Source organism: Semicossyphus pulcher, unplaced genomic scaffold (genome assembly GCF_022749685.1).
Source record: "Semicossyphus pulcher isolate SPU_LCO1_2020_fin unplaced genomic scaffold, fSemPul1.0.p SCAF_25, whole genome shotgun sequence".
In the NCBI taxonomy this organism is placed as follows: Eukaryota; Metazoa; Chordata; class Actinopteri; order Labriformes; family Labridae; genus Semicossyphus; species Semicossyphus pulcher.
In genome coordinates, this window is record NW_027211699.1 from 6,000,454 (window position 1) to 6,144,632 (window position 144,179).

General features: G+C 41.7%; 4 protein-coding genes across 7 annotated transcripts; 2 read left to right on the forward strand and 2 right to left on the reverse strand.

The window, feature by feature from the left end:
• Nucleotides 1-4,547: 4,547 nt before the first annotated feature.
• Nucleotides 4,548-22,734, forward strand: baiap2l2a (BAR/IMD domain containing adaptor protein 2 like 2a). The gene is made up of 14 exons (XM_069676304.1): nt 4,548-4,607; nt 4,972-5,047; nt 9,406-9,492; nt 11,342-11,403; nt 11,500-11,571; nt 12,041-12,121; nt 12,215-12,346; nt 13,657-13,755; nt 14,708-14,774; nt 16,192-16,408; nt 17,437-17,496; nt 18,584-18,767; nt 21,764-21,801; nt 22,105-22,734. The coding sequence occupies exons 1-14, from the start codon at nt 4,554-4,556 to the stop codon at nt 22,184-22,186; spliced, it is 1,311 nt and encodes a 436-aa protein (XP_069532405.1). The 5' UTR covers nt 4,548-4,553; the 3' UTR covers nt 22,187-22,734.
• A 2,189-nt stretch (nt 22,735-24,923) lies between these two features.
• On the reverse strand, nt 24,924-81,937 carry pvalb6 (parvalbumin 6). Of its 2 annotated transcripts, none has more exons than XM_069675999.1 (5): nt 81,695-81,937; nt 29,866-29,931; nt 27,803-27,935; nt 27,594-27,703; nt 24,924-25,650 (listed from the first exon to the last, which is right to left on the reverse strand). In XM_069675999.1, the coding sequence occupies exons 2-5, from the start codon at nt 29,924-29,926 to the stop codon at nt 25,625-25,627; spliced, it is 330 nt and encodes a 109-aa protein (XP_069532100.1). In that variant the 5' UTR covers nt 29,927-29,931; nt 81,695-81,937; the 3' UTR covers nt 24,924-25,624. The 2 variants fall into 2 exon arrangements, with proteins under 2 accessions (XP_069532100.1, XP_069532099.1); XM_069675998.1 differs by lacking the exon at nt 81,695-81,937 and adding an exon at nt 39,038-39,086.
• An 11,223-nt stretch (nt 81,938-93,160) lies between these two features.
• Nucleotides 93,161-105,947, forward strand: csf2rb (colony stimulating factor 2 receptor subunit beta). Of its 3 annotated transcripts, none has more exons than XM_069676152.1 (15): nt 93,161-93,236; nt 95,590-95,766; nt 97,266-97,386; nt 97,463-97,638; nt 97,746-97,900; nt 99,542-99,686; nt 99,936-100,068; nt 100,163-100,317; nt 102,282-102,415; nt 102,505-102,679; nt 102,763-102,859; nt 102,977-103,043; nt 103,149-103,228; nt 103,336-103,486; nt 105,023-105,947. In XM_069676152.1, the coding sequence occupies exons 2-15, from the start codon at nt 95,661-95,663 to the stop codon at nt 105,443-105,445; spliced, it is 2,118 nt and encodes a 705-aa protein (XP_069532253.1). In that variant the 5' UTR covers nt 93,161-93,236; nt 95,590-95,660; the 3' UTR covers nt 105,446-105,947. The 3 variants fall into 3 exon arrangements, with proteins under 3 accessions (XP_069532253.1, XP_069532255.1, XP_069532254.1); XM_069676154.1 differs by having other exon boundaries at nt 102,820-102,859; XM_069676153.1 differs by having other exon boundaries at nt 93,170-93,231.
• Nucleotides 105,948-112,955: 7,008 nt separating this feature from the next.
• Nucleotides 112,956-128,040, reverse strand: pdgfbb (platelet-derived growth factor beta polypeptide b). Its single transcript, XM_069675760.1, has 8 exons — nt 127,370-128,040; nt 121,958-122,054; nt 119,918-119,974; nt 117,856-118,049; nt 117,584-117,766; nt 115,895-116,729; nt 115,651-115,790; nt 112,956-114,450 (listed from the first exon to the last, which is right to left on the reverse strand). The coding sequence occupies exons 1-7, from the start codon at nt 127,433-127,435 to the stop codon at nt 115,654-115,656; spliced, it is 1,569 nt and encodes a 522-aa protein (XP_069531861.1). The 5' UTR covers nt 127,436-128,040; the 3' UTR covers nt 112,956-114,450; nt 115,651-115,653.
• Between the last annotated feature and the right edge of the window lie 16,139 nt (nt 128,041-144,179).

Sequence of the window (144,179 nt, forward strand, 5' to 3'; positions counted from 1 at the left end):
AAGGCCAACCCGTGCTCTGTGTAAATACTACAATCCATCTGCCTCTTGTATAAAACAACCTGATTCATAACAGTATTTATCTCTGCAGCTTTGCACTATTATCTCCTTACTACACGTGTTGAGCTCCATAGGCCTGAACATAGCGGCTCTAAGTGTTTGTGCTACCTTTGTCTAGCTTGTCCTTGTTTTAGGTGTCGTATATTTGTTTGTCTGTACATTGAGAGGAACGTAAAACCAGGGTTGAATTCCTTGTATGTGCCCACATTCTCACACTGCCAGCCATCACCAACGCAAACACACAAGATACTAAACACGTCTGCCGCAGGAAAACCAGAGTAGTGAAGTCAGTTTGTGAGCGTTCCTGTAAAGACGGTGACGAGAGCCAGGCAAAGGAAACCAATCAGACCTCATACACGACTGATGTCTTCATACATTAGTATTCAGTGTGCTGCTGTTTTAGCTGTAGAGAGCTCTGCAGCAGTGATGTAGGCTCTTATTGTTGTAATCTTCCTTATGCTTGTCGCTGTACACCTAATGTGGATTGTAGGATGCTTTTAGCTCTTGTGTTCACGTTTGAGGATAATGACGAGCTCGCATTTAGGGATAAAATCCTAAAGAAGATAATGAACACCACAGCTCCAGTCCTCTGAGACTAACAAAGAGGAACAAGTGCGTTAAAAAGTCCAGTCTGGACTCTGCAGCCCAGTTAATGATCGAAAATAAACTGCTGATGTTCGTCCATAAAAGTCTCTGCAGTCACCAAGTCTGAGCTCCATTTTTCACCTTTGACCTTTACCTTGCAGTGACTTTAGCGCTCTAAAGTTTTCCTTTGTAGTTTTCATCTCGTTAATGCCCTTTTTCCGGATTTTATCTATAATCTACACCGGGGATTTGGCCAGAGCCGCTAGATTCCTGGAAAGTCTGAACACATGCTTCTTCCACGAAAAAGTAGTCCCTGTCTGTGGGATGGAACTTGCAAGTCACTGTTTGTCTGTTGCACATTATGCACACTCTGAAATATCTGATGCTTGATCGCCATAATTCAACAAGTTTTTTAATAGCGTGCTGTTCATAATGTGTTTATAATCGCTTCTGCTGCAGGTGGAATGCAACTAAACACGTTTACTTTATTTCGATATCATCTCTAACTCGTGCTCCGTCTTGCTTCCACGACAATTTGGCGAGAAAAACTCAACTTTCTTTTCCTGTTTAACATTTATCCAATCATTCCAGCTTCTAATTACTTAACAGATTTAAGATTGCAGTAAAAACATGCGATAAGTTAATGAGACATGAGGGATTTTCACTGATGTAACTGTGTTACTCGCTCGAACATTAAAAGGCTTCCTCTATTATAATAACTTTATTCTTTCAGCACTTTACCTGAAACACTTAAAGACCCCCTCCAGTGAAAATCAAGTGTTTAACCTTGTAAACATCTCCATGTGGCGTTCTTCATGTGCTACAAGACATATCAGGGACAACATGAGCAGTCATCTCCATGGCTGGGCCTGTCTGCTTTTAACCTGCAGTGTACCAAGGACAGGCTGAACAACACGTTTTCAGATTGGCAGGTTTGAGACGTCACAAACCTAAGGAGCCAATTCCGTTAATGCACGCGGTGACACTATGCATATCATAACGTAGCTGTGGCAACCACTTCAGTGATGCTTTATACATACAGTTAAGTCCAACCAAGTAATCTGATTGGACAAGAGGCATTCAATGAGTGCTGACTTAGAGAGCAGCACTCTGACTTTTTACTTTGTGTATCACTCCGCTGTCTGCTTAATTACTGCACTCAGAGCTCCTGCAGCAAACGGTCTTTGTCTATATGAGCAAGCTGTTATCTCGGAAACAGAGAGGCCACCTGCTAGACTCTTATGTCACTGACGCATGTCGGAAACTTTATGTTGCTGCGGTAACATGTAGACACGCAAAGAAGCAAGTGTGCAGGAATGTTTACGTGTGACTTTAAACCATCTGGTTACAGTGATGAATGATTACATTAACAAATAATAACAGTCTTGTTGTTTCACTGCCCTTTGCTGCTTGTGAAACAGTTGTATAAAAGCAGTATCACGCTTAAGGTCGTGCTGTTGTATAGAATAATAGAACAGCTGTGATTACAGGGAAGAGAAGATGAGAGAGAAGGATGAGTGTGTGTGTGAGAAAGCTGTTTAACATTCCAGTCGTGTCTCTGGTTAGTTTATGGTGCCATCTAGTGTACAAGGCTCTCTCTCTCTCCCTCTCTCTCTGCCAGGGCCTGTTAAATATTAAACTTTAAGCTATAAAACCAGGAGCCAAAGGTTTCATACTTACTTCTTAACTTCCTGTCTGGATTCTCTCACATACCTGCTTTAAATAAAGTCAAATAAAACCTTTGAGTGTGACCACGCCGTCCTCCATGTCTTCACAAACGTAATACATCATCCTCCACGTGGCACCTGCGCCTCTCCTTGTTCCCTGACTTTTGAAATGTCAGAGGAAGAAAAGATTGACATTTTTTGCTGTATGTGTTTGAGCTTTTGGACATCAATGTTTTATTTTTTGCCTTTGTAGTTTTGTAGTGTAAGGATTAAAGGATATTTAGGCCATGTGACCTCTGAATTATGCAGTAAAAATGAGGCATATAAGTGATTTAATGTATTAAAGGATTGGGAATAAAGTGGGTCTCATATTCTAAAATATGCTGACATTACAGGCGCAGTTTTAACACATTTATATCCTGTCAAGGCAAATTTAGGCGTTACAGTCTGTATCGATACGACAGCCTGGATTCAGCTGAGACAGTCAGACTTTAAACAGAAGTAGTGTTTGCAGAATGGACCAACCTAGCAACCTGGTGAGTGGACTGACACACAAGAGACCAAACTCAAGGTCATATTTGATGTATTCCTCTAATGCAAAACAATGTGTTGCTGTACAGCTACTGTGGTAGTAGACTTAACCCTTCATCCTCATGTGCTTAGACGACACTTTTTCCAGTTTTATCGTCCTCACAATTTGTCTTCCAATGGACACCAAGTTCAGCAGAACAAACCAAACAATTCAGATTTATTTTTGACCAAAATATACAGTAGGTCTTACCCAGTGTCTGGCTTTTGTCTAGGTATTAGGTCAGTGTTATATAGTGCATATATTGAAAAATAATATATTCTATTTTTTCCCTGTGAGAAATCTTTTTATTTTTTTATTTAATGTTTTAATTTAAAAAAAATAATTTAAAATTATTGTACTTATTTTATTTAATTTTTTTTCATTATTATTTTGTATTTATTTATGTTTTAAAATTATAATCACTTTATTTTATTATTATTATTATGTTGTTTATAATTATTTAAGTAATTTTAATTATTTTAGTTTTTTAATTTTAAAATTTTAAAAATATTATTTCATTATTTAAAATTATTGTACTTATTTTATTATTTTATTTTTATTTTCATTATTATTTTGTATTTATTTATGTTTTACAATTCAAATTATTTTATTTTATTTTTTTATTATGTTTATAATTATTTAAGTAATTTTAATTATTTTATTTCTTTAATGATGGTTTTTTTTTTTCATCCTCTGATCATTTTTATTTGTATCAGCTCTAATGTTGTCTGTACCTCAGCACCATTGTAAATGAGGGTTCTCCCTCAATGTGTTTTCAGAGGATGTCAATAAATAAATGATGGTGGTGGTGATTAGATTGAAGCTAATAATTCTCAACTCAACTCAAACTTTATTTGTAGAGCACATTTTACAGATTAAAAGCAGTGACCCATACAATGCAGCAATTACAATAAATAAATTAAACAATACAATAAATAACATAAATACTTAAATACATTTGCCAGAGGTCCACTTAAACACGATTAAAAGCCAGGGAGAAGAGGTGTGTCTTAATAATGCAGATCCACTATTTAAGTATCGTCTGCGCATCCAAAGCCATATAGCTTATTTACCTGGGCCAAAGTCGAACAACTTTTTACAGCTAATGAGCGAGTCCCACGGCTGCACACGATGATCATTTCTTAAGAGAAGACAAATATTTATACGATGAACACGGGCATCGAACATACACCATCCTGCTGTTATAAAAATCACCAAACCTGTATCAGTCCACACCAGAAAATAGTCCCAAATAGATCCACTCTTTACCCCTGTGTGAGTTAAAAAAAAAAGAGCAGCACCTTTGCAGCCATGTTTAAAAAATGAAAGTGTCTACAACCTACTCATACATATATAAATTCACACATATATAAAGTGAAAGCTGATCTCTGTTTCAGCCTTAAATAAAACAGAGTGTACACACACATGCCCAGACAGTCAGGGTTTACAGCATATGTTGGTGTTTTATGGTTCAGCCATGATTAATTATTTACTCCGGTCTTTCTCAGGCCGCTGCGGTGTCGATTACAAACACTCTCCTCTCCTTAACTCCACGTCCAGCTCGACAGGATTCCCTCTCTCCTCTCACAGGCGCTTCGCTACATTTTTCTGGATGATTTAAGGCCTGCGGACAAACTCAAGGCTTCGTGAGTTACACTGATCTGGATATAAACATGTCGGAGATGAATAGTGGCGACCTGCACCGCCTCACCTTGGGGATTTACTCGGTAAGTAATGGACACTTTGTTGTCTAATTTGAGCCACGCAAACAAACGTACCTGTGAGGTAAGCAGGAAGGATAAACAATTGGAGAACTTGTAAGAGTTGTCTGTTGTGGTGTGAATCCACAAAACGCCTCTTACAAATTCAAAAGTATTACCTTTGTTATGAAACACCAGAGATTTGAAGCCTAGCCCGCCTGTGCTCTGTTATTGGGCGGCAGAATTTGTGCTCATAAATACAGATTGAGTTAAAGATGGATTTTATTGATCCCCCTTTAGGTTAATCTAAAAGTTTCTCTGACTTTCCAAAGCTCAGCATGAACTGTGTCGTGTGTGTGCGTCCTCGTGTGTGGGTGTGTTTCCCAAACAGAACTTGATGGACGACTTCAACCCGAGCCTGCAGAGACTGGTGTCGCTGGGAAACAGCTACGTGCAAGCTTTCCAGGGTAAGACCGCAAAGAAAGACACAAAAACATAAATCAGCTACACACTTGTGTTTGACATTCAAACAGCTACCTGTACAAGTTCTATACAGGAAACAAAGTGTGATGGCGGTACACTGAATATGGGAGCTGTTAAGCATCTATGGACTCCAAAGTCCACTTGCTTTGGGAATATCCTGGAGATTAGCCTCAGTTATGGGCCTGTAAATAAGGCCTGCAGATAGCGTGTGAGCAGTTTGTTTACAGAGGAACGAGGCCACACATCTATATTTCTTTCCATTTACAGAGGCTTTACAGTTTTTAATTTATTTCTATGCTCTGTACTGTGTGTTTACTTGAATTCCTGAAAAACAAGAGGTAATTTCCGAGCCAGGATGAAACTTTTAATTTGAATCTGAACGTCTGATACGTGTGCCTGCTTTTATGTCTTAACTACGCCTCATTATAATCACCTCTAATCCCCGTACAATGGGTTAAATGTGAGATGCCTATAAAATGCAAAAATGCAAATGAAGAAGCAGAGCACGCAGATGCTTTTACGCTCATATAGGTGTTTAATATATGCACAGAGGAACATCATCAACAGCTGATTCATGGTGGCACCACTGCAGCAAAAATCCTGCAAGACATAAAACACAGATGATGATGTCTCTGGCTGCCTCCTGCCCAGAGGCTATAAGCTCCCTCCTTGTGCTTGCAGTAGAGCCATAACGCCGTGACATGTTAATGAGCTCGGGCCGAGAACAACAGCTAACTTATAGTCTGTATGGATCATATGGAGGCGGCGTGGATGGAGTTCAAACTCCCTCAGTCTATTGTTATTAAAGCATTATCACGTAAGTGTTCATTATTGAAATCCATTTTGTCTCGCAGCCTCAGGGAGCGTGTGTCTGATTGGTTTGCCTTCTCTGGAGCCCCGTCTGTTTGAAAACAAGATAAGCTCCTCTCACCTGCTGAAAATCTAGCTTAAGCTCCCTCAGCTGAAAAACGCCCAAACACCTTTGCTCAGGGATCTAATTTTGTATGTGTTGGGGTTACTGATACAGATAACATAAAGCTAAAGGTCTAAACGGGGAGCCAAACAGCTAGCTACTAACCCTTCACAAGCAGGCAACAGTAGGTGAGATGGGGTGCGATTGTTATATCTCAAATCCAACAATGAGAAATGAGGTGGAAGCGTGAGATACCAACAAGCTAAAGGTCTAAACGGGGGCCTTATAGTGATTTGGCTCCATTTGATTTACAGGCTAGCTACTGCCCTTCAAAAGCAGACAACAGTAAGGTGGACTGGGGGGGGAATTGTAATGTCTCAGATTCAAACTGAGAGAAATTAGATGTAAGCCTGAGATTACACCAAGCTAACGGTCTGAACGGGGGCAAACAGAGATTTGACCCCATTGGACTTACAGGCTAGCTACTGCCCTTCAAAAGCAGACAACACTGGAGGAAACTGGGTGCAATTGTAATGTCTCAAATCCATCAATAATAAATTAGATGAAAGCATGACATAATAACAAGCTAAAGATCTAAATGGGAGCAAACAGCGATTTGACCCCATTTGTCTTACAGGCTAGCTACTGCCCTTCAAAAGCAGATGGCAGTAAGGTAGACTGGGGGAAGTTGTAATAAGGGGGGGTTGTAATGTCTCAAAATCAAACTAGAGATAGACTGATATGGTTTTTTCAGGGCCGATACCGATTATTAGTAGTCAAGGAGGCCGCTAACCGATATTTGGAGCCGATATTCATTTGCAGTAAAAGTGAAAATATTGGCGTCAAAATTTTGAATAATACAAACTCCAACACATAACTTTGTTTAAATGCCTTTAAGCATATGTTTATTAAACAAACAAACAAAAAGCGCAGGGAGTTCCCAGGGTCAGCAGCATCTCTTATAAAGTTAACTGAAAATGTAAATAAATAAATTAATAACTTCCTGAAGTTTTATTAAGTAAATTAAACAAAGTTAAATCAAATTTGCAAAGAAATGAACTTTTTCTCCTCTCCGCCGTGTGTGTGAGCACTCTGCATGCACAGCTACCTGTGCCATGGCTCTTCATGTAACCAATCATTGCTGTGGGTGGGACAATGCTGGAGACAGAGTAGTGACAGCAGACAGAGAGGCGCGGCTGCATCAGAGCCAAAATAACCCAGTTTTAAATTGATCTCTTATCGGCCGTCGGATTAAAAAAAAAGGCAGATGCCGATATGCGTCAAAATGCCGAATATCGGCGCCAATAATCGGCCCGGCCGATAATTGGTCTATCCCTAATTCAAACTAGATGTAAGCATGAGATAACACTAAGCTAAAGATCTAAACGGGGGCAAACAGCGATTTGACCCCATTTGTCTTACAGGTTAGCTACTGATCTTCAAAAGCAGACAACAGTAGGGTAGACTGGGGGAAGTTGTAATAAGGGGGGGTTGTAATGTTTAAAATGTAAACTAAGAGAAATTAGATGGAAGCACGAGATTACACCAAGCTAAAGGTCTTAACGGGTGCAAACAGCGATTTGACCCCATTTGTCTTCCAGGCTAGCTACTGCCCTTCAAAGGCTATAGACTGTAGTGGAGACTGGGCTTGATTGTTGCAGTTTGAGATATTACAATTGCCCCATGTTACAATGAGAAACAAGATGGAAGCATGAGATAACACCAAGGTAAAGATCAACAGTTATTTGGCTCTATTTGGCGTACAAGCTAGCCCTTAAAAGCAGACAAAAGTAGGTTAGGACAGTGGCGATTGTAAAAAAGGGGCGATGTAAAAGCTCTAATTGCAGCAATCAGAAACTAGATGGAAGCATGAGATAACACCAAGTTTATGATTTAAACTGGGGCCTAACTGCAATTTGACCCGTTTATGCTAGCTACTGCCCTACAAAGTAATTTTTGTCATCTCATACTCATTTTGATGACCATGCTGTTGTCTTAGATTTGACGTGTTTTTTAACACGTGTTTGCTCTGCTGTTTATAGCCAGCAGTGTAGCTTGTTTCATGTGGGTGAATTGTAATACTGTGTTCCAATTGATTCTGACACCTTAAAATTGGTGTCTGGCAAAGTAAAGTGCTTCAGAAATAATGAAATTCAGACTCAAAACTAATTTTGAACATTGGGCATTTGTAACATCTCAAATTCCACCTGTCAGAGAGGAGACAGAACCATGAACTCTGCATGACTCCGCAGTGATCCCGCTCTGCCTGCCAACTGACAAACTGTCAATGCTGGCCTTATACCAAGTGATTTTCCAAGCGATTGCTCTGTCAAAGACAATTTTCCAATGTCGAAATGAAATGTGACATGTTTTGCTGGAGTTGAGACGTGCTCCTGTCATCCTTATCGTTTGGTGCAAGGAGGTCTTAAAACTTAGTCAGAGCTGTTTTACATCTTTTTCTCGTCTTGTAGTTTCAGTAAAATTTAACTTGTTTAATATTGTAAGTTTTTAGTCTAATTAGTCTTTTAGGCTAATTTAAAAAGTAAAGGTCAGTACTGGAAACATGTCAACAACCGCACTCAAACAGGAAGAAGAAAAGAAGGGGCAGATAGTGAGCATGTAGGTGACAAGGAGGGGAACAAGCAACTGCACACACAAAGGCTGTTTGAATTAAACTGGAATTAATTGTTTAATTGATATTAAACTGTTTTAGTTGTGTAAATATTCTTGGTAGTTTATTGTGGTTTTGTGGTATTTATATCAAAACCAAACCGAGATTTCCAAAGGCAACAAAAGCTGGTGTGTTGGTTACTACTTCTCTGCTTAGCTAGGCTAGGCTAGTTAGCGTTCAGATGGACTGGGTAAGCTGTTTCCCCTCTTCTTTGCCTCTTCTAGTGCATGTGCGTATGATCAAAAACATACCAACAGTTTTGTTCATTAAATTTGTTTCAATTACAGAAAGCAGCTAAGTCAAAAGATAGCTAAGTAAATTTAGCTTGAGCTTAGGCTAACTGTGGCTATCTAACCATGTAGCTTTTAGCTAGCTCTACAGTTTGGTTTTGTTTTGCTGTTTTTAGTCAGATTCTGAGGGTTTTTACTTAATACTGAATCTTGTTTCTAAAGTTTGGCCTACTACTGTTGTAAAACTGTGCTGTACAGCAGCAGGCTATTAGCTTACCAAAAAGCACAGGTGGCATTAGGAGTACAAAAGACAAAGAAAATGTGACTCAAATTTAATTTACATATTTATAAATGATTGTGGGGGAGATATATTTGAACTATGAAATATTTTCCATATTTGAATTATATTTAATGACTCTGTTTGTCTGCTTTTGTAGTTCTTTCCCAGGAACATGTTGCTGTATCAAACAGAGAATAATACCAATTTCCCTTTCAAATGGACTCATCTTGTCTTCGTCTGTGTTTCAGTTCTCACTGTTAAAGGCGAGGCCTATTTCAGTGCACTTTCGAAGATTGGAGAGAAGGCTTTCCACAGCATGTCCTCACGCTCGCTAGGTACGTGTGAACACTTGTCCACACCTGGCTTGTGCAATCTCCTGATCACAGAGCGGAAACAAAAAGATTTTATTTCTGTGTTTACAATCCAGGATGTGAGGGCTTTGTCTTTGTTCTGTTTATGGCTGTTTCTTAACATAATTTAAACGATAGTCTTCATCATCACAAAGACCAAAGTTTACAGCCAGGCGGCACTTTACTACTCTTGTTACAGAACCAGTGCGTGTATGACGTGTTGACAGTTATTGAATGACTAAATTTTTCCGGTATTTGCAACAGTGTTTGTTTAAGTGTGTTTTATGTCACTGTAGTCCAGCTGATAGTCGCTGTAGATTGTGTTACAGATGCCAACAGGCAACATGAATAATAGACGGCGACAGACAGCGGGCCGTGCTCCTCTTAACCTCTCTGAAGGCGAGTCGTGTTCGGTTTAGCGGTTGGACTTGAACATTAGAGCTCTCTCACTGTACAGTTTGTTCAGTGAGGAAAAGAATCCCAGCAAAGACACTAAAGTCAGCCGAACTATGTCGTCATGTCATGATAAAAGCGGATTTTTAAACTGCCTTTGAAACTTTTATTAAGGTTTGTTCTGCCTCTGACGATAAGTGTACATAAACAATTACGCAAGGAGCGACACACACCTTCTATAGCATAAATAAAACAGTTGGACACGGTTATGTAAGTGTTAAAACACTATTTGGCAAATGATGGTGATTACTAATCAGAAACTGAGGTCAATATTGATCAAAGATATTGAAAAAATTAATTAGCATTGAAATCACAACACAGATCAATTATAGATTAGCTTTCAAATTGGCCCCAGTCAGGAGGAAATAAAGTATCAGCAGTTAAAGATTAACATGAGGTCCCTTTAGGGAGAAAAGCATACTAACTTCTGTACTCAGACACACATGTAGAGTCTAAAAGGGCGGAAGTAAACCTGGATATTTAGAGGCTAGTCTTCAGGTCATGGAAACACCTGGAAATTGATTAATATGATCAAATATCCCGGAAATATTCCATGTTGTCCTGGAACATTTTTAGTGTATTTTAGCCCCTCATTATGGGGTACTAGGGGTGCATGTAACAACCCATCACAATGCCACACATGACACACACCTTACAGTCTGTCCCAGTCTGAAGTTCCTATGAGGAGTATAAGCCAGTGTTTGGAGTGAGCACTCTCACTGCCACAAGTCATGTAAGAGTAACACAGAACATGTTGCTGTTTGTTTGTTGAGGAGAGCTTTGTAAGTATAAATAAAACAACTTACCAGTGCTGATCGCATCTAACAAAAACAGGGGGCCAGACGACCTTATGTACAGTTAGCTGTGGTGGGTGTAGCCGTCACCTGTAATAAACCGGAGACACTTCATCATGAACACTACCAGGCCTAGTGGTAAAATATATGACCGTTTGTGAGCAAATTCCTGGAAAATGATTTCTTAAAAAGAGTGGGAACCCTGATCTGATTTCGACTGCAAAAAAAGTTTTTATGGCGGGTTGGGGTGGAAAAGTGGGATGTCCTCTGAAACTTCCTTTACACTAAAGAGACCGTCAGATTGGTGTTAACTTTCCAACAAGAAATACAAATACAAAGTTACAGTATCTTTTTGGGTTCTCTTCTGTGATTTAATGTTGCAGGGCTAGAAAATGATCTCTACAAACCAACCAGTCGTATTTTTCTGTCCCAGTTTGGTTGAAATTTTGTATAAATTGGCGTCACTGTGCTAAGCGATGTGCTTAACATCTACTCAAATAAAGAATATGTTTAATTGTGTAATGTCATTTTGTTGTGGTAATATATGAATTGAATACAACGTGACATGTGATGCTTCTGTCTGTCAGGAGACGTCCTGATTCAGATCTCTGAGAACCAGAAGAGACTCACCGTGGAGCTGGAGGGAGTCGTACGTCACATTAACATTCAAATAATCCGTCCATCGCTCTTTTTAAGTATGATCCAAATCTTAATTTTATTATTAATTATTATTTTTCATTCTCAGTTCCGCTGGTTCAGTGTGGAGGTTCTTCAGCAGATGGACAATAACATCAGACTGGACAAAGATTACATAGCAGTGAGTGAATTCGTATATTTTTTTCATTCTTCTATTAAATTTTTTTTTTTTTTTTAGGGATGCACGATATTATCGGCACGTTATCGGTTTCGGCTGATATTGGCTTAAAAATGAACTATCAGCCAACACAAAAAAATATCAGTATCGGTAATCGGCTAAATGAGTTGTAAAATATCGGCATATCGGATATCGGTAAAAAATCCAATATCGTGCATCCCTAGTTTTTATATTTTTTCCTTGTCTAACTTTTTTATTGTTTTTTTTTTGGGTTCCCGTCGGTCTTGATAATTGCTATAGAAATAAACTTTATTATTATTATTCTATCATTTGTATCGCTCAGGTACCTCTGGTAGTAAGGAAATGATGAGACGGAAATAACGATCTGCAATTAGAATGAATCAAAGTATGTCATCTTGATTTTGCCTGCAATGATTTCACACACACGTGACGTGTATTTTGTGTCGTTCAGAGCAGCAGAAATCACTATGAGATGGAAGTGAACAAGCAGGCTTCATCGATGGACAGACAGATGAGAAGAGGAGCCAACCATGTGTGTGTCCCAGGAGCAAAATTCAGCAGCGTCGTACATGAATCCTTGTACTGTATGTGAAGATGTTTGTGTGTCTTTCGTGCGCATCCTCAGGATTATGGCGAGTACGTGCACTTCCTCAGAGAGAGCCACAGCGAGGCGATGAAGGAGGAGGAGAGACGGCACCGCTTCCTGGCTGAGAAACACTGCGGCCTGATACAATCCATCGCACGCCTCATGAATAAGGTATCAAACTTACCTCAAATAGCATTCGGAGTTCAATATTTCATGGTTTGTTTTGGCTTATTCACGACTGCAGCCAAATGGGTCAGGTTTGTCACACAGAGAGACAATAGCAGGAGGTAGTGAATGAGAATGTGAGGCTTCATAAACCCACACAGGGAAATTCACCTTTCTTATAATGAGGTTAAAACACAGAAGAAAAGCGCTGGAGGTTCAGTTTCCTCAGCAGGACTGCTGCTACGCTAACAGCTCGTCTGTCTGAACTCTGGACTCCCTGCTTGCTCTTTATCACACCTCTCTTCTGACCCCAATAACAACTTCATGTGTAACCTAGTTTTCACACGGAGGCTGTAACAAAGCCCTTTGCGTGTGTACCAGTGACACGTGTTTAACTGTCTGTACTCAGAAGCTGAATCCAGGCATATATATGATGTTTTGCCCCGACAGTAACTTTTTCCTTTTAATACGTAACACGATGTTTGATAAATCTGCAATTAAATAACATTTTGATTATAGCTTTATGTTATACCATGGGCTGTGTGAATACTTGATTCTGATTGGCTGCAGGGTGTCATTTAATTCCTGATAATGAACGCCTCCTAAGTAGTTTCAATGAAACTGGCTATTTCTAATTGAATGCGTACAATGCGTAAGTATTAGCCTGTACACAAAATGACTCACCTTTGCAAAAAAACAAAAACAAAGCCTAAGTTAAAATTTTGAGACAAGATTTCAAAAGATTTTATTTAAAAATTATTATTATTTTTTTAGATATATATATATAATTTTTTTTACTTTTTTTTCCCAAAATCAAAATTTTGACTTACAAGTATAAATCTAAATCTAAGTCAAGATCTTGAGAAAACAATCGGAAATTATTTATTATTTATTACTTTTTATTACTTTATTTATTATTTATAACTTTATTATAATCAAAGGAAAATGGAGTAAATGAAATGAATGGATTTATGTCCGCTCAGGGCTTCCGTATGAATCAACTTATGAGATAAAAAGTCTCAGCTTCACCGAGAAGAAGTTCTGTCATTGAAAACTAGAATATAAAATGTCTAAATTATTTTTCTTAGACTTTTATGGCAGCAATGATCTTCCATACATTCCTTTGGAAGTTTACATTCTGCAGCTTTAACCTGTTTGTACTGAACACATCTGTATTATTTCTTTCAAACAGGATGCTGTCACATATATACACTGCTGCTGTGTTGTTCCTTACTTATTGTTTTCTTATTATTTTGTCTATTTTATCTTATTGTTTTGTATAATTTACTCATTTGTGTTTGTGTGTGCTGCGGCAGATCGGAGGTTCTCTGCAGCGCACAGCTGACACCTGGTCAGACGAGGTGGACGCCACCAGAGAACCAGAAGCCAGACGACCAACGTCTGAGTACAACTCTGTGAGTGAAGCAGAAAGTGAATAGAAATCTTCTTCTATCATTCAAGCAGAGTCAGAGCTTTGAGAATATATTGCAGGTGTGAAATCCAATCCTGGTTTAGGATTAAGGTGTAAAATCTGTCTTGGGAAATGGAACAGAAATTGGCAGGTTAGTTGGTAGAATAAAAATCACTCTGAGGGACGGGACGATATTTGCTTCAAGAGATGTAAAATATCTAAAGACAGAAAGTGTCTTGAGGGAATTATTTCAATAATATTTCTGTTACGAGGGCGCCCTCTGCTGGTCGGAGCCTGATTTAATATGAAACAACCAGAATGCATCATAACTCATCAGTCATGTGGGATCATTTAGTAAAACCTGGTACTAAACTATAAGAAGACATTTCAAAGATTTTATCCAAGTCCAAACCTAAAAAATCATCAATATATTCATTAGTCTGCAGAAGACTGCATCACCACACAGTGGGATTAACACCATAGATAATTCACAGATTGAAACCACATGGTTCTTTGTATAAAGGCAGCAATTAGGACTCCAGTGCACGGCAAAGACGGCGCAGAGATAAACCCTGTCAGTCTCAGTCTGTTCCTCTGTGGATGGTGACACGAAGATGAACCCTGCAGATGATCCCACATGCTGCTGTAATAACAATCAGAGGATTAACACGGATTACGTGTTTGTTACAAGCAAGGATTAATCTCACATCAAACCAAAACAGAGTGATACTCATGAGACACTTTAGACATATTTCAGCTTTTACAGTCACACGTGATATACATTTGTCATTGTAACACATTACATGCAACACGTCCTACAAGAAGCTTCTCTTTTTAAATAATTTATACTTCATTCAGATAAGACTGCGGTACTCCTTGTATGTGTGTGTGTGTTAACAAGATGTATTAATTTGACCTGTGTATGTGATGATTTGTGTGTGTTCTTGTCTGAACAGGTGGGGATGAAGGAGGAGATCAGGAGGGGCAGAGAGGAGCAGAGCCTCGGCAGTATACCATCAAGGCGTGAGTGTTTCCTGTAACATTACAGCTCTGTATTTATTACGATCGAAGATATCAGATGAAATTGAAAATTTATTGGTGAACCTTTTAGCTAAAAAAACTTTAATTTTGTTTTCAGTGCCACATATTTTATGTTACAAGTGCCTTGTATAAGTATCCCCCTCCCCTCCCCGACATTTTAAATGTTACATTGTGGAATTCAACCCCACTGAGGGCCTGTGTCCACTAACAGCGTTTTTTTCAGTCCAGTGTCTTCAGCGTCCTCAGAGCAAAAACACCATCGGCATCATCTGTTTTCTGTAGGTCTCATTTGAAAATAGTTCAACTTTTAAAAAAAATTAAGAAGGGGCGGGACTTCTGCTATCAACTTTGTCAACAACAATGGGGGAGTATAAGCTAATCCTTTCGTTTTTTCGAGGGTACAATTGCCAGGTGTAGAGCTGCTGCTAATGCAGGACACGATTCCTTTACATTGTTCTTATGTTTTCCTTTGTAAAATTTGCTTGAATAAAAGCCTTCGTAACCTAACAACAGTAAGCGCCGATAAGAAGCGCTCTGAAAATGAGGTTGTGGGCGCTGCCAGCACAAAAAAATGCAGTTAGTGGACACAGGTCCTTATTTCTGCTTTTTTAACATCATGGAAACAAGAGCAGTCTAAAAGGACATCTGTTAAATATGTTCACCTGTGAGAGGTTTCACAGCAAATTAATCCCCTCCCCTCTCAACAAAATAATGGACTATTTTGTGCTTATCCAACAGTACAACTCCCCAAAATAATCTGTTTTAATATACAGTTGTAACCTGACAACATGTGGAGACGCTCAAGGGGTAAATAAATGTGCAAGGAGCCAATTTTAGATAAAACATCTCTGTAATATTAATTCTATAAATTATCATAATGCTGCTGTTTGTACATCAGAGCTCATTTCGCCATCCATCCTTTAAGCCTTTTATCTTTCCTCGTCATCCATCTTTCTCTCTCTTTCCATTATTTTGCACATTTTGCACCTTCATAACACTGCATTGTACTTTCCTCTGCAGAAATTCCATCTAATTATTAGGTTTTCTTATCTCCTGTAAGAGTAAATACCGTAACAGTGTATAAAACGCAGACGACACTAAACAGGAGTCCCAGTTTTGCACATTGTATGCAGGCTTTTGGTCTGCAGCACTGCAGCACCTCCTCTGACAAAATAAAGTTTCCCTCTTTGGTTAAATTCAATGAAAGGCCTCCCCAGCCTTCCAAGCAGAGTGAATATGCATGAATAAAGATATTTACACGCACACTAGGGCAATCATGAATAAAGAAGTAAATCCTAGTCTTTTATATTTCTTAATTAATCATTTCACCAGAGGTTCTTTCACCCATTTAAGACGGTTTATCAGCTAACTGTGCTTTAACAAACTGTTATCTCTGCAGCGCCGTCTCCCCAGGAAAGCCTTTATCGCTCCAAAGCAGAGTCCTTCGAAAGTGGTGGAGGTGGCGGTGGAGGCAGACCCATGAGGGCGTTGGTGGACCACCGGCCCGGTGCCTCCAACCCCACCCTGCTGCCCTTCAGCAAGGGAGAGATGATCTCCGTTCTGGTCCAAAAGTCCAGGAACGGCTGGCTGTACGGACGTACTGACAGCAGTTCACGGTGTGTGATGTTCCCTTGAGAGTGTGTGTGTCTGTGGTTGTGTGAAGGTGGATGCATCTGTCTGACTTACTTAACCATCTGCACCCTTTGTAAGTGTGTCTGCTGCTAAAGAAAAATACAGCTGATAGTAGCCTCCTTTTTCTCCTGCTGTACACTCTATTGCACACTGTCACATGCAGGTAAGGATATTAAGCTAGTTTAAGTTCAAAGTAATGACTTTTACATTTCAAGAAGAAACTATTTGTAAGGAATAAATAGAAATTAAAAAATAAAATAACATTAGGAAGGCTAAAAACACTAGCTGAAACATTATCTAAGAATTACGTAGTCATGTTAGCAACTATGCTAGGCGCTATAGTTGCAGCAGTGCTTTTAGCTTAATGCCTACATCAATGCTAACATGCTAAAATGTTAGTGTTTAGACTGTTAGCAAATAAATGGAAATAGAAATAGAGGATACATGCGTGAAATACTAACAACATTAGCGGAAACTAGAATAACAAGCCTGAGTCTTGCTAGCAGCTCTGCCACGCTGTAAAGACACACAAGTGCTTTGAGCAATGCTAACAATTGTGTAAACATGTTGTTAAAAGAAAAGAGAGTGTGAGTGAAAAAAAGAATAACATGTTAGAGGTTAAAAACATTATCACAATTTCCCAGTTTGGGATCAATAAAGTATATCTATCTATATATCAGCTGAAACAAGAATACCAGGAAGGCTAGTCATGCTAGCAGCTTTGCTAGGCCTTATGAACACACCAGTGCTTTGAGTTAAATGCTTTCATCAATGCTAACATGCTAAAATGAAGATTTTTACCATAAATGCTTTTTATGTTTACCATCCTAGCTTAGAATGTTAGCATGCTTAACTAGCATTAACTAATTAGCACTGAACACTGAGTAAAGCAGGGGCTGATAATGTCATTCATGTGTCTACCTGTTCGTTTTTTAATTAGGTGTACTTTCTTCATGACTTTAACATCTTACCGATGACATGTCATCTTACTTTCTTGCTCTTTTGTTTTGAGGCCCGGCTGGTTTCCTGCCACCTACGTGGAAGCAGTTGATGTTTTTCAGAGGAGCTCTGGGTAAATATAAAACAGTTAAAACAAGCAAAAGTTAAATAACTTTATTTTATGCTAAAATATTTTGTCCAATTTGGAATTAGGTCTAACATTGTTATGAAAGTACTGTCAACTGCCGGTTAGCTTAGCTTAGCTTAGCTTAGCCTAAAAAGAGCTAGCTTGTTTCTCTTTCAAAGTTACTAATTTCAATTACTAGCACGAGTATACCTCACTCTGTCCAAAAATACATCAAAGTATTGTTGTGTTGTGTTTTTTTAATGGCGGTTCTGTGCACAGACATGGTAAGTTTAGTAAACTTTAGTAAAGGACTAATGCCAATAGTTATATAATGCAATGTGAGACACCAATAATAGCATCAGTTGGACTTTTTAAAGAGGATTGTTTGAGTAATTCAGCGTATAAATGTTAAATCACTTGTTTCCCTGCTAAGCTAGCTGCCACAGCAAATCATGCTACTCGTGATTACATGACAAGCAGGTGGACAAAAGCTCATTTTAGACTTTATTTTGATTTATTATGAACAATGCTGCATGTTGGCTCAGTATTAAATATTTCCAACTTACATGAAGTAGGTCTGAAATTTGACTTTGGTCCCATCGTTTATGTGCGCTCTGCCTCATGTTTGTATGTCTCTCCTCCCACAGTCCAAAGAGCTGCAACTGTCGGAGCACATTGGGAAAATTATCAATATTTTATTTGCAGCCATTAAAAATGGATGGAGAGATTTTAAGCTGAAGAATAGACCTTTTGCATGATATTTGCCTTTCGTACTTGAGACAGAATAGCTGTCCCTTTTTTATTACGGGCCCAATATTTATAAAAGAGGGTCAGCAGGAAACTCAGGTCTGGAATTATAACATGAACTATTTATGAAATTTGGGTGACCCATCGCTTTAAGGAAAACCAGTAGGAGGTTCCAACTAAAACTTTGCTCCGTCACTGGGGGCACACGGCACACATGATTGCCTCAAATGAAGATTTAATGAACTAAACTTATATTTGATAAGAAATCTCATGTACTTTTTTTTGTTTATGAATCTAATATTCCTTAAACACACAACAAGAATTTAATTTTTCTGCATCTCTATAGGCCATCTCTCCGAAGCAGCAGCAGCATGAGCAACCTTCTCGACCAACCAGGAAGAAGCAGCCAAAGCGGAGCCCCGCCCCCTGCTCCTCCACCGCCACCATCTTTATCTTCACACAGACAGCCTGAGACACAACCGTTCACGCAGCCGGCTGACAGGAGGCCCAAGGCCCATTCAGAAAACAAGGTATGGCCGTCCGTCAGTGTGTCTGGTTTATCGATCAGCGTTGCTGACATCAGTCAAGTCTCTCTTCTCTGTCACAACATTATCAATCTTTCTGTTTTGAGGTAAACAAATGGACGCTGAAATATAGCTTGCTGGGAGATTATTGGATTTTTTTCTTTCTTAATAAGGCTCCTTTGTCAAACCTTTATAAATAACTCATAGCTTTATGAGCCATTATTAGAACAACTTTGGGTCACCAGGTTGTGGGAAATCCCAGTGATTGGTGTGATATAATACAATTTTAAATGTTGGTCATCCATTCATTAACACTGGTTTCAGACTGTCAGGAAACATAAATGTTAAAGATATTATCTTAAAGATCTCGTTCTCCTCTGGCGGCACCTATGGCGATAAACGGTAATTGCGGGAGCACCCTTCCCAGATATCCAGACAGTGCTGCATGTGTGACGTCCACAGTTGGCTCCGATTGTAACTCTTGATTTTCCTCTCTGACGGTCGCTTTCCTTTTCAGACAGTTTGCATTTATCTGAGCGTCGAGTTTGTTTCTTTTTCTTTGGATTTTCACTTCTTGTTGAAGTTGTATCTGTAGTCATCCATCTTTTCTTTGTTTGTTCAGCCATAGTAGATTACTGTTTACTCGCAACACTTGCAGAGACCGGAAAAGCAGCCGCCTAGCTCCGCCTACCCTCTCTGGCAGACCAACCACGCTCGGGTGAAAACGCGTCACTAACTGGGCGCCACTTGTGATTTTTTACGCGAAAGTCACCACAGACACCCAGTCTGTAATACTGCAAATGCAAAGGCTTTCATCAGTGGGCCGTAGGCTCAATCACCATTGTGTTGCCTCATTCGGAGATAGATAGTGACATTACAGACATTTATTTACATGAAAATCTCAAGATTATCACTTTAATTTTTAATACCAAAATAAAGGACTTTAATCCATAAAGTCAGCAAATGTAGCGCTATTAAGATGTTAGAAAGTGGAGAATCTTTTATCCTGAGAATCTGTTTCCCTTTCCTAAGTACATGTGGAAGGACAGTTTAAGTTTAAACAACCTGGCAGCCTTAATGTTGATTCTTCTTATTGCCGTTAAAGCCAATAATACAGCTCTTATTACCAACTTATTATCCCAGCATAAAAGGTGCTTCATGAAGTCAAGTATTGGATTTGCTTTTGGCTTTTTTCGTGCTGCTGATATAATACATTACAGGGGTCGACAATGAGCACAATTTTCCACTGGCACTCCGGGCTTTCCAAATTCACTGGACCTGAAATAATTTGTTATTTCGGTAAAATTCAGTTTCTCCTTATGTGAGGGTTCTGAATATGTGTTCAGTCAAATGTGGAAGTATTATAAACTCATAAAAATAGACCAAAATAATCATCTGGGTATAAAGAGGCTTCTTTTACCACTCTTGGTTCAACAACTCTGACACCCGCATGAATAAGTAGTAACAGCTGCAGTTGCGTTACTTATAAGCTGTACCAACCATTTCTGAGGCTTCTGAAGCCGCTCTGTGAACGGTCTGTTTATGTAGCCACAGCGCTAACGTGCACCGGGACGAGGTGCCGCTGATAACGGGAATACAAACACTTATTGCCACCTCATGTAACAGTCCATCTGCCTCGATCATCCCGCAGGCGCATCTGTGATGGCCGGAGCGTCGCGTGCATGTCTACGGTTCACAGGCAGGTGACTGACACACAGACTCTGCATGCACAGCGGTCAGTTTACTCTGTGCTCTCATTAAAAGCTGCACTATGTGATATCAGACGGACTTTTCCTGTTGTTCTATGTGTGGGAAACACTGCTATGGGTGTTACGTGAGCGTTAGGGGAAGTAAATCTCCCTCGCGGGTGTACAAAAACTAAAACGTGTGTGTTTATACAAGTCCGCGGTAGCTCGCTAACGTCATTTAGCATGACAGCTGCTATGTCGCGAGTGCAGCGAGTAGCGTGTAACATGTTGTTGATAGCAGTAGCCATTCTGTGTAGAAAGTAATTAGTCCCATCCATCGGGACTGTGAATCTCGGGAGGGCTACTATATTGTTTACATTGTGGGCTTGTGGATCTTACTGGCACACCGGGCCAGTTAAATGCTTAATCTACTGGCCCGGGGGTGAAAAACTTACTTTGCACTTATGTCGAGCCCTGCATTACCCTGATATGTCAATATCTGAATAGCTTTATTAGCTTTAATATTACAGCTCTGGTAATATCTGTTCATCTTTGATGGTATTTTCCCAGTCCATCCAGCAGGGGCACTGTGGCAGGGTGCTGTTCTCAATGGCCCCACATCCGTCTTTCTGGTGGATGCAGGGAGGAAGCTCCTGCTGCTAAAGGAGGTGGTTTGTATGTGTTTGGGTGTTTTTTATTTGGCATGCAGGCCGACCTCGCGCTAAAAGATTCATATCTGACATCTCCTGTTGAGATTATTTCCCCAAAAAACAACAACAAACAACAATGGGGCAGCTTTTGGCCGCAGCTACCCGTGTGTGTGTGTGTGCAGTGGTTTGCATTATTTGCAGTGTCTGAGGCCTAGCAATTTGCTGGGTTAGCATTACGAGCTAGCTGACAATACCTACCTGAACACCTGGGCTCAAACCACCATGCTGACACCGTGGACTTACACCAGTGTGACTATTTTATCACATCCAGTTTGGACACAGTGAAACAGCCCTTAAGTTTATGGTGCTGTCATAGCTCGTGTGCTAAAGTCAACAATGCAAATGAAAGCTGATTTATCATTCTGATGCATGGTCACTTTTATTGTTGCTCCATTTTAGCTTCTAAAATGTAGCAGTTTGTGTCACCTGGACGCCCTCTGAAGTGTGTGTGGGTTTGTCTGAGCAGCTTGTGGGCGGACCAACTGAAAGCAGAAGTGCGAGGGGTCAAGGGCTGCCGCCTGCTGAGCCTCCGTTACTGCATGTGTCATTTAGTAGCTCAGATCGGCCGTCACTCACTTTTACCTTTCTCATACTTTTTCAGCAGAGATCAAAACCACAGGGACCACCTGAACTCTTCCCCAGGTAAGATTTGTGGCTTTCAAATTACAGACTTGTTGCAAAATGTTGAAATGGAGGTCAGTGATATTTTTGAAGAGCATCTTGAACCCATTAAATCAGAGAACACAAGAGGAGGACAGAATTGCCTTCTTTCACCTGAGAGCGCAGCTTAGTACAGAAACCATTTCAGTAAGAGTCACTCAGGAACCATGGCTGTTTGAAATGCGATGCTCATTTCTTTTATTGCAACAATAACTGAGGCGAAGAATTTTACATTTTTATCTGTCTCTAACATTTATGTCCTTAACTGTGTCTTTTATTCTGAAGGGGCACCAACCCGTTTGCAACAGTAAAGCTGAAGCCCACAGCCACCGATGACCGATCGGCTCCGCGCTTATATCGACGATGACGTCTTATTCCTGAAACAAAGGCCGTCTTTGAAGTTTATTATGGACCTTGGAAAAAGCAGTTTATATGGTAGAGAGAAAATAACTGGACATTGAGTGGAAGTTGTTTTATCATCTAGTCAAAACAAATTACAAACAAAGAAATTACAAATACACATCTGTACTGTCAGTACTGTAGATCTATATTTTTAGATTCTGGTAAACCAACACCCAACATCTGTTAATATTGATATTAATATTGTTGACTTTTTTCCTAAATGTCTTTAATTTTGAGATTTTTTAAACAATAAATAATCACTGGGATATATATGTTTTACGTAAATCTGTAAAATTCTTGAATGTAAACATGTGACGTCTGTGTTGAACATAATGATTACTGTCTGTGACGTGTAAATAGTGTACAGGTAATTGATGCAACAAAAGTGCCTTTTTTTTTTACGATTTAACAGGGATGTTTGTAATTTAAGTAGCTGTCATAATAATGTTTTTAATTTATTGTTTTTATTTCCTTTTCACTATTTTTTCTCTCTACCTGGTCAATTAAATTAAGCCTATTAATACATGTTAATTGCACTTTAATTTACTCAGATAGATAATGTCTTTAAAAAAAAAAAGGATAAAATACCTGAAAATACCTGAAAAGAAATGTAATAAAAACATTAAATAATGTAACACCATATTAAAAGTATCACTTCATTGCTGGTGGAATAATAATGTTAATATTGATCACACAGCAGTAACTAATAATAAAACTGATGATTTCATTTTCAAAAAATATTGTTTTTACTGTCTTCAGATGTTTGTAAGTATTGTATTAGTATTTGTCTTTAACATTAAAGAAGGACTGCACACTTCAACACGTTTTTTGAGCTCTTTACTAAATGAAATAACAAAAAATCTGATGAAACATTAATGTTGGTGTTAGTGTTTCTAATTTCTACAAAGTCGACCTGAACCGTGCGAAGTAAACAATGAGTTGTCTAGTTCAGACATATCATGTCCAGTGTTGGGGTAACGCAGTACAAAGTAATCCGTCAGAGTACTTAGCTTACTTTTTTGTTGTAACAAGTAGCGTAATGCGTTACTTCTGCAATTTTAGTAATCAGTTATTTTAGTTACTTTTTCAGAAAAATTAATCTGATACTGGAGAGGAAATTGCCGTATTTCCCCGCAGCTCTGTTTCTGTTTCTCTCCTACTTCTTTGCAGGTAGCTGCACCGGTTGTGTTAGCGTGCATACGTAGCAAGCTAACTCAACTAGTGAGGTGGCAGAGAGGACAGCAGCGTTTACTTTACTACTAAATATTCCCATTATTTAGAATATTTGGCGAAAGGGACGAGAACAACATGACGGTGAAATGTAAGCTGTGTCTGGAGGATAAGTGCTTGTCAGCTGTGAGGAGCTCGACTTCAAATGTGCAGAAGCATCTGCAGCTAAACACAGCTCCGCTACACTGGTGGGGCCAAGAGCCTGTGTTGTATTGTTGTAATGGAAACAGCTGTGCCTAATACTGTATGCCTCTGCCCAGTTCACTGTCAGATTGTTAGCATGATAAAGATCTGTAAAGGTTATACTGCATCTGTCATTCCTGTTATTAGGCTGCAGATTATGGGCCGTAAACGAGGCTATGGTAGATGTACAGCAGGCTACACGTCGTCCTGACAATATAACTGACACCCGTAATGAGTCGCAAACAGGGTTTAATTTTTGGTAAAAGTAATCTAACATGTTGCTGATCATGATCACTGAAACAGACATGAATTTTTATTGGATGTTTAAAGTGTTCCTTAATTTTGATTGGTGCATGTAAGGTTTGTTTTTGTGTGACATCACCCTTTTCTAAAGTAGCCCCGCCTACTTTTAAGTAACGAGAAGAGCTCAGACCAAAAAAAAATACAGAAAACCTCTTGTGAAATCGATTTAATCCCATCAGTCTTCATAAGAAGCTTTTAAAACATTCCCTCACATCTTTCTTTAAATTAGCACTTAACACGTGCTGAAGAAGCTGGCTGTATTTCCTGTCATCTTTCTTATAAAAGCCTCTGTTGGGACCAGCAGTTAGGAACAGTCCTGCTCTTTTAAAGTGATAGCCTCTAAGCTTCAGAAGTGTGTTTATTTGCTCAGGCAGTAAAATGGCCTACTAAAGGAGATCAGGATTCCCGCGTCGCCTGTTTCGGGTCCTCCGCCGGGGATACTTAACCTAAATTGAACCTCAGTGTGAATCCAATTGCGCTAATGGCTCGACGGCATGGTTCTGTAAAACTAGCACGGCACTCTCTGAGCTGAGGCTCTTTGGCAGGTGGAATAATGCGGCCTGTGCGTCCTTTTCCCTCTCTCGCTGAAGTTACATTCATAATGCAGTGAGGACTGTGCTGCAGGAAGAGGCTCCGCTGCCATCTGTTAGGCATGTTTTGTTTTTATATGTATGTTTATATCTCCTGCCCCTCTTTAGATTTCACAGCCAATGCTAACAAATGCTAATAATTGACACTGGAGGATCATTTTGACCTTCTTAAAGAGGAAAGCTTTTTACAATAATACAATACTCCTTATACATTATTAGGTTGCTGTAAAGATACGCTTCACTCGCCCTGCATGATAAGAGTAAAAGTGACAGCGAATTAGAGGAAGAGGGGGGAAAGTAAAGCTGGATTGAGAGTGTAAAATCAGACAGAAGAATCACATCAAAGGAAAAACGGAAGGAATTAACACAAGAGTCTTAGTGAGTCACTTCTCTCAAGGCTTTGTTTTTTTCTTTCATTTTATTTGATTCTTTCACAGCTTGACCTCTTTCTTCTTTTGGTATGTTTTACAACAGCTCATTACCAGAGGAGAAAGGGATGATAGATAGATAGAGAGATGGATGGATGGTAGGGGTGGTGTGGGAGGGACAAAGGAGAGCGTATGCAGGAAGGGAACGGTGCCAGAGGTGAAACTGATGCAGAAAAAAAAGGAAAGGAAAGAGGGAAAGAGAGAGGAAGCGTCGGCTAAGAAAATCAAAGAGTGGAGACAGAAACACAGAAGGAAATGAGGGTCATTCTCTTATAATCTCTGTTTCTTAAAATATCTACTTTATGCTTTAAAATGTGAGTTTTATTCCTGCAGGCATGTTTTTTATCTATACATAAAAGGAAACAAGAACAGTTTGTATAAAAAGGAAAATAAATATGATGAATGTAGCTTTGAGGGGATTGAACACCGCAGCTTACGACCTATAGTGCAGCATCGCACTCAGTGGAAACAGCAGTGCAGGAGAAGGTGAGGAAGAAGAGTGTATGTGGCAGGTATCAGCGGCTGCCTGGTGGGCTGGGAGTCGGGGTTGGTGGTCTGGTGAGGTGTGGGTGCTGGGGGGGGGAGAGGGGAGGGGAGCCAGCAGGTGTCAGGATGTAGCGGTGGTTAGGAGGTGATCTTGGAGCGCTAGTCAGTCACACCAGGTGGCGTTTATTCTTTCACCAGGGTAGCAAACTCTGCAAGAAAGGAGAGGAAAAACACACCATTGTCAGGATGTTCTAATCTTAGCTACATACGTGCTATGAAGTCCACACCATGCAATAAATCAGTCTCAGTTGTTATGGCTTACTTTGGAAAATGCCCATGTCGTTAGGGACTGTGTGAAAATTATTGGTGGGCTCAGAAAAGTGTGAGTGCAGGGCAGGTTCTTTAGACCATGGCCTAGTTTTACATTTTTTTCCCTTTTTATGCAAGATTTATTATAAACAAAGGGCTGGAAAAGGCAAGAAAATATCAAATTGCATGCCTCTTATGCGCAACATTCACTATATTTATTAGCGGCCATTTTCATCTGACAGGACGTGTTATAGATTCAAACTGTGTTTCAGGCTGCAAGTTGTATTAACGTTGTAAATCTGACAAATGATTATCATTTCAACAGTTCAACTTAAATAACAATGGCTAGTAAAAACATGGAGGTTCAAGTTAAAACAACATATTTGATACCTCATTAGCCGCTATCAGACAACAGCTAACATTAGCCTTCAACCACTTCTTAGCTAACACTACAGTTAGATAGTGTTACGGGACACAAGAGGAGAGATCCTTGCTAATGGTACTGTTCGCTAGAACTGTATGATTTATGATTGATGTAACTGGTGTTGCTTTTTGTAATCTTAGGATTTATGAATTTCCTACTAGCTGTGTCCCAATCCAGGGGCTGCATCCTTCAGAGGACATATTTGAAGGCCGATTGCGTCACAGCGGCACATTGAAGGCTGTCCCATTCTGAAGGCTCCTTCAGATGCAGCCGACATCCGGGCCACGAAGGATCCATCAGGTGCATCCTTCGCGGCCCAGTGTATCCCGAGCTTCACTGGCCCCAATTCAAATGAGATGGCGGACTCTTAAACAGACAAGCAATACACTAAATGTAAATGTAAAAGTTTTTGGTTTCAAGTCAATCGAATAGCTAGCTAGGAAATCCTCCATAGACCAGGAATGTGTTAGGAATTTATGATTCTCCTACTACTTATTTTTGGAAGGCTAAATTGTTAGCATAGCCTACCTTGTTAGCAAGCTTACGCACTGACACTTCTGTTGATCATTGTAATTTTAGCTAAGATTTTATTTGTCTTGTGTAACGCTGTCAAACAGTCATGTTAGCTAGGGAGCGGTTGATGCTAACATTAGCTGAAGTCTAACTGTAGCTAATGAGTTAATAGATGTTGTTTAAACTTGAAATATGGTCACTTATCCCCTCACATTATCACCCTCATTAGTCTCTTCTGTTTCTGATCAATTTGGAGGCAGTGAAATGGAAAGGATTTATCAGGCGCTCTATAAACATGCTGCCACCTGAATATGGTGAATGCATCATTAATGCCATAAGTACCAAAAGTAACAATGTTGAAGCCCCTCAGCGGCTGCAGAGCGGCTGCCTGCCTGTAATTCAGTGAGAGTGGTAATAACAGTTCATTAAGAGCAGCTGCTGTAAACAGGATGCCCCAATTGTTGTTTACTTTTATTTTGGCAACTGCTAATTCCCCTCCTAATGTTGGAATCCTCCCAACCACAATACATTTGTACAGCCCCTTAATGGGCCAGATGTAAATTATGAAAACCAATATGCCTTTTAAAACATTGTGTTGCTTTAGAATCTGTGCAGCTACAAGTTGACATAGTACAAATTTTGATTGCTTGGGATTTTAAGAGCTTTGTGGTTTATTTAATTTGGACAATTTTGGTGAAACAAAGATGCAAAGAAAACCAGAAAGTGTTTGTTTTGCTTCTTGTGCTTCAGTTCAAAACATAATACAAACAACATCTTAATAAACGACCAATAGATAAATGTGTTGTACACCACACGCTGCTGTATGTGTGACCGACTTTCCTTCCACATTTGTGTTGCTTTGTGTCTGTTTGTGTAACACCCAAACTGATGTAATTTGATGTTTACCATCGACTCCAATCTTGCCATCTCCATCCTTGTCGGCTGCTTTTAAAAATGCTTTGGTTTCTTTGTCTGTCAGGTCCCGGCCATCTTTGGAGAAACCCTTCAGGACGAATCTACCCAGAGAGAGAAAAGCAAAACGGATCTGTGTCAGAGAACACTAAAGTTTAATGTGCAGGAAGATCTTTGTGTTTCTGCGTGTCTCTTTGTCTCACTTAAGTTCCTCCTCCTCTATGAAGCCGCTGTTGTCGGCGTCCAGCACCGTGAAGACCTTCTTCACATCATCAGAGGATTTAGCCCTCAGGCCGACCATCTCGAAAAACTTCTTATGGTCAAAGCTGTCAGGAGCTGCAAACACACACGTGAGTACTTTTCTAAGTGCTTGAAACAGAAGCAGTTAATAAGGTGATGAAACTGTTCCAGAAGTTACTTTAATCTGCTCGTCCCGTGTTAATCCGAGCGCTGAGGCCCAAAGGCAACAATCTATTTGTAATGAGACGGCTTTCTAACCGTGTGGCAGCTGAATATTGAGAACATGTGTTTGCCAGAGGCCCCATCAGTTCTGGGTCATGGAGCTCCTTCTATCTCCTCTGTCTATGCAGCACATGCAAATACATAAGGTCGAGGTGTGCACGTATGTGAAAGAATTTGTAAGAAGTATTAATATCAGTGGAGCCCATTCGTTTTCCCATTACACTGTTTTTTGACTTACAACTGTAGCAAACTTCTGCTTTGGCAGGTTATTGTATGAACAGCTGAAACCACCCTGAGTACAATACAGGAAATTACGAGGTAGAAACTTATTACAGCTTCAAAGGTGCGTTTTGGCAAGAAAATCCAATCAGAGCTTCTTGATTATGGAGTTGAGAAAACTTTAAACACCACCTTCATAATTTGTTTCTGGATTCTGGCTCATGTTTGGATGAATCCAGGGGACACTTTGGGTGTAATTCCCACCTGCAATTAAAAAGCATTGGGAATTGTTTCCCACTCCTGACGAGCTTCTCCTCAGTTGCAACAGCAGATGAGGCTCATGATTAGTGTCGTATAGTGACACCAAAATAATTGGCACAATCAATCGATCAAATTTAGTTGTGTAGCGCCAAATAATAAGCAAAGTTATCTTAAGACACTCTACAAAAAGAGCAGGTTATATTATTATTGAGAGAGAGAGCTAACATGAATCCACCACGAGCAGTGCTTAGCAAAATTTGGCAACAGTGGCAAGGTAAAACTTGAACCTCGAGCAGAACCAGGCTCATGTCGAACTGCCTCGACTGGATGGGCCGAAAAGTGGGTTAGAAGGAGATGCAGAATAGAGACAGGCAAACAGAGCAACATCAACATATGTTGCCGTGGAAAAATAGGATTCACTGGCAGAGTTTGAGAACAGGAGGCAACTTACAGGAGCCTTGAGTAGACTTGAAAGGAGGTTCTGGCAGGATCAGATGCGGTATGCCTTCTAACTGACCTTTGTTGGCCTCTGGGGCTGTGTGCCTGATCTCTCATTTGTAAATGTCTAATGCATAAAAAACCAAAATCCAATTCCTCCTGCAGGCCCGGAGCACCACCTGTAAGGAGGACTGCATATGCAGCGTTTTACTGTTCCATCCATCCATTCATTTTCTCCCTCTTATCCGGGGCCGGGTCGCGGTGGCAGCAAGCTAAGCAAGTTAGCCCAGACGTCCCTCTCCCTAGCAACATTTCCCAGCTCATCCTGGGGGATTACAAGGTGTGCCCAGGCCAGGTGGGATATATAATCCCTCCAGCGAGCTTGGGGTCTCCTCCCACTTGGACTTGCCTGGAAAAGCTCCAAAGGGAGGCAATCCTAATGAGATGCCCGAACTCCCTCAACTGGCTCCTTTCAATGCGAAGGAGTAGCTGCTCTACTCCGAGTTCCCTCTGGAAGTCCATGCTCCTTACCTTATCTCTAAGGCTGAGCCCAGCCGCCCTTTGAGAGGTGTTTTAGTGTTGCATTAGTTTTTGGGGTTTGTGTGTTTTGACTTTGCATCATTCATGTATCTTCAGCGCGTTTGCGTTCACGTTGTTGTATTTGTCTGGGAGTTTTTGGAATTTTCATTGTTCGCAGCACATTTCTAAGAATGAAAATCTCTCTGGGGCCTTGCAGCGTGTTCGCCCTAATCTGCCATCATCAAATATATCCCGTAGAAATAAATAAAAGTAGATGTTCCTGTCTTGCAAAGCTAGTCTTAAACCAGTCTAAAACCATCTGCCCACTTGGCTGTGAACCTGCTATGCTTCCTTTAAACCTTCTTACCTGAAAATGCACCCAGAGCTTTCTTGATGTCATCAGCGTTGAGGATGCTGCTCATTGCCATCTTGGCTGTTGGCGAAAAGAGATGAAAAAGAAGAGACACAGGGGAGAGGGAGACAAAGACGGGAGAGAAGGACAGAGAGGTTAAAAACAAGGTCGCTGGAGAGCAGAGGAAGAACATGGAGACATTCTCGTATTACACTGGTGACAGTCTGGAAATGGAGCAGGAAACCAGGACATGTGAGCAGGAGGTGATGAGTGACAGAATGTATTAGTGACAGTTGGGGAGGAGTGACAAAGTTAGAGTGTGGGAGAGGAGATGTGATGGAGAAAGATAAGGTAGCAGGAGGGGGTTGAGGGGAGGAGCGGAGGGAGGTTTAGTTGTGGTGTTTGACGCAGATTCATCAGAAATGGAAATGTTGGGACAAAGAAAAGCAGAGACAAACGTGGTGTCCGTATCACTGTTTTCCATTTTATCTGCGTGATATCCTTGAGCTGCAGATGAAAGAAGGCGCAGGGCTTTAACGGGCTATCTGAGTCTCAGCTGTGTCTGAAATACCACAGGAGAATTCAGTTTGTCAGCCCGGTCCAGATCAGAGCTCCGTCTTCGTCCTCTCACTGTGAAAGCCGAGCTCAGCACTTCACAGCGCTTTGGCTTTTTGTGTTACTAAACCTGATCGCTGCTTATGAAGTCGCCCTCCCCTGACTTTGACTGTTGCCCTTCTCTCCTCTGTTGGTTTTCCAAACATGTCAGTAACTCCAGGACTTCGTGGGCCTTGTTTTGGATTGGTACAACCTTAGATGCCTGACGTTGCAATGCAAGTTAAGATTTTTGAATTACAGAAATAGGTGCTTAGGAGAGTGTTTTTAATGACCTTACCAAAGACTACTCTGGATTACAAATGTTCTAACAACATATGCTTTATTTGTAGATACAGAAGTGCATTTAAGAGGAATACCTTTAAAGAATTCAACTATTTTTTAAGTTCCAAAATCAGACAAAAAATAAAAGTTTAAATTGCAGAAAACATTGACGCATCAACGCCGAAAAGGTGAACAACAAGAAAATGAGTTTGGTGACGTACAGGACGATGGGTGCAGGGAAACTGCGCAATGGGTGAAATGTGGAAAAGTTGCTGTGACTCATGCAGAATGAAAGGGGATTGGTTGCATAAGCGTAAATTATTGCGATTGGACATTGCGACTTCCTGGCGGGACTGTATACTTGAAGCTCTAAAAGAGAGACTGATGCAAAGAGAGTCTCCAGGTGAGTAGGCGAAAATCCTTAATGGAGATATGCTTGAGACACATTATTCCAAGAACATTGTACAACAGACGACTAACACTTTACTCGTCCGTTGGAACCTCAGCTGTACCAAACTGAGCGCACAAACAACTTGCTGAGCGCTCAGCGGTCTTTGCTTCCATATAACCCAGAGTGAAAGTTTTAGCACTGGTTTGTGCACTGGTTGGTAAGAGGGACAGCAGGTCAGATATAAACTCTGGAGCCAGGCTACGAAGGCCTTTGAAAATAATAAGTAAAATCAATCCTAAAAGAAATGAGCAGCCAGTGTGAGGCCAGTAAAAAAGGAGTAATTTGTTCTCTTTTGCTGGAGTCCTTTTGCTGCATTTTGCACAATTTGGAGTCTATTTATGATTTGTGATTTATACCTGTTTAAAGAACATGACAGTAGACCAACAGTGAGAAAATAAAAGCAGGAATTATAGCGTGAGGGTCATAAAAACACAGAATGGATTGTATCCGGCTTATATTCCTGAGGTGGTCGTAGCAGGACTGGATGACTTTGTGTGTGTCTCAAAATGGGGCTTAGGGTCTAGGGTTAAGGGTTTAGGGTTTTGGGTTTAGGGTTAAGGGTTAAGGGTTTAGGGTTTAGGGTCTAGGGTCTAGGGTTTAGGGGTTTAGGGTTAAGGGTTTGGATTTAGGGGTGTAGGGGTGTAGGGGTTTAGGGTTCAGAGTTTAGGGTTCAGGGTTAGGGTTTAGGGTTTGGGGTTTAGGGTTGAGGGTTGAGGGTTTGGATCTAGGGTCTAGGGGTTTAGGGTTTAGGGTTTGGATTAAGGGGTGTAGGGGTTTAGGGTTCAGGGTTTGGATCTAGGGGTATAGGGTTAAGGGTTTAGGGTTTGGGGGTGTAGGGGTTTAGGGTTTGGATCTAGGGGTGTAGGGTTAAGGGTTTGTATCTAGGGGTTTAGGGTTTGGGGGTTAAGGGTTTAGGGGTGTAGGGTTTTGGGTTTGGATCTAGGGGTGTAGGGGTTTAGGGTTTGGGGTTTGGATGTAGGGGTGTAGGGGTTTAGGGTTAAGGGTTTGGATTTAGGAGTGTAGGGGTTTAGGGTTGAGGGTTTGGATCTAGGGTCTAGGGGTTCAGGGTTTAGGGTTTAGAGTTTGGGGGTGTAGGGGTTTAGGGTTTGAATCTAGGAGTGTAGGGTTTAGGGTTTGGGGTTTAGGGTTAAGGGTTAAGGGTTAAGGGTTTGTATCTAGGGGTGTAGGGGTTAAGGGTTTGGATCTAGGGGTGTAGGGGTTTAGGGTTTGGATCTAGGGGTGTAGGGTTAAGGGTTTGTATCTAGGGGTGTAGGGGTGTAGGGTTTGGGGTTGAGGGTTTGGATCTGGGGTGTAGGGTTAAGGGTTTAGGGTTTGGATCTGGGGTGTAGGGTTAAGGGTTTAGGGTTTAGGGTTTAGTGTTAGTGTTTAGGGTTAGTCCTAACCCCCGTAAGGTAACAACCAGGTTCCTGACATTCCCTTTAAGAAGACAGTTGGAGTCCTGCAGTGGGCCCAACTACACACACATACTGTAGATACACACCTGTCTGTTTATGATAGCAGTTTCCTGTACTGTCGAAAGTACAAAGGTCACCCTAATGACACTGTGCTACTATCATCCTTGTGCCATCATCATTCTCTGTGTCTCATCTGTGCAGCACAGAATGCTGAGCTCGACAACATCACTGCTCTCTCCTCCTCAGTGGAAATACAGTCCGAGTGTCCTGTACACTCACACCTGCTACAAACCACACATACAACACCAGTTGGTTGTATTATGCCTCAAGCAGTCCAAACACTCCTATCTGTTTAATAGTCTGCCACAGTGTGGTTTTATTTGGCTGCATTAAAGAGTAATAACCTCACAACAGAAAACAGTCATTCATTTGGGTGAAATATTTACCACAGTGCAGGGAAATCATCACTTAATGACTTGAGAGAGTTCTGGTAATAAGAACTCAATTAAAATGAATGAAGACAAATCTCACAAGATGATAAATATGACCACAAATAGAAATTATTAAATTTCTCCCGGGCTAGATCTCAGGTTCATAGATTCTTACATGGGCGACACCGTGATGTATGAGCTTCTCTTCAGGTTTGGTGTTATCTACTTAGGTAACACACAAAGATCAATACTGAATAACGCTGAAGTTGTGTGGCCACACGGCTGATCTTTTATCATTATAAAAGCACGACCTCCCTCTCTGACCTTTACCACAAAGGGGTCCGTGGGGAAAGGAAACAATTCAGTGTGAAATGAGAAGGATGAGATTGATTCACTGAGATATCTCCGCCCGCGTGCCTCCTGTGGAAGTGTATAAAGTCTGCCGCATTGATTTATTTAAAGGCCCGTATAAAGACCAGGTGTGGTTGTGCTTATCTGCTGTCTCTGCAGGTTGTTGGTCTCAGTCGATTACCTGAGATGAAAGCTTTTGTCTTTGGGATAGTTAAACCGGCACCTTTTGGTTTTGTGGTTATTCAGGGACAGTAAGGACGACACAACAGTGACAAATTTAAGCTAGTCAGAGTTAGGGTTAGTTCACAGTGTCTCCACAACTTCATCAATAGCTTTTTCTTTCTCTTCATTCATTTTTAGGAAAAAGTCCTAAAACTATCATCGCCAATTTTTCCTGCCAGTCCTCCGCCATGTTTGTTTACTGTAAAGTCTCGTTTGACCACGAGAGATTTTGTGAGATTTCCAGTTTTGAGAGTCGGGTTGTTGGTGAATGAATCTGTGAGTGTGCGCTGGTTGGGTCATATCGTTGCTCTATCATTATTTGTCAGAGTGGAATCCTTCTTTTTATTTGCTGATCCGAAATACGATACGACCCGAACCAGGAGTGTGGTGATCTTTTGCACCCCTACGTTAGCAGAGAACCAATCTTGGATCCCATTGGCTATAGTCTGAGACGACATCGCCTCTGGGCCACCGGCGAACGTGCTGGGCGGTAAGCGATAAACGACTTCCCGTCAAGACTCCCTTTTCCGCATGTTGCATTGTTACAGAGAGAGAAAACGTTTACTTGTGATTTACTTGTTATTAACGGGTCTTACCTTTGACGACATTTTAACACCATGATGCAGATTTGTAAGAAGTAAAAATTCAAGTGTTGTCCGGTCTATCCTCAAGAGGAGAAGAAAACTTTTAAAATGGTCGTTTGTTGAACGGAGGTCGGATCGAGCTGATGCATTCAAGGAAATCTGAAGGCTTAACGGCTTTCGTGACATAGCGTCAAGAGAATTCATCTCAAGTTAAAGTTTAGATCTAAGGATGTTATTACGGTGGATTACGTTCCTCATTCTTTTGCTCTCCTCACGGACTGTTTTTCCTGCATACGCCGCAGCCTGCTGATACGCGAGTGGTCAATATTACTTGGACTACAAGCGTAGTTCAAACAGAACACTTCTCTTCCTGGAAATCCACGTCCATGCTGTACATAGAGATTAGTTGAGAACAAGTTAACACTTGACAAATAAATGCAATTCAAAGTTTCTCCAGGATTCTGACGGCATCTCGACCTATGAGTCCTTTGAAGTGGAGCAATAGAGCAGTTGAAACTTGGGTTTCCTTCGTGGGAAGTCCCCATCACCCTAATGTCTCCCCCTATGTGTGGGAAACCTAACCGTGCTGCAGGGCTGCCAGCTCCCCTGTCTGCTGTAACAGCTGCACGAACGTGTGAATACGTGTCCTTTTATATGAGTTGGAGAGGACGCCAAGCAGGACAGGGTGACAAGGTGGAAGGCTTAGAGAAGTATTTCAAGAAACACGAGCCTCACATGCTCTTCTGACTTACTGTATGTTTATGGTGGTGTCTGGAAAAAGTAGAGAAAATGTGTTCGACTTGGAGCAAATCACTGCTTAAAAGGAGAAAGGGAAACACACCGCAGGAGAATATTCCTCTTTGGTATCAGTAAAGGCAGTGTGTGAACTGGAGGTGAACTCTCGTCCTCTCCAGAGGGTGTTGTGTTTTCACTGTTTTCAGTGTACTCTTTTAACAATGAGCATTATTTGTGGATTTGATTGTTTATATGCGACTCTCACAGCCCTGGAGCATTTTGCTGTTTTAAGTTCACACTGAGGTCACTGTTGTTTGAATATATGTGCGCAAGCTCTAAAATGATTAACTTGAATGCAGCTGTAAGGGAAATGTTGAAGCAGTATGAGTGTAATCAAACCAGGACCCCAACAGTCTGATGTTACGCATTTATTTTTCTCAACTAGGTATATTCACATCTTTGTTCAGTTTCTGTAAAGACTGTATAAAAAGATGGACGACATGACAGCTCACTAAAAGTGAAGCTAAACCCTCTCTATCGCCCCCTTCTGGCTGGCCGCAGTATAGGTCATAAGCCCCGCCTCCTCCATGTTAACATATGGGACATGAGTCAAACTATAAAATCAAAATACACATCAAATACATTTTTCTCAAACATGGTTTCTGTCATTATAGTTAGTTCTTAACATGCTGATTTACGTCCAAGTGTTCATTTTTCATTTGATGCTGTAAAAACAGGGTGTGGCGTCATGATTGACAGCTCTGTTGACAAATACGGCTCCTGCAGTGTTCTGCTCCAAAGTAGCAGAGTAGAGGACGAACAGCGAGAGGAGACGTAACTAATGTACGTCTTTGAATTTTCCATATCTGTGAACAGCTGCTACACAAGAAGCTGCTCTGCTGACATGAGGGATCTCTGCAGACGGCTCCACCAGCCGATCTTTACTGCGCAGACTGGCTCCAAATGGGCAAGACGGAAGCGCCCGCTTCTGGGGGTATGAGACGAGGTGGAGAAGTGTCGTCCATACATCATTGGTTAAGGGGAACTAAAGGAGACACTGTGGCTGCCCAATTAATCTGAAGAATCTAAATAACTCTTAACAGGCCATTTTCCCGAATCCAATAGGCCCCTCTGATGTTCTTCCTCTGTATAAGCTCTTTATCTGAATCACTATTCTACACAGATCTTTAATTAAGCTTGATGATCGAATGTGGCCGGAGCTATCTCTTTAGTGTGCTTTATATTATCTATTGATTTTATAGAGCTGCTGATAGAGAGAGTTTGTGCAATGGTGTTTAATCCAAAAGAAAAAAAAAAACAGGTACACATGCCTGCAGCCATGCGAGCCAAACACACACGCATGCACACGCGCACACACAGCAGTAGGGGAATGGGTTTGATAACAGTAGTGCAGAGCCCTGAGGATCAGCTTGCTGTTATCACCGCTGTCCACTGTCTAATCCTGGCAGGTACAGGACAGGCTAGCTAAACCACACAGTTACATCTTGGCAACAACAATAGTCCAGAGTGTGTGTGTGTGTGTGTGTGTGTGTGTGTTTGAGACACAGCATTGCTTTGAGCTAAATTTTACCATCAGCATGCTAGTATGTTCAAAACGACACCAAACACAACTCAAGTTTAGCACGTCGGCATGCTAACATTGGCTAATTAGCACTGCAGATAAAGTACAAGTCTATGACTGTTGCTAATTCATTAGTTGGCTAACACGCTTTTTAACAACAGTGTTTCCCACAGGAGGAGTCTCTATCTGTGATGCTAGCTGACGGATTTGATTGGATAAAAGAGCTAGCAGGCTAACTGCTTCACTATAGTGCAAACAGGGCGGACTTAGGGCCAGACAGAGCGCGTTTTGTAGGCTGTAAAATGCAAGGCGCACCGCACTGCCTTTTCTGTTGAAGCCTACGGTTAAAAAATGAACAGCTCGCAGCACCTTTTTTTTTCTGTTAAGGCAACCACCAAATCCTTAGCTGTCATTAACCTAACCGTTATTTTTCACAGAGCGGAAAAATGCAAGGCGCTCTGCAATGTAAAAGCAACGCATAAAAAGTGTCCCTCTCATTGAAAACAACAACAAAACAGCCGCCCCCAGTTGCTCAAATGCGTTCTGTCTGATCAGGCCCTGAGAAAAATTCAACTCACATGTAGTTGTCAAGAGATTAGCTACAGAAACTTTTTATTACCAGGCTTTAAACATGTTTAATTCTGCTGTAAAGTTAGCCACTCAATTGACTCGCTCTTGGAACCAGCCTCAAGTGGCCACTCGAAGGAACTGCAGCTGTTGGCACTTCTGTGCTGGCTTCATTGTTCAGCCACTTTGTTTAACCTGATGATGGTGCTTTAGCAAAACTGCAAAGTCGTAACATCTGTGCCCTAAAATGCAGGTATTTTGGAAGCAAGTTATACCACCCTTATCTACAATAATATGTAATTTGAATGATATGGACGATAAAAGCTGGCCGTGTTTGAAAAAGATTGTGTGTGTTGGACTTATGAGTGCAGAAAGAATCATGCTACAAACTGGAAGATTACCAATAATACACCTCCTCCTGCGAAATGTGGAATCAAATGAATGTAAAGATTTATAACAACAATAAAAACAAAATGTTTTTATAAAAAAAATAATGTTTGATCTTCATGAAGGAGCCATGAGGTATACAGATATCTGTTTTGTATGTTTGTGGACATATATTTGTACAGGCAGATGTTTTTATGGTATATATGTGTGGACACGAATAGGCTACATTTACAGTGTTTTGTTTTTCCAGGATACAAACAATTTTTCTTAAAATAAGTTGTAACATTTTTGATTAACAATTATTCAAATAGTTTGTCTAGAAAAACTCTGGATTTCTGGATTCTGGAACAAATCTGGATCAACCTGAGGAACATAAAAGCCTTTATAAATTTCCAATACATCCAATAGTTGTTGAAATATGGAGCATGAAAATCATTATGAAATCATGAAAAAAAAAAGCAGATAAAAATGTGTGCGAAAAAAATGTATGTTAAATCACATGTCCGATATACAGAGGTCACAAACCTCCATGTGGCGGCCTCGGGTTTCCCTGTTTCCGACACTATCCAGCGTCCTTTCTTTGACAGTAAAATGTATATGTGTGTGTGAGCATACATGCATGAAGCCTCCACGTTCCCACTTAACATAATGTAGGACAGGCTAATACATGATCCGATAAGATGACTTTGCAAACATGTGTCGTAAGTATGCAGATTTTAAACACATTTGCATAAAATGTTACCAAACAAATTAAGGATGTAAATTCCTCTTAATCTGCCGCTGAAAGCAGAGAGCATTAAGAGCGGAGAAAAGACACATTTTCCAGTGTGACACGCAAACAAAACATTACGTGTCCTTCTCATTAATTAACTGCATCTATACCTAAGTGCAGCTCTTTCTCTGAATATTCATGTGTTTTATTCATTTACTTTACGAGCACGTGCAACATTTTGAAACATCTCTGTGATCGACTTTAGAATCAGAGGAAATTAATTCTCCAGAGGAACTTCGGGCCCTTCACTGTATCAGCATTTAGACTAAGTTACGCTTCCCTGGAGCACGGAGGGAGACTGTTTTTTATCTCATTAGGTGTAATTAAAATTTGACCTTGAAGGATATCACAAGTAAGCACTGCAATGAAACTACACCTGTGCCCTTTGTTTTGGCAGCAAACCGTTGCTGTCAGAAAGTAATTGTTTTGTTGATATACAGTCTGTGTATCTTAATCCAATCTCATTGTGTAGAGGAGCCTGGAAAATAAGGTCAATTACAATTTTTCTCAAGCGTTTCTCGATGTACAAGCTCTTCTATTGGTTTCATCCATCACACATTTGTTCACAAAGAAGCTCGAAGAAATGTAGGAAGACGACGCGGTGGCGCCGCTTTAGCTCAGCGGTTAAATCGGCGACCATAAACAGGGTTCAACTCCCGCCCTCGGCCCTTTGCTGCGTGTCATCCCCACTCTCTCTTCCCCCATTTCTGCCACTATCCACTAAAATAAAGGCATAAAAAGCCAAAAAAAAAACATCACCACCAGTCACCATCAACCATCCACTGTCCTGTGATCACTGAATTAGTCCTCTTACCTGGTTATTGGCTGATGGGTACAGAGGCAGGAGATAGGTGTACGAGGGAGCTCCAGTAGAAGATCAGAGCCTCTGCTCTTTCTGTTTTATATGCGTCCTCTCCGACTATTTTGGGATTAAAAATGGGCGTCCAGTTCAGCACGGGTTCAGTGATGTTATGGTGCGAGGCCAGCCCGTATCGCGTTCCTGTCTGCACACACGCTAATCAAACATTACTATTAATAATCATCCGTCTCCCCCTCTCAGAGCAGCCAAACTTCTTGTCTTATGCTCACCTTTTCTTGCCCCTCCTTCTTCCCTCTTTCAATCCCTCCTTTCTCCCTCCAGTCATTTGATATCACTTCCCACCCGAGGGACCTCTCTCGGTCTTCTTTTTGTCCAACTCTGTCTCAGACTTTTCGTTTCAAGTTTTATTCCTCATCATATGAAAACGCTGTCGCTCACTCTTAATGTGTTCTTCTCTTCCTCTAATCTCAGCTCCTATGGAGACGGTAGTAATCTCAACACAGCCACTTAAGTTAGCATGTAGGATGTTAGCTAATGTAGCGATGGGAGAATATTTACAACCCTCAGTTGCAGCCTATGAAACAATGGGTTAAAGTCAACAGATGTAGACTAAAGTCAGCCTCTTATTTCTATCCAGTGAGCACTACTTTCATCACTCGACATGAACATTTACTGCTGCTGGTTGTTTTGATCAGGTTTAGCTAGCAAGCTTTTTAAGCTAACGTTAGCTCTGTGAGTTGTTTGATAAAAGCAGCTGGGCCTTATAAACTTTCTTAAACTTAAAAGGGACACAATTTGACGGCCACATTCCTGATGTTGCTCGATTCAAAGTTTCCCAAAGGTGCCCAGTGATTGTAACATTTTTGGCGGACTAAAGTGCTCCTTAGGCGCCCATTGTTTTTGGTTAGGCTCAAAAGAGACACAATCCCTAGTTTGTAGTCTTAAAATGCAGATTACCAAGCTACCATTAGTAGTCAAGGCTTGGACAGTTCTTTCTCAGTTCGGTTGAGTGAAGTTAGTATTCAAAAAACTACCCATTTGGGTCATTTTGCGTCAGATTTGTGACCTGATCGATGTAACGTAAGAGCTGTAGCTCAACTAAGATGTGGAAGGATCGAGAAAGCCTCTATGGTCGATTCTGTAGTTCAGCTTTGTAGGGAAAGAACCAGCAAATGGCCTTACTGCTCTTCATAGCTAACGTCAACAATAAAACACCAAGCTATACATCCCTGTGAGACAGTGCTGCACTCCCTGCCCGGGCATCCTCCCTCTGGCGCACTTATATGAGACTATAGATCACAGCAAACATCAGCTGTTTCTACCAGGGCTATTACTGAAGAACCTCACACTCTGACCTTCAGGAGGCGTTGGCTGGAAGATGTCAAAACAAGAGCTACTGTCCATACGTGAAAGCCACAAACAACTTTCCTTGGGAGGGAAACATTTATGTGAGTATTGGTGTGTTGGAGTAACAAGACGTGTGTTCTCTGCTGTGAAACAATTGACGACAGTGGTCTGTTCTCGTTTGCTGGTAAAGCATCATATTAATGAGACGGCTGTGATTTATGATAGCTGCTTTATTGATGTTGGATTATGTCCAGCCAAAGTGGCAGAGATTTATTTGGTAACATTTTACAATAGGATACACAATTTAGGAAAGAATAAAAACCCAATAACTAGTGAACCATGCTATGAGTTAATGAGTTACCCCTTAATCAATTTTGTAGAGTAGCGAATAATTAGTTAACGATTAGCAATTTAAAAAATGAGTGATAAACTAGTCGGGAACGCCTTGAATTACGATGAAATGTGAATAAGTTTGGCACTCCAGTGCCATTGATTGTTTTCTAACTTTATCAAGACATGGTTCGAAGAAGGTCTAATATGCCAAGGAAGGTCCTCGCCTTAAAAACGACAAGATAAGTTGAGCAAAAACTTCAGTTGACATGTGTTTGCTGGAAGGATGATGGGTGGTGATCGGCTTCTCTAAGGGGAAAGACAGGATTAGTTTGACTTCTTTATGTCATGCCTGCCCATTAGGTTAAGTTTTGTTTAATTTTTTCCTCATGTGTCTTGTCTGGTACTTCCTGTTTTATTTTGAAATCACTCACCACTGTCTCTGTTTCAGGTCTGTGTCCTGCCCCTCCCCCGTCGTGTGCTCACCTGCTCCTGATTGTGCTCTCCCCAGCTGTGTCTCATCACCCTCATTACCACATGTATTTTACCCCCTGTCTTCCCCTGTCTCATTGCCAGTTCGTTTGTACCCTAGTGTCGCGTTCCAGCATTTTGTTCCTAGCTCTCGTTTTTTGACCTCTGATTCTGACCCCGTTTGCCCTTTTACCTTGCCTTTTGTCTCACATCTGTTGGATACCTTAGCCTGATTTTTGACTGCCTATTTTGTGTACCGAACCTTGCCCGGCATTAAAACTCTGAAATCTGTCCACTGGTCTGAGTTTGCATTTGAGTCTTTCATTCTTGGTCCCCGGTTCATGACACTTTACACGACCACAAAACCTCTAACTGGGCCTCCAAAAACATGAGGTACAAGTTGTTGTTTATTTAAGGCACTGGTAAAGCAACACTAGAAAGGCCAATTGGAGTAACCCATCTATTATTTTGATGACTAATCCAAAGAAAAAACAATGGTTTGTAATACAAGGCTAATGGAAGTTATTCCATCATGAAAGTTATCCCAATGGCAAACTTCCTATTGTGTGTCAAGAATCGCGAGGTTAACAGTAGAAATATACCGTTGGTAGTATGAAGGATGCGCCAGGAACACGCAATGACATGGCATACACTGGATTGGCCAACACAGCGCCTTAGTGGATGATGTTGTATTGCCCTATTGGATAACGTAAGGAGCAACATTATCAGTCACACCACCTATCCTTTTTACCCCTGGCACTTTGAATTGGAACTTTAGCTGTGACAACTTACTTAGCCCATTGACCACAGGCAACTGTTTTTAATTATAGTCTAACATGACCTTAAATGGTCAATGGACTGTACTTATATAGCACTTTTCTAGTCTTCCGACCACTCAAAGCGCTTTTACATTACGTCACATTCACCCTTTCACACTCACAGGCTACTGTGCCAATCTCCAGTCAGTATCTGTGCCCATTCAAACACTGACGCCTTCAGGAGCAATTTGGGGTTTTAGTGTCTTGCCAAAGGACACTTCAACATGTGACTGTAGCAGTCAGAGATCAAACCACCAACCTTCCTATTGGGAGACGACCCACTAACCACTGAGCCACAGCTGCTCCACCTTAGAAAGGAAATCATCGTGGATGGTTGGGCCAATTGCATCCTGTGTCCGGTATCCCAACAAAAGTTGACACTTGCATCACCTAAACCGCAACCATTCCCTATATCCAACCAAGTTGTAGTTGCAAATCAGACGACGTCAAGAGGAGTCATTTTGGGAAGACATATTTGGTTTTTGGGACACCGACAAATGAGCTATTTGTCTTTCAGATACAAGGTCTGGTTGATCTGCCTAGTGCCCAGTCCAATCCACAATCCTCAACCTCAAAGTTCTAAATCTTTTGAACGATCCCTGCCATGCCTTTTCTCTTTTCTCTTCTCCTCAACTGTCTTCATCTTATTTTGATGTGACCTTGGGACAACAAATTTAGATCTACCAGGAAATGGCTTGAAGGAGAAAATTAATCACCTTCTCCTACCCTCCCACAGGATGGCCAAATGGCCCCAGAGGGTTGCCTTGATCCCATGATGTGCCAGAGGCCTTCTAGCAGTTCTCTTCAGACAAAGAAGGGGCTCAGCAGGGGGGGGATGAGTAGCAGGTGAGGGAGTAGTGGCAAGCTAGGCTATGGGAGACTGAGGAGGATGATGAAAGAGGAGAAAGTTAAAGAAGATTGGCCATGAAGGGATTAGAACAGGAATGCAGACAGTGCAAAAGTAGAAAGGGAGCGATAAGGCCAGTGAAGTGGTAGAGGGCTTGAGGTCGTCAATGGATCTCACCAGTGAATGTTAGACGATGCATTGACAGTTGTGGAGGATGGAAATGAAGAGGGAGAAAATGTATCCAAACCAAAGCCAGTTCACCTGTGCCCTGACTGGTAAACCACCACTACCACTGTTAGATTCTGCCCAGTTCCTTTTTGTTTCTGTCATTCCTCTGTTATCACAGACTTGTTTTAACTTTCCGAGCACCGGAACGTAAGATTACATTTATATTACATCCTCAAATTTGGAACAAAGGGATGTTAGTCTTGGGATCAACCAGGAAGAAGTCCAGGGAGTAAAAGAACAAAGAGAGTGATGCTAATGAGACAAGAAAGGAAATGTGAGACCGAGGGATGGCTTTAAACCTGAATCCAGGTAGGCCAACATAATGCAGACGCATTGTGAATCTATTTGAGGTTGGCATCAAGAGACGGAGAGACACATGGACTATGTTTCCAGCCACATGGTTTCAGCACATTTTGATTTGTATGGATATGCTATAATGTTTGAGTTAACCCACCAACTCTCTAGACCACCGACTTTCCGTCATTGTCGTCTTGTTAGATTTGTCTGTCCTTTTTGATACTCTCAACTAGGCCTCCCTCTTTGACATTCTTGCGGGTCTTTTTGTATTTCTTTAACAATCAAATGAATTTTTGTTTCATGGAGAAGGTATCTTTCTCCACCATTTACGCTTCCCACGAGGGGCTTAAACCTTCCTGTTCTCAAAATACACCTCAACATCTCAAGTCCAAGGTCAAATCAAAGAAATTCCATTGTCTTCTTATGTAGATGATATTGAACTTTACATCTCCTTCCTGCCTTTGACACCAAGGTTCAAGCATGTGCGTGATTGAAATATCCATTCGCCCTCCGCACCACCCTACCTCCCTTTGAAATTCCTGCCCAAAGCAAAATTCTTTGGATTATCCTTGACAACCTTGAAGAGGTTTTATCATAATAACATCATTGCACAGGTAATGTTGGATAACACCTTCTATCTACTTGACACTTAATTTATGCTTCCCATATCGCCTGGAAGGTGAGGCTGCTGTTTGAGGGTATTAATTCCCAGCTGAATGTCACCAAGCAGAGGACAGTGTTTGTTCTTGCAGGCTTTAGCTTTTCCTGCCTAATCAATTAAATTACACATAGCCGGGAACAAATTGGCAATTTTCTCCTTATTTTGTCAAAAACTAAAACCATTATTTTTTCATCAACATTTGTTAATGCAGTCCTGACCTCAATTGACCAATTGTGTCAAATGTGGGACAATTTTGCTGACCGGACATCTGCAGTCTTTCAGTACCATCTCAGCTCTCTGGGAACCCTGGCCAAGGTGATTCCAAATTGCCAATGAAAATGGAAAGTTCTAAGCTAGGTGAGTAGAGTCTGACTGTACCATGCATGGGAAACAAGACTACACACTGTACATACAACATCCTGTAGGAGGCTTGAGTAATATGCAACACCTGTGTTAGCTTGAACACCACTACTTTAGGTCCACATTTGGTCTTCACCTTCTGGTTCGCTGCTACAAACACCTTATTGATGTAGTTGTTATTCATACCAGACCACTTGTCGTCTTAATTAACCAACAAAAACCCCTTCATACTCTTGATTTACGCTAATGATCACTGGATATGCACATCCAACATATGATGGGAACTGAGGTTGCCGGTCTCTGACTTCACTTGTCCACAGAACTTTGCAGGTTGTCTCAAAGAGCAGGAAGGCAAATTATGTGTAAATAACGATGTAATTCTTCTGCATCCTTTTGTCAAGGTGTTGCATTCAGATCAAGTCAATCCGCTTGACTTCTTAAGTTAAGAGCAGCGGGCCGGTTCTGAAGTTCCCAAGTTTTACCCAATGTCTTCTGTAGCAGAAGGTGGTTTTTGGCTTGTAGAGGTAAAGGGTGTTATGGGGCACGTAGGTATGCTTCAGTACGCCAATAATGTTGTAGGGAAATAAAAGATTTTACATTAAACTGCCAACAAATCAACTCTGTATATTGTGCCAGAACTGCCAGGCACGTCGGACAATTTCTGTAGCTATATTTCATCATGTTTGTCCTCCATGTACTCGATTATATTACTCTGTCTAAGCATTTTTTCCCAACTGACAACGTACAGAGAGAAAATATTGGAAGGACAAACAATGTTAAGGGAAAGGGTGTAGACTGATGAAAAATAAAGAGAAAGAGAATCTGCAAATGATAGATAGATAGATAGATAGATAGATGGGGAAGGGGGACATTTTACATGACAACAGAAATTAGGATGAAACAGAAGAGGAGGAGTTAATAGGACGTCCAGTCCAATCTGGTCTGCTGTCTGTTTTTGTATATGTGTGTCCAGTGTGTGTGCTCTTGTCTTCTGCATGCGAAGCACGACCCACCAAGTTAATAATTGTTCTTCCTGTGTAAATATTAAGGAATCTACACAACCCCCCGCCCCTTCCCTCTATATAATCGGATCCTTTTGATGCAAAGGAACACTGCACGCTGCAGGGCTGGCAGATATTGACAACTCACCCTCCGTCAGAATTAGAGAGATACCAGGAGACTGAAAGAGTGATTGACCTGTCTGTAGAGGAAGCCTTGACAATGAAGAGGAAAGGATGATGGAGGGCGAAAAAGACCAGTAAAAATTCATTTGTTTGATGTGATTTAGGGAGGAAGATGCATTAGCGTGGTGACAGAATACTGTCAGGGACCTTTCTACGTGTCTGTCTGGAGAATGAGATCTCTCAGGTCGAACTATCAAAGCCATTAGGTGTCAAGGTTGTTTTCATCAACAGCATCTTAATCACCTTCTTAATCACCAATACCTCCACTGTTGTCATGTGGTGTCAATAAGGTTGTCTCGTTGCTGGCTTGGCAGGCTGAGAATGGAGACTAAAAACACACTGGAGTACAAATTTAATGCAGAATATTAACAGCCTTTAATGTCCCAACAAGAGCTCCACTTCAAACCTCTTTTGTTCACAGTTTTTATTACTTTACACTTTGCCACCTATCTTTAACTAAAGCGCTGTAGGGATGGGATTACACATTAACCCTGAATAGCATAGCACTTAGCATAAACTACAGAATCATGGCAATGGAAATTATCCAAATTCACCATATTCACATGGCGGCCATTTTCCTCTGATGTCATGCTTAGGGTGGGAAGCTCAAATGCCGTCATAAAAGGCTCCTGCTGTATTCCAGGTTTTTGTCATAGACTGTATAAATAATGGACGTAGCCACCGTGACGTCACCCATTGGTTTCTTGACTGCGTAAATGAAGCCTCGAGTTCGGGATATGGTTGTTGCCATGTTTAGTTCCATAAATCACACAGCAGGTAAGATTATGTAAAATTTTTACGTGAGAAAAAAACCCTTAAAGGCTCCAACAACACAAACACGGTGAATTAAAGTTCAGTGACGTCTAGCAGACAGCCAGCGGGTTCCACCTGTCACTCAGGTGACCCTGCCCCTATAATTTAAGGCTTAATATAATTATAATGGGTGAGTGATAAAAAATTTTTAAAAAACACCCCCGTATTATCTTGAACAATAAAATTAGCTATTTATAACAAAACCGTTTTTTGTACCAGGCTGTAAACATGTTTATTTCTGCTGTAAAAATGGGCATTTTCCCATCTGTCATCATGTTATTTCTTGGTTTCTGGAGCCTCAAGTGGACACTTGAGGAACTGCAGCTTTTTGCACTTCTGTGTTGGCTTAATTTTTCAACACCATACCATACTGTATGACAGGTACCTGACAACTGTTATCATTTCATCATTTCTTGAAAATTGACCAACTAATGAGACAATCAAGAGTTAAAATCCAAAGGGAAATCTATCCATGTTTCAAAGTAAAACAACATATTTGACGCCAGTTAAGCACCTTTAGAAAACAGCTAATGCTAGCATTGAAGGACTCCCTAGCTAACATTATGGTAGCTAGTAAGTACGTTATTAACAGTTATTTGTTCCAAGCTAACTAGTAACTAAAGCCTTTCCTTTTGTAACGTGTAGAACAACTAGACAGTGGATTAGCTTTCTGCCACTTCCTACCTTACTGTAATATTATCTAGTAAGAGGCTGGACGCTCGTGTTAGCTTATTAAATATGTTGTTTTATCTTGAAATACGACCTACATTCACTCCGGATTTTCACTGTATGTCGCCTCTTCAGGTTACTGATCAACCTGAAAGTGATCTGAACGATTGTAACTCAACAGTAAAATATTATCAAATGGCCGCCGTGTGAATATGGTCAATAGTCCCTGCAGCTCTAGGGCCTCTAAGGTTTGCGTGACAATACATTTTTATGTATGGAGAACAAAACACTGGACAATGGTTAACCAGGGAGACAACTGAACTGGCAGAGAGACAAAGATACCAATGAGCGGAAGAGTCAGATTATAAGAAATAACCGGTTGTTGCTGTTTCAATTATACTGTTTTTATTGTAGTTAAAATAGCAATTATTAAAGGAAATAAGACATAAGCCTTATGATGTTGTACAGTTCGAAAAACACACTCAGTTACACTGGCACACACACATTCACACACACACACCAGGAATTCCAAGGAGAGTTACAGCGTGTGAAGCACAGGGTCTGGAGGAGAGATGATGGGTGGAGCGGGGTGATTGTGTGATTCACACAGTATCTGGTGCCGGCCTTGGCGGGTAGAATAATGTGAGCCCTGAAAACAGGTGTCAGGGAGTAGTTGACACGGACTTCAGAAGCAATATGAGCTCCAGCACTGTGATATGAGAGAGAGCGAATGCTCAAAGACAGCGAGACGGAGGGGAGGAGGGGAAGACAGAGGGACCGAAAGTACACACAAAAGGTCAGGGGTGTGGGTTATCAATGAAAAAAGGAAAAGTATTAGTCAGACTAAAGATGGAAAGTTAAAGTTATAATCTCGAAGATTTTCATTTAAATAAATGTTAAGTCGATAGCTATCGCCAGATGAGATAACACAATGGTGACTGAGCCTATGGCCCACTGATGAAAGCCTTTGCATTTGCAGTATATAGTAGAATTACGCACTGGGTGTCTGTGGCGCCCAGTTAACGGAGCGTTTTCCATCAGCCAGCAGTGGTTGGTCTGCCAGAGAGGGTAGGCGGAGCTAAGCGGCTGCTTTGCCGGTCTCACAACAGTCATCTACTATGGCTGAACAAACAAAGAAAAGATGGATGACTACAGATACAACTTCAAAAATAAGTGAAAATCCAAAGAAAAATAAACATATTCGACGCTCAGATGAAGCAAACAGTTTGAAAAGGAAAACGACCATCAGCCAGGAAAATCAAGCGTTACAACCGTAACAAAGGGATCGAAACCGCGTGTCCTCCTACAATTACCATATAACACCATTAGGGGGCGCCCAAGAGAACGAAACTGAACTGTTCGAGATTGTCAGTTTAAGTAGAAAAGAGGGTTCAGGATATGGAAGAGAAGAATAATAATTAAGATTAAATATGGTGATATAACTGAGCGTAACCACTGAGTATGAGAGGGTTTGGTCTACGGGGTCCCTCGACTGAAAAACGGAATAAATCACAATATTAACAAATTAATTTAAATTTCATTCTTACAATATTTTCAGTGTCAACATTGTAGATTTTTATACACATAAAGGTTTACCCGGTGGACAGACACAGCTGTAACTGATTGGGGCTCTAATGAGTGATAGTTGATAAAAGCCGTTAAATCGTTTGTTGCAGGCGGATAACATTGATCTGAATTCAGACGATCCAAAGTGTGAACGGCAGTAAATGTTACTTTACTGATAAAATGTGTACAGCTCATGTATACGTACTAACAACTGTCCTGCTTGGTGATTTATAACAATTAAAATATAATAGCAGATGGGGGTTTGAAAGTAATTAAAAAATCACGCATGCACACACACATTAAAACACACACGAGGGCATATGCTACATTTAACTCCTACACTAATTTGCATATACATGTAAGAATATGTACACAGTAGATATACACACATGCATGTTCTAAAAAAGTGTTTGACCTTGAATCCAGTGTGCACAGGGAAATCTGCTCACTATGGTATGTGTGGTGCGTGAGCTGTAAAGGATATCGAATTCCAACAAATCACTAGTGTCAGGCAATAAAGAAGGGAAAACCTCTGAAGATTATTCCACCCTTAAATCCTCTCAGGCTTCAATTACACAAGCAGCATATGGACACATCTGCCCGTTATGATAATAACCAACAACGACTGTCTGTCACAGACGGTCTGATCCGGCCGTCTGGCGCTCACGTGTTCCTTTTGTTAATCCAAGGGCAACTTGGAATTCCCACACTACTAAATGCTGCACTTAGATATAAGAGCTGGCGTTCACGGAGAAATCAGCTCCTGCTCTGCCCACTCATACCGCAGATGTCTAACTTTATTTGCTCTTTATGGACAATATAAGTTTGAGAGTTTATCCTAAGTGGATGGTCCATTAACACACATTATTCCAAGTGGCTAGCAGTGTGCTGTGCCCTGCAAGCCAGCCGCATTGCAGTTAAAATCTAATTTCAGTCAAGGACTCACTCGGGTAAAGGAGCCTCTGGACATGACTCTGCCAGTTTGCAAGGCAGAAGAAGAGCCCTTTATCGCTATATCCATCAATCAATTAAACATCACACTGAAGCCATTAGTATAGCCGTCATTAAATAAGAATAGTGATTGTGTGCAAAATGTGTCTTCAGTTTAAAGCTGAGTACGCGTAGGAAGGAAGGGAAGTGGCAGACAGGCAGGTGCCACCCAAGCATTTTAGTTCTTTTTGCTATCTCGATGTTTCAACAGAACGAGATTCAACAGAGAGGTCCAACATGTATTTAAGAGTTCCAACATGTATTTAAGAGAGTTTCAACATGTATTTAAGAGGTCCAACATGTATTTCAACAAAAATGCTTCTGAAATAAATTTCCTAACCCAGCTTTAATTCTGAGCACTTTTATTTATGTCCATACAAATGTCTTCTGGACATTAAAATGTGTGTTGCTTTGGGTTTTTATGTGTTTAGTCAGTTTAACAGCTGCTAGCATGTTAAGCAATTAGCCCTCTCTAAGCTAGAGCTACAACAATTACATTTAACAAAGCAAAGCAGCTTTTAAATAGCTTAACAAGACTTTATGTGCTACCTCATCCAAGCTAGCTAACTAGCTAAACAGCAATGTGAAGATTAGGAGTGTTAGCTAGCTGTTTAGTTTAGAGTTTCACAGCAGCAGGGAAGATAACTTTACAGAGTTTTGGCTTGTGTTTGCTAAAGAGACAAAGTAGCAAACATAAGCTAGCTAACACTCTTAACAATGGAGTATTTCAGTTCAACAGCTACTAAAATGTTTAGCCAGTTAGCCTTCAGTTAGCTAGAGCCACAACAATTAAATCAACCAGCTAAGCTATTGCTGCAAAATAGAACTTCAGTCTTCAATTGAGCTTAACAAGGCTTCATGTACAACGTCAACCAAGCTAGCTAGCTAGCCTTGTTAAGAGTAAGTGTTAGCTAGCTTGTTTATTCAGCAAGTTTTTTCTGGGAAGACACACAACTCTTTGGTCTATGTAGCAAAGTAAAGTTAGCTAACATGGTCCAGCGAGGTGTTTCTGTTATTTAAACTTTATTGATATAACCCGGTTGGACAATAGAAGCACTTAACAGTTTAAGCCATTAGTGCACAATAGAATTAAACCTCTCTAAGATGTTATAACCCTCAAGAACAAAAGATTTATTGCATCATTTGTATTAGGTAGATGACCAAAGTGGACTGAGTGCTCAGTATGTGTGTCCGTATGTGTAGGGAGGGAGGAGGTTTGATACCAGAGAGAGAGACACTATAATTAAGTCAAGATAATGCACTGCTGTCTCGTGTGCATCGATCCGCTCCCTCCTAATGTCCCATGGTGACATGACTTGTTAGCCTTATTAAGTGCACACCTACAACCACAGCATGAGCTGATTAGATAAAAGAGCATTCATTCAACCTGCACACTGAGCCACTGCTGCTGCCACTGAATGCAGCACGCAGTAAGGATGTTTTAATGATGGCGGTATAACGATGGAAATATTTTTCTGTGGAGTCAACTTTGTCCGAGTGTAACAAGAAAATGTCACACCATTTCATGCCCTGCAAAAAGAGAAATTGGTTTTATTTTTATCCTGGATTGAAATGAGTTTGGCCTAAAGTAGCTGCAGTGCGTTTCTTTTTAGGAGATAGTCGCAGAGTGCAGTTATAATTGAAGAGTTTGGGAAAGGTGTCGCCAAGCTTTGAAGAAACTCTGCATCATTCATGGCTTTTCGGGGACACGGATGAAATAAATCTTTTATGTATTTAGAAATACACAGAAGTCTTTATAAATGGAGACTCCAGACAGAGACGCAGCTGCTCGGGTTAAAGAATATCAGATGTAAAATACCTAAATATCAAACATTACATTTAAAAACTGTGCTGGATTTAGGAGGCTCTTTTGGCTGAAGAAGTTCATAAGCAGTCACTTCATTACGTGACATAGGGAGCAGGTCTCGTCCTCAGAGACGGACATACAGTGCTATCATGCTTCTACGGAAGCCTAAAAAGGACAAACCAAATATGGAGAGGGCCTTTTGTGTTCAGGCCATCGTAGGTTCTCCTTCAGGCTTGAAAGGAAGATAATGCCACTAAGTGCTACGTTATTATACAACAACCAAGCAATTTAATTGGCCAAGAGACATTTATGAGTGATGATATAGAGTATAACAGCACTGGGACTTCCAACTGGGTGTGTCTCTCAGCTGCAATTCATAACATAATCCCCTGGGGCAATTGTGCCCGATCAAAGTACGTCCACTAACACTGCTTGTTTTTGCCACTGACAGGCTCAGATCGTTACCCGACGTGTCCGACAACATCACGGAAATGATCCCGTAAACTATTATACTCTGGCTTAAATAAATAGGGACGGCCATCGAATTCAAATGCCTCCTCTTCATCGTCGAAATCAGGTAAATATTCAGCCACGGCTTTTAAAATATATCCTTAATGTAAGTCCTCTACGTAAACAAATCCTCTCTCCAACTAAAACTCACGTTTCCACCGTCCTGTGCAGGTAACACCTCACCAGCCATGAGGTTTCATTGCGAGACTCCCCCTTGAGCGAGACTTCTGTTTCTGGTTACACAAAAAGGATCTTACTCTTTAAAGAAAGGACGATCTTTGAAGGGATTATTTCTGTAATGTTGTCGGACACCTGGAGTAACAATCTGACGTACTTTGATCGGGCGCAATTGCTCAATTATATTGCGGCCGTTGTAGGTACCAGATGTGCTCGGTTGCCAGATCAGCTCAGGTCCTGCGGTTACAGGTGACGTAACACATTCTGATTGGCTTCACGTCGGAAAGTGTACGAATGCCGTGAAGTCACGTCGCAGACTGTCAAATTTTAAAACGAGAGCAGAGGAAGACAATCTGGTAAGAAAACAAAATCAGTAAAGGACTGTAAATATATCTTCTTGTACCTTATGGCATACAAGACGTTCAGCCAATCATAATGTGTAACGTCATCTGTAGCTGCAGGACCCCGAGCCGATCTGGCAGCGGAGCACATCTGGTACCTACACCGTATCGACAGACCAATTCCAAAAGTTTTTGTTCCTATGAGTCATTTCAACACCCGAATGAGTAAAAATAGGCCCACGGTTTAAAAATACCAAACATCTCCTTTAATATCAGCACAGCTGTGATTATCTTCTGTGCATTTATTCAGTACAACAGCACTCCCTCTTGTGTGCTATTCCTTCAATAAACAATGGAGTACAAAATAGATTTTTTTTAAATCTCAAATTGATTTTTTTGGGACTTTATGGCTTTATTTAGAGAGAGAGAGAGGACAGTGGATAGTGTTCGAAACAGGGAGGGAGAGATTGGGGATGACGCGCGGCAAAGGGCGGGGGGAGGGAGTCGAACCAGGGTCCACCCCATCGAGGACTGTGGCGTCTGTATTTGGGGCGCATGATTTAATTGCTGAGCTCAGTTGTTATTTTTGATGTCTTTAAGATGGCCAATGGGCATTTTAAATATTAATAAAATCAGTATGTTTTGATTGCAATACTTTACTTTACCCAATTATATTTTATGGCGGAGAGGAAAAGAGCAGACGAGTAAAGAAAAGATCAGAGGAGAAGAAGAGAGGAGTGGTTTTAGAAAACTGTTTTGTCAGAGCTCCTCCGTGAGAAAAAAAAAAAAGAGCACCCAGCAGCCTCAGGAGTCAATTTCATCTTCAGTTTCTTTTCTCACGCTTTCATGCTAAGCTTCCTTTGGATCAAACAGACTCTGGCTCTGCCTGCCCCTGGCTCAGCCTTTGGCCCGTTCATCCCTTTCCACACACACTCACCAGAACACACTCTCCTCACGCCCATCCCCTGATACTTGTCACAATAGGTTCATGACTCAGTTATCATACCTTTCCTCAAACCCCTGTGACCTTTGTACCTGCCTCACAACAACGGCACACACGAAGCCTGTACACACGGATGTAATGAACACAAACAGAGCGGCGAAACATGAAGTGTATAAGCGATGTTCTGAGCGGAGTGTGGGAGCAAAGTTTCATGTATGCATAAATGAACATGTGACTCCATGTATGTGCGTGGGATTTGTTAGAGCTCTGGTTCAACAACCAAGTCATGCCTGCGTGTGTGCGTGTGTGATGTATCTTTAATGTGTAGGCTGCAGAGAGAACATAATCAGTATTGGATTCTTCTCCTGTATAGCCTAAAACGATAATGTAGGAGTGTTACTCAAACGCCACACTGCAGTCCTTCCCCTGACCATCACGCTCAGAAGGAAACTGGTGTGTGTGTGTGTGTGTGTGTGTGTGTGTGTGTGTGTGTGTGTGTGTGTGTGTGTGTGTGTGTGAGAGAAAAATAGAGAAAGGCTGCGTTCACTAACTCACCGAGCTCGTGAGAGTGAATAATGATCAATACTTTGACCTTTGTTGTTTCTACTTGAAGGGTAGCCGGTGCACCCAGGGGAGTCGGTGTTTAGCAGCCCGCATCAAAACTTGAACACTTTTTGCTACTGCATGTCAGCGTTCACACCCTGTTATTTATGTGTGTGTGTGTGTGTGTGTGTTTGTGTGCGGGCTGCAGGGTGTTCTGTGCAAAGATTCTTCATTTCGTGCAGACAGTAGCAGCGCCAGGGGGATTGTGACTGGGGGAGCTGTGGGGAGGGGCTGGGTTGTTTAAAGCAAACAAACAATAACAAAGATTTTCACTAGAGAAAAAAGAAGATTAAATTATCCAGGTTAATTATTTAAATGCTCTAAAATTAAAAGATACTCAAAGAACAACAAGCAACAATCCAAAACAATTTAAAGAGCATCTGTGGATTTAGTAAATACTTAAGGTTTTGGCCCAGCTGGAGTTTAACGCTTTAAAGTCGAGGTGAAATGAAAAATGTCATTTTAATCCTTTTAGATCACATCCCCGGTAATATTGTGCATCTATTTGACAATATAGGCAAAAAAAAACAACAGAAAATCCTTTTCTTCGTATTCTTATATCAAAATCAGATCATTCTTTCTTCCTGTAAAACTAAATTTCACGTGTGCTTACGTAAGTTAGCGCCAAACAATTTCAACCAATCAATCTGCAACATTTAGCCGCAGAGCACCAAGAACGCTCGGTCAGTTAGCTAGCTACTGCGCTGTGGAGAACGTCTGTCTACGCCCACTTCTCAACGATCAAATCAAATCCCTCTAATGATATGTCCCGCCTGCACGTCCTGTTTCACTCGGAAATACGTCACGATACGGAAGCTAGATACTCTCGAAATATTGTTTCAGCTCGACTTTAAGGTACAGTATTAATCTTAAATTACTGAAACAGCACCACACAACTCCTGCTAGCTAGCCGCTGCCTGCCAGCTCTAGCTAACGTTTAGCCTGAGGCGCACAGCACACGACAGAAGTAGTTTAGCTCACTAGGCTAACTTACAGTAATAATGTCAGACACTCCTCTTCTTCACCGTCCTCCTCATCCTTATCCTCCATGTTTAGCACCACGTTAGCTGTGTCCCAATCCACGGGCTGCAGCTTTCGGAAGAGGCGGTACACGGAGGATGCTCCGTTGTCAGCCTGCGTAGACCGTTAAAGCCGAACTGAAATGAGACGGTCTGGTCTACCCTTGCGTCACTAAACATTGCTCCTGTTGCCTTGCAACAGGTAGCTAGCGGGCTAACTTGCTAGCATAACTAACGTCGAGTAAGTTAGCCTATTATTTCAAAGATAATTAGTTTCAAGGGCCCTTTCGTTTTCTTAAACGTGTAAAGCTAGCTATGGGTTTGAGTTGAAACCAAAAACTTTTACATTTAAAGTGTATTCCGGGCGCCGATTCAGCTCAGTGGTTAAATCGGCGGCCATATACAGAGGCTACAGTCCTCGATGCGGCAGCCCTGGGTTCAACTCCTGCCCTCGGCCCTTTGCCACGTGTCATCCCCGCTCTCCTCCCCTGTTTCGAACACTATCCACTGTCCTCTCAATAAAGCCATGTATTCCTTGGCATCGCAAAAGTCTGCCATTTTGTTTTAATTTGACGTCTCGCAATACGTTGGGCCGCCAAGGATGCACCCAATGGATCCTTCACTGTCCAGGAAACGGAGGACGCATTTGTCGGCCGCATCTGAAGGAGCCTTCGAATTGGAACGGCCTTCGACGCGCTTCTATGACGCATACGGCCTTCAAATACGACCTCCGCCGGCTGCAGCCGCTGGATTGGGACACAGCTCTTGTCTCCACCACGTTAGCAATTAGCATCTTCATGCTGGAATAGGCATTCTCTGGTCACTGCCCCAAATAGCAGCTGATGAACACAAACTTGTTGTACTTCATTCGTCAATTCGCCACTTGTAGTAACTCCTAAAAGAGGAACTGTTAGAGCAACGTCTGTTTATGTTGTCCCACATGCAAACCAACCAATCAAATTGCACAACAAGCTGAAAAGGTCAACGGTCGTCATCGTGAGTGTCACAGGAGCATCATTACGTAAATGAAGATACAATTAGATTTAGTTTTTACAGCTAAGGGGGGCCTAATGACCCTCCTATTCCCCAGCCGTTGCTGGCTGAACACACTAAGATGAAGGAAACTAAGATCCAATAAGACGATAAGTTGCAAGAGAGAGATAAGAGAGAGAGGGAGAGAGGGAGAGAGAGAGAGCGGCTAACAAAATGAGTGAATGGCAGAAAGAGAAGGAGCAGGACGAGTGTTTGACTAAGAGTGATTCCCTCTCATCCCCTCGACAGGCTTTAGCTTATCATTCATTCAAGAGCACTTTCTCTGTCTTCCCTGCCTGCTTGGCATCATTAATAGCAGCTGCCCAGAGTTACAACACACACATCAGGTCACGCACACTTTCACTCTTTGCTCCGATCACACCGCACACACACAGACAGACCGACACGCACACCGGCACACAGAGGATTTGGGTTGTAGTACTTGTTGAAGCGGACCTGCCAATAAAGGCTCCTGACGTGGAATCGGAGGTGACAGATGAGGCAGGTGAGGAGGGGAGCAAGGGGGTGAGGGGAGGGAGAGGGAGACAAGGAGACAGACAGGGGGAGTAATCAGGAGAGGCATGTTGTGCAGGAGAGGAGGGAAGAGGGAAGGAGGCCGTGGAGATAAGGCGGAGTGAGGAGAGTGGAAAGGAGGGGAAAATATAAGAGGACTGATTTCCCGTATTCAGTGGTGAGATGTGTGACGCAATGACGGCTCGATGAGAGAGACGATTTCAGACGTTCTCTTAACTCCTGCTAGCAACAAGGCTCTGTGGCAACACTGGTAGGTTGGCAATAAGACAGTCCCTCGATAAAACCTACTGACTTTGATGATCCCTTCACGTTTCCTCTAGTGCCACTATAAGGTTTGAGGTTTTGACTGAAACGTCTCGAGAAGCTTTGGAAGGATTGCCACGGAATTTGATGAAGATATTTACGTTCCTGTCAGGATGAACTGTTATCAGTTTGGCTATCCCTTCACTTTTCATGAAGCGCTGACATTGACTTCTATAAACAGAATGTGCAGGTGAATATAGAATCTGTGGGCAAGGGTCCAGATGTGCGGTGATGGCAGTGTTTAATTTTCCGTTCGTAGACTGACTCGTATTAGGGCCTGTGTCCACTAACAGCATTTTTTGTGCTGGCAGCGCCTATTTTCTAAACAAAGTTCAAAGTTCAGTGTTTTCAGCGCTCAGCTCAGTTTAAAAATCAACTTTTCGGAACACCGTCACGCTTGTCAATGTCGCTTCTCCCTCACCGACCAATCAAAATCAAGAAGAGGCGGGACTACAGATAGCAACTTTGTCAACAACAATGGCGGAGGAGAAGCTCATCCCTTCATTTTTCCGAGGGTACAATTTCCATGTCTAGAGTTGCTGATAATTCAGGACATGATTCCATTTCTTTGTGTTGTCAGACAACTTTTGTAACCAAGCAACAGTAAATGCAGATGGGAAGTGCTTTGAAATTGCGGTGGTGGGCGCTACCAGCACAAAAAACGCTGTCAGTGGACACAGGCCTTTAGGAGTATCAGAACCAATCTGGACCAGTATAGTGGTTCCACAGGAATTGGCTGTACGCAGGCTCGGGCTGCCAATCTGGCAAATCACCTAGTGGGCCGCCAGGCCACCAGAAATGTGTGGGGGGGGGGGATTGTGGGAGAAAAAGACACTTAAGTTCAGGCTGGATTACAGAGCTTCTGAAAGGGATACGATCGCACCGGAGCGCTAACTGGAACAGCAGAATGGTCTGCTCTCCGGCCTTTTCAAAAGTAGCCCAACTCCGCTAGAAAACCGCAGACCTGGCAACCCTGGCTTCGCATCACATGACGTGATATGAAACTTTGATTGATCATGAAGCCTGATGCAGCTCAGTGTTTATCAGTGAAATATATGAAGCGTATGGACGTTTGACTGTAGAGACGATGCTTATACTTTAACTGTGTGCGGAAATACGGACAGATCACGACGTTATTGATGCAGGTACAGATCATTTCATTCACAGGTTGCGGAGACGTATTTTATTCTTTATAAAGGTTGTTCACGGAAATACAGGAGCAATCGCCCCACCTTATTACGCTGCATATGTTGGACAAAAACTGCCATGGCCGAATTTTGTTCCCAGTCCGACCCTGGCTGTGTTCATAAAAACACTCTCTATGGAGAGCAAAAGAATGCATCCTGGAACCATTGCCTAACATCTTATAGAGAGTTAGCTTCTAATTAATCTCTATAAAGAGAAAATCTGCATGTAAGTGCATAAAACAATCCGTTCGTGGACGGCGTATCCCAGCTCCAACTTAATTCTCACCACTTAATTTGCTAGTTGGACTGTAAAACAACAAGCCTCGTGGAAAGCAAAGTCTTGGAAAGAAAGCCCACAAAAAATTGGCGGCCAATTCCAGAGGCTAAATTGTCATCAGATGAAAGCCAAGGGGTTTCAGGATTGTTTGACATCTAAATACCTTCAGAAATCATCTTTGATGTAAAGTTTTCTGAGAGAAGGAATTCACATTTGGAACTGTTCGGTTACACCAAGAAAACTTTCTTTTACCTAAATAAACCTGTCAAAGGTGATGCCTTAAATCCACTGCCAGAAAATGTTCTGTGGCAAAATGTTCAAAAATGACTCAATTTTCGAGGCTTAAGTTTGGAAGTTAATACCTTTCTGTTCTCTTTGGCTTCTTCTTCTTCTTCTTCACTTATTTCCATCTCATTCTCTCGTCTTCTCAGTTGTGCCTACATGACGTCCCACTTTCTCTTTTTCTCTTGTCAAGGTTACATCTGGAGTCGGGCCACAGGAATGTGTTCTGTCTTTCTCTCTGGGAAACATCTGTGTCTCTAAACCTGAAGCTGGGCGCCGTCAGCTGTCGGTTTCATCGATGTCTATGATGGGTTTCTCATATCTCTCAATTCATCAACACACCTTTCTCTATTCAGGTGAGACGAGATCAAATGCTATGCCTCGGTAGGCAGGTGTCTCCTTGCATCTTAAGCAGGCACTGAATGCTTCGTACTAAGCAGGTATGACAGAAAAAAGTTTTTCCATTTATTCTATGACCTCATCTTTAAATACACTTTGAGAGAAGACTGAGACCAAAGCATGAGATAACCAGTTTGTTACTAACTGCCAAACCTTCCTCCAAACGTGTTTAACATTTCACAGAGGTGAAGTTTAAAGGTTTGGCATGTTTTCTTTCGCCTTAACAAACAGGATGAAGTTTGTCCTTGTAGTGAAAGCTCAGCACAGTGAGCCATGCCAGTTTTATATTCTGAATATTTGTGGCTTATTTCCTGTTGATTTACGACTTCAGTCTCAGAGAATACCCAGCTCTTTCTTAATGTAATACTTTAGGGGCACCAGTTTAGCTCAGCGGTTAAATCACACAGTCAAACAGAGGCTTTAGTCCTTGATGTGGCGGCCCCTTGCTGTGTGTCACCCCGACTCTCTCGTCCCCTGTTTCTGACATCATCTCACTGTCCTCTCCCTCTAAATAAAACCATAAACGAGCGGGAAGAATATCTTGGATTACAAGCCACCTCCACCAGCAGTGTCATTTCTAAATCTTTCTTCATACGGAGGTTTCAAGACTACACCAAAATCAACGCAAAATATCTTTATAACATGAAGAGTTTCATTGCATTTAATATATTTCAGTAGTAGTCAGAAGAATTCTTTCACTGTAAGAGCAGCCTGAAGGTCGTTCTGCAGGTCGCACATCATCCTTCTTTTATATCATACAGTCGGTACCATCCCCGACTGTATAATATTCTCTTGTTCATCTTCATGACCTCATGTACTGTTCCCCTTGAGAACATTAAATCTATGTAATGAGATAAACTGTCACACTTTTTTTAACACTTTCCATTTGAAGGTGTAAAATCTTGATGCAAAGGAAGGCGCAAAGCCCAAAGGGGCTGTAATTACTCTCTTAATTAACAAGACCAGTGGCTGACCATATCAGGTCAATGTGCGCTTTTATGGGCAACACTGGAAGCGAGGCGTGTGCGTGACGGCTGCGGGACGTCTTCATTTTCATTAGAAATGCATGAAAAGGGCCAGTTTAGCTTAGCGGTTAAATCGGCGACCATTTGTCATCCCCACTCTCTTCCCCTGTTTCCAACACTATCCACTGTCCTCTCAATAAAGCCATGAAAGGCCAAACAAAAAATCGTTGAAGGAAAAAAAAGAAAATGCATGAAAACAGACGAGTCTTCACAATGCTGGCGTGACACGCTCGTATCTCGCGCGACTCACGCCTATTTTTACCGCGAGCGGGTCTCGGCCAAAGTACACGGTGAAAATGAATCATGATGAGTCCTATTGATCTCTGACAGCTTTGTTAACATCTCTTCCCGTAGTAAAAGTCACAGGCATGGAGAGTAAAGCAGGTCAACACTTCTGGTATGCTTTTTCAAAGTAAAAGCCCGATCCCCTCGTTTGTACACAATGCTCAAACACTCACAAAGTGTTTCCCGGGCCATAATTTTTTTACTTTATTTGGCCCTGAAAGCAATGTCACTCACTCACTCACTCAGTCACATACAGACCCATGTGTAGGGCTGACCCCGACAGTCAGCCAATGATAGCTGTGTTTGGGGCATAACATGAAATAAACCAATCAGAGTGTCATGTACGCAGAACTCACTTGCCCACTGATAGTAAGAAGTATTTAAACAACATGGCTGTGTGTGTGTGAAAAAGGAAAATGCGTTGGTGGGACATTACTGCGTTGTGCGTCGCTCTTCGCTAGGTCTAAGATATGGGCAATAGACTTTAGCAAGACAGAAACAACTACTCAGTCTGTATCTGTCATGAGTTAGATTAGATTGTGTTTAGTTAGTTAGATTTGTGTTTCGGTGAGTTTTTATTTAACGCGTCATGTAGTCTTGTTTAGTTATGTGTTTCATTTGTGTTTCATTGGTTTGATAATTTCCTGTTTTTCGTGTCGATCCACTTCCTGTCTGTGTGTTTCCCGCCTGTTTGACTACTTATTGTTTTCACCTGCCCCTTGATTGCCTCACCTCCCCTGTCTCTTTGTCAGTGCGTCGTTTGTCACATGCCGTGCTTCTACGTGATACCTGTAGTGAATCCCTCGTTATGTCTCCTGTGTTTTCCTTTACGAGTTCGGATTATTGGTTGGACCTCTTTGTTGGATTTATGTTACCAGGACTCTCTATAAGTAAGCTTTAGTTTGTTGCCTTTTTTTGTTTAAATAAAGATCAAGTCTGCACCTGGGTCCTCCCCCTTTTTGTTTGATCCTAAACCTGACAGAATCTCAGTCACAGACTGATCTGACAACATTGTTTCTGGTCTGCTTTAACACTGCTATATGTCATGTCGTCTTCTGATGATGTCTTGCGAGGTTAATTACGCTGACAGTCAATTTTCATGAACTCACACTTCCTCGTGAACAGGCGACCTACGGCCGGTTGAAACGAGCGATGATGACATATTGTACATTTAGAGCTGCACGGAAAGAAGCGACGAGAGGTCAAGAGCGAAGCCGTTTGTAACTGTAGCTTTAACCTCGTCTCTAAAGCGGCCATTTGTTCCACGTCACACTAAAGTACGAGCATCAATCTATAAACAAACTTCCTACAGAGGCTCTCCATGGTCTCCAGATTAGAGAGTGATCACACACTGCGTCAGCCCGGCTCTGCCAGCTACACAATTTGAAAGATGCTTTTTTGGCTGAGTGAGCTTGTGAGGGAGGGGGGAGGTAGGTGTGTCCTTGGATCTAACTTTTATCCATTTAATGCCAGAATGATTTTAGAGCACCTCCTTAGTATCGCGCTGATATCTTCGATTGGGACTGGAGCCAGACTGAGCAACACACAATCAGGCTCCCAGACCTGTTCCTGCAAATGTGTGTTTTGTGTCTTATTCCAGTTACAGTTTGGCGACATCCTCTCCTCCATTCTTTCTTCAGTCTTTGTTTCTCTGCTTTCTTTTAATTTCATTCCCCTCATTTGTCTCCGTGGTTCTTCCCTCTCCTCATGAAGCTGCAGAGACAATGTGTCCCTGCAACCCAAATTAATGTCCTCATCTATCTCCCTGCCTCTCCATCCGTCTCCTCCCTCTCATTTGGCCGTCTCTCCCCCAGCCCCTTTCCATTTCTCTCCCTTCTCACCATCTCCCACTCTCGCTTAATCAAATTTTACCCTTTAATTTTCTCTTTGCAACACACACCTATGTGGTCGCACCATCCTGCTCTCCTGGCACATTTTGCACCATGCATTCTCTCCTTCCCCTCCCTTTTACCTCCCACTCTTCATCCCTACACCCCTCTGGCAGGATCATTTGGCCAGAGCAGAGGGGCTCTCATACTCCAGGTGTGGTACATTGAATGATGACCCCAAGAGGACAAAGATGTGGCTCGGGCACTCACACATACACACAAAAAAAAACATACACACACATTCTTTCCTACAGTACAAACAGGGGACTATCCGGCTAGACCAACCAAGTGGGGACATATGTTTTAGGTCATTTTAAAATCACAAAAACTTTTTATTGTAAGGTCTTAAACCAACATTTAAGGTCTTAAACCATTATATTACATCAAACATGGTTTTATTTAAGACACTGCCAAGAGGGGACATGCAGGCCTGAGCGATGTCTACCTATCTAAGAGGGGACCTCTATACTCTGCGGTGTAACTGTTTATACCATAGACTGTATAAAAAGATGGACGATATGACAGCGCCCTAAAAGTGAAGCCGAAACATCTCTATCGCCCCCTGCTGACTGGCTGCGGTATAGGTCATAAAGCCCGCCTCCTCCATGTTAACAGATGGGACATGAGTCAAACTATAAAATCTAAATACACGCCTAACACATTTTTCTTAATCATTCTGTCATTATAGTTAGTTCTTATCATGCTGATTTATGTCCAAGTGTAGTTTTAATTTGTATACTGGTGTTATAAAAAGGGGGTGTAACGTCATGATTGACAGCTCTGTTGACGAATACCGCTCCTGCAGCGTTCTGTTCTTGAGCAGCAGAGTAGAGACACTACGGTCATTGAACTTTCCATAACCGTGAATATTTGCTTCAGACCAACACAAGAAGCTGTTCTGCCATTGTGCAGGGTCTTTGCTCTTTTTTCGGTGAGTTAAATGTGTGTTTTGGTTAGCGAAAGGGGCCGCTCATCAACCAGCTGATGCACTGCGCAGACCTTGGCTCCAAATGGGCAAGATGGCAGGTAGGCTTCACTTATGTACAATGAGAGTAGACGGAGACGCGTCGTCCATCTTTTATACAATCATTGGTTTATAAAAGGTTTATACCCATTCATTTACCTTTTCACCACCGCAGAGCAGTCTTTCTGTCCCTCTCTCTCTCACAGAAGCAAATGGTCCTCTCATTGCACCAACCCGTCCGTGCCCAGCATTCCTCCTTTTTCTTCTCTTTCCAGGAAAACTATCTTTTATATTTTGCCACTCAGCCTCTGCAATAATGCCTGATTCAAACAATAGCGCTTTCACACTGTGGCGAGCAAATGGACTTACATAATTTGTGGCTTTCTACTGTTAGTTAACATTTAATTTAAACGTACACATCCAGAAACAGCCAAACAAGCGGGGTGCAGTCCTGCTGCAGACATACATGTGACTAATGTGTTTTATACGCTATCATTCTGTCCACTCTTTCATCTGCCAAGCCATTACTGCCCCCTCCTCCTCCTCTCTCTCTTCTTCTCTTTCCCAATAGATTAATTCATCTAGCCGCTTAAATAGACACCAGCATCAATAGTACTCAAGCCCGTGCTATCATAATTTTGCCTCTGGGTTTAATGAGGTGTAATAATGGGCATTATAACTTGTTTGGAACGACAGAGGAATCATTGTATCTGAATGGGAGTGTCTGAATGGAAATCGTCTTTTATGGTAGGAATCTGTGAGTTATTTGGGGCGCCGGGGAGAATTTCAGAATTAATTACTTTGTGATATTTGTGGGACACTGACTTGAGGGACAGATTTCTGCTGCTTCTGCATGTTTCAAGAAATGGCTCCATTGTTCCATCGTGCAAAGTAGGTTTTGAAAAGCGGAGGAAAACCAGAAAAACAATGCTGATATAATAACAAATCAAATTTCTCATCTCAAGCATAAACGCTGTCATTAAGTTGTGTTATTTAGTTTATTGGATAAAACTGTCTTTTGGCCGAGAACACTGGCGTAATAAAACAATATTTGAATGAAAAGAAACATTGAGACTCCACCAAGCATAAAAGAGAACGATTTAGGATGTATTGTGTGTCACACTACTGGGGAATAAAACTGCAGACTCACTTTCACTTTAGAAAATACCAAAAAGATACCAAAACACTATTAAGGCCATTGACAATCTTTGCTATATTGGATAGATTAAATCTGGATAATGGTAAATGGACTGTACTCCACCCATTCACACACTGATGGCAGAGGCTGCTATGTAAAGTGCCCAATAGTTATCAAATTCATACCCGTTGGTTATGCCACCAGGAGCAATTTGGGGTTCAGTGTCTTGCCCAAGGACACTTCGACATGTAGCCTGAGGGAGCTGGGATCAAACCTCCGACCTTCCGAATGAAAGATGACTGACTCTACCACTGAGCCACAGCCGCCCGGATAATTTATTGCACTTTCTGACGTGCAGTTATGTGTTTTAACAATCACCTCGACTGGCCTGCCTGCATTGTTTTAAGGCCTTTGTTAATCTTCTTAGTTGCCCGGTGGAGCAGAAGAGAAAGGTCTGACTGATACGACAGTGACTCTCTGAAAATGCCTCCACGGAGTTCATTCATCATTTTTACTCGTTTTGTTATTTTCAGGTTTACAAGGGGGTTGAGGCAGATCCCAGCATGCATAGGGCTGAAGGGAGATCAGCCTGGATTTGTTTCTAGTCTGTCACAGGGCACCCACTCGAAACCCACTCAGACACAACGGGCAACACATTCTCATTCCCAAACTGTCAAATTACAAAGCTTTGTCAAGGTTCTTGGTGACTCATACAGACACACAAGTATCCCTTCACCAGGCTTTCAACTAAGTCCGATGTAAAGCCATACCCTGGCGCTCCAACCGATCTCATCCCAGGTCATCAAGTTCCGATTCTTTGTCACAGAATCATATACAACCTCACTAGGTAGTGTCTCCGATTTCAAATAGTGTGTTTGGTTACGTTTATGCCCAAAAACTATATGATGAAGTTCAGTAAAATCTTCAAGTGGTGGAACTCAATGTTATATTTTGGTTTTACACGGGAGTCAAACCCCTTTCTCCAAATTCCTGCATGGTTGGACCACTCAATGACCTCTGACCGCCAATCCTAGTGGTCATTACCATTTGTTCTTCAACAAGCTTCTGCTCTTAATGTCTCATATTGCCATGGATGGGTTTACAGTCAACTTAGGCGAATGCCTGGTCCATCGCATATCTTGTGCGTCCGTCTGTTCTGGTTTCCATTTGTATTCCGAGTAATACCGTTCACTTGTGTTGCAATGGGAACTGTTTTGAGGGAGGACAACAGCTTTGTCACGTCAGAAGTAATGAAATTCAACAGACATCTGCATATAAAGGCAGCGAAGAATCCTATCATAGACGTCATCCCTCAACTTGGGCCCAATTCTTGCCACTCAGGTTGTCAGACGGACTTTAAGAAATGAGCAGCACATAAAAAAAAGGAAGTCTCGGCTTGTAAATCATTTTTGCTTATCTGAATAACCACTGGCTACACCAGCAGCCCTGAAATATTGGCAAGTCGCTCCCAGAAGCTTTATCGCTGGTGGACAACCAGCGATGGATTCCAAGATTCCACAAGTGCAAAGCAGTCACATTAAACACAGTCTACTGCATTTACTGTGAGCACGTCGAGATTAAAATGCGATATCCTGTATTTTGTAACAACAGATCTAATCTTATTAAATGATACAGATGACAGTGACTTTGACTGTGAAAAGTCTGTTTCTGAGGGTTCGCCGCGATCCGTGTCAACATCCTGCAGGCTGCGTGTCAATCAGAGTGATCTCCTCTCCTCCGTCTCTTTACCGCACTGCCTCATCCTTTTTACTGTCTTGTTCTCTTGGTTTATTTTTCAGCGTTGCGAGACAGAGAGCCTGAAGGCCAGGGTGCTGCCAAAACACATAAACGCACACAAACACACATGCTTAAAAACCCACTCGCTCACACTCATGCATTATTACAGAGGGTACAGCAAACACACAAACACAATCCCCTGCGGAGGGTATAACAGCCGGACTGTCACATAAAACAGAGTTCATTTCAACAGGAAGCAGGTCCTTTAAGAAACAACCACTGGAGCAGCTATAACTCGTATAGCTACACCATCAACCTGAGGTAGAATTACTTACAGACTCAAGTCTGGTTCTGTTTGAGGGTTTCTACTTGTTAAAAGATGTTCCACCAATGGCTGTCAAGATTGCTGTCCACCAATGAGTCTGGTTCTGCTCAAGGTTTCTGCCTGTTAATAGGAAGCTCCACCAATGGCTGTCCAGTTGGCTGTACACTAGAGGTCTTCACGGGTCCAAAATTTCATGGCCGAACCGTAAGAGACCCGTAATTGTGTGACACAGAACTGGACCAGACCCATCTATTATTTGAAAGCTAGGACCCGGACCCGTGCCGAATGGATAAATGCCGGGCCCGGACCCATCTATTATTTCAAAGCTGGGGCCCGAACTGAGTTATGTCGGGCGAAACAGACCCGATGAGCACCGACTTCACAGCTGATTACTATTAAGTTACCGCTAGTCAGCTGTCAAACAAAACTAACGGATTACAAATGTGCGGCTCGTTTAGAAGCCACACACTTTCTTCTCGTCTTTGTCCACTATTTGCATAAAGGAGGTTTTACCTCTTTATATGAATTTTCTTTTAGCCATTTATGTCCACATCAGCGAGAAGGTGTCCATGTTTACCGGCTTTGGCCTCAACTTTTCTCTGAACCTGCAGTCACGTGACATTCGTTGCTCTTTCTTCCATTTTTTTCCACTTTATTTCCCACACGTTCACATGCGAATACAAACACGGACACACACAGCACTTAAATCATGAACGCTTCAAATCCACTCAGGTGTTACACATAATGTTGAACAGACCCGGACCTGGCGGTCCCAACCCGGACCCGTTTGCCCACCCAATACGTGGACACAAACCCGTCTGTGTCCCGGGTCAGGTCCCGGGTCCTCTCGTTCTGGTACACCCGTGAAGACCACCAATGCGTCCACCAAGTTTCTGCCTGTTAATAGGAAGTTCCACCAATGGCTGTCCAGTTGGCGTTCCTTGGCACTTTTGCCAAGTGCTTGCTAAATGTGGGGTTAATGTTAGGTCTCTGTAAATACCATTACAAAGAGTATAGTCTCCTTCTTTATGTAAAGTGTCATGAGAAAGCTTTCGTTGTGATTCCGCCCCATACAAATAAAAAGTGATGGTTTAAGAGCATCAATGTCACTTTAACCTTCACCTGTCACTGCACTAAGAAAACACGCTTTTCCTCTCTGCCTCGCACTCAATGAAGGTGCAACGCTACGGTTCTACTAGTTTACCGTGTAGCGTCTTTAAAGAGCAGCAGGGTCACTGTGTGTGTGTGTGCGTGCGAGTTCGTGTCTTCCAAGCTGAAAATGCTGCAGTCTTCGTCACGCCCGGCTGGTTCACAGCAGTGTGATGTAAGGGTTTTGTCCTCGGCTGCTTTGAAGAGTTCAGTTTGGCCGGGCATTGTTCAGGGAAAACACTAAATCAGTTGAGACAGACGTCGATCGTACAACTTATGTGTTTGTGTGTGTATTCGTGTGTTTGTGTGTGAGTGCGTGGTAGCTGATTTGGCACTTAGGGCAATGCAAACAGCAAACGGTTTGAGCTGTGAGTAAATGGGGTCAAAGAGAGTCATTAGTCACATGTCTCCTTACTCATACAAACAAACACCTCTTCAGGCCAGTGGTCCACATACACACACACATTTGAAATCACCCCTGGATTTCTGGTGCTGGTTTCCCCCCTGTGTTTCCTCTAATGTTGTCAGTGTGTCCTGCTCTCTGCCAGTCGCCCATCGCAGCTTGAGTGTTGACAGAGTTCACCCCTCCATCCAGCCGACAAAGCGATGGATCCCATGGGGTGATTGGCAGACAGGCCCGTTTGAGTTGATTTTAATAAGGGCTGATGGACTCTGAGGTCTGACTCACTGCGTACTCTCAGTAAGGGGCATAGGACAACTAGTTTAGGGATACTGCTTCCTTTATCAGTGCCACATTTTATATTTATCATGGGTCTCCTTCTTTGACAGGAAGGGACACCCCTTTTAGTACCCAGCACATGGGCTTTAGACACCAAGACACAGAAGGCAGGAACCATCCATTCATCCATCATCTGTACTGCTAATCCTGGGGAAGGTTTGGTGGGGGGCTGGAGCAAATCTCACCAGTCATTGCGTGTGAGGTGGGGTACACCCTGGTCTGATCCCCTTAGAGTCAGCAATGAAACTAACGAGCGTGTTTTTGGACTGTGAAACTTCACACTGTAAGGCCCTCTACTTGCGAACCGGGATTCGAATTAGATACCCTCTAGCCGTGAGGCAACAGCTCTAACCACTCACGGTGCAACAGCAGCCCATTGGCAGGTCCACAACAGTTAGATAAGAAACCAAAAAAAATCCAACAACTCTCCGACAAAGCCTAAAGTTTTAACCATGACTATGTCTCGCTGTAGGCGCTGGTGTTTGTGAATTTAACTTTTTTGGGGGAATGAGGCTCACTTGGGAATAACATGTTTCTTGTTGTCTTATATGTGCAGGTTTATTGCTTACATAAGCAGTGCTATCCTTCTGGGAACTCGCCCCAAAGTCTCTATGTCACACTGATGTCTAAATAGTTGGGAGTAATAATCAAAGGACGGGTGAGGTTTAAACAAAGTACATACATCCACCTCTCCAGTGTGTCACGTTCAGCTTACTCATCACAAAATATGCGACTCACGAAGATATGGAGTTCCTAGGGGGGCCGTGCAGGGTCTAGTGATTGATGCTATTCAGTTGCATTATGGGGAAACATACGATTCAATGTCTCTGGAGCCATATAAAAGTAAGATATCTGGCCTCTACAGCTTCGATTTCAACCATCAGCTATACTTCACAAAAAAGGGTCAAAGAAAAGTCCCCTGAATGTTATTTCAGTTACTCTGAGATCTATTATAAAGGCTCTTATAAATGCAGCCTGGTCACCCACGGTGTATCCATCTTGTTCTGCCGGGTTCTTCATCCAAGGTTAAATTTGTCCCTGAACTATAAAAAAGGCCTTTATTATACATTGGGACACCTGGAACTCTGAATCAAGTATAAATCTGGCCACGTCTCTCCGCTCAGGCACTGTTTGCTGACATCAATGCCTGAGGTCTGGCAAACAATATCAAGGCCAGAAATGTCGGATCAGAGCTGGCTTTAAAAAGTACTGAAGGGAAAAGTAAAGCTTGATTTTGTCACAGGGCATTGCTTCTTGTTGCCCTTTGTTTCAAAGTGAGAGCCACATCAGACGTACCCTGCGAAAGGGTCTCAGGGAATCAGGCGACGACCTGTTTGTTGGATTGTCTTACAGGGAAAAGTCAAAGCTCCATTGATCGATAGTTTTGATCTGAACGTGGAATCTAATGACTCAGTAAAATGTGAAAGGGTCTCCCGTACTGTCGATCCCGATGAGAATCAACACCCAACAATGCAGCACAATGCAGCTCTTGGGCTCTAATGAGGAGCAAGTTCTTTTGAAGAATATTCAACAGCCCTTCTTACCGAACAAATCTCAAGTACATCCTCTGTTATCTTCTTTTTATCTTCGCATCTTTTGTCCTACATCTTCAATTCATCTCTGCATATTCCATCCCTCTCATTGTGTCTCTATTTCCACCTCCTTTGTCCTCTTGTCTTATTCATCTGTAGAGCGGCTTTACCACCTCCATTGTTGCATCCCTTCTCTTTTGGGAGGAACAAATTCACTCCTGTTTCCCATTCTCCTCCGGCCTGACGCATTATAGGCTACCCAAATAAAGAAGAGAAAACACAATTTGTATTCCGGACCACGTCTGTGATGCGAGGGGGAAGGAGGAGCGGCGGGAAGAGGGGGGCAGTAAAGAAAAAAGAGGCAGTGAGGAGAGGAGGAAAGTCACAGTTGGACGACTTCGTAAATTCAGTGGACATAAAGTCGGGTGTCTGGGGGCATTTGCCTACATTGTCCACAGATTTGTTTCTACTAAAGGAAGGAGGTTTGACCTTGAGTCAGCAAGGCAAAAAGCATGTAAGCAGAGGCACCCGATGCGCTGCTGTCCACTTAAGATTCTGAAATCTTCTGCAACTTGTAATTAGGCTTTCATCTTTCAGAGGGTTGTTCATCCATGTCATTTTGTGCATCATTACCACTGGTTTGTATATTGACACATGACTTGTCTGCACTGCGCTTGCATCCGCCGGTGGTTGTTTGAGATTTTCTAAATATAGACTCTCCTAACAGTTGGATAATGATGCGTTTAGCGAAGTAGGGAAACACGGGATCCACCATTCGCAGCCCAAGTGCTAAGTGATACTTGTCTGTCAGCGCTGGTGGCATGATATGCATTTGTATTTGCGTTAGTGAGCAATTGTGTGGACGCATGAGTGTGCACATGGATGCCAATTCTTCCCACTTGCCCTTTATCCCTAACCCCAGCAGTGATGCATGGTCAGCAGCAGTAGCTCACACCCTCTTGTCACTGACAGCAACTCCTGCAGTTCTAACAGAGGAAGAATGCTCTGTTGACCTTGCAGCATAAAACCCAACAGCTACAGCAGTAGTAGCACACTCTCGTCTGCTCATACACAAAGACACCCACTCAGGGAAAGGCATGCACAGCACACACACAGTCTCCCTCTCAGCGTCTTGTGTTCATTCTGACACTCGGCCCACACTCGAGTGCTTAGGACTCGCCTCAGGCCTGTTTGCTGGGGCCAAGCTTCTTACAAAGCAGGAGAAAGAGAGCAGGATGGAAAGTGGGTGGAGGAGGGAAGGGGGCCGGGGCTTGAAGATGGAACTTGCACATTCATAAAAAGGGAAGAAATGTGCAGTCAATTATAAAGCCACAAAAGACAGAGACAGTGCAAGGGAGTTTTAGCTTCAGGGGGAAAAGTGAATAGAGACACACACACACGGAGTCCTGCAAACTTCTATGACTGTATTAACTTACATAAGTAGAGATGCATCAAAATGTCTGACAAAAAAAGCTGCAAAAGAATCCTCTGTCCCCAACCTTATGCCCCTTGCTGTTGAAAACACAGGCCTGAACCTGAATATGACACTGCACTGAAGGGGTCTTAAGACAGAATGTAATTTGGAATAAACCTTATCGTGTCTTCTGCTGCTGGCTTTCATCTATCCTGCCTGATCAGATCTCTGATAGGAATTCCAAGTGAAGAGATCAAAGTATTAAACCCTTGAGATGTATTTTATTTCTTAAACCCACAGAGGAATGTAAGTTCAATCACTTGTTCAATCATTTTTTCTGTATTTCTCAGAGATATAGAGCCTTAATGCTTCATATTGATCCGGGAGATTCAAACTAAATGTTTACTTTTCCACTTCACAGTCCTTTTGACAGGGATTGTTTTTCACAAACAGAGTCTGTCCTATGTAAATAAGTGTTGGTGCATTATGTGAACCAACACTGGGAAGAAACACTGTGAACCAACACTGTAAACCAACACTGGGAACAAACACTGCAAACCAACACTGTGAACCAACACTGTGAACCAACACTGCAAACCAACACTGTGAACCAACACTGGGAAGAAACACTGTGAACCAACACTATGAACAAACACTGGGAAGAAACACTGTGAACCAACACTGTGAACAAACACTGCAAACCGACACTGTGAACCAACACTGTGAACCAACACTGGGAAGAAACTCTGTGAACCAACACTGTGAACAAACACTGCAAACCGACACTGTGAACCAACACTGGGAAGAAACACTGTGAACCAACACTGTGAACAAACACTGCAAACCAACACTGTGAACCAACACTGTGAACCAACACTGGGAAGAAACTCTGTGAACCAACACTGGAAAACAACACTGGGAACAAACACTGCGAACCAACACTGTAAACCAACACTGTGAACAAACACTGTAAACCAACACTGTGAACCAACACTGGGAACAAACACTGTGAACCACCACTGCAAACCAACACTGGGAACCAACACTGCAAACCAACACTGGGAACAAACACTGTGAACCACCACTGCAAACCAACACTGGGAACCAACACTGCAAACCAACACTGGGAACCAACAATGCGAACAAACACTGCGAACCAACACTCGGAAACAACACTGGAACCAACGCTACAAACCAACAATAGGAACCAACAATGCGAACAAACACTGCGAACCAACACTGGGAAACAACACTGGAACCAACGCTACAAACCAACAATAGGAACCAACACTGGGAACCAACACTGGGAAACAACACTGGAACCAACACTGTGAGCAAACAATGGGAACCAACACTGGGAGCCATTAAATGCTCCAAAATCAAGTCATGAAAATCACATGGATTATAACTTTTAATGTGTGACAGTTTGGAGGCATATTAATATTAAAATTTAAAAGAATATTGGGGAGTTACCTCCTGATCCCGCTTGATGCTACATTAGCTGTTACAATCGAGACACCTAAGTCAAATAATTGGTTGATTCAGTTGCATTGTGGGTAACATAGGCCAGGTTTTTACAATGAAGAATAATATTTGGAGTAAATATCCATTAAGAGTCTCACCACGTTATCAGAACATGGTGCTAAATTGGTGGATTATCAGTTTGTTGTTTTCCTGTAGACGCTCCGTTGTCTTCTTACCCTTCCCTGTTCATAAAGTAGAGTCACGCAACATATGCAGCAATACTCTGCAGAATTTATAACATGCTCCTTGCATGAACACTTAATGCCTGGTTGTAGCTTGCAACCTTTATGAATCACGCGTCGGTAATAATGTGCATAAGAGAGAGAAGGAGTGAAAACAGGAAAAGAGGCATGACGTTTTGAGCTCGGATCAGTTTCAGGTCAGATTGAACATCTTCTTCCAGGGTAGTTTTAGAATATATAGTCCCACTGCATAAAACTTAGCAGCGAATCATGCCACAGTGCAGAGATTGAAGCAGAGTGTGTGCGTGATTGGATAAGGATGTGGATTCAATTAAAAGTAGAGTCAGGGAATTGGAAATGAAGGTCACACTAAAGGGCGTACAGTAAGAAGAAGCAGTGATAGATGGAAGAAAAACTTCCCTGCAGCCGTCCTGCTCTTTGTTCCCGAGGGGTGGGACGTGTGTTGGGATATATTACATTCAAGAATGATTGACGGTTATTGTTCACAACGAATGCTGGCACGCAAGGCCGCACAGCTCATCTCGACTCCCCGCTGTTATTGAAATGAGCTGTCGATCACTTCATGGGTTGATAATGTGATTGCATCTGACCATTGACAGTTCGTTGCTACACATTATTTGGAGCGGTGTCAGGACTGTTGTGTGCATACAGGCCACCATGGGCCTTTTAAGTAGTGTCCCCCTTTTCCCACTTTTTCAGGAAGCTAAAAACTTTTCATTACTTTGAATAATCCAACTTTGAAAGTATTAGATTTGCAACAGAAGCAGGGGACACATAAAGAATTTAAAGTTGTGCTCCATTTTTTTTTTTTTTATAATCTTTTTTTTTAAGTTGAACTTTTAAGAACACGACCAAAGAGTCTTAAGACCTGGAAGGGGAGCTACTTTACTGAGTGGGCTCTGTGCATAGGTAGCAAAATCACGGTTCCTGCACCTTTAAAGATCCCAAAGACAATAGAAACAAAGAATATATCACATTTAAATAACTGAGCTTTAGATGTACTGGTATGTGGATTTTCTTACCTCTATACAGACACAACTCCAGGCTAACTGTTTCCCCTTGTTTCCAGTCTTCGTGCTAAGCTAAGCTAACCAACAGCGGTAGTATTCACAGTCATCTTAAAGACATGCGAGTGGTATCAATCTTTTCATCTCATCTCGGCAACAAAGTGAGTCAGCCTGTTTCCCAAAATATGGAAATATTCCTTTAAGATTGGAACATCAATCCTGTTTATTATTCCTGTTTTTGAGATTGAAGTGCATTGTGGGGGTTGTAGCTGTGCTGTTATCTTACACTTATTCAGGGAACTACAAAGCATTTTAATTTGAATTTAGCCTGCGTATTTTAACAGCTGCTGAAAGATACCATAAATTAGCAAATTTAGTGTAATATGGCACTTTGTTTGGCATTTGTAGACTGAGTAAATGTTTAACCTTAGCACTGATACCGCTCACTGCGTAGAAAACAAGCTAGGTCTATATATACCTGGCCTTTGTTCCCTAAAGATGGAGGCTTTAAGTGGCTTTGTCTAAATAGGTCACATCATCATCCTATTTAATTTTCTCATTCTAAAATAAAGACCGAGCCCTAAAATAAGAAAAGTCTCAATCCGTTTTCGCTCGCTCTCCGTCCCACCTGACCGCGAGCTTGTTAATGATCTCATTAAAGAGGTCGTGAGTTTTCTAATTGGAAGTGGGCTGACTCCCGTTGCACTGGGCTGACCTCTGCGACAGCCTAAAGTTAGCGTGGACTTTGTGACCTGGCTAAAAATACTCAAACTTCTGTCATCGCACGTCCTTAGAGCAGCACCCAACGCTTCAAGTAGCTTAAAAAAAAACCTTTGGACCCAAGTTCTCCCTCAAGGAACAAAGTGCTCCGCTGGAAGAACATTTGAGGAAAGTTAAGTTGCTAATTAGTGTGCATGGAGGTAGAAGTGAAGAGGAAGTGAGACAGGCCGCAGCAAGTAGAGAAAGCACAAATATACCAAAGGCCTGAAGAGCAATGCAGGTGTTGCAATGAAGCAGAATAACACCTGAGTACTATCGCTACTATCCAATCACTTATTCAAATATTAGCTAAACGTCAACATCACACGTCGAAAGATGACATCTCCCAGATCACCTAGCGTATCAGCGAAGCGATCAAGCGCTCTCTAGACGCCGAGTGTTTCACACAACATCTGTCCTTGACCTTGACGATGAAGACTCGTCAGGGACGCCTCCAAGGAGCCTGTCGGCCTACCAGCACCTTCTGTTAACATATCAGGGGCAATCTTTAATGCGTGTTGTGGAGATGTGATTGGGTGGCTCGCGGGAGGTTTGAGGAAGGGGAGAAATTTATGTTATCTGCGACCAGTGTGTGTGTGTGTGTGTGTGTGTGTGCCTGCAAAAGACTATTTCTATCAGTTACAATCTGCGTGTACTGCATATCATAAGAGGTGTGTTTTATTTCCGTAGTGACTTTGCATGCAGCCTGATAAGCAGCATAAAGAACACCATTTGCATGCATATCAGGCAACACAAGCTGGATGATTTGAGTGTTTCTGGCTCCAACCAAACCAGAAGTTTGCCGTCCTTTCTTAAACCTTTTACCTCAGCAGTAAAATCCTCCTTTATTCTCTTTATCAACATCTCTGTTTTAATTAATGCCTTTTAACGAGGGGCCCAGAACGTCGGGTTAATCGTGCTGTTCGTGACAAAATCAGCGCGAATGCAAATTGTCTCTAAGCGACCTCTGTTCCGTGGATGGGAACAGTGTTTTAATTATCCGCCTCTTAAGTGGTGGAGAAGCAGCAGTGACGAGGTGACCATATGCTCGGCAGCAACTTATCTAACAGTTACAAATCAGTGCGCAGGTGGTGGAGGATGTGAAGGAACCCGGGACAAAGATTAACGCTGACAGCTGATTGAGGAAAAAGAGGCTGCTGAAAGCGAAAAAAAACATGCTGATGTTAAATATTGAAAAAGTGTGCATCTTTCCATGGATGTTTGCCCACATAAGCACCATGCTTCCCTCTGACTGCTCACAATTAACTGACCCGTTCCTCTCTCACCTACAAGAACAAGCCCACACAAACATCTACCACCATCCCTCCCAGTAAAATGACATTTTCCTATCCAGTCCACCCACTGGCAGGCCTCCATCCTACTCACTCGCATCTACAGTCAAGTCTCCACTCAACAGTGAACAGCAGAGGAGAGAACACAGACAACAAGGGGGCAACCGGCAGTGTAGTACCAGGCACAGTCTACCTAACAACAAACGTGGACACACGATGAACACAGGTCTGCACAAAGAAGCAAAAGCAGCCAACACTGACTTTTCGTGTCGCACAGGACTCAAACTTCAGTCCCGTGTTTTTGTCCCAATCATCGCACCTGACAACCAACGCTCTTTATATGACTCTACCAGAATTCAATCTTTCCTCTTGTCATAATCACATTGGCCACCAGAGGCCTCGCCTCACTATAAACCTAAATGTTAAAAGCTGTTGCACAGACGACCTTTACGTGTGTCTGCTCAACAACTATTGGATGGATTGCCATGAACAGGTGTTAATTTGTTTGTTTTTCAGACTTTATGTTTAGACTGAGATTCTTCCATTAATACCTTGATTAGCTAATGACATTACAATTTGCCTCAGCTATGTACCTTGTGTTTTTCATTGCTAATTAGCAAATATGAGCTAAAATGCCAAAGAAAGATGGCCGATATGGCAAGAAACTTTACCTCATGAACATCAACACGTTAGCTCAGTCATTGCTAGCATAATTCTGTTAGCATCCGGCTAAAAACCGCAGATGCTAGCATAGCAGGTTTGTTTCTTTCAATAAGGGCCCTTGTCTATTAACGGCTTTTTTTGCGCTGGCAGCACCTTTTTTCTTTTTTGCGCTCTCAGTTGAAAATATTTCAACTTTTGGAACACCACCATTCTTGTCAAAGTCGCTTCTCCCTCACCAACCAATCAAAATCAAGAGAGGGCGGGACTTCTGACATCAACTTTGTCAACAACAATGGTGGAGGAGGAGCTAATCCTTCCGTTTATTTGACGCTACAATTTCCATGTGTAGAGCTGCTGCTAATGTAGTACAGGATTCATCTCCACGTTTTCTTTGTAAAACTTCCTTGAATAAAAGCAAATATTAAGCATACAGAGCGATTTAAGACAGACTTAACGGTCACTACCAAGGGAAGCGGAAGTACCGCCAGACAACTTTCATAACCTTGCAACAGTAACTGAATTTGAGGTTGCGGGCACTGCCAGCGCAAAAAAACGCCGTTAATGGACACAGACGCTGGCACAAGACACTCAGAACTTAAACTAGTTGATATTTAAAATTTGAAATAAACTTCATTAAACTAAATTATATTTTAAATAGTTTCACCGTTTTAGATTGATTTTTAATTGACAGAAGCATCAGGGCAGATATCTGCACACCCCATTAACGATAATCATTAAGTGTACGGACAATTTAGCACAAAATAAACCACTGATGCCAGCCTACTTTGGATCATTCACTTCATAAAGACTAAAGCCATTATGAGGTAATGTGAACGCACAAAATTATATTCCTTTGTCCCCAAAACATCGGAGGTCCAAAGTAAAGACAGATTCTTTATTGAGTTTGCAAGCATGAGGACCAGCTTCGCAAGAGTTGGATTTCTGCTTTTGTTGAGACAAATTTCAGATGAAGATGTCGCTTCCATCCAGCAGATGTGTTGGCAACCATGTTGGCGGGCTGCCCCTGAACAAAACAGAACATGGCTAAACAAGAGCGGATAATGTGTCAGTGTGGAAAGGACTGTCTGGATCCATGGACTGTGACGGCAGTGGGAGCACACACACCGACAAAGAGATACACACATCCCAAGTGAAAGATCACAAGCCACTTTGAACCAGCATTGAAAGGCACTTGCAATATATCCTTAAGTAAATCAGAGTGCTTAATAGGCGCACCTAAACCACATAAATACAAACATGTAATGAGTCTGACTGTGTAATGGCACTAGTCCACATGTCCCCTGTCCTTCACTTTTCCTCTTTGTCACGTTCACTCATCCACAATTCCACCTGTCTCTCCTCCTTCTTGTCTTCCATGCATACTCAGATACACATAACCATTGTCTCCTTCTGACACACACACACACAAACGTCCCAAACCCTCGCTGTGAGGTCTCTTCCCAGTGGAGCACTATATCACACCTGAGTATTTCACACTCCACAGAGCTCCTTGCTCATTAAGCCGCTGAATTCCCATGAAATCAGGGAAAGATATGCCACCGTGCATCACTTCTGACTTTTATATCTAATGGGGAAGTGGCGATAAAGTTTATGGGAACGTATTATGCGAGGTTTTAAGAGTAAAGGGAGAGTGCAAGGGGCAGCAGGGTAGGCACAAAAGGGTGTGTGGATGGTTAAAGTAGAGCCATTACATTTTGGAAACTCTTTCTACGCCTTCTTTTCTGTCTTTTAAGATTTGTAAACCTCTTTTTCCAAATGATCTGTTAAGATCTCTCTGACAGACCCAACTTTTGTGCCTATTTATATGCTGCTTACGCTATGTCAATATATTGTTTCCTGTATATGCAGACGATACACAAATATATCGTCCTGTCAACCCTACTGATTCTTGTAGTGTGGCTGCCCTTAGGGGCTGCTTAGTGTTTGATGCTAAAATTCTCAAGCCTAATAAGGATAGGATTATATTTTTTTCAGGCAGCCTGGCATCTTGGGACAAAATATCGATATGTCAATACGTCGTCCTGACTTGTGCAACACGATTATCGATAGGCTCGATCGATAGACTGCTTTGCTTCACAATACCAAACCAAACCACCCGACATTTGACATTTAAAATTCGTCCTCCTTCCGACTCTTAAATCTGCCTTCTTACTGATTTGTCTATATGCAGACGATGTACAATTATATCTTCCTATCAACCCTACTGATTCTTGTAGTGTGGCTACCCTAAGGGATTGCTTTAAAGATGTTTAGTGTTCGATGCTGACTAAATTCTCCAATTTAATTAGGACAAGATTGACATAATTCTATTTTTCTCACACAGCCTGACACTTAGCGTCATGCCTCCCAATACCAAGCAGTCCCCCTGAGACTGACTGAAATTCTTGCCTCCTTCCTACTCTTACTCTTACCTTCTTTACTGAGTGTCAAACCCTCTTTTTCTCTTGAAAATCTCTTGAAATCCAACTCCTTTTTTTTTATGCTGCTGACCCTATGTCAATATATTGTTTTGTGTATATGCAGACAATATACAATTATATCCTTTCAACCCTACTGATTCTTGTGGTGTAGCGGCCCCAAAGGGCCTTTGAGGACCTTGGAGTCCGTGTAAATTCTCCAGCTTAATGAGGACAAGATTGACATCATTATATCATCCTCATGCAGCCTGACAACTTGGCCTCATGCCTCCAAGACATTTGGGACCATTTTGATTAACAATGGTAAAAGGACAGCACTTAAATAGTGCCATTCTAGTCTCTCAACCACTTGCAGCGCTTTACACTCAGAGATCAGAGTGCCAACCTGCCCATTTAGATCTAATCTCAATCTCACACTTACACCAATGACTGTGTCTTCAGACGCAATATGGGAGACATGCATTGATTGTCCCTACAATACAGTTTAAAATATATATTACTGTATTGGTCCGAATATAAGAAGTTTTTTGTTCTTGAAAAAGTGGGATCGTCTTATATTGGGGTCCAGACTTTTAAATGCCAATATATGTTCACAACAGTAGACCACCAGCGCCATGACTGAGGCCAGCCGTCACTCACAGCTACAGTACCAGAGGGAAGATGGAGAGACTTGGTGATCGTCCGGAACAAGGTGGCTCAAAAGTCGTCCAAGTTAACCAACAACTGAGGCGGAGTTATAATTATATTATATAATAAATATAAAAGCGTAATGTCTGAAGACGGTGAGCCCAGAAAGATCGTCTCACAAATAACAGTCAGAGAAAATCGTACCGCGGTCCTCAAAGCCACCGCTTCCAAGAGACTCACAGAAAACAGAACGAAACGGAGCGATCGCCAAGCTGAAGGCCTCTTTGTCCAAAGATTAGTCTTGAAACAAGGGTTGTCTCATAATGAGTGTCGTCTTATATTCGAACCAATATGGTATTCACTTTTGAGGCATTATAAAGATCGGCTCCAAAGTGTTTAACCTTGACCTACAAAGCCCATTTGTACAAGGGCGCACAGTCAGGTCAGCAGAAAAAGATCTTCTTGCTTTTCCCAAGTGGAGAAATCAGCGGTGACCATGAATCTTCTGCCATGGAACAGAAGCAACAGCTAAAAACAAACCTCCAGACAATGTTATATCACCTAATTCATTGTATTGATTGTTTTATCCAGTAAATCAAGGTAAGGTGTTTAGCTATGCAAGGTGCATGGTTATCGATGTCGGTTGTTTGAGACACAATTGTGGTTCAAATTAACTATCAGACACATTTTGTAAAGTTTTTCATGGTGCATTTTTCCTCTGGGTTTGGTGATCTCCATGCTTCTCTTCTAGTGCTACCAGCGGGTACAAGTTTGCCCTCATTCAGGGAAACAGCTCAACTTCTATTCATAAACTCCTCATCAGATTCCGGTGTAATTTTCCTCTCATCTCTTTATGTCTTTCTCTCTACATCAGGACCTGACATGACAGGAAGTTAACCTCCTCCCTTTCAAACCTCCATCTCTCTCCCCTTTTTCTTCACCTTCCTGCCCTCCAATTCTAAAGCCCTAAACTGCTCCCCCCCCTCCCTCCCCAAAACAAATGTCACTTTCTAATTGGACCGCACTGGCGAGCCAGGAGAGCATCACCGCTTTGGACAGCGGTTAATCCAGCCGGGCTGCAGTGGCAGTGGGATTGTGACAGAGGCAGGGACGACGACGGCGGAGAGAATGACGCAATGAAGGCGAAAGAGAAGTTTGAGCCTGGTGTGGTGTCCGCACATCTGTTTGTCATTGTGACTTTGGGTCGCACCGATGACACAATGGATTCACATATTAAAATGTACAATTCGTCACTCTACATCCCTGCATGTGTAATACACATAAGTGCACCCTGCACAGGACTATAATGGGTTCCCCCCCTCCTCCCTCTGCCTCGCTCCATCTTTCAGTCACATACACACACATATAATAAAGTACAAGCCCGCACACAGCGCTCGGGGAACCAATCACCATCGCCTGTTTTCTGGTCCTGTTTGTGAATGGGATTTTTTACGGGAGAGCAGGAGGAGGAGGAGGAGGAGGAGGCGCTGCATTTGTAGGCATACAGCTGCTACACCAGGAGACACCACCACCACCACCACCACCATCCCATTCTCATTTTAAATATGTCTCTCGCTCTCTGCCGGCTGCGCTCGGATTCATTTTTAATGCTTTAGATTGTTTATTCTCAAGTCCTTCTTCTGCTTTTCCCTTCATCTTCTTGAACTCTCTCTGACTCTTTCATGGTGCAGAAGACACTCCATCCCCCCCCACCAAAAAAAACCCCCTCGCTTTCCTCGCTTTCAACTTTCATTATCGCCCTCCTCCTCCTCCTCCTCCTCACTCCCTTTGCCTCTTTCTCATCTTTTTTACTCTCCTGTCACGTCACTCTCCCAAATACTGCAGCTTCTTCTCCGCTGCATCTTTCACTCTCATCCCTTATTCTCTTCTTTTCCTCGGTGCCTTTAAAAGAAGCGGATGCGCTCATTCACAATGTGGACACTCACCTCCTGTGACAGTCTGCGTCCCGAGTGCTTCTGGATCCTCAGCGGTTGAAGGAACAGCGGCGAGCTTGCGAGCTTCTGGCTGCTGGAGAAAAAGTGGAGGACAGAAAAGAGAGAGAAAGAGACAGAAAGAGAGAGAAAGAGAGATAAAAGACGAGACAGCAGAGAGAGTGAGAGGTATAGAGTAAGAGAGAGAGAGAGAAAGTGGACGAGAGCAGGCGGGCTGTTTCGAAGAGGAGGAGGGAGCTCTGGCTGGCTGGAGGTGAGATGAAGGGGAGAAAGAGAGAGGGAGGGAGAGATAAAGGAAGAGGGAGGGAGAGAGTGAGGGTGCACTGGATTGGGATAGGAGGGGATTGTGTGATGTTTAAGAGGAGGAGGAGGGATTGCAGGGAATAGAGGGAGAGGAAAGTTGGAGAGGAGAGGGAGGAAGGGTGAGGACGCAGGGATGGAGGGAGCAGGAGCAGGTCTGATCTGGAGAAAAAAAGCATCAGATTGTCCAACACAACTTCTCCCCCGTTACACCTCTAACCTTTTACAGCCACCAAAACAACACAATCACAACTCACGCCGAGCCGTCACACGCCGGAGACAATCAATTCCGGAGTGGGGAAAATGTCCCTCCATCCATTAAATCACACTGTAATCCAATCCTGCGCTGGTGCGTCGCAGTGGAGATGCTGCAATTAACTTTGGAGCGATAACTTATAACAGAGGAGGGGAAAGGAGGGAACAAGAGAGCGTGAGAGGGAGAAGGGGAAAGAAAAGGATGGAGGGATAATGACAGAGGGCGCGTGGAGCAGACTGCCCTCCGGCTAGATGCACTCAAGGATGAAAAAGTTGGTGAAGAAAGAGAGGAGAGAGAAAAGACGGCTGAATGGAGGAGGATGATATTATGAAAATTCACTGATCTGTCATCTGGAGGAGCAAGACGACATGGCGGCATGATGTGAATTTATCTTTTGTAGCCGTTTGTTTTTCTTTGTTGTTGTCGTATCACTCAGTGTAATTATTTTGTGTCTCTTTGAAGCTGAACTTTGTTCTTTGTTTCTACTTTCTGGTGTTTAGTGTCTCTTTTTGGTCGCTCTCTTTGAAGTTGTTGTCAGGTTTTATTTGGGGTTTTGCAGTTGTTTTGTGTTCTTTGTGATCTTTTTGTCTTTACCTGTTTTTGTTCAAATAATACAAAATACATGAAACAGAAATGCTGCCATGTCTTCTGTCTGATCGCTTTGACAGACGTTACGTTTATTAGAATAATGACTGGATTTGTTTTTTCTCATTCCCTCAAGCATTCAAACTTTGTTAATTGTTTTGGGTTGTTTGACATAATTATATTTGTTGTTTCAATATGTTACATGTTTGTGTTTTACTTTAATGTGACATGGTGTGTTAAAGTCGAGGTGAAATGAAAAATGTCATTTTAATCCTTTTAGATCACATCCTCGGTAATATTGTGCAGCTATTTGACAATGTAGGCCAAAAAAAATACAGAAAATCCATTTCTTCGTATTCTTATATCAAAATTTGATCATTTTTTCTTCCTGTAAAAAAAGAATATCCCACGTGCTTACGTAAGCTAGGACCAACCAATTTCAACCAATCAATCTGCAACATTTAGCCGCAGAGCACCAAGAACGCTCGGTCAGTTAGCTAGCTACTGCGCTGTGGAGAACGTCTGTCTACGCCCACTTCTCAACGATCAAATCCCTCTAATGATATGTCCCGCCTGCACGTCCTGTTTCCCTCTGAAATACGTCACGATACAGAAGCTAGATACTCTTGAAATGCCGTTTCAGCTCGACTTTAAAAAAAGAAAATGAAAAAAAGAAAATCGTGGCCAATCAAAAGTCTGAAAACATCTATTGCCTGAAGGCTACAGTACCTGGCGGGCTGCAATGGCGCATCGAGGAATAGGGGAATCATATGTGTGGACTGACTGCGCATTGACCTCCGTAGTGCATCCCAACTAGTAAATGCACATATAAGTGCAATCATGTGAAAAGCCTTGTTAAGGATCACTGTTTTTGTCACGTCTGTCATTTTGCGAGGAATGTCACCTCCTTTGGAACACCGCGCAACGGAGATAACGGCGCAAAAAAAAATGCAGTTTACCCCGTCTACACGTCTCTGTGGAAACTGACTTTCTAAAAGTCTTCACCCTGGCTGGAGTTTTACAAAATATCCGTTCCCAGTGACCTAAAACGGCGTTTGTGTGAACGAAAGGTCAAAACGCAGAGAAAAAGCTACGATTGAAGAATACCCGTGTACGTGTGGACACGGCTCTGCGCCCCCGCCCTGTTCCACCCACATACAAACTGTACGAACCGAAAGAGCAGTTGAAACAAAAACGACGAAATAAATAAAACTAAGAAAAGCATATAATAAAAAAGGGAAAAGAAATGTAAACAATCCTTACTCAGGCGACTAACGTGCATCATTTTCATGATCTTTAGTTGTTTGTTTTTCTTTCCTTGTGTCTCTTTGTAGTCTCTTTACGTTTCTTTGTAGTTTTGTTGAGTCTTTGCATGTCTTGTCTTGTTGTCATTTTGTGCTTGTTGTTTTTGCCGTCTTTTTGTAAACATTGGTATTTTCAATCTCTCGTGGCATCTTCAAAGCCTTCTTGTGTCTCTTTGTGATTTTTTTAATCTATTTTTTCTTGTTGTTTTGGTAAATAATTTTGCTTCCATTGTAAGGTACTAATTTTGTGTCATTTTCTATCTGCTCACTTATTGTGCTGCTTTTCTCTCTTATTTCCTGCATTTCTTTACTGGGTCTCTGTTTACACGTTTCTTCTTGGTGGCTTTGTAAACAGTTGATTGGATTCCTAACAAGATATTTTCACAGTCACTTCGTCAGAGGCTTTGTCAGTTTTAAGCCTTTGTATTTTCTATGTTGTGCACGTGCATGGCCATGTCTGTGACTCCTTTACCTTTGCAGCCCAATGATTCCCTCGCTGAGTGCACTGATTAAGAGCAGCATGCTAAAATACCTCCCGGACATGGTTTCGAAATAAGGTTCTGATTTCAAATTAAGGGTCAAGTCTTATTCATCATATTAGGACCCTGGGGGCCAGAAAGGGGCCTGTGATAATACAGATGAGAGGCATTTGAAAGTCTCTTTTCGTCCTCGGTGGCAGAGGTGCGGGTCAGCTCGGGTTCTGTGGCGCTGATGAGGGGAGGACTCTCAAGGACACTTCAGTCGAGTGGATGCTTGCCAAGACAAAGCTTAATCCTGTCTCCCTTTCAAACAAAAGCCTTCACTCAGCTGTTTAAAAACATACTGATGCAAGACTCATCTATAGAGCGCTTCAAAAGGCCCCAAAGCTCGCCTGTAGTGTGATGTTTTCTTCACACTAATGTGCTGCACCGTGGGATTCCCCCCCCATGTGAGACTCGTAGGCAAATAACCCTCCTGAATGCTTTTGTACCGTACAGCTGTGTGTGCATGGATTTGTACCGCGAGCACATTTTCGGTGCTGGGCGAAAATGGACGGACAGCAGAAGAGATAGATGGCCAGGGCGAGCGAGAGATGTGGGCAGCGCTCCAGCTTTGAGGGATTTTTTGCCTTACAAGCTGCTACGTTTCTGTCAACTCCGGAGCTGCAGATCAGGCCGCGGCTGCCAGGCGCGCACAAGCACCGCGGGCAACGAAACAGGAAGTGAAGTAAAGCATCAGAAATCATTTGTTCAGAATCACATGTGAGAGAAAACGTTTCTCATCTGGAGAGGAAATAGAGTAAAGGGCTCGACACTAGCACACACTGGAACGTCTTCTCTCGTCTTACTTTCACTTCATTGTTCTCGTGCGATGCTGGGAAACAGACAGTAACGAAATGCTACTGTGCTGTGACGGAAATAACATCATGAGTCTGTTCCTGTGTGCGGCCCAGGATGGAGAGAGAAAGAGAGAGCACGAAATTAATGAGACGAGAGGAGGAGAGCAAGAAGTGTCTCCTGCAGCTGTTTATCAGCCCGGAGCACTCCGCTCAGATTAAACTACAACTACTTTATAATTACTATAATGTATTCTTATTGGACAAGTGTGCCTTTCCTAATAAAGAGTCCAATAATTGACTCCCTCCCTTTTTTCTCCCGCTCGGGTCCCCCCTCTTTCTCTCTCTCTCTCACACACACTCACTATTGATCTCATTAATTTGCATCACTTTCTCATTAGCCTCAGAGAGTACTTCGTTTTACACCAGCAGGATGATGGCCGTGCATTCTTGAAAGCAGCACGATTAGTCAACAGAAACAGACTGGTCCAATCATCGTCATTAGCACTAATTCGTCAGATCAGAATTTTTAAGGCTAATTAAAATGTTACTTTTGTGTTTAATCGTCTTTTTGTGTTTTCTTTTTTCCACTTACAACGCTTGTTAATGCCGTGAGAGCGACACGTCTTCATAAATAAAGCCGTCACTCGGAGGTGAAATTCTACCCTAAAACTGCTCATTCATGATTCATCTGTATATAAATCTTTTTACAATGTACTTTCTATTACTTAACATGCTCACAGGATAACAATGTCTCTGCACAAACGACCTGTAATAAGACCATAAATTGTTGCTGCTGTCGCTGCTACACAAGGCAGGATTTACAACAGCACATCCTTCCTGTCAGAATAAATCACAAAATGGGAAATTGAATGTGTAATTTTAAAGTCTTAAAAAACCAGAACAACCTCTAATCAGATTTTCTCTTCTTTTGAACATTTGCCATCAGGCTGAACAGGATGCACTGCGATGTGTCTGTTTGTGGTGAAAAGGAAAGAAAGGTTTCCTGTTGGTTTTGACTCAATACAAGATGGGCCATATGGGTAATATGTACTTCCCTTTTTAAATGTGAGTTGTTGTTTGTTGCTACTGGTTATTATTTTATATATCATTACTACAGTGGAGACACTAATGCGTGCAGCATTTGAGTCCAACACCAATTTCCCCAGAGGGACAATAAAGTTTATCATATCATATAATACTGTACCATATTGTATCGTAATGTGTTGTATCGTACTGTATCATACTTTATCGTATCATATCCCATCCTACTGTATTGTACTGTATCTTATCCTACCGTATCCTACTGTATTCTACTATATCGTACTGTATCTTATCCTACCGTATCCTACTGTATTCTACTATATCGTACTATATCTTATCCTACCGTATCCTACTGTATTCTACTATATCGTACTATATCGTATCATATCGTATCATGCTTTATCATACTATATCGTATCATATCGCATCCTACTGTATCGTACTATATCGTATCATATAGTATCATACTATATCGTATCATATCGCATCCTACTGTATCCCACTATATCGTACTATATCGTATCATATCGTATCGTACTATATCATAATATATCGTATCATATCGCATCCTACTGTATCGTACTGTATCGTACATATCGTATCATATCGCATCCTACTGTATCATACTGTATCTTATCCTACCGTATCCTACTGTATTCTACTATATCATACTATATCGTATCATATCGCATCCTACTGTATCACACTATATCATACTATATCGTATCATATCGCATCCTACTGTATCATACTATATCTTATCCTACCGTATCCTACTGTATTCTACTATATCATACTATATCGTATCATATCGCATCCTACTGTATCGTACTGTATCGTACATATCGTATCATATCGCATCCTACCGTATCCTACTGTATTCTACTATATCATACTATATCGTATCATATCGCATCCTACTGTATCATACTGTATCTTATCCTACCGTATCCTACTGTATTCTACTATATCATACTATATCGTATCATATCGCATCCTACTGTATCACACTATATCATACTATATCGTATCATATCGCATCCTACTGTATCATACTATATCTTATCCTACCGTATCCTACTGTATTCTACTATATCATACTATATCGTATCATATCGCATCCTACTGTATCGTACTGTATCGTACATATCGTATCATATCGCATCCTACCGTATCCTACTGTATTCTACTATATCATACTATATCGTATCATATCGCATCCTACTGTATCATACTATATCTTATCCTACCGTATCCTACTGTATTCTACTATATCATACTATATCGTATCATATCGTATCATATCGTATCGTACTATATCATACTATATCGTATCATATGGCATCCTACCGTATCTTACTGTATTCTACTATATCGTACTATATCGTATCATAACGAAGCATATCAAATCGTATCGTATCGAATCCTATCATATCGAATCATATCAAATCGTATCGTATCGTATCGTAATCGTATCGTATCGTATCGCAAAGTATCGCACTGTATTGTAAAGTATTGGGTCACAAGTATCGTATGGCGTCTTATAGTATCGCATGATACTGTATCGTATCCAGTGTATCGTACGATATCATATCGTATCATTGTATTGTTCTGAATCGTATCGTATTGTATTGTGTCATATCATATTGTATCCTATAGTATCATAATGCACCGTATTGGATCGTATCGCACTGTATTGTGTCGTACTTTATCTTATCGTTCTGAATGGTATCGTTTTGTACTGTATCATAATGTATGGTACTTTATTATAACATTTTGTATCGTATTGTATCATATCAGGATTTTACTGTACCACTGTTACCGTATTACTTTATCCTAAAAACATGGATTCTTCCTTTAAACTTTGATCAGGGTTAAACTGTGATCATAAAAGCATACTGATGATGTCCTTGTTTACGAATTCTGGACAATTTAGTTTGAATGTTTGAAAAAATGTGCCTCGTACAACCGTTCGGTGACAGGTAAATGTGTGTGTTTTCTTTTCCAGAATGGGTTTAAAAATAATTACTCTGTCTGGATTCTCAAAGGCTGCTGCAAATGTACCCTAAAGTTCTGGCCTAGTTCGCTCCATCTACAGGAGCATTAGCAATATTTCTATATCACTGCTGTTGTTAAAAATATAAAAACAACAGAAGTTTAATAATAAAGATGTTTTTCTGTGTGCAGACAGTGGTGTGTGTACTTAATGCATTGTGTCTTTATTAAACTGAAATGGAAACGCACTGTGGCTGTTGACATTTCATTTGAAGCACTTCACAGAGAATAATGGTCTCTGGGTCTGTTCGCTCAAACAGAGAGATAATGTCATTCCAACAGAGACCGATTTATGACCACAGAGGCAATCCAAACGCCTGCTACTCAGCTCTGCTGCATGTGTCCTGCGAATTTGTCAAATTCAGTCCAGCCTCGAGGAATTAAAGGCTAATTTTTCTGTTAAACAAGTGCCTTTTTTAACAAGGGTGTCTTTGTCTGCTTCCTTATTATTATGCATTCTTTCATCTACGGCAAAAGTGCTCACATACTAAACAGCAGTGGTATTAAGCGGTCACCAGGTGGCAGGATTGAGGTTAAAGTGGCATGACTAAACTGCCGGGAAAATCCAAAGTGACATCACATTGTTGAGTAGTTCACTGTTGCATTGTTGGACATTTTTAGAACAATTTCAGAAAAGCTGAAGTGCATGGCTGAGTGATATGAAGATAAGTAGCACGCATGAACGACAGAAGCCTTCAAAGATGTAACAGGTAGAAAAGTGATGAATGTGTAAAGTGACCTATGTGTTACATTTTCATACGACCTATAATTACTGTTCACACTCTGCTACTTTTCACTCTTACTTTGTCTTTTGTCATTTTTGGGACACTTTTAAATCATTAAATATTCATTTTAAAACTCCACGTTCTGATGTATTGCATGAGAAAGCACAAACATCTCGTCATTTGACTATTAAAACTTTAGCTCATGTTTGATTCGTGACATTTGAAGTTCCCCTTCTTTTCTGAGAACCAGAGGAAGGGTTTTTTTCCCCTCTCTCTCTCTCTCCGTCTCTCTCTAGAGAAAACAGCTATTTTAGTCCATGTCAGACAAACTGCAAAAACAAAACAACAAAAAAAGCAACTAACAAACTTCATTTGTACTGCAATGAAAAAGATAGAGGACATTCTAAAATCTAAAATTTAAACGTTGATTGAAAAAATGTTTTTTGACCGTCTTTTTCAAGTCAACAACCATTGCTTTTAAAAGCTACAGTTGCTTTCAAATTCACAGCAGTTTGGCCGCGGCTAAAAGAAGGAATTGGTCAAACTATATCTGCACTCATCATCAACTTTGCTCGACTGAGGCGTTGGACATGTTTGTTAGAAGGAAGTCAGAGGGCAAGAGACACAGAGAGAGAAGAAAGAAAGAGTCAGCGGAGCCTTTAGAATAACAAGAAGGGTGAATAATGAAGTTAAATGACACGAACTGGCCCTCCAATTAGAAACAATAAAGTCACATTGCTTTCATACGTGGCCTTAAAATGTTCCTTACATTTTTCATTGCTCTCTCTGGTTGTTTTTTAATTCCTCATTACGTACTAATCACTCAGGTCAAGAAAGACAATGAGTCTAAAAGATCACTCGCGCTTTAGACTGTTGATGTTTCCGCGAAAGCATACTACAAAGTGTGTTTTGAGTCAGAGTCAAAGTACAGTACTTTTTAGTTTTCAGGAATTATTGGAGACAAAAGTAAAAGTGAAACTGGATTGACACAGTCGATGTTCATATCTTTTTTTCTCCTATTAAACACGGTCACTTCTGGACTTATGTCAACATAAAACAGGTGCAACTCGAGTTTTAGATTGAGCCTAAACACAAAACTTTTAACAGTATTCATTACATTGGTCTAAAGATGTATTAGTAAAAAATGTGGATGAGAAATGCGTACGTGCAATTCTGCTGAAATGACTGTGAAATGCAACGTGTGTTAAAATGTTCTGACTCAATATGTGTCAACATTTTAGTCAACAAGAAATTGTCCATTCAATCATAGTAAGATTACAGGAAGTAGAGAAAGAAGCCGTTTTAACAACAGTTTACTAGAAATATTAAAGTTGTATTATGATCCACTTCAGACTCTGAATGCTCGTATTTAACTGCAGCCAGTGTTATTTGTTTCATACCTTTTAAATGATATGTTATGTAATTGCATTTGTTTGTGTTTTCAATGAAAAATAGGCAAAATTTGAATTAAATGAGTTAAATTCAAATTTGACCATAAAGTGACAAATTCATGATGAATTATAAGGAAATAAAATAAAATCTGAATCTTCTTACAAAAAGTTTTCAAGGTTCTTTTTATTCTCGGTATGTGTTAAGTATTCAGATTGTTCAATAAATGAAAGATAAAATTAGAAAAATAAAAAGTGCGTTCTGACAACTAAAATGTCAGTGTTAGAAAATAATAAAAATACAGATACATTATTGACAAAATACATTCAAAGTGTCAAAAGTGCTCTTTAACCAGAATAGTGTTTTTTGTTGTATTTAGTGTTATATTTTCACGTTAGATTATTACTCTTATTATTATTGATGCTTTGACATGTGACAAGTGTTAATCCAGTACAGTAGCCCCAAGATGGAGGTAATTTTAATTAATTTACATTCTGTATTTGAGGTCCAATCTGTAATACAATTTATTTTAAAAAAATAATTATGTGTCTGTTTGCAAAATCTTAATCTGTAAAATAAAAACTGTAAGAAAAGGAAATTAAATACATATCTTTTTAATCTGGCTTTTACTTTGGGGTTTTTATTGTTCTTTGGGCGGCATGTTTGTGTTAAAGGTTCTTTATAAATAAAGCTGAAGTTAGTTGAGTGGCGTATAATGACTGACATATAATTAGAAAGGAGCATAAATTCTAGTGAAGAACAATAAAGGAAATAATGTACAACTGCCTAAAAATGCTGTTCTTTATGTCGTAGTAAATGTACTTTTCACCACTGCGGATATGAATTCACTGACTCACAAGTTTGTGTTCATTTTTTTCTCCCATTAAACACGGTCACTTCTGGACTTATATCAACACAAAACAGGTGCAACTCGAGTGTTAGATTGAGCCTATACACACCACTTTTAACATTATTCATAACATTGGTCTAAAGATGTATTAGTAATAAATGTGGATGAGAAATGCGTACGTGAGATTCTACTGAAATGACCGTGAAACCAACCAATTGTAACTAATGTTGTCATTTTGTGTTCCCTTTTCTGTCTTCCTGGTCGAGCACTTTGGGCTTCATGTTTGTGTTAAAGGTTCTTAATAAATAAAGCTGAAGTTGGTTTAGTAAAAACTGCTATATTTCCTTATATGTGCTGACGTATTATTAGAAAGGAGCATAAATTCTAGTAAAGAACAATAAAGGAAATAAAGTACAACTGCCTAACATTGCTGTTCTTTATGTCGTAGTAAATGTACTTTTCACCACTGCGGGTATGAATGCACTGACTCACAAGTTTGTCTCTAATGTAAACTAATTTCATCGATCCTGATTTAATTGAAACACTCTGAAATTGAATTCTGGAATTAAGTAAAAGTTGTACATTTTAATACAACTCAATTCAAACAACTTTATTAATTTTGTACATAAAAGACAAAAGGAAAACACAGTGACATACAACAATAAATTATACATTGGAGCTAAAATATGAAAGAATATCTAAAAATAAACACCGATATCGAGTAGACTGATAAATAAATAGACAGACAGGAAAAAACAATAAAAAAAGGATAGTCTTGATAAAAGGATAAACGCTGTCATAAACACTTAAGGAGCATTTAGCAACCGAGTTGCAGAGGGGACAAACGATTTTGAATTGCAATTAGTTTTACAAGCAGGTAAAACATAACGACATCCTGATGGCAACAGAGAAAATTCACTTAAACGAACATGTCCAGAAGAAGGTAAAATACAAATGTTTACCAATATGGAGTACTGAAACTCCACCCACTCAACACTGAGGGTGCACCACCTGGAGCCGTTCTGGGTCGTGTCACTTTCACAACACCCACCTTTGATTAAGAGCAGTTTACTGTAAATTGGAAACATTTAATTGAAACACACTATTGTCAATAAATAAAACACAACATTGTGTTTTAAATAAATTTACATAACCCCGACAACCCCGTAAATCAAACCGACGGAGGTTTCAGCTGCATGTGACTCAGAAAACTGTGCTGTTATCTCAAAGCATGCGGTCGATCAACCACTGATACTTTTATTTATCTGGCAAATCTTGACTAAACTGAACCATGAAACCAAAATATGCATCCTATACCAGACAAGAAATATAAAAAGGAAACATATTTTAAAAATTGCATGTGAATGTTTTTTTAGCCGTTAAAATGTTTTTATTGTAATCACCTTACATGAAGTCTTTGTGTGCAGAGTCGTGCCAAAACAGGATATTTAAACGCATGAATTTTACATGAATGTTGGTTTCTATGCAACCAAGCAATAACTATAGGTTTTTTTATTTTTTGCAAACATGCAAATTTAGCTGATGGTGTAAAAAATGTGAAAAAGACATGAAGTGTCAGAAAGAGGAAACTGATGTCGCTAAAGAGGAAACTCCCACAGAGCTCTCGACAGTGATCATGAGGAGCTGCTGACAAGAAGGAAGCGCCGGTGACAGACGGACGTACTTAAGGAAGCCAAGTCTTTACTATGTAAGGTAGGACAGTTGGAGATTTAATACGAGGGGTTTGGTTGGTGTACTGTCAATACAAAAAAATACAATGTTCATTTGACAGCTTAACACTGTCTGTATTGTTATTTCTGTGCACTAATTTGCCATTTATATTACAAAGAAGGGGCTGTTGGTCATCTTTTTCATCTGATGACAAAATGTGACTGAATTGTACGTGTTGAAATCCCGTGACGTTGATTTACACTGAATTTTGTAAATGACACAATAGTTGTGAAACACGGTGACACAGGTCAGAATTAATCAGATAAAACACTGACAGAAATCAATGTTGTAAGCTTCCATGATTAAGCTGATCATATCGTCCGGATACAACCCAAAAAATTAGATAATCTAATTTTAACTTTTACTCTTCACTCTTACTGTCATTTGCCGACACATGCAGGTTTTCCACATACTCAGTTAGATTTGCCTTTTGAGTTTCCGCGGTTTGAACTGCTTTGATGTCAGCGTCACACACACCGTGCGACACGCAGAACTTCAAACAACAAAAGAAGGTTATTCTGTTTTGAAGTCAGTGTTGGTGTTTCCCCGAACGGGCTTCTGTCAACAGGAGCAGCAGAAGGTAGAAATAAAGTCTGTTATGCCTGAGCGAGCCTTAAATCCACCTTTAGTTTATCATTTATTTATTGATCTGCTGTTCTGAAGTGAAAGCACCTCTCCTCTTTCTTTCTTTGTTTACTTCTCCTTTATTTAGCTGCATATGTCCTGCTTTATTTAAAGAGTTTAACTGCAGACTTAAACATATTTTCTGAGCTATAATCTAAATTATACTGCTGTGCTGTGATGAAACACATCAATGCTGGCCAAATTTTTTTTTTTTTAAAGCACTGAACACCTGCCAATCAGAGGTGGGCGGCACTACTACTTTGCCTTCTAGCTAACGTAGCGTTCCCACTCAGAGACTGCGCCCGTTCTCTCAGGCTGCACTGCACAGTCGGCGCATTCGCACTTGCATTGCCTCAGTTTTGAAAGCTCCGGCTTCAGGCATTAGAGGGGCTGCAGCCAACGGCTCGAACTGACAGAGCTCGGGACCACCACGGTCCTCCACCACACTATAGTGCTCTTCACTCTGGAGGGGAGACGTCCTCCACCTCTAAAGAGCCCTCTGTGGCATACGTGCCTTGTGTCGCTCTCCATTTTTCTCTGGCCGGGGGAGGGGACGTCCCTGAGCTGCCGGACACACCCACCCCTCCTCTCAGCCCCTCGCACCATTTAAGCATTTTTTAAAATTGTGCAGTGGGTGGAGTTACGGTCAGACCTGCGTGTGCAGTTGCACTTTTCTGTATCTGTCCCATACTTCCGTGAACAACCTCTAGAAAGTATAAACTTCATCTCCGCTGTGATGAAGCCGGAGGTGATCCACGCCTCATTTATCACAATGCCGCTCGGGGGAGGAGGCAGACGTTAGGAGAGGAGCAGATATGACACAGGTCTCTGTACCTGCCTTAGTGACGTCGCCATCCCTCCGTATTTCCGCTTAAAGTTAAGGCTCCGTGTTCATTTGCATACAGAGCAGGAAAGTGAGATCGGATCACAAGTGGTCACTGACCTATGGCTGGGACAAGGTGAAGAAAGAAAATTGTTGCTAATGAAAATGTTGAGTGGCTAGTAACTTTGGAAAACCACTAGCCACGGTGGCCAATGAGCAAAAAAGTTAACGTCAGGCCCTGGTGAAATTACAGTTTTTCTTTACAAAATTTTGGCACATAATTCGGCTATCAACGGCTAATAAAAGATCTTATTTAAGGGATGTGTGGGCCACGAACAGATGCTTTTAGGTATTCAGAGAAGAAAATAGATTTAAAAAACAATCACTTTGACATTTAAAACTGAACAAAAACATGAAAGTTTAGTTTATAAAATCAATCTCAGACAAAATAAATGTGTTCTGATAAGAGGTCAGAGCCCACGATGCTCACAGTGCTGTGTCTGTTGTGTTTCCATTAACCGTTATTTGTCGCTCTGGCTCGCCTGAGTCTCACCGGAGGCCTTTTCTCAGACAGGCTGCGCTTTTAAAGCCGCAAGCATTTTCTCCAGAGAGCGACGACTGAGAGCTGCTGATCTGTGTCAGAAGTATTTAGTTTATTATGTTGTTGTGTGCGTCCAGAGACAGCATGTGTATCCTTTTCTTTCACACACATGTGAGAGGGAGATAAGAGGTAGACAGTTGTGTGATGACAACCCACAACAAGCACACACACACACACACACATACAAAGCGGAAGAGAGTGTGTGCGGTCGTGACTCATTTCTTCTTTATTTCTAGTAAATGAGGTAATTCTCTCTCTCTCTCTCTCTCTCTGTGCTGCATCCAAAGACTTATTGATAATGTGATAATAAACCAAAAAGTTTCCGGAGACTGACTCAGAAACAAACGGGTCCCCAGGAATGATGCCTCTCCTCTGGGTGGCACTTTGGTCAGCGCTCCCTTATCTGGCTCTCTCCTCTCGTCCTGACGGCTGTGTCGTCCGTGACAGCAGCAGCTCACAGCACGGTGAGTCAGTGTCACCTTGTACATCCAGTATTTTTAGATAGCATTTCTATAAATGGATCCTATTCTGTATGATTTCTTCCATTCGTGTGATATTTCATGGAAACAAAAAGTGTCTTTTAACACTTTGAAGAGGATGTTGTTCAGTCTGCTTCATTTCTATGACACATATAGTAACTTGTTATGATGCTAATAACGGTACTTTTCCTTGCAGAATAACTTTTGAAATTTTTCTCTTAAAAAGTCAAAACTTTTTCTTTGTTTGATTTTTGCTTTGATTATATGTCATTATTCTTTCTTTACTGTCAACGAAAAAAATATTTTTATAGAAACATTTCTGTCTGTTTTCATTGAAATCAACTTCTTTAACAACGTTTTTCTTGAAACTTTTTTTTTTATTTTAATTTTAATTTTTTTTAAATGTTACAGTTTCATTTAGCAGACACTTTTGTCCAAAGCGACGGACATCTGAGAGTTAATGATCTATGCATTCATAACCAATGGCTATGCCACTAGGAGCAATTTGGCGTTCAGTGTCTTGCCCGAGGACACTTCATCATGTGACTGCAGCAGTCAGGGATCAAACCCGCAACCTTCTGATTGAGAGACGACAACTCTCTCTGTGGCCACTGGGTCACAGCCCGTTGAAATTTCCCCTTCCATTGTTTTCACAGCAAACTGCAGCCTTTTCATACACACAGTCATTTCAGTCACTTTTTAACAAGCTGATTAAAATTAAAAAAACAGCTTTAATGTTTTAAATGTGCACAGGTTTGAGGAAAGAATGAAAATTGCAGATTACCTTTGCAAAAACTTAATTATAAACTATAAACATTTTAATCTACTTTAAACGCATTTTGATCCTAATATTTTAATAAAAAATGTATGCAGGAATTCCACTTGTTATTATGTATTTTTACATTGTTTTATGAGTATGTATTATTAAAGGAGCAGTTCGCCCCTGGAAAAAGCCGCTGTCAGTCGAAGCTGGTGTTCTCTGTAATCGATTGAAGCAATAATATTTGAAATTGGCGCCATAGCTGTGGAGAAAGTTGTTCAAACTGCTCGTGGTTTCGCCCATTCTACATTCCTACAACACCCAGCATGCATTGCGCCCCTCCCTCTGAAAGGAACGGCCCAGCGAGAGACGCTGGAATGAAATACTACCGTTTCTCTGCAGGCGATGGCTCAGAGCGATACAGAATCTGAAACACGACGAGAATATACCGGTGGATCGTCTAAAAAATCTTCAATCTTCAAATCTTTCAAACCTGACGATTTTGAATGAGACATGACATCGGAGGCGGGCGTCCTAGACTGAGGACGTGTAGATTAGCGAGCTCCCAAATAATATCCCCCCCATAACAGCATGATAGGACTGAGTCTGAAAATCAGCGAACTGGCCCTTTAACTAAAATCTCTGAATACCTTTATCGTTAAATTCACAAAAGCACCTCAGAGTAATTTAACTTACTTGAAAACTCTTCTTCCTCCCGTCCCAGAGTCTCCGTTGCTGAGATCTCTGCATTGCTACAACGACTACGAGTCGTACGTCCACTGCAGGTGGAAGGAACACAGACGAACGGGACTGCAGCTCTGGTTCAAGACAGATGATGACAACAAGTAAAAACACACAGGTCATTGAATAGGATCAAATGTGGGGACTATCATACTTAGGAGTGTGTCTGTGTGTTTGCAGTACGCTGTGTGAGCCTTACGGGGAGGAAGAACACAACGCAAGTGAGCACAGGATCGTCCAGTGCAGGTACAAGACTGACGTTTTCTCCATCGCCATCAAACACACCGTCTTCTTCCTCAAGAAGAAGACCCTCTGCTCATCGGCCCCACACGAGCCTCTGGATCTGTCTCAGCACTGTGAGTTTACATGACATCTGACAGGCACAACATCGAATTTTACAGAGGAAACTCAGTTGTGTCATCACTTTAAGCGTCACCTGTGTGTGTGCATTTGTGTTGTACAGTGAGAGCACGCACACCGGTGAATCTGTCCACGCACGATGCAGGCGACGGAGGCCGACAGATCAGCTGGTCCAGCCCCTACCGCTCCTCCTCCTCCCTGAGTAAACACATCAGATATCAGCTCAGCTACAGGACGGACAGACAGGACAACTGGACGGTACGCATTCTGTTTAACAAATCATGAAGCGGGTTTAAAAAGCTGAAACATTCCTATTATAGTGAAATAGAAACAGATACTGGACTCGTGTTTGACTGGAAAAGAGAAGCATTTAATGGTCACTTCAGCTTTAATAGTTCCTGAACACATCGTTCAAACAGCATGCTGCTTTAGTATAAAGTTCACAGTGAAGACTTCCTCTGACAGGAAAACTGGTGCAGGCTCAGAGCCCCTGAGGACATGTCAAGTCTGAGCCCTGGTGATGATACAATGAAGCCTATAAATATCCTCCACAAGCTGTGTATTAACACTGCAGGGGTCTGCAGCCATGCAAGCCGCTCTAAATGCTATTGTCATCATGCTTCAATGCTCACAAGGAAAATGCTAACATGATATGATATATAGCTAACATTTAACAGGTTTTAGGCTTAGTTTAGCATGTTAGCATGCTAACATCTGCTAAATAAAAGGCATTTGCACACTTTTAGCTGCTCATCCAGATTTATGTAAACACGTGTAGCCTATGTGTGTCTGTGGATGTAGCCATCTGCGGCTTGTGTTGGTCTTAATATAATTGAAACAGGTGACTTTGTACAGTTGTCATGAATAAGTAAATCAGCTTTAGGGGCCAAAAATGTTTCTTGTACCAGGCTGTAAACATGTTAAATCCTACTGCAAAGTTTGGCATTTTAATATGGGGCCAAATGGGGATTGACTCACTTTGGAACCAGCCTCAAGTGGCCACTCTAGGTACTGCAGTTTTTGGCACCGCACACTAAAAGTAAAAGAATAATCAGTATCATCTTTATCTATGTATACAATAGCCTGTATAAAAAGATGGACGAAATGACAGCTCCCTAAAAGTGAAGCCAAACCCTCTCTATCGCCCCCTGCTGATTGGCTGCAGTATAGGTCATAAAGCCCGCCTCCTCCATGTTAACAGATGGGACATGAGTCAAACTATAACATGGTTTCTGTCATTATAGTTAGTTCTTATCATGCTGATTTACGTCCAAGTGTTCATTTTTCTGACAAGTTTATTTTTAATTAGTTATTTGATGCTGTCAAAAGGATGACTGACAGCTCTGTTGACAAATCCGGCTCCTGCAGCCGATCTGTTCCGGATTACTAGAGTAGAGGACGAACGGTGAGAGGAAACGTAACTAAAACAATCACTACAGTCACTGAAGTTTCCATACCTGTGAACGTCTTCTTCAGACCAACACAAAGAAGATGTTCTGCTGTTAAACACGCAGACGTGCCGGATCCTTGCTGGTTTTTTTCCGGTAATTTAAGCGTGTGTTTTAGTTAGCAGACGTTTCTACAGCAGCTTCACCCACTGATCTCTACTGGGCAGCTCTGGCTGCGCAAGTCACAGTGGGCTATTCTGGCTTCAATTTTGTGCACTGAGAGTAGACGCGTCGTCCATCTTTATGTTCAGTCATTGTTCTATACACATACAAGGAAATAGCTCTGTGATACACGCAGTTCCAAAACAACATGCAGCTAAAAATCTCTTGATATCAAGGCTATGAAGCAAGTGTACCTACAACATCTGTATGGTCAGGTGTGTGGACAATATTTTTGCCTTAAATATCTTGTAATCCAGACTTTACACACCTCTGTTCATTCTCTCCGCAGACAGAGGATGTCACAAACACCAGCATCAAACTAGTGAAGCGGCTGCTGATCCCAGGTCACAGGTACGAAGCCAGGGTGAGGGCCCGGGCCAGCGTGGGTCAGTGGAGCGACTGGAGTCCTGTGGAGACCTGGAAGACTGAAGACGGTTTGTGCCATCAACATTGTGACTCCTTTTTGTGCACACATTTCTGAGCACAGCATTTAGCTGGCATATTAAATTTATTGCATCATTTTCACACTGGAAGCGTCTTTTCTTCCGATGCATTCCCTCCTCTTTATCTCCTTTCCTCACATTTCTAATCGTCTCCCTCTGTCCCTTTTTATGGAAACTTGGGAATGTTCTGGAGCCGTGCCGATGTTGTTATTAGCTCGCTCTCTCTCTCTGTCGTTTTAGACGCTGGGCACTTTCCCAGTGTGCATTGTGTCCTGGATGGAGAGAAGGAAGTGATGTGCACCTGGGAGGTGAGCAGAGAGACGGCTCACTTCATCACCTACCAGCTGGCCAGTCGACACGAACGGACTGCACAGTGAGTCGAGTGTGACGCTTACAAATATCAGCTCATTCTTTCACTCATCTGACCGTGACTCCCCCTCCCCTCTCTTTTTAATCCCGGTGTTCAGGTCTGTGAGATGCTGCGTGAACCTCACAGTGACCTCTGACCCCAGTGGGACGGTGCTGAAGTACAGCTGCCGGCTGACTGTCGCAGACCCTGAACATCTGCTGCTGGAGCTCCAGCCGACACGCAATGGCAAGACTTTTGAAGCCGGCAAGCACAGTGAGTACACACGAGACAGAGGGAGACATAATAGAGAGGGGAGAGAGTGGGGAGGGGAGAGGAAGGGGGGGCGATATGTCCTGCCAAATTAAAAACACACAATAGGGCGATAAAAGCTGTGCTGGCACACAGCGCTCAGCAGGCAGCTGTGGTGTGATTGAGTGTCTCCACCTAGTGTTTGAAAGGCAGTACTGCATCCCCAGGCTGTTTGGTTTAATTTTTCCATTTTACAACCGAAACATACACCAATTCAATCCAATGAAAACACACCAAACATTTAGTTTAATCAAACTATAAGCAGCTTATAAGACTAATAAGTTGTTAGAATTGTAGATGGAGTTTATACCTATTATATAAATTGTACATTTTCACTGAAATATTAAGCATATTTGGCCAACTTTTCTTTCCTTTTCATTAAAAACTAAACTTTTTCACACACGTTTGAGTATTTGACATCATCTAGGGAGCTAAAAGAGAAAATGTTTTAATTTGACAGAATTCAGAATATGCAGATTTGTAAGAAGTAAAAAATCTAAGTGTTGTCCGGTCTGTCCTCAAGAGGAGAAGAAAACTTTTAAAATGCTCGTTTGTTGAACGGAGGTCGGATCGATCTGATGCATTCGAGGAAGTCGGGAAATCTGAACGCTTAACGGCTTTCATGACACAGCGTCAAGGGAATTCATCAAGTTAAATTTGAGATCTAGAACAGATTGTTAGCTGTTAGCATGCAGATGTCTGTTTATAGAGATTAATAAGAAGCTAAATCGTCGTCAGATGACGCTGATGGGAGCCGGGATGGCATTACGGCGGATTATGTTCCGCCTGCTTTTGTTCTCCTCACAGACTCTTCTTCTTGCATAGGCTACGCCGCAGCCTGCTGATACGTGATTGGTCAATATAACTTGGACTACAAGTGTAGTTCAAACGGAAATCCATGTCGCTGTAGAATCTGTAAATAGAGATTAGTTCTCTATTGACACAAAGTCATCTAAGCCTCAGTATAATGACATGTCAGCATAAACACTAAACCCTGTTGGCAATATTTAACCATATTAATGATTTGGAAGATTATATACATAAATAGATTGTTTTATTGTGATAGAAAATGTAATGTTTAATCTAATCTTGATAGTCTGTAAGAGGCCCTGTTGTATAGGTGCGTAGTAGAAGTACCATTTTGTTTTTAGAGGGATTTCTGTGCACTTCTCCCCACAGAGTTGCACAGTGGATTGAGGATATAGACGTTGTTAATGGGAAAACTATGTTGTTACAGCAATTACACCTCTTATTATTATCTTATTACTATTTTCAGCTTCTAAAGGGCTTTAGTGATGGGAAGATACAACCAATCAAAGCAAAGCAATTTGTGACATAGTGGTACAGGCTAGGCTAGGTAGCCAGTTCAAACTTCACACTTCTATGGCTTCTAGTCCAGCATAAAAAAGGGATGATTGGCATGACGTGATTCATTGATAACAAGAAATTACGTCCAGTTTGTTTGATGCTAAATTCAGATTCAGAAATTTCCACATCAGCTGTAGCAAACTTGGTTGTTTATGATGTACAAAACATACTTAGACCCGCCCTTTTTTTAGATAAACGGTTGTGATTGGCCCGACCTGAATCAGGCTGGATGGAAATCTGTCTGGACGGGGGAGGGACGAAACGCTTCTGCCAGAGAAACTAAAACATGAGGTTTTTGTGTTTCCCTGGCTATCACATTACTGTATGTGTTAACAGGACTGATAATGCAACTTAAGAAAAAATAACTTGTGTGTAATTCTGCATTTAAAGTGTAGTTTGGCAAACACGTACGCTGCTTTGTCACCTATGTTCTCTTTAACAATCAGGACAAATTTCTCCTGAGAGAGACATTAAAAACTTATCTGGATTAATTCCAAACCCTCATATATGATAAACTTATCCAACATGTATGCTAAAAACATTTTTTTTCGGTTGCGCAGTTCGCCCATACCCTCCACAGCAGGTACAGGTGAGGGAGAAAGGCAGCAACTGGAAGGTGAAGTGGACCGCTCCAAGCACAGCTTCCGAAATGACACTTTATTACCAGGTCTGCTATCACAGGATAACGGAGCAGGTGAAGAACTTCAACAACAAGCACATAAACATTCTGAATGATGCAGCTCATGCAGTACAATCAAACCTCTGCTTTTGTTCCTTTTCCAGCGATGTTCTGAATATCAGAACGTTTCAGGCTCCACGGCTCTGACCATCCTGGAGGCAGATCTGGTCCCGTTGCAGCGCTACAGGGTGAAGGTCAGGTCACTGGTCGACACTGCAGCAGGCTACGAGGGAATCCCGTCTGAATGGACCGATCCTGTGGAATGGACCTCTCGTGGAGGTAAAACAGAGTGTTGAGACACATTATTTTCTGATTATTGTATTATATAATTAATGACCATGATCTGTTCTGTTTCCTTAAAGCCCCCTGGTCCCCTGACATCCTGATTTATTTCTCCATCTGTGTGTTTGTGGCCGCAGTCTTCCTCACACTCTACTGCACCATACCGGCTTGTCATAGGTGCTTTATTTGTCCTTAATACATTATTTGTAAGACATTAAACTATTGCTTTCCTTGCTTTCCATACCTTTTTTTTTAATAAAATCTCTTCTTGCATGGTATATTTTGAACCAACAGGAGGGTAGTTCTGTGGGTGGACTCGGTTCCTTCTCCAGGGAAAAGCAAAATCCTGTCAGAGATCAAGGTGAGGCTGGATGATTCCACAGTTTTCTTCCAGTGTATCAAGGAATCTTTCGGCATATTGGTGTTTGTTTGATTTTACTATGTAACTCATGATTCTCTGATCCAGTCTGCCACAGACCGGAGCTTCATGCAGAGCGAGAACACCTTCATCTGCAAAGTGCAGGACTTGGAAAGCCTATCCACATGGTAATGCCTCACAAACTGAATTTCAAGACAGATAATGGTAGCAAATCCCTCTGATGCATGAGGTGAAAAATTACAGACAATCCTCTGTTATCTGTCTCTCGCTGCAGCTCCTCCGTCGCTTCGCTGTGGCGGACCAAGGACAGTGAAGAGCAGGATGAGGGCTGCTGGAGCTGCGATAAACTGCACGTCCCGGCTGAGAAGGTTAACAGCTCTGACTCATCCTCCATGAGCTTCACCGGGCCGTACATCTTCTGTCAGGTCCGTTACTCACAGTCACAATGTATCATTTATCAGGTATCCAGGGGCCAAAAATGTCTCAATGCACATTCAACTATTCTTATATCCTGAAATACTGTACTCTCACGTATTGTAAAAGTTTACATCAGATATTGTATTTCAATTCTCTGTCAAATAGAAGAAATAGTTTGATATTTTAGGAACTACAGAAAACAGATTCGCTAAATCTGAGTCTTAAAGCAACAGGTTGAACCAGGCTATTTCTAGGCAAGGCAGAGTTGTTAGAAGTCACAGCTCCAGGACAAGTAACAGTCCTGCTTAAACCCCCCCCCCAAAACCACAATGCTTAAAATTAAAAATAAGAAAATAGTGTCTTAATAAGTGGGGTTAAGAGGGCTATGGATGAAGCCAGGCTAGCTGTTTCCCACTGTTTCTGGTCTTTATGCTAAACAAGCTAACCAGCAGCCGGCTGTAGCTAAATACTTACAGATATTAAATTGGTATCAATCATGTTTTTATCAAAATGTAGGATTACTTTATTTTTATATTACAATGAGATTTTAAAAAATCGCATATTTCTATGGAAATACATGCTACCTGTTTCCCCCCATCTTTATGCTAATCAAGCTAACCAGCTGCAGTTAATATTTACAGGCATGATATTGGTATTGATGGTGTCATATAATTTCCATGATAACTGTCTTTATCAAAATGGTTGATTATTATAGTATTATATTTCAATGAGATCTAATAAAAGTCTGTATTTCTATGGAACTACATGCTAGCTGTTTCCCCGGTTTCCAGTATTTATGCTAAACTAAGCTAACCGCTTAGTTTGCTGGTTTTAGCTTCGTATGTCCTGTGAGAGAGGTATCGATCTTCTGAAAAAACTCCTGGCAAAAAGAAAATACATTTTTACCAGAATATTGGACTTGATGAGATCAAATAAAATGCTAAATTGCTAAAGACAGTACAGTACTTCTTTATACTGATCAAGCTAACCAGCTACTGGCTGTAGCTTACAGATTGGCATCAATCGTGTTTTAATCAAAATGTTGGACTTCTAATTATGATATTACAATGAGATCAAATACAGTCTAACTGTTTCCTCCCATTACCAGTCTTTATGCTAAACTAAGCTAACCAGCTGCAGGCTTTAGCTTCTTATTGACTGTACAGACATGAGAGGTATCGATCTTCAGATAAAACTATTGGCAAGAAAGCAAATACATTTTTACCAAAACGTTGGACTTTTATATCATTACTATAGCCTCCCATGAGATCAAATAAAATGCTAAATTGCTAAAGAAATACAATCCAGCTGTTTTCAGTCTTTATGCTGATCAAGCTAACCAGCTACGGGCTGTAGCTTTAAACATGCTTACTATGAAATATATTGAAAACAAAAACAACTCAAAAGATGCTACTTCCATTACTATATAGCGGATTATACATGAACAAATGAAAAGAAGTAAGCTAAGGTTATCGAAGAACTTGTCACAACTAGTTTGCAGCCGTTTAAATGTTGTGCTAATTAGCAATGTTTCTATCTCACAGTCATCAGAGCCAAACAGGAAGTCAAAGGATGTGAAGTCCAAAGAGAAAGAAGAAGAAAAAGAAACCCCATCACTTGACTCTGTTGCTCCCTCCCCTGTAAATTTCACCCTCTATGGGGAAGGTTATGTGAGTCTGCCCGGAGGAAACGTCTCCAGGTCAACACAGGATCTTGTATGTCACAGTGACTCTGGCACAAACACACACAAGCAGGAGAGCCCTGATCAGGACCAGCAGAGTCCAGATACCTCACCGTGGTCGGACAAGACAGACGTCCAGCCAGGCCTCAGTGAGACCTCCAGCAGCCTCCAACCTCCACCCTACACCTCAGAGAGTTTCACCTCCTGGCCTCAGGGTGGCGCCATACAAGCCTCCGGGTACTGCCATATCCCCAGTCCCCACTGTGGACCTGTTGAGTTTTCTTAGCAGATGTAACAATTAATCAATCAGTGATTTCTTGTTCTTTCATAAACTTTTTTACTTTAAGCCATTTATGCTTTAATGTGAAATAATACAAACTTTTTTAAACATTAGAAAAGATTATTTAAGGACCATTTTGCTTGTTTTTATATCTTCTCCAAGCCAATGTGAGGTTAAATGTCCAGCCAATGGAGGGCAGTAGAGAGCTTAATCTGGGAGTGCAGTGCAATTATATGTAGGGTTTTATACACAGAGTATAACTATCAGCTTCTGAATCACTGTGTTAATATATTTTTATACCAGCCTCAGATTTACTGTCTCTCTCACAGCTGAGGTGAGAAGCATCTAACCCGCCTTTCACTGAGTAAGTGTGTATCTTGGCTGACTGCCATGTTCACAGTGGTCATGTATGAACGTTTGCACAAAGGTGTGTGAGTTAGGACCTTGTTGTCAATGTTGTAGCCCATGTGTTTCTTAATGTATAAATAAAGCATCATGTTGAATTGCTGATAGTGCTATGATGTGTTGCACAAGTGCTGTCACTGCATGAAAGTTTTAGTGTAAGGCTGAAATGTAATCACAACTTGAATAACATCTGCTCATAAAATATGTAATCATAAATAAAAATCTAGAAATAAATAAGTATAAATAGTAATGGCTTATAAGTATTAAAGTGTGTATTTTAAATTAACATGAAATACACTCAAAAGCTGAAATGGCTAACGACATCTCCTTGGGATTTAGCTTGGGGTTTAGATTTAGGCCTACCCACTTCCTGCCTCATTAGCTATAAATAACTGAGTTATAAACAAGATCTTAGTTTAACAAAGCAGAAAGTTCTTTGTGACAGATCATTTTAAAACATTTTCCTTTCATTTAAGCTAAGACAAGCTATGACTATCCATCTAGTTAGCTATTAGCAGTAGTTAGCAGCAAATTTTTAAGTTTTTCACAGGAATTAAACATTTCTATTGTAGTTACTTTGTTTTTTACTTTGTAGGGCAGAACTGTCCCTTCTGTCTGTTTATCTTAGCCTTAGATACAAGTTAAAACAACACATTTAATTTACACATTCACACCAGTTAGACATCAGTTAATGTATATGCTTCCTAGCTAACATTCAGAAAAGCATTATTCCAGAATTTCACTTTTCTTTGTCTTTTAAGTTGCTTATCAATCAGGAAGTGGTGATATTATAATAATTTGTCATATTCTCTATGTTTAGTCACGGCAGTGTGACTTATAACAGCATCTGAGCTTTGTACCCTAAATGTGACATCAGAGGAAAATGGCTGCCGCATGTAACTGTGTGTAGCATCTTTTCCTCAATCCTGCATACTTCATTTTTTTGTAGGGCAGAACTGTCCCTTCTGCCTGTTCATCTTGGCTTCAGTAAAACAACACATTTAATAATACTTTAGCCAGTTAGGCATCAGTTGATGTATACCCTTCCTAGCTAACATTCAGAAAAGCATTATCCCCCTATGTTACTGTTAGCTACTGCTAGCTACTGCAGTGTAATGCGTTAGCTTGTTAATAAGGCAGGCTATGCTAATAACTTAGCTTGCCCAAAAGCTAGATAATAGGAAAAGCATAATTTCCTAGCTAACGGTAATGGTAGCAAGGAGTTTAAGCCTCTCCTCTCGTAATGTGTAACATTATCTAACTGTAGTGTTGGCTAAGAAGTGGTACAATGCTAATGTTAGCTGTTGTCTGATGGTACCTCATGAGGTATCAAATATATTCTTTTAATTTGTAATATGGCCTGATATGCCTCCAGAATTTCACTTGTCTTTGTCTTTTAAGTTGCTTATCAATCAGGAAGTGGTGACATTATAATAATTTGTCATATTCTCTATGTTTAGTCACGGCAGTGTGACTTATAACAGCATCTGAGCTTTGTACCCTAAATGTGACATAAGAGGAAAATGGCTGCCGCATGTAACTGTGTGTAGCATCTTTTCCTCAATCCTGCATACTTCATTTTTCAGGTTAGACTTGTACAGTTATTTTACAGCTGAGTTTTAGATCAGGAGGTGGATATCACTGCATCTGCACAACGTTGTATAGCTAGACTCTCTCACTCACTCGCTCACACACATACATAGAGACACAGTGTTATTTAATTTATTGCTCTGTTTATCTGCACATCTGTCTACCTGACACGGTTTTGCAGAGTATTTATGGTCTGTCAGTGTTCGGAGGCGAGTTTGAGTGTGCATGCATGTAGCTATGAGATGCTATAAATGACACATTTATGTAATGAAAATATCATGCGTGAGCGACGCACAGGTCTTTCTTGTCTCAGCAGAGAGAACACAATGCTGGAATTCCAGGCATGCTGATATCGACTTCCTGTGTTTCCAGCACATCGCTAGGTACGACTTCCTGTCTGATGAGACGGAGGAGCAGTTTGACACACGGAGTCATGATGCCCGCAAAGACGCTAACTCACTCGTCCATTTGGCCTCGACGAGAAATCATAAAGGAGAAAAATGTGTGTAGATGGAAAGCGTTAGTGTGTGGACGCTTGATTACTTGTGCTGTCGTCTGTGTACAGCATGTCCCTGTCCTTTGTCGTACATAAAAACAGGAAAATAAAAGCGCTGGAAGGTGTAGGGAGTGCGTGGCGCCGCACGGATGCTTGTGTAACCTCCTGTTCAAAGGCCTCCTGTTTCCTCACTACTGTGCATCTGGGAATCCAGGCCAAACCAAAACACAGACAGACATGGCAGTTTAGAGTCTTCTAAGGCCGTCTGGACAATAAGGTGCATTCCTATTATCTTCAAATATGAATGACACAGGTGGAAACAACCTCTCTGAACATTTATGTACATGCAATTCTATATATAAACTCTACAATGTACGTACGTATGACTTTACAACTCTTTAGTGAAACTTACCAGCTTATTTGCAGATAGATAAGACCTGGAACAGAGGCAGAAAACCTTAATAATGTGCATTTTGATGGTTTTAAACGTGGTCAACAAGATTAGGTAAGAGAAAATGTTGAAGTTAATTGGCTTTTTTTGTGTTAGGTAACACTGAAGCTGCTCCTGTTCTGCGTGGATGCGCTTTCCCAGAGCCTAACACATGTTTGAAAGCGTGATTTCACACACACAGACTCGTTTCCATCAATTAGGAGGACACTGCATTCATCAATGCTCTAGAGACTCCCCTAAATAATAACCGTACACTCCTCTGGCCTCCCCACAACCTTTGTTCTCACCTTAAGAAACTTTCAGTTTTAACCCTTTAGGATCTGATGTTTCTTCCCAAAACGCAACAAAAACATTCAGAGATTGACTGTTTTTTGGCCGTGTCACGTCTACAACTGAGTGCAAAACTATGAATGTCTTCCTGGAAAGACTGAAAAGTGAAAGTGTGCACCATTATCCCCATATTTATGATTATCGCGGCTGTAAATGTTTTTGTCTTTCTACAATTGACGACGTGTAAACAACAAGCCTAAATTATAAAAGATGAAAGAACTGAATCTCACTCACCTGGGAAGGAGCTTCTCCCAGAATGCACTGCACGGGAGGCACGGTAACAAATTTATTTTAAACTTCGGGCGCAATTCAATTCCAGTTTACCTAAGCTACAGGTTTTTGGTCCAGGTGACCAACTGAACATGCTAACAGGTCAGGTTGTCAGCTATAGGTCCAGTTCAATCCCAGGACCTTCTTTTTGCTTATGGGGCAACAGTCTTTTGGGCAGTAGATGAAATTTATACTGAGTTCTTGTGTTTTAAAATGTTGTCTTACAAGTGACAAATGCACACTTTCATAGGTGCAGAATTCACTGCTCAAATACTTAAACAAATCACAGATGAATCCCAATCTCTCTATATCAGACTGCTGCTGCAGAGGACAGACGTTACTAGTGATGCCGCTCTACTCGCAGAATCGAGAAGACAAACTGTAATCATATCAATCTGCAAAAAGTAGTAGTAGGTAGATTCTGCGATCGTTTGTTCGCTGTGGGAAAAAAGGAAAGACACGAAAACAGCCCGACAGAAGATACGAAAACTGTAGACTACGACAGGTAGATCGACAAAACTGACGGCACATGAAGTGACTTGGACTTGCAAGTGAATGACCTGACTTGAGGCATGATGACTTGGATGACTTGCGTGCATTCATAAGTTTGAATGTTAGCTGCTAAATATAAAATGTTCATCAAGTATGTACACAGCGCAAACTGGGAGTCATGATTGGACGACTCAAAAAGCTCCCCATATGTGTTTGTCATGACTGGATGACTGGCTGTCAGTCAAACTCCTCGCTATGGCAACACGCAACATCAAAGCCCCCAAAGAGAAGCCTCATCAGTCGTACTCGTTACTACTCAATAGGGTCTCAGACCAGACCATCATCATGGCTGCGTCTGTGCCAAGATAATACAGATACAATTCACTGTCATACTTTTTGAACAAGTTACTAACACCTTGTCTTTTCTCTTTATAAAGACCGGATACTACAGGTAAGAGTGCTGGATCTTGGGTGGGAAAAAAGTGACTTGACTTGCCTTCACTAAGGACTCGACTTGACTTGCCCAAGAAAAAATGACTTGCTTGAGACTTGGACCAAACTTACTTGGGACTTGAGCAAAGATGACTTGGTCACAACACTGGTAAACACTAAACGGAACACAGTGTGGGATACGGCGGTTTGTAGAGGTGGTTCCAGAGTGTGTGGAAGATGTTCAAACTGTAGAGATTGTGTCAAAGAAACTGGTTATAGAGGAATTCTGCCATACCATCCTGCCCACTGTACATTATCTCCTGCGTAACAGGAAGTGTCTAACTTTAACATTTGGTTGGTCTTCGTTAAATTCTTCATCAGGTTCTGGTTAAGACGGGTCATTATATTGTTCCATTGGCTGTTTGCTGGTTAGGTAACAGTGTTTTTGGAACTAACAAGCCTTATCGTCCTTTAAGGTCAACCAGTCAGCTATGAACCATTCCACATCTTTAGTCACACTCTCTGCTCCCTCAGAGACCCTCCCACACTGTCATGGTGCATGACCCCTGTGTGTGTGTGTGTGTTTGAATGAGCGCGAGCATGCCGGTGTGTGTTTGTCACAGTCAGCAGGCCTCCACGCACTTCCCCGCTCTTATTTGAAGTCCGTGGGGGGTGGGGAGCTGCTCGGACGCAGGCAGAGAGCAGGGGATGCCACCTGCATGGTGAATTTGGAGACAGTTTGCTGTTTAGAAGTAGGACGGCTGTGCGAGATTGGCAGCAGGGTAATGGGAAGTAATGCACAAATACCTGAATACACATTGAATTTAAGGAGGCTCGCAGAGGGATTAAGGCTGAGACGCAGATGCGAGACAGACATCAAACCCTCTGATTTATGCACACAACTTTAAGACAAGACAAAAACATGGTTCTTAAAGCCCAAAATGTGGGAAAAAAACACAATTACAGTCAACTACTGTGACTCCAAGCATGGTTTAAATCTGAAGACATTAGCACTTACTGTGCGTCAAAGCCATTCCTCGTATGATTTCACTTACACAGGGGAGCAAATGAGCTCTTCACTCAATAATTAGCAGACGTAGCTCCGCAGCCGGCTGCTGAGTCGGGGAGTTTCTGCAGCCAAGAGTTAAGTGGGTAAATGTGAAAAACAAACCACCCCGAGAGTGCGAGCCAGAGTTCACCTACAGAACAACAGCCACCCACTTTTTCTCTTCTCCATCACTCTTTTGTCGCACTGAGCAAACCTCGTCGAGCAGTGCTGAACTCAATTTAAAGAGTCAATATGAAGCCTCTGGAAGGCAGATGCACCGTGTGTACAACACGACGCACAGGCGCAGTGAATAAATCACAGCGGGTTCAGGGAGGTGGGAAGAGAGTCACAGAGTTCATGGCGTCGTAAAAAGGCAGGATTTGTCAGTGAAACTACTAATGAATGTTCTTTAGGAGTTTAGTTTAAAAAGATCACCTGGTTTCTAAGATGATCAGTTGAGACATGGTTTTGTCCAGCTTCCTGTGAATGGTTCTGTGAAGTGGGCAGTAAACCTAGAGTTTTGTTTTTGTATTTCTCTAACTTGTATTTTTGGAGCGATCTGGCACTATCGTGTCCTTCAGGATTAATAAAGTTCTATCTTAACTTAACAACTGGCGCAGTATAAGCTGAGGTTTGTTCAAGCCATGCTAGCAAACTTTGTACCGAAAATAAATTCTAATGACTTTCGTGATCCTCTGCTTCAGCATCTAGTGCCACAATAGTTCTATTTTTGGTTAAATATTTTGACAACTATTGGATATGTCGCCATGAAATTTCTTAGACACATTCATATTTCCCTAAGAATGACATGTAAGAGCTTTGGGGATCCCTTTTCATTTTTGGCTGACCGCCCTACACACGGGTCTGTATGTGACTGACTGACTTTCACAGCCGTAGAGAGACAGAGAGAGTTGCAACATCCTAATGGCGAATCATAGAGCATGTTGGACCTCCACTGAGGTGACTTTCTGTCTACACGGCTCTGGATACTTTGTTAGGCGGGGCTGCTCCTCCGCTGTCCTCACCTACGTCCACAGCATGCACCTGCTCTCAAACACGTTGTCATCGGCCTCATAAGGACAGTCCTTGTAACACATTGCCCACAAAAGCGCACATTGACCTGATGCAGTCAGCCACATACGATGTTTTGACCTGTTTTAGATCAGTCTCATTACTCTGTCAGATGCACACACATCTAACGTTAGCTGTTACATTTGTTTTATCTTTACATTTATTGACTTATAAAGTGTAAAACTCTTGTAGGCAAAGTCACGAAAGGCTGCAGGACGCTCGGCTCATGGAGCAGTTGGCACATGCTGCTTATATGAGACTGGTCAGTCAGCCACATGCCATTACTGTAATTTTAGTCTGGACAGCCTCATGTGTGACAACACAATTAATGTTTCTTTACTTAATTTTGTCATTTGTACAAGTCGATTCATGATACCTTGCTCTTCATCCAGCTATACAGGCGACACCTCTTTTCTGGTGACAGTGACAGAAAGCAAGCTGGTGCACCTGACTTCCTGATGGTCGATCCAAGCCGAAATATTGAGAAAGTTTCTCAATATAATGACACACAGTTTCTCAATATAATGACCTACACGATAGTTGTTTTCTTTTTCATCCAAGTGGCGGAAACGGGCTTCCATAGTTATTGACTAAACAACAGCCTCAGTTGTACTTTCTGTTTAGTACTAGTTATAAGTGTTAGTATGCTAACTTGATAACTTGTAGCATGTTTAACAAGCAAAAAATGTAGCGCAAGTATGCTAGCATTGTCATTATGAGACTGGCGTGGTTGCTATGTTAGCCTAAAGATGGCAAGGGTATACAGAGTCATGCTATCGGCTTGTAAAATTCAGTTAATTTTAGTTTTGCATCATATTTCATTTTAAGTTCCTCTGACTTGCATGTTTCACATTTCATAATAAAGTGTGCTCTAATGAAGCTCAGTCCTGTATGTCGGCGGATAAAAGAAAAAATCACAAAACCAGGCAGATTTAAGCACATCAGCTTCTTATACTCTTATGAAAATAGCATTAGGTTGCACTGTTATCACAAACATTCAGTATTTTTTCATCGTATCTTAAAATAAAAACAGACAAAATCAGTAACAGTTGTAAGTTTGCATGAAGGACAAACAAGCCAAGGTTTTCAATAACTTAAGATGTTTTGGCTGATTATGAATTATTGGACACAAAGACCATTTTCAGTGTATCTACATGTTAATAATGCAAATATAAACAGAAACAATATCTACTTTAAGTTTTTTGTTTTGTCCCTTTTTGTTTCCTATAAATGAAATGTTTTACATGAATCAGCAAATACAGAGGGGGCGGCTGGAGAACAATACGTTGCAGTTAAATTGTTTCTACTCAAAGTGATCAGTGGAAGAGAGACAGAGAGAAACAGATAGATGCTTCTACATGAACACTGAGATGCAGGACGGACATGTAGGTGTGCGCAGGAGTCTGTACACACTAAACACACATGCACACACTTTTTTTTGGAATACAAGTTAAACACTGCATGATCCCGGGAGGTCACAGAAGGTCTTCTTCTGCCACCACGATGCATCGTTCTGATCTCAACCTCATCGTGTTTGCAGCATTCGTTTAGAACTTAACCCACATTAAGGGCAGAGGTTAATAAATATGAAACACAGCACGTCTCAGGTGCAGAGCTACTACTTTGTATCCGGATAGCACCTTTTTCTTCACACCTCTGGTTAGATGTGACGCTGCGAATGCAACATTTTTATCTTTGATTTATCTGTGATTCCAGTGTTTGCATTGAGTTAAATATAATTAAATATGATTAAAGAGAGACTACGGCTGTTTTAGGGAGCTAATAAATGATATCAGGCCTCAGTGCGGGAAATCTACACAGCTTTATCTTCCTAACGCTGATCCCTCTGTGTTCTATAAGACGTAAAAATACTGCTAATTTCAGTCACCATCTTATTGCAGCCAGTTGTTGATTGTCTCAAAGATTATCCGATCACAATACGAGATTCTTCATCGACACAAAAGTCCATTTTTAAGTCTGTTTTTCCACTTTGTAGTCCAGTCGGAAAGTCTTTCAGCAACACTGTCATTTAAACACCACTATACTTGTATACTATACTTGTTCTGTCCTCGTATAAGTGCAGTTTCTCTCCGTTGATATCAACAATGTTTCAAAAAGAGTTTTGAAATTGCACTTTTTTTTCCACAGTTCTACAGCGATGCAGTTTCAGTCCCCCACAGGTGTCGTGCTTCCACATCTGTCAGTCTTCAGGTTGGTCTATGTCGTTTGAGAGGTCCACCTTTCGTTGATATTCCTTTACCCTCCTCTTACTCCACGCAGGTGTAGTTACAGGTTCACCAGACAGTCATTAGTAGTGTTACGGAGGAGATCTCACAGGACGAGCAGGTTACCAACAAGTGAATACATACGTATATGAAGGGAGTCGCTCTGCTGCACATCTGGATCCACAAGTTGCCTTTGTGGCCCTGAAGGAGAAACATCAGGAGACGTGCGTCAGACATCAGTCATACTGGCACAGGTAATAAAACAGGAAGTGCATTAATAATAAGCACAGGTGGGAGAGCTTTTGCTTTTATGCATTTGACGGGAATCACTGATTATTTATATTTAGCATTTTTGCACGTAGGGATGGGTATAGTTAGGATTTTATCGATACCAGTATCAATACTGTTATTTATCGATACTACTCTCCATCATTTGGTGCAACAAATAAAAGAATTTTTAAAAAGTCTTTATCAGGATGTCTGATAATGTGGCTCTGGAAGAGGGGTCGTAACCGGGGTTACGGGCTGGGGTCCTCTTCCTACAGTAACAACAGTTAATGTAGTTACAGTAACAATCATAAGCGATACAAAAATTGTTTTCTGGTTGTCATGGCAACTCAACATTCACACTTAGGCAAGCTTAGGCGTTTTAACTCCATTTTTTATTTTGCTATCGCAGCCACCGGAGCTCGGTGGCTGCACTGAGGACGCACGAGCAGTAACGCGAGCAACAGCGTTAGCATTAGCCGCCTAGCTAAAGCAGTCAAACACACTGCACTGCTTCAGATTTTAAGGCTGTTGAACTTGTGAGGTTGCTCGTGTTCCCCTCTTTAGACGCAGCTCCCTTTTTATATACATTGCACAAAGATGCACCAGAGTTAAATTCGGTAACGTGAGCCCAGACTTTGGAACGCTTTGCTCTGCCATATAGCCCTACTAGACTTTCTCCAGCATCAGACCACAACAATGTAACGTCATTGCCTGACGATGGATGCTTCGTCATCACTAGGGGACGGACACCAGGAACGTTAGAATGAAAACGACATTAAATAAGATGTAATGTTTACGTTAAAGCTAATCGGTGCTGTCACTACCGACCAATCACGTACCGGTACCGAAAAATTCCACTCTCGATACCCATGCCTAATTGCACGTCACCTTTCCAAACATCAGGAACAAACCTACAAGAATGGCTCAATGACACATAGAAAAGACAGTTCCTTGGCGTATCCATCAGTGCGTACCGAGCACGACAGGAGTAACACGATAGATTAGGGAAAAGACGGATCCAGACGAAACTGGACCGCAGAGAATAGATGTTTAAAGAATGTGATGCAACATGGCAGAAAGAACAAGCCAATTGGCACATCCGAGCAAGACATTAAATCTATATAAACTCACCTTCTACATCAGCATCGCTCTCATGGCCGCCTTGCTGATCCGTTTACGGTTCTTCCTCATCCTTTTCTTTGGACGGGGGGCGGGGGGTCTGGGGCCTTCAGGAGCCGAGGGCTGCCGCGTTGTCGTGGTCGATGTTGTCGCTGTCAAAATAGGATTTACAAATAAACAAGAATCTAAGACTTTTCCCTGCCGGCTCTGGAGATGTGGTCATTTGTTTTTTTTAGGGTTTAATAACGTCTCGTACCTGGTTTCTGTGTCGTTATCGTATGCAGATGATGATGATGTTTACCATGCTGGTGATGTTGACTATCTGTTTCTTTCTGCCTATCCTCCTCCTCCCGTTTCAGCTGCTGCTGCCTCAGTATCTCCTTCTCTTGGTCCAGCCTCTTGTGGAGAAGTAGAAGCTCCTTTCTCTCCTGCTCCAGTCTTTCCTCCTCGCTCTGTAAAATCCTCGCCTCCTCGGGAGTCTCATTGTCTCTCCGTCTCCCGAGCTCTCGAGGCTCTGGATTTGGCTCCTTGGTCGGTTGGAGCCTGGTCCCGACTCTCTCGCTGGGGGCGTTTGTGGGTTTGAATTTGATTGGAGGATTGTGAGTAACAGGGTGAGAGAACCCACCAGTGTGGCCTTTTGTAAGTTTGGATTTGTCTTCTTGCTGTAATGGACTTTGGGTTTGTGTGTCCCTGCTCCCCTCAGTGTCTTTCCCTTTAGTACTGCTGAGCAACAACCCATCCACACCTTCTACCACCTTGTTCTTAACTTCAGCACCAGCGTGATCCACCGAGGAAACATCCGTGGTGCCATTTGAGATCTGACCGCTCTTCCTCTCCATGTTCTCCGGATTCTCGGGTTGCTCTTTAGTCCCAAACTGTCTGGTGGAGTTTTGCGTCCAGTGTGGAGAAAGAAGAACAGCCCCTCCAGAGCGACGCGATTCCTCCCTGGCCAGGCTGTACCCGTGTTCGGGCTGAGTGAAGGAGTCTCCTCTGGGGCTCCAGTTCTGCTCCAGGAGGTCCTCCAGGTGGGCCCTCTGGTTCTGCTTCAGCTCGTCCCACTGATGGAGCTCGTCCTTGGAGTGCACCTTGACCTGAGACAAAAAAGTTCAACACAATTCAATAAAGCTCAGTCCACTGATGCTTGACTCAACATTAAAGACTACCAGAAGATGAGGAAAATGATAATATATGTAAAGTGTTCCAGGCAATGCTTTGGATATTTCATATCATTTTCTTGTTATGACATGATAAGTTTGGATGGCCAGCTCCACTTGGACAGTTCCAACCCCAGAGCACGCAACACAACTGCTGGTACTTGCAATATCAGGCATTGACTACTGCAGCTCCCTACTGGCAGGCCGTCCTGCATGCACATTCAAACCTCTGCAGATGATCCAGAACGCAGCAGCGCGACTGGTCTTCAATCAAGCACATCACTCCACTGTTCATATCCCTCCACTGGCTCCCAGCCGCCACTCGCATCAAATTCATCAGGGTCCACACTCCCTCCCGCCCACTACACTCCGCAAATGAAAGGCGCCTGGTACTCCCACCACAACAGAGCCCTAAGTCGCTGACTAGACTCTTCTCCTCAGTAGTCAACCGGTGGTGGAACGAGCTACCAAACTCCTTTCGGTCCACAGAGTCCCTTTCAACTGCTGTTATGTGCATCCGGTGAACTGTAGGTATGTTGGAGTGCTTTATAAACATTGTACCGCCCATATATCAGTCATTTCTTTGCTTGGGTGGCAGCAAAATGCTTCTGTATTGTTTAAGTAGAAACAACAAAAAGTTATCCTCATAGGAAAACTGATTGTGTGCCACCTCAGCCTTATGTTTTTGCATTCTTAGGGTCAGCAGTACATACGGTAGACAAACACACGTAGTGCTGCTTAGTATACTTATAACTGATCCAATAACATGCGAGACAGTGTTCGTACTGTACCTGTGAGTGTCCGTGGCTGAGCGTCTGGTTGCGATGCTGGTGGTTGTGCTGTCTGCGAGATGATTTCCTCTTGTGCACGGGGGGACGAGGAGCGGGCTGACACCGGCACTCCACGTGATCCACCACCGACACAACCGCTTTGGCGTAAGTGGGTCTTTTGTTGACGTACTCTACCTTCATCACCTGGCGAGGATTAGAACATCAGATATAACACAAATGTAGCAAAGCCTGTGCAGGATCTTGCGGGTATGATTATTTGTGTGTTGTTTTACCTGTAGGTATCGGGTGTGCGTGACAACAGGGACACACTGCAGGCTCTTGGTGTTGCAGCAGCCGGAGCAGCGCTGCACCTCGACGCACGGCGGCCATAACAGGAAGTTGGCGTTGCTGCGGTCCAACATCGCCCGTGTGACCTCGACCACCTCTGTGCGAACTTTACACAGAGCCTGCTGAGCCGGCTGAGCATCTGAGGGACGAGACGTGGAGGGAGTATGAAACACAGGACCGCTGGGCGCTCGCATGATAAAGCAGTTCTGCTTCTTTCTGCAGTTTTGTTGTGTCTCTGGTCGTTCTGTTTCTCTTTGCAGTCATTTTATTTTGAATCTTTTTCTTTAACATCTTTGGTCGTTTTTGTCCTCTTTATCATCTCATTTTGGCTTTTTGAAATGTATTTTTACATCTCTAGTTGTTTTGTTTTTCTCTGTAGTAGAAATTTCTTTCTGTCTTTTTGCAATGTATTCTAGTTTTGAGTTTGTTGTAGTCCAGTATGTCTTTTTGCAACTTTAGTTTCACAATTTTGGTAATTTTTTGTCTCTTTGTAGCCACTTTCTGTCTTTATGCGTTTTTTTCTTTAACATCTTTGGTTTTTTCTTCTTTGTTGTCTTATTATGGCTTTTTGAATTTTTTTAACACATCTCTCGTCGTTTTGCGTCTCTGTGTAGTCCATTCAGTCTTTTTGCATCTTTTTCTTTAACATCTCTGGTCGTTGTGTTTCTCTTTGTAGTCCAAATATGTATTTTTACAACCTTATTTTTTACATTTTTGGTCATTTTTGAGTCTGTAGCTGCTTTCTGTCTGTCTGTTGTTTTTTCCCTCTTTGTTGTCTCATTGTGGCTTTCTGCAATTTATTTTTACATCTCTAGTTGTCTTGTTTATCTTTGTAGTCCATTTACGTCTTCCTGCAACATATTTTAACATCTGTAGTTTTGTACTTTTGTAGTCCAGTATGTGTTTTTCCTGATTATTTACATATCTCTGGTTGTTTTATGTCTCTTGGTGGTCCATTTACATCTTTTTGAAACTTTTTTTCACATTTTTGGTTGATTTTTTGTCTCTTTATAGTCGCTTCATGTCTTTTTTTCCCCCCATCTTTGACCACTTTTTGTGTCTTTATAATCTTGTTATGTCTTTTCACAATTCACAAGCAGCTTTGTCTCTCTGTGGCTGTTTGCCGTGTGGTTCTGGTTTAATTGTGTCTCCTTGTGGTCATTTTGCATCTCTTTCTGTGACATCTCACAGGTCAAGCTTGGGGACCCTCTGTTGACCTCCCGGCCTTTGGGCCTGTGCCCAGGAGGCCCCTTCAGTAATCCATCTCTGTGTGTGAGGATGGCTGGGTGTACTCGTGTTAGTATTCCGACCACACTGCACCTTAAGATGGTCTTTTTACTTAATTTGACTATTTGGACAGCTAACACCCGAGTTTTGTACGTGTTCGTTGAATCAATAGTAAGAGCAAAGCGCACATGTGGCTCCATGGAAACCCTCCCAAGTTGCTTGGAGATTAACTCCTGGCAGAGATGAGAGGCCTAATTATTATATATGTGTGCTAATGAAAGCAGAATGCAACATGCAACAGATGCAAATATCCTGCACGGGATCCGCTACAGTTCCTTCACCAGCCTGCTCTGTTTGAACAGCACAAGGACACATGTCAGAGACCGGGCCCAGTTCACACGAGGATTAATGTAGGATCATTAGTATCTCCTCATGCAGCAACAAAGTCGCCCATAGTGTCGTAGATTGATGTCCAGTTATTCAGACATCTGCTTTATCATGAGAGCGAGAAAAAGAGGTTAATGGGAAGGATTTTAGCGTGTCACTAGAGCCGTGCTCGTCACATCAATCAAGTCCCAGGAGACTCGCACACGGTCCTCCTCTGATGAGGAAGGAGCGCTTCAAGGTTCACGAGGAGAATCAGGAATCCTCCGTGCCGGCACAACAACCGTCTGTTAACGTGTTTATGAGGTGTGAATTCTCAGACGTGGTGATGTCTTTGTCTGTCGTGATGCACAAACGAAGAGTAAGTAAAAAGTAAGAACAGGGGGGTTTTCTCACCGAGGCTCCGTGGTAGTCTGTGACCTCCATTGGCTGCAGAAGTCCCGTCCTCCTCATCTGAGACACAACAAGAAACAAACGCAGCATGTAACTCGTGTTAATGTGGAAACTTATTTATGACCGGTCTGTTTCTGGCATGGGGGTGTATTTTATTTATTTTTGTTGTGTTTATTTTCACAACTATGAAGCATGTAAACCGACGCCACACACACACACACACACACACACTACAGCATTTATAGCTCGAGCTTATTTGTAATGCCAGTCCCGAGGTGGGCCTTTAAACTAGATAATGCATCAACAAGAGACAGAAGAAACCAAACAATAACACAGACAAAACAATGCAAGATACAAACTATAACACAACAGGAAGCTCAAGATCATGCATGACTGACCCTCCTTCAAAAACCTTCCAAACCCAAACCTGGCTTTAAAGCCATCCAAGAAAAAGTCACCAGAAACCAACGTAAAGTCAAAGGTTACAGAAATACTATTAAAGAAACAAACCATTCGGGCATTTCCTCCGAGCTCCAAGAAAGTTACACAACCAATAAAATGACCCCAGTCAGGATCCAGTTAAGTTAAGTAACATGTGAAGAAGCTGAGGCCTTGTAGAGCAATCTGTATGTGGGTGTGTAAATGTGAGAATGTGCAAGAAGAGGGAGGCGGGGGGCAAAGAGGGGATTGGGGGGAGTGCATGTGAGAAGAAGAGAAACATCTTGAGTAAAAGTTGCACTGCTCATTTCTCCATTTGTTTGTCTGTGTGTTTCATTACCGCTGATGTTTACAAGTAAAGATTAGGGTAGAAGAGTAGCTCCCTGATGTTGTCAGTTTCTTTTTTAGTATAACTGAGTTATTACTCTCTCAATTTTCTACCATTAAAATAGAATCTGTTAACACCACATGTGATGTCTGTCCAACTTCTGAGGGAGTGAGAAAACTTGATTTAGATTTTTGAGCTTTATTTTGAAAGGGTCTTAGAAGCCAAAAGATTGTGCAAGCTTTCTTTTTCCATACAACAATATACCATAATTTGAAATGAGGTAATAATGCGTTGGAGCTGTATTGTTGGAGAAAAAATACAGCACATCACTAAAGTAGAGTTTTTGCTGCATTTTAAAGTCGAGGTGAAATGAAAAATGTCATTTTAATCCTTTCAGATCACATCCCCTGTAATATTGTGCATCTATTTGACAATATAGGCCAAAAAAAATCCATTTCTTCGTATTCTTATATCAAAATCAGATCGTTTTTTCTTCCGGTAAAACTAAATTTCACGCGTGCTTACGTAGAGTTAGCACCAAACAATTTCAACCAATATGCAACATTTAGCCGCAGAGCACCAAGAACGCTCGGTCAGTTAGCTAGCTACTGCGCTGTGGAGAACGTCTGTCTACGCCCACTTCTCAACGATCAAATCAAATCCCTCTAATGATATGTCCCGCCTGCACGTCCTGTTTCACTCGGAAATGCGTCACGATACGGAAGCTAGATACTCTCGAAATGAAGTTTCAGCTCGACTTTAAAGCCTTTTGCATTTTATTTTGAAAGGGTCTTACAAGTCAAAATGTTGTGCAAGCTCTCTTTTTCCATACAACAATATACCATCATTTAAACTGAGGTAATAATGCAAAAAAAATACTCTTTGTTGGAGGTAAAACCACAGCATATTACCAAAGTAGAGTTTTTGCAGCATTTTAAAGCCTTTTGCATTTTATTTTGAAAGGATCATAGAATCCCAAATGTTGTGCAAGCTTTCTTAATTCATGCAGAAGTATATCATCCTTAAAAATGAGGTAAAAATGCATTTAAATAACCTCATATGGAGTTAAAAAAACAAGCAATAAACCAAGTAAAGTCATGTTCTTCTTCTCATAACAAAGTTAAAATCTGTGTCACCAACATGTTATTTCTCATATGAATATGTGATAAGTGTGCTCCTGATACAGGACATTTAGGATGCATTAGGCTCCATAATAACCCCCTCCAGTCTTGAGTATGTTTGCAGCGTGTGTAGAAGCAGATTGAGCTGGTCTTTACCTACGGAGTCAGAGAGCAGCAGCAGCTGAAGGTCCTCTATGGAGGAGATGGGGCTGTTTCTAACCAGCTCCACCAGCGCTGCAGGCAGAGGCTCCCCCTGAAACACACACACACATATAAACATTCATATGAGACACATTTCACTCTGCACTGTCTGAGAACATGATGATGGGAAAAAGGAGAAGGCGCACGTGACTGTAAGAATAGATTTTTGAGCATTTCCCACCCAGCGTCCCACCGGCAATCATTTCACATGTGTTTAAGTTTGTAAAGACATTTAAACCTGCTTTTGCTCATAAATGGACAGATCTTGAAAAATAAACACAAAAATAACAACTACATCGAAGTTTGTAAAGCTCTCTGGGGCTGTTAGAGGTTTGTTTACATCGGTGAGACATGATTATGAGGCATCAACAATATCAGGCTGATACCATGATACCTCCACACCAGCAGAGCAAACCCAAGCAGCAGCTCCACATTGTGATTCCACAGCCTGAGTGTGGGTTTAACCCCCCGCGTCATTAATGGGTAAGACAGCCAGCGAGAGGAGGGGAGAGGAGGGGGGAGTATTAACCAAAGCAGACACACAATGGTCACTAAGAGCGGGGTGAATGACTATTGGCGTTGTGTCTTCTCATCTGCTAACATTTAGGGGTCAAAGGAGCCAGGAAGGAGTCAGGAAGTGGGGGAAGGAGCGATACAGAGAGGAGGAGAGGAGAGGAGAGGATAATGGATGAATAAAAGACGGGTTAAATCGGACACGGATCAGACGTGGGTCGAGACACTTCCTCGAAGGTTGATGTGCTTTTGCAGCTCGCGGTGAGGCAATCTGAGGAGACAATGTGGTCTGGAGGTGCAACGATAAACAAAATAAGCTGCTTAACGCTGAAACAAATCATTTTGTATCCTTGTTTTTAACTTATTCCTGTCGCTCTGAAATGTGTCATGTGTTGTAGTCGAGTTAAATCAGTGCATATCTTATATTTATGTGGATGTTTGGAAGGCGATGCAGGTGACGATTAGCTTTAAGCTAACTCTGGTGCATTACATCCAACACTTCTGTTTCTGCATTGTCCCTTTGCAAGCAAAATAAATAAATAAATGAATGAATGTTTTAAAATTAACATGCATAAGCTTTCGGGATACAAGATGTCTAAAATATTGCACCCCTTCACCTCTTTCAGTGTGAGAATCCGTTGAGGTTGTGCAGAGAATAAGGATCCCTACAGGGAGGCAGGTCTGAGCCAAAGGAAGCAGCCATCCATGCATGAACGTGTATTCTCATCCTGCCTGCACTACACGCCATTGACTTTCCCCCATTGTTTGTTGTTCAGCTTTTCACAGAGTCAAACTGTACGGCGGGGAAATGCCTGCTGTATTACACTAACATCTCTATTGCAGAGCTGCCCGCGCCCCCAGAGGAGTCATCAGGGTGATTTCTTCCCCCTCCGCCAACCGAGCAGATCTGCCCGCTCGACTAATTGTGTCTGATGTTAATTATAGGATGTGTGCCTTTGTTCGCAGTGGTGCCTGCCGTCACGGCCATTTGTGTCTGAGCAGGAAATACTAAATAAACACTTGGAGTCTGATAAACAAAACAGATGTAAACACATTCAAAAGCTGCAGCCAGAAGGAAGAAATGCCACATGGATTATTTTCAACTACAGGATGAAGAGTGTGAGACATTCAGAGAACACTCTATGCTGACATAATTAACCTGAAACCAGTTGATATTTTGGGGCTAAAATCGGTGCATTGACACATGATACCGCTTTTTAGGCAGAGGCTGCAACCAATACTGGTCCCGGTATTAACAACTCCAGATAGCCTACATCCAATATATCTACATGATAAAACAGCTTTTACACAAAAGAATGTAATCCTTCTTAAAGTGGTAATCTCGAGGATCTCAGTTTCGTTCTCTTTGGTGGCACCTATGGTGATAAACAGGAATTGCAGGAGCACACTTCCCAGATATCCAGACAGTGCTGCATGTGTGACGTCCACGGTTGGCTCTGGTTGTAACTCTCCTCGCCTTTCCTTTTCAGACTGTTTGCTTCATCTGAGCGTCGAGTTTGTTTCTTTTTCTTTGGATTTTCACTTCTTGTTGAAGTTGTATCTGTAGTCATCCATCTTTTCTTTGTTTGTTCAGCCATAGTAGATTACTGTTTACTCGCAACACTTGCAGAGACCGGAAAAGCAGCCGCTTAGCTCCGCCTACCCTCTCCGGCAGACCAACCACTGCTGGCTGGTGGAAAACGCGTCACTAACTGGACGCCGCTTGTGATTTTTTCCGCGAAAGTCACCACAGACACCCTGTCTGTAATACTGCAAATGCAAAGGCTTTCATCAGTGGGCCATAGGCTCAATCACCATTGTGTTACCTCATTCGGCGATAGTGACTTAACAGACATTTCTTTACATGAAAATCTTCCAGATTATCACTTTAAAGATTAAATATTGTATTTAAGATGCAGTGACTTTCCTCTTTGCGTATCTGAGAGTTTGTCCAGCCTTATTTTTGTGAATGTTACAAGCTTTCTAAAAAGACCCTTATTTTGATATAATCCAGCATCTGAAGCCAGCTCACCCCCCCTCAGGGTCTATTGGACATCTTGAGGAAGGCCAGGTACAGGCAGAGGCTGCAGGAGGAGGAGGAGGAGGAGGAGCGGGAACGTCTAATCGTACTTAATTAGGGGCTCGAGTTTGCTGCCGGCGCAGCAGCAGCAGCAGCACGTGCGAGCTTCCACATGTAGCCTTTGAAACTCTGCTTCCACGTGCACACTGCTAAAAAATAAATGTGACTTTAATTGATTTCTTTGTCATTGTTTTTTTTCTGATTTGAAGAGACGGGAAATGTTTGAGCTAGAAGGTAAATAAATCCTTCCTTGGTGGCCCAAAATTTAATGTATATGCCAATTATGTGGCACTTAAGCCTGGATGTATATGATACACATTCACACATAATAATGTTCTTTTTATAAGGGATGTACAGACTCCATCATTTCAGAGCTGCCGTACTATAACTTTAAAATAAGACTTGGGGGAATTCCTGGTTGTATACATCAAAGCCTTTGTGACGTTCTCCCTCTAAAACCCTCGGCCTGTCATATTTGCTTTTACATGTGCTGCCTGCAGAGGCCGTAAAAAGAAAAGACGGGCTAATGACAGGAACTTAAAGTCATTCATCATAAGTGTGTTTCACTCTATATTTGCCTTTATGTGACTTAGATTATATGCAAACACAAACTGTTTGTTCAGTGAATGAGAGGAGGAAGAAACACTTGATAAGAAGCTACATGGATTATATACCATGCAGATGTTCAGTGTTGCATATTTCTTCAATTGACATCCTATAGTTTCAATTACTAAGTCCTGGAAGAAAACCAAAAGGCTCCATCTGACTGGATGAAACAACTTAAACAGGAGTTGTTCCTCCTTTAAGGTTTGTTCCTTTGACTGACTTGTGTTTTGACCCCATTCAGTTTTTCAAGTGACTAACACTGGCATTGCTAGTGGACATGAATCACCCGGCTCGGAAGCACTGATTAAATCTGCATCTGAACCAACATCTACACACTCCATTTAGACAAAAGAGACTGACCATATAAATGGCGGCTATTGTCAAGCCTCATTTGACCCTCTTTAGACCCTCAGTTAATTTTTCTCTTCCTGTTTGACCTCAACAGAAAGTCACACTTTGCCCCCCAGCTCCTGCACCCATATTTAACTACAGCCTGTTTATTTTCACAAGTATTACAGAAATATTTATGTGGAATTAGTTAGTTAGTTAATTAGAGATGTTCAGATACCATTTTTTCCTTCCTGATACCGATTTTGATATCTACAGTAGGCCTATTTAGGAGTATTGACCAATACCACGTACACCTTTAATACCAGTGTGATAAAAAAATATGCTTTATCATCTGTCCACTACTAAGCCTGTGTGTGATATTATTGCTATCATTGTTTGGTGTAAATAAGCACAATAAAGGAATCCTAAAAACCCTGACAACAACCTAAGCACTTAAAAATAAGCTTAGCTAGCTAGCTAGCAAAACTCAGCACGCAGCCCCTCTTTACCTTCTTTAGAGGGACTGACTTTTAACATGATACTGCTTTATATTGTTTTTTTTATTGATAAATATCATCTTAACTTTACAGAAAAAAATACAGCCTTTAAACGTGTGATTAGAAAGCACTGCTAGCTAACGTTTCGCTGGCTTTGACTAGCATTACACTCTCTTGCTAGCAGCCAAGGTTGCTCTTTGCTGCTTTAAAACAGCTGTTGCTTGTAGCTGCCATTAAACATATTATTTTTGTTTACTCTACTTATTAGAAGAAGAAGAAGAAGAAGAAGAAGAAGAAATAGAAACAAGTTCATTTTTCAGGGGGGAGTTATTTACGGTATTAAATAAGCGCATGGCGCACTGGCATACAAGCTAATACCAGACTCTGCATTTTAGCTAGTTTTGGGGGCATTTCTGATTCTGGAAAATAAACAACTCTATCTGTCATCATCTGCAGTATTCCTGTCACAAACTTCAAAAGCCTAAACATTCAGTTAAAAAAGTAATGAGGTTCTGCGGTTGTCTCCATTAAGACATCCAACATTTAGCAAGGCTATAACTTACATTGTTTTGATGCCTGACAAACTGAACATATTAAAGCCGAAGCTAAAAGAAAGTGTCCCTGCAACTTCTGACTCTACAGCATGATATTAAAGTATGATAATAATGAGCACTGACATGATTTAAGGCCTTGCTTAACATCTGGAACAGCATCCATGAACGCATCACTTCACCACGTGCAGCAGCCAGCTGTGAACGAGCCTATCATGGCAGCTTCTGTTTCCTGCCTCCTCATCAGTCAGAGGACGACCTCTGCATGTGTGTGCCCCTGGGCATCCATTCATAACGCCAGTTAATGGCAGGAATAACAGTTATTTACTGCGAGGATCCCAACCCTCTCAGAAGAAATGAAAGGGAACGACTGGAGTTTGTTACGAGGCCAGACTGAAGCAGGTGCACCGACTTAAACGTTATAAAAATCACCTGGGTTTGATTATCGTGTGGGCCTGTAATGTGTTTATTAGTCTGCTCTTGATAATAACTAATAATTCATGTTTGAAAGACAATAAAATATAAAATAATTATATAAATGAACATAATGCAAGTTGAGGTCATTCTTGGGAAGTATGGTGCACCGTTACGAGAATTTCAACATTATGCTAAATTCATTTAAGCTAGCGTAAGTACATCCTTTCAGTGCTCGGCTAAAATGTTCAATAAAACTTGTGTTTTTACAATTTTCTAACATATTTGCAGAGTTAAATATGTGAATAAAGTTGTTACACCTCTAAAATTCCTCAAACAGCTTTAAAAAAAGTTCCTCTGATCGATGTAAACTCACCTCTGCGACGCCAAACCGCAGACACGCCACCAGCAGCGCGAGCAGCAGCTGTACCCACGAGCTCATCTTGCTGCCCAGCCTCGAGCCTCTTCGACGGACCGGGCATTTATGGAAGCGCGAGAGTCCCTCTCTCCTCAGCACTGCGCGCGTGGGGACAGCGGCTCGCCCTGCAGAGCTGCGCGCGCGTCGACTGTTCGCCCGCACCGTTGTCTCTCTTCAGCAGCAGAAATATCCGAAAAAGGAGTAGAAGTAGAAGTGGAAGTAAAAGATGATGAAGGCGCTCGTGCTCGCTCAGACACAAAACTTCCCTTGTGAAATAAAATTCCAAGAAAAGAATAAAATTCCAATTTTTAGTTGAGTTTCTTTAACGTGATGTTTAGTTTTCTAGTCCACCTTGCGCAGAAGTTTTCGGTTAAAAGCGCGAATCTGAATCGATAAACGTAATCAAAATGAGAATTTACGACATTTCCAAACATCAAAGGTCCAAACTTGTCAAGACGAAACTTTCCAGGACGCTCATAAAGTAAGAAACTTTAAAATATTCCAAGGATGTCCCGTTTTCTTTCAAATACAATCAATTAAAAATCCCAGTGACTTCCAGTCCTCAGTGGCCCCTTTAACCGTGATGCGTTTAAAATAACGTCGCAGGTCAGCTCGATAGTTTGTCGTCCTCTTCTTCCAAGGAGTCTTATCAATACGCAGAGCTCTGTGTGGCTCGGTGCGCCTCAGCCCTGGACCTGCCTGATTACGCAGCGCTCATGATGATGGTGGTGGCGGTGGTGGAGAGGGGTACAGCAGATTTCCAAGAGTCTGCTGCTGTTTCTTTGCTCCACAGTATCTCTCTCCCGCCCCCTGCCTGAAGAATGGGTGATAATCTTTGCACAAAGAGTCCACAAACGCCTCACAGCAGCCGCTCTGAGCAATATTTCCTCTGAATTCCTAGTGAATCATTTATGCAGATATCCACGAGGCAGGGCCAACATGTGGGTTTGTCTGATGATCTGAATTTACATGATCTGAAATTATATACCACTCACAGTTATCATAAGTGTTATCAACTAAAAATGTCAGTGTTTAAGAGCAGTGAGCATGAAGTCATTCTACTTTTTCCAAGTATTTACGTTTTCAAAAGGAAATATTAAGACTTTATTTAACAGTTTAAATTCAAGATAAAGATCTTATGCCAAAATATGTAATATGATGCATTTTAGTAGATTATTTTACTTAACAAAACTTACACTGAGTTAAACACACTGAGACAAACAACAACTGTAAAACTGTACTTACTCATTAAGTCTAAAGGATATTTGATACTATAATATATGACTATTAAAATACATGCATGTAGTTTTACTTTAGTGAGTTTTTGAATGCAGCACTTCTGCTTACAATGGAGTTCTTTCCAATTGAAACAAAATACTAAATACTTCATTCATTTTTATGGATACACAACATTTTATACCTTCATTTTCGAGATACTATAATACATAATAATTTAACACTCATAGTATTTTTTTCTGCACATTATTTTATGTAGTTTTACATCAGTAAGTCTTTGAATGCAACACTTTAACTAACAAGTGTGTACTTTCCAATTGATACTGTATAAAGGAAGTATAATGTGCTGCATTCAAAGGCCAACCAGCTAATTAATACTTCCTCCATCACTTTTATACACAACATTTTATAATTACACCCCTAATGGATAAATTCAGGTTCTAATGCATGAATAACAATGCACCTGTGATCAGTGATGACAGCTTCAAATACCTGTCTCTGAATATTTGTGGTAATAATAACAATTATTAACAACTGAGATACTTTTCTATGTGAGTTTTAACCGTTAGCTTTATGCAAAATATGCATTTTTGTGACTTGATCAACCTGCGATCACTGTTTTATTCATGAAATGTACGTCAAACACAAGATGCTCTAAGCAAAGTCCACTCGTATGAATGACCTGTGATCCTTAAATCGGCCTATTGCATAACAGACCTTTATGCATGCTGCTATTGCTGGAGAGGTCACCGCTGACTCCTCTTGTTACCTCAGCATCACCGCTAGCCGGGCGATCAGGACACAAAAGGTGTTTCTAAATATCACACGAGTTATTCTCAGAGTCCTGACCTTTGACGGTCGCTTGTGTTTGGAGAACATTTCTGAACAATGGCTGAGGGTGACTCTGCGTGTTCAAACTCAAACAGAAAATAGTGCAGAGTTATAATAATAATACGTGACAGGTGGAACAATTTAAGAGTTTTAATCATGGGAGAAAAGCATCAAAGAAACAGACTGCTCAATATATATCAGAGACGTATCCTCACTCAGACTGTTCAGTACTGTAGCCACATGAACAATGTCCCCAGAGTCAGTGAAGTCTTTTCTTCCAGTTCAATCACGGCCCAGTGAATAATAGGATGCCATTGTTTTTCTAACAAGAGTCGATGGAGGAAACAGCATGAGCTTTGGGGCTATATTTACACTCCGTTTCATATTCGCACGTTTGGCCAAGGCCAGTGCTGGTGTGGACGAACAATTGGGACTTGTGGATACCAGCGCAGTGAAACACGAAGGAAACGATGTTGATGTGGAGTGAAATGATCAAATTGTACGACAAATGTTCAATCTCATTTGAACATTTGACATGCCTATGTTCAATCTCACTTGTACTGCTGCTTTTTTTTTTTTTACAAAGGGAAGAATCTGTGGGCTTGATCTCCAGGACTTTAAGCACTCTAATCTGAATAAGATCTGCAACGTTTAAGGCCTCAGAATATTTTTGGCTTGTTCAAAAATACGGCTGTTCCACTTACGGCCCATTTTCATTTTCCCAGCCTTTTTCTGTTGCATTTGTTTTATCTTGTTTGTTTGACTTTGCATTGTTTATGTCTTTGCAGCGAGTTTGCTGTTAATGCATTTGTTTCAGCCTTTTTCAGCATGCTTCTATTGTTGTATTTGTTTCGGATTATTGCTCAAGGTTTTGAATTTGCAGCCAGTCTCCCATTAGGGAAATTTTAAGGGCTGTTGCAGCACATTTCACCCAGGAGACCGGACATTGTGTCCTAGTCAATGTTGACTAGTTAATGTCGAGTACATTCAAAATGTACCCAATTAAACCCATAAATGTGATGTGACTTTCTTAAACCTTACGGGGCTTAAACCTAACAAGAGTGCAACATGCTTGTCTGGAACATACTTGTCCTTTAAGATCTTGGTGTTGCATATGACACAACTGACAATCATATCCTGTTACAGAGACTAGGACACTTAGCCGGCATTAAAGCAACCACATTTTGCTGGTTTAGATCGATCTCAGTTTGAAAATGATAACCATTAGTCTTTTAGAAATGTCAACGTTACTTACGGAGTTCCACAAGGTTCAGTGCTCGGACCGATTCTTTTCACATTAAATACATGCTTCCTCTTGGAAAAATCCCTTTACAGAGACAGAAGAACTTAGTTGGCATGAAAAGGAAGCACAACTTTGAATCCTATTTATCAGACTGATATCAGTTTGTATATGTTAATAGATCTTCTATAACTACAAAGTTAGTCATGGAGTTCCACAGGGTTTGGTGCTTCTTTTTCAGCTTATTAATATGCTTCCTCTAGGAAACATTACATACATTTTGATGGTTATGCAGTCATGATGAAACCAATAAATATGTTTTTTCCCCTAAACCTTACCAAGTGGTTATGGTGGCGATAACCTATGCAAACTGCAACATGTTACAAGTAGCAAATGACCTCCTAATTGACAGAGGGCTACTCTTTATACAGGTCCTTTTAGATCATTGTACTGCAACTGACCATCATATCCTGTTCCAGAGACAAGAAAACTTAATTAGCATTAAAAGGAATCACTTAAGCTAGTTTGAATCTTATTTATAAGATTGTTCATAGTTATTACGTGTTAATAAGTCATATACATGCCAACATTAGTCACAGAGTTCCACAAGGTTCAGTGCTCGGACCGATTCTTTTCACTTTATAAATATGATGCCTCTACACATGCTTGCTCTACATAAATAAAAATTAATTGATTGATTGTTTGAGGTTGCTGTCATTGACGTGGGTGCATATTTGGGAAACAGAGGGTAGACGTAAACTACTTACGTGGTCATATGGGTTGAAGGAGTGGTGTGTTTGGTTTCTAAGAGAAAGGGGAAAGGAGGAGGAGAAGGAAGAGGAGGATGACGAGGGTGGAGCAGGTTTTTGACTAGAGGTAGGGATTTTCCCACCAGGACCTGCTTTCACTTTACATCATGGCCAACTTTCTCTCTCTCTCTCTCTCTCTCTCTCACACGCTCACACCTGCAACTGTAACATCTCAGAACAACCCCACCGAGAGGAAGGCATCCATCATTCACTTCAACTTAGGATGAAACATTCATGAAACTACTACATGCTGCGTGTGTGCGCGTGCAAACTCACATTTGTTCGTGTCCTCCGTACAGACACATTCATGCAAATGTACAAATAACTGCACACAGACTTGCACATGTTAAAGAACTGTTGTGTGGAACAGATCTCACCCCCTCAAATATTGGCTCACACACACACGCACACACTGTCCTGAGCTCACAACCAAATCTCACCATGAACAGAGGACAGAGGGCCCTCTATGCGTAACAATCGAGTGAGAAATGACAGCACTCGCTCAAATATTTAAGAGCTTTTCAGAAGATCCGGAGAAGGTCAGAGCACCCTGAACTAATCTCCTATCGGACAATGATGCCGTTTGATTTCAGGCCTTTTTCCATCTTTGCCTGAAAAGCTTCAGTGGTTAATTTGACGCAATAATAGCATAGTTGTGTCGTCGGCCCACGGTCAGCTTTCCGACATGAAAAGCATCCATCTACTGTATTCGTGAAGGCCCGTGGGTTTGTGTATGTCAAAGTGTGTGTGCAGAGGTGCACGTTCGGCTGCCGCTGCCGCATGATTCAAAGTTTTGAGGGGAGGCTTTTGACCCTCGATTAGTCGTGGGGATAGACTCTCTGCAGCGCGTGTCTGGGAGATAATAGAGGATCATGTTGACCAAATGGACTAATGGGAAGTCATTAGTTGGCCCCTCGAGCCTCAAGTATGGCCGCTCGCCCCGGATCTCATGTTTCCCGACCGCAAGAAGAGGAATGTGGTTAGAATGGATCCACCAGAGCTTCAGGTGCAGAGACTGATGGCTTATTTAGCAGAAAAGTCATCTAACTACTCCTCCTTCTGTACAGTTAGATTATGCACTTACACTGTGCTAACACAGCTTAGATGTAGGATAACGTCAGGTGTTTCTTTCCCATTTTGCATCCCTAACTCAGCAGGAATGAGCGCAGAACGTCTGCGTCAGTTTGACGGAGTTAAAGCAGCTCAAACTCTTCATGTCTCAGCAAGGATCTGTCAACAGCAGCTAACGAACGGCTCTGAAAGAGAGAGAGAGAGACTGACAGTGAAGAATTGTTGGAATGCACTCTATTGAAACAAGGCTGTAGAGAGAGAGAGACAGAGAAAGAGAGAGGGGGGGGGGAGTGCAAAAGGAAAGACAGACAGACACTGAGACATGCAAAGTGACAGGACACATTAAAAACCTGGAACAAAAGTCAAATGAAAATGTAGCTAAAATATTTCTCAGCGAAGAAGCTTAAATCTCTCTTTAGGAGAGCACACAGAGTCTCTCCAAGTGCCTCTGGACGGGCGCCAGCAATCCCTCTGATGTAGCGAGTGAGGCTAATTTAAAGGCATATAACTCTCACAGCTGATATACACGCTTTCAGGTGGCATCCTGTACGCCGCTGCCAGCTCGTTCTGAACTCTTTGAGGTCATGCTCAAAGTTTTCACATCGCAAAGGGGATACCTGCACTTTAGCAGCTCCTTCTTCCATACAAGAGCATATGCACATGCAAAAAATAATGCATTAGGACATTAAGCTCACGCTGTGTCCTTGTTATCAGAAAACTCCAGTGGCCGACATTTGCAAACACGCTGCAACAGCTCAAAAGATTTCGATTAGGAAGAGCAAATTCTAAAAACAAGGCAATGAAAAAAAGTCAAAAATAAATGCAACAATGGAAATATGCTCCAAATTAAAGCAACGTGCTGCAGACAGCCAAAACAAATGCATTAAAAAGAACGCAAAGTCAAAAACACACAAACCCAGCAACAAGAAAAACACACTGCATATCCAGTCTTCAAAGCAGAAGCGCTCCAGGCCTGTAGGTGGCGCTGCCATGACCACAAAGTGCACGGGGCACGTTTTCTGATGCATTTATTTCTGCTTTTTGCAGCACGGTTGTTTGTGTTTTTGAATCTGCAGCTTGTTTCTCCAAGTTGAACTCTTTCAGACTCTTGCAGCGTGTTTTGCCCTTGTCAGCCACCGTACTTTCAGACATCAGAACGTAAGGAACTCTAAGCGTACACATGCAATTAAATGAAGTATTAGGCCATTAGGCTTCTGCAGTTTCCTTCTTTTTCCAAGAAAACTGACTCATAGAGAATCAACGTGTTACTGATGTACTTGGTGTCAAAAGTGAGCCAAAATATTAGCATACGTTGGAACACGTTTTCTGGCTGGATTGATCAAAGACAACGGCCTTAGCTTCTCCTGTTATGGGACATAACATGAGAGTCTAAAGGAAACTGTAAACGTACTGGTGTATTGTGGGAAAAGAAGCATGAATTCTGCTTTGCTTTCATTTGTCCGTCCTTTTGGGGCTATTTTTGTTGTTGGCGTACACATGAAACGTCCCTCAAGGCTTTATGGGCTTAGATTTCACAAAATGGACATTAGAAGGACAGATTGGTGATCGAACACTTTGCAACTGTGATTCTGTCTGTGAAATCTCTCTGTATGTTCTCTTTCCTGTGCCAGTGTTTATTTTCCTTGCTTGTTTTGTATCTGTTGGATGAGCGTGCTGCTGACGGCTGTATGAAGCAAACAACAGCTCGAGCGAGGATGGACCACACGGCTCTGCACAGGATAAACACCTCCATGAGGAATGCCTGGTTTTGTTCAGCAGCATTCCTCTGCCAGCCTCCCCTCCCTGTGTCGCTTCACAGGGGACTTCCCTGCTCTCTACTGTACTCAGACCGCTCTAAGGAACACCACACAGACCTACTGTACTGCAAAGAGCTAACAACACTAATGAATTACTGCTCTCCTCTTAAAGCTCAACCCTGTTCACTCTGACAGCCTCTTCTTTTATCCTCAAACAAACTCTCCAGTATGTTTGTGAACACTGGAGAGAATTTACCACTGGTTGGATGGTCGCTCAGTTTCTAAGGTCATGTTGCGGTGACAGATACAAATACATTAATGTGTCTCTATTAAATTTAGATGTAATGATCAGTTTTGCTAAAATTATAGATTCATGATCTCTTTTTATGGTGTCAATGGTTGGAAATATCTTGATAATTGTTAAAATAAAAGTTTTACAGACATTCATGTTCCCGAGATGTTGAATCCCAACTGACTTCCTCGAGTGTCACGCAGAGGTTCAATTTGTGATTTTGAATGAAAAGTCTACGGAAGCCCTCAGCGGACCTGCATCCACACATTTTATTCTTGGCTTATTTATCTCGGGATTACAAGGCTGGTTTTTCTCGTGATAACGGGATCATTTTCCAGCGATCTAGAAAACGGCAACAGGCTGCTCGCTGTGATATTACAGAGCAGGACATGCCATGCTGCCGTTGCGCCCACTAATGGTAAGTTAAGCCTCTTTCCATGTTTGTTTTGTGCTTTTGCAGCTCTGGGGATACGAGCTGTGATCATGTGACGTTACACGGTGGTGCAGCGTTGTTATCTCGAGATAAACGAGTCAAGACCTCTAGAAAACAACTGGAAATAACTTGTTATCACTGGAAAATTGAGTAAATAAAATGTATGGATGCATGTCCACTTAGGGCTTCCGTAGCTACCAAACCGAGATGGTTGCCATGTTTAATAATAGAGATCTGCTTTACATCAGCATGTTAGCGTGGTCATTGTGAGCATGCCGAAATTAGCATTTAGCTCATATTTAAGGCAAAAAAAAAATTCCAATCCTAGTTCCAACTTTTAAAGTAAAATACAGGAAATTAATTTCACTATTAAAAAAGATTAAATATTTTATCATTTTTTTGCCCTTTTAGCAATCAGCTAGCGTTACAATCTGAGTGTGTAACGTGCAACAAGAAATTCCCATCTGGGTTTCTTGCAGCACATTCGCACCTCAAATGTATGAACACTTACCACCAGGTGTAAAAACTCTGGGAGGTCATTTGTGGTGGAATTTTTACTTCTGACAGTAACAGAAAAAAGGAGCATTTCAAGGCATTATAATCACAAACAACCTCAGCAACTGTCAGACATTACTAGACGCCCCCAGATAATAAAGTCCCATCAGATTCGAACGTCTATGGTGTCATTTTATTTAAGTACTAAGTAGTAATTTATTTTTGATTCAACAGAAAGGAAAAAGTATCATGGCATATATTTATCAGTCACGCATGCAGGCGGTTATAAGGGGACAGTATGTCAGACGTCAGAGACTTGGCACACGACACAAACAGAAATAGACGGTAGTTCGAATAGAGGAGGGGGATTACAGGTGTATTTGTAACGCTCGAGCTAAAAATGCCTCCATGAACTTTGTCTCTCTCTCTGCTTCTTCAGTACAAGTGTCCAAGCCTCCTCCCAGCCGTTCCTGTTTACAAGGTTGTTTCCTGATGATGTTGTGCTGAGTGTGTCATCGTCCGTCATCTGGTATTCCTCTCAGAAACCAGGACCCCCCCCGTAAGCCTGCCGTGTGGGGGTTTGTGTACGGCTTCATTAAGTGATCCCGCCCTAATTAATTGCTCTACGGAAAGCTTTTACATAGATTTCAACTCATAATGTCTCTGATTAAGGATTCTGTCATTGATCCTTTGGCGACATCTTAACTTAACGTGTGGCCTCGGCTGTCCCGTCTGTAGGTTACACATGTCCACATCCTGCTGCAGAGGACGTTACATTGTTCTCTCACTTTATGACTGGACTCATTAGAAATTCTTCTATCAAGCAGTCATAACCTGAGCTGAGAGGCCATCACAAAAATGCTGGCATATTTATTTAATTCTATTTTGATATGGGAGACCTAAACAGGAAACTAAAGCAGGAAATTAAGTCATGAGATGTGTCAGGAGCATTAGTAGCGTGGCGGTGTAGGGCTTTAAGAAGTCTTATATAAAAGTCTCTGGATCTTTTTTAATTAAAAGATCACCTTTTTTTAGTCCTAGCTCTATTTTATAAAGAAAAGAAAAGGGGCGGCGGTTTAGCTCAGCAATTAGATCACACGTCCCATGTGCAGAGGCTACAGTCCTCGATGCTCAACTCCCACCCTCGGCCCCTTGCCGTGTGCCATCCCCCAATCTCTCTTCCCCTGTTTCCAACAAGATCCACTGTCCACTCACTCAATAAAGACAAAAAAAGATCTTTAAAAAAAAAAGAAAAACGGCTTGAAAAAGTGCTTGAATGCTAGCATTAACTGTTGTCTAAAGGTAGCTAATGTATGTTCTTTGACTATAAAATATGGCTAAATCTATTATCTTTTAAGTCAAGAAGTGTAATTATAACGAGGTAGCGGTACATCAAGAGCATTTGAGCTTCCCACCCTGCATGTAATGTCAAAGGAAAATGGCCGCTGTGTGAGTATGGCGAAACTGAAATGACTCTGTACGCTACATCCAATGAGAGCAACAGACTTGTGCAGCTACCTAAGCCAGGTAGCTAGTTCTACCATCCAATAAGCAGTGATGCTAGTTAAATGTAATCCACAAACAGTTAGCATGATGCCAACACTCAAGATTTGTAACACGAACTACTGTCTAATTCTTCTAAACCTTACTCGGGACATTCCACATAAGTGGCAGCCATCTTGGTTATATTAAAAATGTAGTGATTGGCCTGACCACAGCCAGGTCAGTTCAAGTCGTCATTTTTTTAAAGCTAGCATGGAACGCGTTGACAAAGCTAGCTGTTGGTGGTAGCTAAACTAAAAGCTGTTATATACAGATTACGTGCAGTGTGTGGAGGTTTGTTTAGGAGTTGTTTAAAGGCTCCTTAGAGTTGTGGTTGGTAATGGCTTTAAAGTAACAAATTAATGAGCTATATTTAAAGTATTTACGCTTTCTGGGAGTGACATTTAATGAGTAGCTACTGTTTCACATACATTTCCGCACACAAGTTATTTGGAAAAAAATGTTCTGTCGAGCTTCAGTTGCTTTTTTGGATCCATTTTATCCAATCAAAATCGTGGACATTGGAAGAGGCCGACATCAACACTCTTTCCGATCATTAAAGCACCTGAGAGTCCACACGCAGGCCTTCTGATTTTATCTCTGCAACGAGCCGTATGAATCTGTGCTCGGCCTGATTAAGGGGAAAATAAAAGACTCTAAAGATCCACTGAGAAAGACATTAAACACAAGGTCAGGAGGCGGCAGGTAATTAATGTGACACGCCCCGCCTCGACACCTTTGTAATTTGCTAGCGCATTCCTTTGTTGCTCTGCCATGCAGCTGCTCGCCGAACGTTAAAAATCCTTAGAGTGCCATAAATTACACAGACGTCAAGTCCTCCGCGCAGATTCCTGGAAGGCTTTTAGACGGAGAGAGAGAGTGCACACCTGCACTCACAGATGTGCACACTCTATAACTGTACATGCACACACACACTGCGTCTGTATAGTATCTCAGCTTAGGAGGAAGTTTAAGAACAAGGACTCTGTAATCAAAGCGAACAATCAGGCAGGTCCAGACAGCACAAAAAGTGGTGCAGAGAAATACCAAACTTCATCTGAAAATGCCTCAAATATCTCTGCTGTAACCTGCTCATTATATTATAGAGGTAATTACTCATCCGATGGATTTGGGGAGAGAGAGGAGGGAGAAAGAGAAAGTGATGTGGTCGCTTTCTGTCGAGGCAGTTGATACAGAAAAGTGGTATTTGCACAAGCATATACACATTTATTTAATGGATGGAAATCTCGTCTTTAAATCTAAGGATGGTGATTTGTTCTAAAGGATCAGGAAAGTGAGGAGATTTTAATGCTGAAATTTTTAAATAAGAGGTGGAAATTATGCAGCTGTATGTGTTCTGCGGTGGGGACAGGTTCAGGGATTCCAGCAGGTAGGCACACAAGAAAAAGGGAGGAGCATAAAAGGACATAATGGTTTAACAGGGGAGGAGAGGAAATGAGAGGAGTGGTGCTAAATGAGAGGGTGAGAGCCAGGCGTTAGTTGTTAAAGAGCGAGGGAGAGTGGAAACGGGGAAATCCAGGCTTTACCTCCCAGAAGAGAGGGGGCGGGAGGGGAGGGGAGGATGAGGGCGGGTAAGAAGACCTGCGACCGACTCTCGACTGCCAAGCGATGAGGGTCGTGGAGTACAAAGCGGCTTGGCGTCTGCTTCGCCAGTGATTTCCATCCCCTCCTACTCGAGATACAATGAAAATTGTGTCTGAAAACAATGCCATCTGCAGAGACAGAGTGGGAGAAACTGCGGAGTGGCTCGGTTCAGCTGCATGGCAGGCTGAGTCGAGGATGTGATGTCTGGACGACTACAACAGAGCAGTTGTATGACGGCCCTCCGTCTGCCTGTTAATAAGGAGGGGGCATCCATGGTGTTTGTCTGTGTTATTCTGTGTCAAAGATTTTCACTTTTTCATTATCGATCACGTTTTCTGTCCCGAGCTTCACAGTGACGCTCTGTTTGAATGTGTCCTGCCACAACTCATAGAGGGGTCTGTCAGGGATCAAAGGTGTCAGTGTGCTTTATATTGGGCAGCTGTGGCACACACAAACTGAAGCACAGATTTACTGAATGATCTGTTGATACAGTTAACCCCATAGCGAGCAATATGGCTCATATTTGCATGAAAAATTCCCCAAAAGGCACTGGCAACAAACATCGAATAATCGACCGAAAAATCTGGCACCTAGCAGACAGGCACGACATATTAAAGCTCCTGAGAGGAACTTTCGGTTTGTGATGATTTTGGCGCCCCCTGTGGACAAAGCCGTACCTCTTATCTCTTTAAGTGGTGGTTTTTAACAACAAATCTCATCTTTTCTTTAACTGCTTTCTTTAACAGTCATATGCATCACTCACTTAAAATTTCTGCCCTGGAAAATGTAAACAAAGGCAGCGTGCAGTTAACCGCTTCGTCTGACACCTACCTCCCCGCCAGCAGTTTCAGGCATTAAAAATAACTGTATAGAAATAATCAATCTTGTCGCTGATGGTCTGGTTTGCTTTTGTAGGTCATAGAGAGTCATCAGAATTAATTTCAGTCTATTTTATAACTAACAAAAAACTCCTCACAGGAGCTTTAAAAAGGAATTTGAATGAACATGATCGGCAAGATAAACAAGATAAGCCAAGCTAGCTGGCTGTTTGCAGTAGCTATATATACATAAATATAAATATACTGTACAAATATAAGAGTAGCATTGATCTTACCTTTCTAACTCATGGCAAGGAAGCAAAGAATCCGAATATCATTGACTGTATCAAAGAAGGATGAGAGCATCAGTACACCTTAGTCCTAAATGAGGAGATTCTGTGGCGACTTGTCAATCACAAATTGGCCACGCCCCTCCAGCATACCGTGCTTTATTGTCCATTTCCCTCCAAATGGAAGCTTAATTTACAAAATGATCATCATGCTATTTTGAATAAGACCAGAAAGAAGAAGAAGACATACTTTCACTCTGTTAGTACAAACATGCTGCACACAGAAAGGCCCGAAATACACACGTGCACAAACAAGACTCTATGAACATGCACTGATGGAGAGATGTCAGAGTGAGGGGGCTGCACATGGACATGCTCCTGAGCTGTTGGGGGATTCGGTGGACACCTCGACAGTGCCCAGGGAAGGAACTGGCAACTCTCCTGCTACCAGTCCCAATTCCGTGCCTGGTCGGTACCCGGACTTGAACTGGCCGCCATCCGGTTCGCCAAGTCCCTACAGACTGAGCTGCCGACTGCCCCTAAACTACGAATTGGGACCATAAACATGTTGACCAGAAAAATGTGTACTACGTTATTAAATCAAGTAAGAAGTATAGTCATATACTCGTACAGTTCTATAAAACATACTTCTTTTTCCAACCAGTGTGTCGCCCCCTGCTGGACATTAGAATGAACGCAGATCTAAAGCACTTCCGCACTGGCGGTCCCTTACAGACTCAGAGAGGCGACGTCCACTTCTTCTAGATAATCTGTGGCGATGTAGCTCACTATTTGCACTTATTTTATTGCTTTAAAAATGATTCAAATTGTTCATTTGCACTGCTTTACTGTAGTCCCACTTTCATATAGATTAATTCTGCTTCTGAATAAAGACACATAGGGAAACATAATGTTAGTCTCCGGTACTTGTGAATAGAGGTTTGGGAGGGGTCCAAACATTGTTAGATTTCAAATATGGCCGCAGCATTCTCACGTTTGGGAACGGCTGTTTTACGGTATTTTAATAAAATGTAAAACTTTCAGATTTACAATGTGAACTTTTATCTCTGTGGAACCAAAAACATTCACAGAAGCGTAAATTCAGTTCTTAAAAGAAGCTCATTCCCGTTGATGCAACACTGACGAATCAACCGGAATTCTCTCTTTCCCGTCCTGCTTTCTGGACTCGCATGGCTTCAGCAGCAGCTGCTCTGTCTCGCATGTTAACTCTCTCTCTCTGTTTAATTTCCCCTCCTCATCCTGCCTCTCCTCTCCCTCTTCTTCCTCTTCCCTCCTCAGGGCTTGTTTGTTCTCCCTCGGCTCCCAGGTGTTTTCCTGCACCGCTCCGTGTTCCACTTAAGCTCCTCTTCCGTTCTGACTCAGGTACGGTATACTGATGGCTTCCCCTTCGCCGCAACACACAACACACTGATCAATATACACACGTGTGACACACTGCTCGCACATTAAAACACAGACAGAGCACACACACACACACACACACACACACACACACACACACGCGCTGCCTTATTCCTGTCTCATCCAACAATAACAGCACAAACCTTGCTTCCTGTGCGTGGGGGAACAATAGTGGGATGGCTTTGATGGCCAGAGGTAGTTTGTTGTAGATACTCCCTTATCGGCCCCGACATCACCACATCAGCTATGGATCCTGGCAGCATCCGACCGTCAGGAACAGCTTCTTCCCGATCCAGTGTCAGGATGTCAGGATGTATGGAAGACATGAAACTGCAGTAACAGACAGCATGTTATTGCAAGTGTTCTCTCCTTAGCCTCAGGTGATTTCAGGATAGTCAATGAATATAATTTATAGTTTATATCCTCCTTCACAGAACACTATTCGGTTGCTACACGCCTGATTTCCTGAAACGTAGCTTTACCATTAAAGGTAACCAGTTTTTCTTTATTTAAACATCTTAGTTTGCTCATCTTGACCTTATAACTAACAACCATACACCATATTGGCATTGCAGCTGCTTTCTCTATGATGTTATGTTTAGGGTGAAAGGGCATTCATTATGTCTGACTGCTGCGTTCCAGGGTGTAAGTTGTAAACGTCATGAATCTGACAAATCATTATCATTTCACCACTTCTACATTGACCAGCAACTAAAGAGACAATGGGTGGTGAAAACTGTAGGGACAAGGGGCCATGTTTCAAGTTGAAACAACAAACTGGCTAAATAACCTTGCTACAGTTAGACATCAGCTAAAGTACGTTAGCATCAACCACTTGCTAGCTAGGAAAGGAAAGGCATACCATACAATCCGGAATATAAGACGCACCGGAAGTTTCCATCTGTTTTGGGGGGTATCCCAGAGGGGAAAAAGGGTTTTCTATTGTTAATTATTAAAACAAAAATGTGTATTACAACACTGTTTTAAAATTACACACATTGTAGCCTACCATCTGTTTTCAGCATGTCCACTTTGTAATCCTGTTAGCTACCGGTGGAGTAGCTGAGCTCAGCCTACAGTAACGCTAATTGTTGTGAGGGTGGCGGTCATGACAGCGCATGTCCGTAACAAAAGCTTTAGCTAGATTATAGTGCCATCGTCTGGCTAAAATACCGTAAAACAATAAAATACCTCTCTCTGCATTTTTTACTGGTATATTAGTCGCACTAGTACACAGAGCACTTTTTAAAAGAAAATGAAAAGTGTGTCTTATACACCGGTACATTTCTAGCTAACATTACCGTTAGCTACTGCAGCGCTAACTAGGTACGCTAACAATTAAGCTTGCCAAAAAACAGGCAATAGGAGAAGGGTAGCTATCAGTAGGGTACAGTACTGTTAGCAAAGAATTAGACCTGTACTCTCATATCGTGTAACACTATCTAAATGCGATGTTAGTTAAGAAGTGGTTGAATGCTAATGTTCGCTGTTGCCTTCTTGTAGCTAATGAGTTATCAAATATGTTGTTTTCACCTAAATTTTGGCCCAGTGCGACTCCAGATTTTCACTTTGCTTTGTCTTTTCAGTTGATCAATAACATATACAACTTACAAGGTGGATCATAAGAGTATGACTTGGTGCAGCATTATAGTTTCCCACTCTGAGTGTGATGTCATAAGAAAATGGTCGCCATGAATGTTGGAAATCAGACTTAAATGTTTAATAATCTAGTTCTCTTAGCTGTAAGACAAAGTATTTATCACACACACACACACACACACACACACACACACTGCCCTTCTCTTTCCTCTGTTGTCTCACTCTCTCCATGAGTATCAATACTACCATTAATTCACTAAGCCGCAGGCGTCACCAGGGTCAGAGCTGTGTTGGGATATCAGTTGCCTCTGGAAACATCTCCATCAATCCGCCCCCTGTTCCTTCATGCATTGTCCATTTTGTCCATGCACTACCCTGTATACCCACTGATGCACCGTGTGTTTGTGTACATGTGTGTCTGTGTATCACTATGGAGCTCCGGCCTGCAGCAGCTGTGTACGGCTGTTTAAGTATGTGTGTGAACCGCGCTGCGTGTGTGTCCTGCGTGGGAGAAAGGAGGCGATGAGTCATAGCACACATACCACCAGGACACAACAGCTCCCCCTGTTGCTGCGGCAGGGGAAGCCCCGGCGCTGTGGGTGTATTGTCTGGGAGAACAGAGACGACCGTGACATCATAGGACATCTCTCTCCTACACCAGACGGTGGAGGAGGCGGGGAGGTGGTGAAAACAGGTGGAGGCAGTGGTTCTTCCATTTGGGAAACTTTACTTGTTTTTTCTTTCCTAACATTAGGGACAGACCACTACTGGTGAGGCCTCAGCTAAAAAAATCATTCAAAGTCATTCATTCCTTAATTGTAGTAATACTCTGATAACAGCAGCTATCATCAGCTATTAACTTTAATGAATGAGCCTCACTGTTAAACGCCTCGTTTTCTCACTGGGGTTTGGTGAGAGTGATGATGGAGATGTGGTGCTGAGAAAATCCTTACTTTAGGTTGTTTTCTGTGCTCTTCTGTGACATGTTGAGATAAAAAACACTCTTGAATGAAATAACCTCTTGCCAACCAGCTGCAGGATCTTTCATATTATGTCAATCTCAACCCATGTAGACAAAGTGGTCCCTCTAATTTCTTTACTGTGTAAGTCACTGTGAAACTTTGCCCTAGAAAATGAAAACAAAAGCTGTTTCGGCACCGTGCTGTTAATTGCTGTCGTCTATCAGTAGCTAACCGGTTAGCTACTAAAGAGTTGCGACGCTAGAGGAAAGCAACCATTCCAAGCTATTGAAATGTTTGCCAGGATTTAACTCCCTAGGTGGTGTTAGCTAACGTTAGCTTTCAGCCACGTCCTAGCTTACATTAGCC

What these genes read in the sequence shown, in the direction of transcription:
- baiap2l2a (XM_069676304.1), top strand. Translation starts at nt 4,554, where the DNA reads ATGTCGGAGATGAATAGTGGCGACCTGCACCGCCTCACCTTGGGGATT. An exon ending in GTTTTTCAGAGGAGCTCTGG is followed by an intron (nt 17,497 to 18,583) that starts GTAAATATAAAA and finishes GCATCTCTATAG; the next exon opens with GCCATCTCTCCGAAGCAGCA. An exon ending in CCACCTGAACTCTTCCCCAG is followed by an intron (nt 21,802 to 22,104) that starts GTAAGATTTGTG and finishes TTTATTCTGAAG; the next exon opens with GGGCACCAACCCGTTTGCAA.
- pvalb6 (XM_069675999.1), bottom strand. Translation starts at nt 29,926, where the DNA reads ATGGCAATGAGCAGCATCCTCAACGCTGATGACATCAAGAAAGCTCTG. An exon ending in ATAGAGGAGGAGGAACTTAA is followed by an intron (nt 27,704 to 27,802) that starts GTGAGACAAAGA and finishes CTCTCTGGGTAG; the next exon opens with ATTCGTCCTGAAGGGTTTCT. An exon ending in TGGCAAGATTGGAGTCGATG is followed by an intron (nt 25,651 to 27,593) that starts GTAAACATCAAA and finishes CCTTTCTTGCAG; the next exon opens with AGTTTGCTACCCTGGTGAAA.
- csf2rb (XM_069676152.1), top strand. Translation starts at nt 95,661, where the DNA reads ATGATGCCTCTCCTCTGGGTGGCACTTTGGTCAGCGCTCCCTTATCTG. An exon ending in AAGACAGATGATGACAACAA is followed by an intron (nt 97,387 to 97,462) that starts GTAAAAACACAC and finishes GTGTGTTTGCAG; the next exon opens with TACGCTGTGTGAGCCTTACG. An exon ending in TCTGGATCTGTCTCAGCACT is followed by an intron (nt 97,639 to 97,745) that starts GTGAGTTTACAT and finishes TGTGTTGTACAG; the next exon opens with TGAGAGCACGCACACCGGTG.
- pdgfbb (XM_069675760.1), bottom strand. Translation starts at nt 127,435, where the DNA reads ATGAGCTCGTGGGTACAGCTGCTGCTCGCGCTGCTGGTGGCGTGTCTG. An exon ending in TCAGCCACGGACACTCACAG is followed by an intron (nt 116,730 to 117,583) that starts GTACAGTACGAA and finishes TTTTTGTCTCAG; the next exon opens with GTCAAGGTGCACTCCAAGGA. An exon ending in GATAACGACACAGAAACCAG is followed by an intron (nt 115,791 to 115,894) that starts GTACGAGACGTT and finishes CTATTTTGACAG; the next exon opens with CGACAACATCGACCACGACA.